At 38.9% G+C, this 144,179-nt stretch overlaps 1 protein-coding gene across 1 annotated transcript; it reads right to left on the bottom strand.

The window, feature by feature from the left end:
* Positions 1 to 871: 871 nt before the first annotated feature.
* Positions 872 to 63,884, bottom strand: muc (dihydrolipoamide S-acetyltransferase muc). Its single transcript, XM_067137107.2, has 9 exons — positions 63,684 to 63,884; positions 58,709 to 58,878; positions 58,464 to 58,600; positions 58,130 to 58,387; positions 43,231 to 43,431; positions 41,002 to 41,195; positions 40,733 to 40,895; positions 13,016 to 13,155; positions 872 to 3,015 (listed from the first exon to the last, which is right to left on the bottom strand). Exons 1-9 carry the CDS (start codon positions 63,800 to 63,802, stop codon positions 2,886 to 2,888), a joined length of 1,512 nt encoding a protein of 503 aa, XP_066993208.1. The 5' UTR covers positions 63,803 to 63,884; the 3' UTR covers positions 872 to 2,885.
* Between the last annotated feature and the right edge of the window lie 80,295 nt (positions 63,885 to 144,179).

Consider the following 144,179-nt stretch of genomic DNA (forward strand, 5'->3'; position numbering starts at 1 on the left):
ATTCCAAAGATTAGGGAACCACTACGTGGTAGGCGGTTTGCAACACGAGAGGACATCGCTAATGCTGTGCACCAACAGGTGACCCGATTCACACATGGTGCAGCAAATGCTGAGGCAGATGGTATTCAGCGCCTCCCACATCGTTGGCAGCATGCGGTGTCAGTAGCAGGGGACTACTTTGAGGGTATTTAGGCCCAGGTTTGTCATGTCAACTTTATGTGTACTGTGTTGTCATTCTTTTGCACCGGGAAGGCCATTTTGCCCCGTATACTACCGTAATAAATTAGTGTGTTACGATTATAGTGCTATTCATTGTCCACACATGTAGTTAACTCCTTGTCACATTTTCCAATTGGACTGGTATCTTCAAGAAAAAGAAAAAAAAACATTTGCCATGACTTTTGCCCTAACCCCCATATTGTGTGGTGAAAATGCAAAAGATGTACAATTTGACCTCACTTTGTCCCAATGTCTTCATTTAAGTATGCACCTGTCACTTCTTGTGATGTAGAAAGATCATTTTCTGTGTTTAAAAATGTACTGACAGATAAACGGATGAGCTTAAGTGAAGACAATTTGGAGAAATTAGTTGTTGTATAATGTTTCAAAAGGAACCGAAAATGTAAGCATGTGAAAATCGTGATAGTGCATATTTTCCACTTTATTGTGCATGTTTTGCTATATGATAGTGCTTGAATGCATGCTTATTTTGAGATTTGATAGTGCATGGAAATCCAGGATCTAGTGATGATGTAATGTGGTTCCTCATAAGGTGCCGATTAATGGTACACTTACCTTACTTTCTGTAAAAATTTCACTGAGATTGGTTAATATTTAGGTTTTAAAAATTCACACTGAAGTTACAAAAATCTTGCAGGAAAATGGATTTTAATAAGATTTTAGTAAATGAATGCTAGTTCAAGACATATACCCATTAAAATTTGCCAGCATTATATGTTTTCCCTTCTTGCTTTTGTACAGCTGCTTCTTGAATTTCAAGACCATGCTAGCCACTACTTCACACTATTTACACTAACAGAAATTACTATTTACACAATGAAACCCTGTGTTGCTGCTGCTCTCTGGCAGGCCCTTCTTCCGCTTTCACTACTACAATAATTACAAGCACTTTTTTCATGTTCACTATTATAGTATTCACAACTATATCAATAAACTATAACAACTAATATTGGCAGTCATTTATATAAACATAATACAACAGCTGTAAAGGAGAAGGGAAAAAGTAAAACTTTAATGAATTTCACACACAATAGAATGTTTGTTTACATAACTTGTGCAGTTCTTTTCTTTTTCCTTTTTTTCCCCCACTAGGAATCACTATATCTACGAAATGCAAAGGAGTAAATATTGGGACACAAAAGTGTGAAGATGGTCATGTTTGATGGCGATAGAAATAAAAAAATATCTTTGACAGCTGTCAATATCACTATTATTAAGTTGAAAGAAGATGTATGATCACAAATACTGTAAGTATAAAAGACAATGACCAAGAATACTGGTCGAAACCAGTACCAGTTATAATTAAGTAGGAATGTAAAACTTACATTTCTTATTTTAATAGTACTGAAATGTTGAATCATCATATATCTTCTTTCAACTTAATAGTGAACTCACTTCAATACGGAACACTATGAAATTCTTATCTCTTAATAGCTGCCGATATGCCATACCTCCTCATGCAGTCCATATTTCAATTATCTATTATCTTTTAGACATATTTGTAATTCGAATACAGCCTAATCATTCGAGGATCTAAGAGTAAGCACCCCAAAGATCTGAAATAGCCATTGAAATGTTTTTGAAAAAGTTTTTAAGTTTTTGGGTGGAATTTCCCCTTAATGGGATACAGTGTTCAAAAACACAACATCTTTGCAAATATAAGATTAATGCCATTTCTTGTCTGATCAAAATGCTTATTGAATCAACGAAGTGTAGGAGTTCCAATCATTCTGACAGACCCTAGATAACACTGTACTACCATAAACATACTCCCCACCCTTTTTCTTTTTACAGTAATGGAATGAAATATACAAAGGCAGAAGAGACAAGTGGGTTATTAAACACAAATGGTTGCATATTAAACCCAAAACAATGGTTCAGCCTTTTCAATTTATTTACCAAATGCAATGCCACATGATCTTATTTTGGGATGAAGCCAACTATCTGGACAGAAAAAACTGTAAAATCTATATACATATTTGTTAAAATTCATCAAAACAAATGAAATACTGGAAAGTAAAGTTCATATTTTTATACCAAAATTAGTCCATTCAGTTGAAATGTTACTGCATGACATACATTTGCCAATTCAATTACTGGTAATGCCTTAGCACTTCAAACCTAAGGTGTAAAGCTCTTTTAGCTTTCCTATGTGAAAGTGCTGGCTGGGCACATTAGAGAACGATCACAACAGCTGAGTAGAATTCAACTTGCTATTGAAACTGTACAGCAGATAAAAATAATCTCAAGATCATGAACAGGAACAACAGTTAGCTAAAATATTTAATTCCTTTGCAACATTTCAAAATATTTGACACTGAAGTTGCCTTGTAAAACCTAAATAAATAGATTTAAAAAATCTTTATATCAACGTGCACTCAAAATGAGAACATGTCACAGAAAACATAATTTGTACAAAGCAAATAACAACAGAATAAACTCTTGCCAACAGGCACTGTATATACAGTAAACAAGGATAAACAAATAGTGATACTGTACATGGTATTCATAAACTGCTTTCATTCTGAACACATCGGTACTACCACCACAGGCATCGCCATACTTGTAGTCTTGATGCACTCACAGCACCGAGTTCCATTACGGTCAATCCCGTGGAGACTAGATTAAATTGAGGAGTCAAATGACTACAGGAGCATTGTTTCAGGTTTCTCAATAAGTTGCTTAAAAGCTGAAAGCCACTGTGCACCTACAGCACCATCTACCACTCTGTGATCACAACTTAATGAAAAGGTGATGAAGTTCCCTTGACTGAATCTGAAAAGTAAAAAAGTTTATTAAAAACATAGTCAGCAAATCAGTAGAACAGAAATTTATGTATACTATAGAAACAGTAAATTTGTTACTTTACAACATTGCTCGATTATGTTACTTAATGCCCCCCCACAATATATGGGTAAAGTACAAACTGATAATGTCTGCAGTATAAAAATTAATTTCTCACAATTTCAATAGCGTAAGTAAGGTCAGTAGAAATAACAAACAACAAATCTATGAGAACAAACATGGGTCTGGTGGCCAATGAAGTAATTTTATGTGTACTAGTGGCTTGATAAATTTCACCATAATAGGTGCTATTTACTCCTGTATTGACTTATATAATCTCGTAAAAAATTATTTAAAATAGGATGCTGGATCCACATTGCCAATACACTTTATGTTAATCTTTTCACTGAAAACATTTCTCATGTTTTGAGAAAAACAATCGTTCTCTTCCTCAGCAACATCATCCTATTTGAAATAGTTTTTCATGAGATTATACTAGTGGCTTTTAGGGACAATTACCCCAATATATATGTCCAATAATGAACCAACTATATTGGTATTATAAGTTTACTCATTCGGAACAAATATTTCAGGTTCCCTATGGAAAATTACATCTTTATCATAAAATAACTATATCGGGAGACAAAGAGCTGTGTGCAGATTCAAGGAGGTAGATCAAACTGTTTTGAAATCAAGCGTGGAAACCAAAAAAGAGGTTGTCTATCACCACTTCTCTTCATTACTATAATGGATGAGATTATAAAAGCAGTGAAAATAAAGTACTGGACAACAAATGCACTTGTATTTGTTGATGATGTTATGGTATGGGGGGAGACAGAAGCAGAAGTTCAAACTAAACTAGATCTTTGGCAAGAAGAATTTGAAGAATGGGAATGATGATCAGCCGAACTAAAACCGTTGGTTTAGTGATGAGTCGAAATCCTGAAGCAGTCCACCTGCAAGTGCAAAATGAAGTAGACATTATGAATAACTTCAAATACTTAGGGAGCTTTGTTTCTTCTGACAATACCATAAACCAAGAATTAGGCAATAGAATACAAGCTGCATCAAATTCCTAGCACTCTGTTCGTCAATTACTTTGGGATGACTCATTTCCCCAAGCTTGCAAGCTCACGTAAAAAACATATCTTGTACCAATTCTAACATACAGACTTGAAGCAGCAACATTGACTAGATCTGCACAAAGTCGTCTACAGGCCAATGAAATGAAATTCCTTCGGTCATGTCTCCAAAAGACAAGGAGAGACAAAATAAAGAATGAAAGTATTCGGCAACAACTTGGATTGGATATGAGCCTGTTGGAAATCTTAGAATTAAACAGATTACAATGGTATGGACTTATGAGAAGGATGGCTCCAATTAGGACCCCAAGAGCACACTATGAAAGGAATGTTGTTGGTAAGAGGGCCAGAGGGAGGCCTCGTGATAGTTGGGAAAAGCAAATTTTCAAAGACCTTTCCAAATCTGATGGAAATTGGCAGCAAAAGGTAGAACATCAGCTCTGGATGGACAGGATGAACTGGAAGAGGCTCGTAAACCCGCACCCGGCTTGCTGGAGCAGAAAATAGATGATGATGAGGAGGAGCGTGCTTAACAGTAACAAGAGCAACAAGGGATAATTATTTGGTAAATAAATTACTGTGGATACATCAAGCTGGCCCCATGGTGTAAGGGTAGCGTGCTTACCTCTTACCCGGAGGCCCTGGGTTCGATTCTGAGCCATGTCAGGGATTTTTACTTGGACTCTGAGGGCTGGTTCGAGGCCCACTCAGCCTAAATGAGGAGCTATCTGATGGTGAGATAGCAGCCCCAGTCATGCTGACCACATGACACCTCATAATTTGCAGGCCTTCAGGGCTATAGTGCCATGGGGTTGGTTTTTTTTTTTTGGTGGATACGTTAGGAAATGTGAATAAGAGATGAAATGTTTTGTGCATTCACTCATGATTGCTAATGAAGCTAATGTCTCATGAACGTGACACTAGAAAACAGAGAAGGCATGGACGTGATAACTAGAGCCCGGACTATATGTAATTACATATTCTGTTCCCATATATGTAGCTACAAGAAAAGCTATAATGTCCGTAAATCATACTAAAAGGACTATTATTCCAGGAGTTTAAAGTTCACATATCTCGATGCATAATAAATATTACATATGTTAAATATTTTGAAGGATATTGCACATTTGAAAGAAAACAACATTTTTTTTCACCAATTTTTAATTAAATACTTGAAAACAGTAAAGCCTGTACATCTCTAACATCTAATAATAATAATAATTTAAAGTGAAGTATTCTGTCAAAGAATCACATCTTTCAGCTCTGTTGATGGTTTGTACATCCCTTAAGAAGTAATGGTACAGTGTGAAGGGTGGGTCAATGACATGTCACAGCCACTATGGAGAAAGACACAAGGTGAAAGTTACCCTGTGGCTGGGATGCCCGCTTGGCAAAAACAACCTAGGAAAGAAAACACTTGCTCGAACCATATTCTGACTCTCAGTTAACGAATCGCAATGCCACCAGTTGCATCCAAACCAGTGTCAAAGTTAAAGATTGGATTTCAATTGATGAAGCCTTTAAAAGTGACTGTAAAATCGTGCCAAGCAGAGTCTGTGACAAACATGTTGGGTGCTCCATGAATTCACAATTAGAACAGCATTTAAAAACGGATCTTCATGTGAGAAATAAAAACACTTGCTCCATCGAAAGAACAAGTTCTTCTTACACAAGGGGTGCTGGAAGTTTCTTAGTCTTCTACCAGTAAAATTAATAAAGATTTGTGCATGGCAATGGTCGCTGGAAACATACCATGGTATAAACTTGGAGTGCTGAAGTTTCAAGGATTCCTACGCAAATATTGCAACTTCACTATTCTGGATGAATCAACACTCCGAAAAAACTACTTGAACTCCCGCTACATTGACACGATAGGGGCAGCACCGTTACTATCTGAGGGTTGGTATCTGTAGTTGTAATATGGCTATATTCGGTAGTGTTGTTCTCTGAAGCCAAAAACTTAAGTGTCTTGCATTATTGTTAAGTGAAAGTGAAAAGCATGCTATTTTTTATTGTATTAATTTATTTAGTGTAAATATAGTGCCGAGTTATAAAACTTACAAACATACCGAGGAGGAAAAAATGCCTACTTGCTTCGTTCCAGGCTGTAGGTTTGGCTATAAAAGTACAAAAGGTACTTCTTCAAACCACCTAAAAATGAAGCAGAATTTTTAAAATGGGAAAAGGCGATTCCCAGAAAAGACAAGAAAGCTTTCTGATAAGTGTTATGTGTGCGATTCACATTTTTCTGATGAGTTTATTGCTAAATCAGATGCCTTTGTAATACAAGGCGAACATGTAGAAATTCCTAGAGAATCGGAAACTGAAAACTGGCGCTGTCCCTCATTATTCCCCAATTTGCCACAATATCTCACGAAACAATTAAACACACGAAAACACAAACTCAGAGGAATTTGAAGACAGTGAACAGACAGAAACGTTCACTAGGGAATTAAATATCCTAATAATATTAAATACGTCTACACCACCAGGGGCTCTTTATAAAGATTCAATAGGGCATCAAACAATAAAATGGGGAGATAACCTCAGTGGGAAGAATAATACTTTTGCTTCTTAAAGAACTCTTGAATCCCTAAGAGTAACAACTGAGAGCACCGTATGTGTCCGGGTATTTATGGAATAATGGATTCTGATATGTGCTCACAGCTGAATTTATTCAAGATCCAGAATGGCACTTTGTGACGACTACCCTTCAACAATAGTTTTTCTGAATTTACACATGTTGCAGACTATTTATATCCCAAACAAACTTGCCCTGTCATCGGGTAGTAATTGTGAGCCCAAATTTAAACTGATATTGGCTTCATTCGTCAATCAAATGAGAACACTGGTTAAGAAGACAGAAGAGACAAATAAGGCTGTAGTAGAACATACACAAAATAGAATAAGGCAAGCACTGGACTTCACTGAGAACATGGATGAACTCTTACCGGACTGGGAGAACAATTTAGGTCTAATTAACAGTGATAGCCGCAATCTTGCAAAGGAGTGTTTGATTTATTATCTAGGAGGACATATAGTATGCAATGTATCCAAGGTCACGAAATGTCATGAATGTGTCAGCCTGCTTCACGGAAAGCCTACAGAAGAAATACTTGCCGATCCCTCATATTTATTAGGGACTATAGCAATAAATACAGTATTGACAGCACTTTCCTCAAACATCATTCAAGAGCAGTTTATAATGTGTTCGTGCAAGTTGAAGTGTAGTGGAACAAGAACTCTCCTGTGAACATAGTTTATGGGGCGATATATTTTACGCCCTCCCCCACGGTCTGGTACCTTGACGTGGTGGGGAGGCTTGCGTGCCTCAGTGATCCCGAGAGCGATGCCGGCGGGAGCTTTGGCTCCTGGCAGGGTCTCCCTTGCCGGTAAGGTCGAGGACGAGGGGCCAGACTAAATGACAGACCTTCAGCTGTAGGTCCTGAAGGAAGAAAATCTTTGTGTCAGGGAGTAGGGAATGAGAACACCATCAGTCCTGAAGTCGCAGCATGGCAGGGGCAGAGGCCAAAAGAGGGCAGCCCCCTCACTGCCCTATAGGCACTGTGGGCCTATATCTCACATGCCCGAAATAACTCCCATGAAAAGTCAAAACGAGAGATACACCGGACTGCTGAACCCGATGGCAACATGGCGAGGAAAAAGGATTATGAGATATGGAACATGGAATATAAGAGGATTAGCTGGAAAGGAGAATGAATTAGTGGCAGAATTCGAGAGAGCAAGACTTGTAGTGCTGGCACTGACAGAGACAAAAAAGAAAGGTCAAGGGGTGGATACAATGGTGAACGATCATGTGCTCATTTATAGTGGAGTTAGCATCAGATTAAGGGCCAAATTAGGAGTAGCACTACTGATCCACAAGAACAGAAACAAGATTCAGGAATGGAAATTCCACACGGATAAAATTCTAACGGTCAGCATACGATTAGATCCAGAGATGGAGCTGATGACATTTATTGTGGTTTACGGAGTGAACGACGATGTAAGAAAGGAGGAGAAGGATAGGTTCCATGAAGAGCTACAGAATGTGGTAGATGACACTCGAGGGGAAATCATTGTATTAGGAGATCTCAACGGCAGAGTCTGAAACCAGCCAGAGGGAAGTGGCGGAGCTGTTGGCCGGCATGGTGAGCCTGTGGTTAACAACAATGGTGAGAGGATTGTTGATTTCTGCGTTGCCAATAATCTTGTCGCAGTGAACACCATGTTCCCGCATAAGATGATACATATGTACACGAGGGAGGAACCCAGCCGAGATGAGCGCTCCATCATAGATTATGTGTTAGTGAAGAGATCACCTCCAGAAGGTGACAGATTGTCGAGTATACCGTGGCTATGAAATGACCATTTTCTCTTGATAACAACAATGGAGACAACAGCAAAGGTACAGAGGAAACAACCTAAGAACAAGAAGCAAGAAAATATTAAGGTGTACAAGTTACGAGAGAACAGGGAGGTACAGGAGCAGTTCACACAGGAAGTGGAGGAGGAGTGTCAGAGGATAGAGGAGAGGATCGAGGAAATGGACCTGGAGGGAAAGTGGAACATGTTCAAGAAGATACTATTAGAAGTGGCAAGTAAAGTATGTGGAACAACAAAGGTCGGGGAGTACAAGAAAAGAACAAGCTGGTGGAATGATGATATCAAGGAAGAAGTAAGAAAGAAAAAGGAAATGTGGAAGAAATACTTAAGAAGCAAGGATGCTGAGGACCATGAGATGTATAAGGAACAAAGAAGAAAGGTTAAAGACCTAGTGAAAACAGTGAAAAGACAGTCTTGGGAATGGAGAAAAATTATAAAGAGAACCAGAAGCTGTTCTATAGAGCATTGAAAAACATGAGAAAGGAGAAACAATGCCCTCTAAAGTTTATAAAAGATAAGGAAGGGAAAATCTTAACAGAAGAGAAAGAAATAATGGAGAGATGGAAAGAATATTTTAATGATTTACTGAATGGAAATGAGAATGAAGACAGCCCATGGTCAAGTGAGGAAAGAGAGCAGACGGGGGGAGAAGGAGAATAAGAAGAAGGAGAGGACTTAAGGATAAATGAAATGCAGTTGGCTATTAAACAACTCAAGAATGGGAAGGCCCAAGGACATGATGGAATTGCCCCAGAAATGATTAAGAACTTGGGAAAGAAAGCAGAAAACTTTCTATTCAAGATTATGGTGGAGGCCTGGAGAACAAAAAAGGTACCTAGAGATTGGGAAGTAGCAGTCATCGTTCCCATCTTTAAGAAAGGAGACAATCGAGAGTGCAGTAATCACCGTGACATATCCTTGTTATCAGTGCCTGGGAAGGTCTTCTCAAAGATCCTGGAGACTAGATTAAGAAAGGAGGTAGAGGCTAAACTTGAAGAAGCACAGTGTGGCTTCCGCTCAAATAGAAGCACGCAAGATCTCATATTTACTGTTAGGATGGCCAGTGCAAAGCTACTGGAAAAGAACAAGACCCTTCATGCTGCCTTTATTGACCTGAAACAGGCATTTGACAGAGTCCCGAGGTCCAAACTCGGAGTTAGCAAGTCACTTTGCAGTTCAATCATGAGTCTGTATAAGAACTGTCGGAATTACGCGCAGACAGGAAATGTGAGGTCAGCAGAGTTCACTACGAGACAAGGAGTCCGGCAGGGCTGCAGTCTTAGCCCTCTTCTTTTCATCATATACCTCGACCATATTATGAAGCTGTGTCATGAGAGAATCAAGAAATTGACGGTCGGAAATTATCTCATGCGACCAGTACGATTTTCTGACCTGACATTTGCTGATGACCTGATTGTTGTTGCCTACAGCAAACAAAACCTGCAGCACAACATCAATGTATGGGTGGAAGAGCTTAAGGAAAAAGGTATGGAGGTGAATGTGGACAAGACAAAGACTATGGTTATCAGCAGGAATGAGGAGAGACACTGTATCATAGTCGATAGTAAACCATTAGAGCAAGTCACCAAGTTCAAGTATCTTGGCTCAATCATCAGCTCAGATGGGAAGATGGAGGAGGAAATAACAGAAAAAATAGGAACAGCAGGGCGCTTGTTTAATGCCATCCGAACAAACTTCCTCAACAAGAAGGAGATCTCAAAGGGCACAAAATTAGCCGTTTACAAATCCACTTTTATTCCCACATTGACCTATGGCTGCGAATCCTGGGTGCTAACAGAAAGAACCAAGAGCAGAATCCAGGTGGGCAGAGATGAGGTACCTCCGGAAAGTAGAGGACAAAACCAGGAGAGACAGGATCAGGAATACAGCCATCCGGAAAGTATTGAATATGAAGCCACTGGAGAAAACCATCCAAGAATATCAATTGAGATGGTTTGGCCATGTCCACCGAATGTCGACAGACCGCTTGCCGAGGTTAATGAGGGAGGTGAGAGTGGAAGGAACGAAGGCTCAAGGAAGACCACGGAAGATATGGGAGGAGGGGATTAGAGAAGCACTGCAGGAGAGGAGACTCTCGGTACGAGAGGCCGTTGCCATTACCGGAGATAGGAGTAGATGGAGATCTCTCGTATCCTCGACAACTCATGGTACAAGAGGACTGGATTAAGTAAGTAAGTAAGTAAGTATATTTTATGCCAGGCTGAGTGGCTCAGACGGTTGAGGCGTTGCCCTTCTGACCCCAACTTGGCAGGTTCGATCCAGGCTCAGTCTGGTGGTATTTGAAAGTGCTCAAATACGTCAGCCTCGTGTCGGTAGATTTACTGGCACATAAAAGAACTCCTGCGGGACTGAATTCCGGCACCTAGGCGTCTCCGAAAACCGTAAAATATATTTTACGAGTATGTGGACAGTTTGCACAGTATCACTATTAATTCAAAAGAATTAGGATGCTGCGATGACCATGTTGCGGACATTATCCCTAAACTTGTGTTACATTATATAAAGAATTGATTTTATTTTGTAACAAGACAAATGAGAAAGGAACGGAAATATTGTGATCACAAAGTATACCCGGAAGCTATCTAAAACTATCTGAGAACTGACTTCTGGAATGGTAAGCAAAAGCATAATATTTTGCATGCAATAATTGTCTTTTATTCGTATGCTGACTTGTAAGCTCAAGCTCACTTACTGCTGGAAGAGCAGCCTAGCGGAGGAACCGATGAACTAGGGGAGTGATCACACTTCTTCCTTCTACTCGCTATGATTGAACTTTTTAAAAATAAATTAAAAACCTCCTAATTTCAACCCACTATTTCCATCGTAAGGGATTTATCAATTATGACAGTTTTTACAGATATGAAGTAGAAAACATGAACTCAAATAGAGCGAAATAAAAAAATTACATATGTTCAAAACTAGTATTTATTTTAAAAATCCAAATTTAGTGAAAAATGGCCAATATGGTGGATTGAAAACGTATGAAAGTGAGGAAGACCTAAAATGTGTTAATGCTGACCCCAAATGGACTTGTGATTTTAAAGGAGGGAATTGCCATGTTGGGAAATCTAACAAGGGTCACTGTCCTTCTGTGTTGCAATAAAGGCAGAAGCGAGAGAGTGGATCCACTCATCATAAGCAAGTTAAAGAAGCCACGATGTTTCAAGGGCAACGGGCAATTTCCGTGCAAGTACAAGGCATCTAAAAATGCCTGGGTGACAAGCAAACATTATGAGGGGTTGGGGTGCCTTGAGCACAAAATAGCATTCCAGGACACAAACATACTTCTGTTGTTCGATCAGTGCGCTGAACACAAACATAATACAGCTTTAAAACATGTGCATCTTCTTTTTCTGCTGGCCAACACTACGGGCTACTTATAGCCCCTAGATCAAGGTATAATTTCATCTCCGAAATGCGCCTAAAGAAAGCATCTGGTGCATTATGCTCTCCGTGAAGCCGTTAGAAATATTCCAGCGGGAAAAATATGCAAGTGGAACACGATGGATTCAGTGCGGAGTGTGATAGTTGCCTGTGACGCTATTCCTTCATCGACAATCACAAACTACTTTGTCAAGTGTGGATTGGGTTCGTTACATGAAGAGACGACTATGAAGATGAATGGGAGAGGTTACGGCAAAAGTCTGATGTCGGTACAACTTTCGCCGAATACATCACCATCGACCATGCAGAGACTACTTCAGAGCGGGATCCTGCTAGCTGTGATCACACGATGTCAGAGGGAGATGCAGCTCCAGCTGATGCTGAACACACAGATACGGCACAGGCGACAACTATTCCGTTGAAAAATTATGTACTTACCACTCTAGCAGTGTTGGATTCTGTAATAAGCACAAGCGATGCTGATGAAGCAACAATCAAGGTTATGAACCATATGGAGCAGTTCGTTGCCAGTGTTTATAAACCAACTGGACCATTGAACATTTGCGTATTTTTCAGGTACTGTATAAAGGTATGAATTATTCTTTATATTTGTGTTAAATATATGTCTGGGTTTTAAAAGTTTGTTTCGTTGTGCCATGTGTTTCCAATCGGACAGTCTTGTTGGCTCCCCCTTGTGCAAGTGCTTTATTCATTGGATTGCTATACTGTACTTGTTTTGCGTCATGCATATAGATTTCTCGTATTTGAAATGTGCTTTTTTTTTTTTCCTGGGCGTTAGGTTATGTTTGACAGTGTATGGTGTTGTCTTATGAGTTATCCAAGAGTATTATTTGAATAAATGCACCTTGTTGGATATACTTCCTATAGTTTTTCCATGCCATTTGAAAGGTTGAAATGTGAATCAAGGTGACTGCACGCATTAAAGGGGCTTAGAATATTTTGTGATGCAGCGCAGCAAGGGTTGGTTTTTCTGAATTATGACTTTATGGGGGTTAATTCAAAATCACGTATTCCAAGTCCGATTTTAACATCCCAACGACCTTGAATTAGCAATGTTTTACTGTACACAGTATATATCACTGATAATGATAACTTACCCTTTCTCGGAGTCATTGCTTGGAATGAGTCTAACCTGAGGGCTGCCAACAGCTAAAATGCATGCCTGAGGAGGATTGATAATGGCTGAGAAGCTAGTAATTCCATACATTCCCAAATTGGAGATTGAGAATGTGCCACCCTGGAACAAAGATCATATAATTAATATTGTCCTGCAAAACAAAGAAAAAAATCGTAAAAGAAACCTTCAATGTACCATGATACAAACAACATGATCAGACACTGCCTTACCAGTGGAACCTCATCAGAGGCCTATTCCATAAAAGTATGGTCTTGTACATTACAAGTAAATTCTCTAGTAACTAGTACAAACACCAGAGTTTCTGTTCGACACAAGAATTTTCTACAGTTGTACTTTACTATTCCATACTTACAAATAACCAGTGAATTTTTATGGGTATGTTCCACAAAAGTACTAGTACTTGTAACTTACTAGTGAACTGGGTAGTATTCTCTACCAGTGAAAGCACAGTACTAGTGCTATTTAAATATGCTTATTTCAGACACATTTTTATAAATATGTGGTCTATCAGTAGTGATAGTGATGGCAATGAAAACTACCATCTGTACACTGAAAGAATAAATTTCCAGTTTAACATAGTATTTGAATACAAAGAGCGTTTTAGGTTAAGCACAATGCAAGTGGAAGAACTTGGGCATAGGTTAAAACATCCTACGAACAAAAATAAATCTCTCTCTGCTAAACTAGGTTAAGCACAATATAAGTGGAAGAACTTGGGCATAGGTTAAAACATCCTACGAACAAAAATAAATCTCTCTCTGCTAAACAACAGTTACAAACAACACTACATTGGCTAGGAAATGGTGGTCAGTACCATGGTATTGCAGATAAGCATGGGATGGCAAAATCTTCAGTCTGTAGGTCAATACATTCTGTGGTAGCTGCAATAAATGATATAAAATTTCCTCAAATTGTTCGCTGGCCTGAAAATACTGAACAAACATGTTCCAAGAAGGACATTCCTGGAATCATTAATGAGCAGAATCTCTCTTACATATGATACGTCCAACTTTTTCCCTTGAAAGCTCTATGAGCTTTTCCCAAGTCAAGTATTTTCATCTAACCATTTATTTTGTTTTGTTTTTTCAGACTCTCGCTGAATGCACCGAAAAGAATACCTTTCCTTCTTTCTATTTCCTTGAAAATGAATAACTACGTTTCTCTTGACACCATGTTAACAATTCATGCACAGTTTGCAATTTTGTAACAATTAAGTTTGGCGGTCGTTATTAGCAGCATCTGATTCCTAATGACAGACCAAGGTATAACAAGAAGTAAGTATAAATAACCACCTAATCGATACTTTATTAATGCCTCAGGCAAAACTGAATAAAATTAAAACTTACAGGACATGTTTCGACCACTTAGTGGTCCTCTTCAGCTGTATAAATAAAGAACTGAAAAGAAAAACATTGACAATAAGCACAAATAAACGTTCTTTGGAGACTCCTTTGATAAAAATGGAGGTCATCAGAATAGGTCATCTTGCCTCTCGTTCTTGTTTGGAAAAGATGTTTATTCTGCGCTGTCTAGAGGGTCTGTCTTTGAGCGCGACCTGGTGAAGTAACGATGTGATACAGTTTGACAATTCATGGAAAGCTCTGGAGAGAAGGGAAGTAGAGTTTTATCGTCATCTACAATAACATGTGAGGGAGGAGATTGGGCTGTGCTTCTGCCATGGGATCCCATATGAAAGAGTCCAACCACAAATTCACCAATATAAAACAGGACCTTCAAATTATCTGTATGATTAATAAAGGTAAGCTTATGAACAACCTGGAAAACATCCATATCGTTCTTGATAAATTGGAAAACGGTGAAGAGAATCTCAACGAAAACAACGAGCATAAAAACATCTTATATGAGAATATTAACAAATACTTAGAATGGGTAGACATGAAACAGACTAGACGAACAAGAGATATAATCAAACACGACATCGCAGAAGCACAGCCCAATCTCCCTCCTCCCTCACATGTTATTTTAGAAGACGATAAAACTCTACTTCCCTTCTCTCCAGAGCTTTCCATGAATTGTCAAACTGTATCACATCGTTACTTCACCAGGTCGCGCTCAAAGACAGACCCTCTAGACAGCGCAGAATAAACATCTTTTCCAAACAAGAACGAGAGGCAAGATGACCTATTCTGATGAGCTCCATTTTTATCAAAGGAGTCTCCAAAGAACGTTTATTTGTGCTTATTGTCAATGTTTTTCTTTTCAGTTCTTTATTTATACAGCTGAAGAGGACCACTAAGTGGTCGAAACATGTCCTGTAAGTTTTAATTTTATTCAATTTTGCCTGAGGCATTAATAAAGTATTGATTAGGTGGTTATTTATACTTACTTCTTGTTTAAACATCGATATGGTCATGAAATGGACAACTTGTAATAAGACCAAGGTATGTCAGACTATCGTGGAACATACGCGAGGATCGTGGAAGAACAGAATGGGTGATAACGGAGTAATTTCCTATCAACAAAGAAATAAACTGAAAAATAACATTCTAGCATTAAGAAATTCACATAAATATTAGAGTTCTTTGAATCTTTGCTGCATAACTTACCTTAAAATAAGATATTACGATAAATGAGGCAAGCATAACCTAATTCAATGAATGGAATACGAAGATAAACAGCTGATTCATGCTATAATGTACTATGTTTATTGATATGTCGTCACTTGCAAAACTTGTAACAATTCACTGGTAATATACAAGAGACTTTCAATCTTTTGTGGAACAGAAATGTACAAGTCCATACATTACAAGAACCCACACTAGTAACTTGTAATGTACAAGAACATACTTTTGTGGAATAGGCTCCAGAAGTAACATTGTGGGAAAAGGCATGGGTGATAATAGACATACAGTAGTCCAGTTTTCAAATGCTGTTCTGATTTTCTGAGCGGAAGCAAGACTTTTACATAAGTTAGGAGTTGGAAGATAAAATCGTTGGGCGAGTCATATGGCTGGTTTTTGTCACACCAAAGTTACCTGTGAGTTACACATTTACACTTATAACTTTAATGGCACTGATACTTCTAGTGAGGTTTTACAAACTTAAATCCAAGTTTATAAACTCTGGCAACAAAAAGAACGGACATCGTCATGTTTAGTACCCCTCACCCTTCAATAGAAGTCTTTACAAATGTGTTTTTAGTGAACGTTTAGTAATATCTAGCTACTTTTAACAGCAGGAGTTTTCTGTAATGAAAATTGGTTGGTAAATATATATAATCATCTCAATCGTAATGCAGTTACTGGTAGTATCAGGTGTGCCACAATACAGAAAACAAAATGTCATAATTCTAAATGTGGGGAGAATTTCTTTTTTTTTTTCTGCTAGGGGCTTTACGTCGCACCGACACAGATAGGTCTTATGGAGACGATGGGATAGAAAAGGCCTAGGAGTTGGAAGGAAGCGGCCATGGCCTTAATTAAGGTACAGCCCCAGCATTTGCCTGGTGTGAAAACGGGAAACCACGGAAAACCATCTTCAGGGCTGACGATAGTGGGATTCGAACCTACTATCTCCTGCGTGCAAGCTCAAAGCCGCGCGCCTCTACGCGCACGGCCAACTCGCCCGGTAAGGGGAGAATTTCAGTCCTTTCAAAAGGAACTTTATAATAAACCTCGTTCTTCAAAGAAAAGAGGAGACTGAAAAGAAGACAGATAGGATAACAATAGCTCGGAAGGAAAAGTCTTGGGAGGACTTACGTAAAGTATTCAATGAACATAGCCAGTTAAGAAGTCTAACTGCAAAACAGTTAAAAGAACTGTAATTCATGTTGAAAAGAAAAGCAAGAAAACGCAATAACGAAGACAGGGCAAGTACTGAAACAATAAAATAAGAAGCACAAAGAAAAATTAGTATGAATAATGTGAATATGAAGAATGAGAATTAGGCCTATATTAATGTATGTACGTATGTATGTTCAGCCCTCAGCCCGAAGGCTGGTTGGGTCCTCAACAGCTCCACCATTAGCTGTCATAGATGGCCTAGGCATCTCTGAAGGGGGTGTACTAGGGAAATTAGGAGTGAGGTAGTTTCCCGTATACCAATACTTAAAATGTTTATTTTGTCAAAAGTAAATATTAACTGTAAATGACCTGTAATTTCAGATCGGGTCTTTATGGAGGTGGGACCCATGATTCAAAGTCTGATGAAACCGATCTTAAGATAATAGCTTCACTGAAATATCAATCTGAGCCCAATGAAACTCCTTTTGATTCGAGTTCCATTTGATAACTAGCTGATGTACCCGTGCTTCGCTACGGAATTCTACATTGTATACAGAATTTTAGATTAGGTAGTGTACACGTTGTGAGCAAGATTGTATTAAATTGCATAGCTCTTAACGTTACCCTAGAAACGCGACGGGGAATTCACCAAACGTCTTTTCTCATGTGAAGACTGGGTTAGGGAATTTTCATTGTAATGGTAAGCCCGCTTGCCTACCATCAGTCACAATCAGGTTGGGGAGTTTTCATTATAATGACAGACACTCGCTCTCCACCTGCCTTTTTACATCCTCAGAAAGACTGTCTTATGTGTATTCTCAACCAAAATGAACATAGGTCGTTACAATGACATCAGTAGGAATGATGTAGATGTTGATTCCCATAGGGAATGTCAATGTCCAATAACGGACCATTATATTGGTATTATCAGTAGGAATGGCGCGATTAAAAGCAATGCTTTCATATGAAATAATCAAATGAAAAACCACACATTTTTTCACTTTTAACGAACAGTGCTACGCTGCCGATCTAACAGTCCAATGTTCTAGAGCTGGAATGACCAAGCCGCAGACAGCCGTGATCTGTGAACACTCTTCGTCTATTTTCGGTTGGGGTGGTGTCGAAAAGTGGAGAGTCCCAGGTAAAATCTATGACCTTTTACTGCTCTGTTTTCTAGGAGGATCCGATGAGTTGGAAAATATAAATTCATACACTGGTGGCAAAAAAAAAACCTATCTGACTTGTAGGCAAATTTTTCCTCCAAGCCAGAGGAGAAACCCCTCTTCAATGCTAATTTGGAATAAAATGAATGCAGAATTTTATAAAAGTTAAGAGGAAGAAGCTTCCTTAAGAAACAGCTTTTTTCAGGGTTGAATTTTGAGTTATATAGTGAATTGTGGTGCTATAGTTTGGAATCAACCTAAATTGTAATTATCTTTTGCTAGTGACTTTCTGTCGCACCGACACAGATAGGTCTTGTGGCGACGATGGTGTAGGAAAGGCCTGGGAGTTGGACGGAAGCGGCCGTGGCCTTAATTAGGGTACAGCCCCAGCATTTGCGTGGTGTGAAAATGGGAAACCACGGAAAACCATCTTCAGTGCTGCCGACAGTGGGATTCAAACCCACTAACTCCCGGATGCAAGCTCACAGCTGCGTGCCCCTAACCACATGGCCAACTCACCCGGTAAATTGTAATTCTAGACCAGGGCATACTAATACTACTACTACTAAGTCAGGCTCTGCCGTAGGTGTGCACACTGCTCATTCAAAACAGCTCGTCAAAGTAGGGATGGATTATCTGAAATACTATGATGAATCAGTGTGTTACATACCAGCAGTATCAGGAAATGTATGAACCAGAGAAATGACATGTTAAAGAAGAAAGTTTTCCAACTCCCCAGCTATTTCCCGCCAATATTCAGTCAGGCTGTTATACTTGGTATACGCAACAGTAATCCCATATATCAGAGTTGAATGGCACCGTAAGAGACAAAGAATATCAGAACAAACAATGGTCAACGTAATGTTATTGTTGATCAATGTTATGTAGCCTTTCACATTTAGTTTTCTTCCGACTCTGAAATACCACTCTTATCAAAGTACGGTAAAACTGAAGAAAAACATAAATGGTTGGAGATTGTATTATCTATAACTTTTGTTATGTAGTACTTTTCAATAGGACCAATAACATAGGTATTTTAAAATTAAATTTTAGGTGCCTTCCCCTAAACTACAATTTCATCCAGGGTGAATAAAACTGTTTATAGCTTAGACTGTTGTTTCTTATTCCCCGACTCTATATACCAATTTTCATTAAATTCTGTTTACCCATTTTCTCGTGGCTCGGCTTGATATGGACTTACCAACAAAAATCCAAATTCATGAATATCCGCATTATCATAGCAGGTACGGTAAAAATGTATAGGACAAAAATGATCCGAAATTGTACAGACAAAACTCTTATTTTATATATATAGATTCAGTTCCCATATTGGAAAGTAATGTTTACAGTAGAGGCATCATGCTGCAAGGAGACTGTAACAGAAACGGTTAGAACACATGTGGAATCAGTGACAAGCCAGTGTTAACCTAGAAGCAAGTATACAGAAAGCATACAGAATGAGTTTTGTTGATTCAAGCACACCCTAAACCAGCACCTAAAAAAAATCAAATTATTTCCAAAGTGTTAGTGAAAGCATAGTGGATAGAAAGGAAGTAAAAAATAAAACAGATCAAGAACTGGCAATAATTAAAAAGAAAGAATTGGAAATGAAGGAAATACAGCATAAGAAAAATATGAAATACTAGCAAGGCACCCGTCCTTTGCTACGCTATTATACTGAAATTTATAATTGAATGCTTAACATTTTATGTATAATCTGCCAAAATTCGTGAATGACGGCAAAGTTCCTCCCATTCTTCAATCTTTCTTTTCAGCAATCGATTTTGTACTTCCTGGGATAGCTCCAGGTATTCCGCCTGGTCAGTTGGGTCCCTAAATCTTTGCCACCTTTTCCTATAAGCATTTTTAATATGGATTAAATCCCTGAGGAGATCTGGCGTGGTGTCATCTTGGGTGCCATGGCAGTACTGAAGCCGCGGTCGGACTGCCTTGTAGTCATTACCCGGTTAAGAAACGTTTCCAGCGCGGTCCACACATTTTGACGGTCCAGAAAATTATTAGGGATTTCTGGCAATACGAATTATATACTTCCGTGCATTATTGACCTTATTATATAGGTGAACAATTGCATGGTCAATATCATTCCTATAGTTTATTTCAAATGTGTTTAAAATTTTTATGTATGTGCCAGGAGAATCTACTGTAATCTAACTTTAAGTTCTTCAAAGGAAAAGATGGCTCTTGAAAATGAATCCAGGAAAGATTATGATCAGAATAAAGTACATTATGAACAGTAAAATCAATTTGTCTCAACTCCTTTTCCACCCCACCGCTGTTAAGTTGATCCCCCGCCCCTGCCCTCCAAAGAAAGAAGGTGTATTTCTTCATGCTTAAAGGAGATTCCAAATACCAATGTTCACGTCTATTACCTTCATTTTTGAGTTATAAGTTACCCCATAAAAAGAATTCACTTATTTCACTTCCTTTCACACTCCCCTCTCCATTAAGTGAATTTTCCGGAAAAAATACTTGTTTCTTTATTAGTAAAGGATCTAAATACCAATTATCACGACTAACATCTTCAGTTTTTTAGATATGTGTCCTCATAAAAGGAATTTAACTCCTTTTCACCCCTGCCCCCAAGATGACTTTCCCCCCAAAATGCGTTTTTCTTTGTTTTTAAAGGAGATCCAAATACCAATTTTCACGTTTGCAACGTCTTTTGTTTTTGAGATAATAGTATCTCCATACGAATAATTCAAATAACTTTTCAATTCTACTCCCCACCCCCTTTAATTAAGTGGATTTCCGAAAACAAAAAATGCATATTTTTAATATTTAAAGGAGATTCCAAATACGAAACTTCACGCCCGTAACATCTTCAGTTTTGAGATATCAGTATCCTAATAAAAATAATTCAACCCCATTTTCAGTCATTTTTACCCCTCCACCCAAGTGGTTTTTCCAAAAACAAAAAATACATGTTTCTTTATTTTAATAGAGATTTTTAAAAATCCATTTTTCACTTCTGCAACATGTTAAGTTTTTGAGATATACTGTAGACATGCTCATTTTAAAATTTCACCCCCTTTTTTAGTTTCCCGTAAGTGGAGTTTCCAAAAACAAATCACCTGTTTCTTTACTTTTGCAGGAGATTCCAAATACCAATTTTTATGTCTGTAACATTTTACATTTCTGATATATACTGTAGATATAGTCTTTCAAAATTCACCCCATTTGTCACTCCTGTTTAACCCCCATTAATTGGATTTTCCAAAAACAAAAACAAAATATGTTTTTCTTTATTTTTAAAGATGATTCCAAATACCAATTTTCAGGTCTGTAATATCTTCAGTTTCTGAGATATAAGTATCCTCATTAAAGGCATTCAACCCCTTTTTCACCTCTGCTAGTGGGATTTTCCGAAAACAAAAAATATGCGTTTCTTTATTTTTAAAGGAGATTCTAAAATACCAATTTTCACATCTGCAAACTTTTAAACTTTTGAGATATAGATACACTCATTTTAAAAATTCACCCCCCCCCCCCTTAGCGACAGAATATCCAAAAATCCTCCCTTAGCAAGCACCTACATTGTAATGTAAATGTGTCCTCAAAACTTCATTTCGTTATGTCCAGTAGTTTTGGCTCGGCGATGATGAATAAGTCAGTCAGTCAGTCAGTCAGGACATGTTCTTTTATATATATAGATTAGACATTTGAAGGAAAATAGTGCTTAAGGAGTTGGAAACACAAGAAAATGAATTTAAAATTAAGAGAATTGATTACAAAATGAAATTACAATTTTTTTCTTACTTTTATTTTATTTTACAATTTGCTTTATATTACACCAACACAGGTAGGTCTTATGGCAACGATGGGATAGGACTAGGAATGGGAAGGAAGTGTCTGTGGCCTTAATTAAGGTACATCATATGCCTGATGTGAAAATGGGAAACCACGGAAAACAATCTTTAGGGCTGCTGACAATGGGGCTCAAAACCCACTATCTCCCGAATGCAAGCGGATAGGTACGTGACCTAAACTGCAAGGCCACTTACATGGTATATAATATTACTCATTTTCTATACCAGTCCTTCATGATCTACCCATCAAAAGCCTTGGATTGGTCACATAATACTATTGTCCCCCCAGAATTGAACTCAGGACAGCTATTCTCTCCGAGATCGATCTTAGTGAGGCAATGTAGGAGTAAGGTGCTGCTAAATTCTAAGAAGTGCATTAACCAAAGTAAGACAATTGAACAATTAAAGCAATTGAACAAATAAGGCAACTGAATATATATTGTGTAAAGCAAATTATGTGTACAGGTATAATGTTCCAGCACAGAAGCAGTAAAGCTTGCATAGAGTTAACAAATACGAGGTAATCAGTATGAAAGACGCTCGTCACTAGCAATTTTGGAATCAGCACAGAGAAATGCAGTAAACAAGGGCACGGTTCATTATTGCCCAACTACTCATGACACACAGGAAAAGTACAGGAATCTAGGCCACTGATTAGCATTCTTGAAGGTTCGGGAAGTCTTATACAATTAAGAAAACTACAAAGATAACTACAGAGACTTCTAAAAGCCAAGAGGTCCATAAAAAGGACCTTAGTTGAAAGATGGACCTTTCACTGTTAGCCAGAGCAGAAGTTGTTAGAGAAGAAATTAATATATAATAATAACAACAAGCTCTCTGAGAGTTCCAAATTGATCACGTTGCAATCTCCAGGAGAAACAGCCCTGAGATTATGAATGTGAAGGTGGAAAAGAATCTAATTCCCTTCATGGGAACTTAGAATTTCCATAAGGTAAAGAAAGGCATCAATGTGGCCTCAGATCATTATATGTCTCTTATCAAATTCAAACCAATTCCCGCAAACACAAGGAAGACAACCAAACAGATCACACGCTTCGACAACGATAAACTTCGGCAAAGGGTCGAGGAGTTCCAGGAGAAGGCTAGACCAAATGACTGTGACTTTAACAACGCTAAAAGTCTCCTTGTTGAGGCTGCCAAAGACGTTGCAGAAATCAAGAGAAGCAAAAAGCATGCCTGGTGGAATGGTACCTGCGAATTAGTCCTCCAAGAAAGACTCAATGCATGGAAACAGTACTACTCTACGAAATCAGAAAATGATTGGGAAACCTACAAAATCCAACGTGCCCAAGCAGCTAGGGTTTCAGAACTGAGAAACGTAAATACGAAAAATCTCTCATTGAAAAGATAGAACAAAACTTTAGGAAGAATGAAAGCAGAGAGTACTACAGAGCCTTCAAACGCAAACTCACTGGCTATAAACCACCATCTCTATGCTTTGAGCGAAAGGACGGCACACTGGCGACGTCAAATGAAGAAAATTGCAGCATTCTGGCACATTACTTCAAGAATTTACTTAATTGCTCTAAACCGCAAAGCGCCATTGAGACCAAGGAACCCTTACTCAGGTACCCAGATTCCAGACCACCCGACAGAGATGAAATCAAGCGCCACATTGCCCGTCTCAAAAATAAAGCGCCGGGTGAAGACTCAGTAGTAGCAGAACTATGGAAATATGCCCCAGAGGAATCACTTGATATCTTGCAAAAGCAAATAGAAGAAATTTGGAACAAGGAGACCCTACCCGAAGATTGGAAAATAGCTTTGATCCATCCACTACACAAAAAAGGCAGCATGAAGAACATCAACAACTACAGAGGAATATCTTTGCTACCCGTGACTTACAAAATTCTATCACTTGCCATCCTGGAGCATTTGGAAGCACAAGTCGAACATCAAATAGGTGAATACCAAGGAGGGTTCAGAAAAGGTCGCTCAACAGCTGAACAGATCCAAAATCTCAAAACGATCATCAGATATTGTACACTAAGGTCCAAGCAGTATGTGTCTGTCTTTGTGGACTTTAAGAAAGCGTACGACTCCATTGACCGGGAAGTCCTGCTAAATATCTTAAATGAATTTGGAGTTGATTTGAAACTGCTGGCATTAATTACAGCCACCCTGACCGATACAAAATCCAAGGTGAAGTTCCACGGATGTCTCTCGCATTCCTTTGACATCAAAACAGGAGTCCGACAAGGTGATGGGCTATCCCCGATACTCTTCAACTGTGTTCTTGAAAAGATCATCAGAACCTGGCGGGTGAGATTACAGGAAACCAACTACAGTCCATTGAGAATAGGAACCAAATCCAAGGGGATCGCAACAGACTGCTTAGCATTTGCTGATGATATTGCTGTTCTCTCAACCGACATAGAAACCGCTAGAGCTCAAGCTGAAATTTTAAAGGAAATTGCCGAACAAACTGGTTTGCAAATATCGTTTGAGAAAACAGAAGTAATGACTAACATCAAAGAGGCTCCACCAAAACTCCATACAAAATACGGGGACATCACCCGAGTAGACAAATTCAAATACCTGGGTGAGATCATCATGAAAAATGGACTGGACAAAGAAGCACTTCAGGAGCGAGTACACAAACTGGAAATAGCCTACCAAACATCCCGCACAATCTACAACAAAAAATGCCTTTCCCAAAACACCAAGATACGTCACTATGAAACAGTTCTGAAGCCAGTAGTTGTATATGCAGCCGAAACCCTGTCTCTAAATGCCAACAAAGGACTCCTTGAAGAACTGGAGAAAAGAGAACGCAAAATTATGAGAGGAATCTTGGGATCAAAGTACAAAAATGGAATCCATCAAAAGAGATCCAACAAGGAAGTCTACAGCAAAATAGAGAAAATTACCGACACAATCAGAAGAAGACGGGCACGATTTTACGGTCATCTGAAAAGAATGGACGGAAGAAAGTTAACTAAAGAAATCTTTCACTTTTTTGATTCAAACCCCAAAACCACAATTCCCTGGTTTAGAAATACCAAAGAAGACCTGCAAACGCTACATATCTCAGATGAAGACGCCCTTAACAGAGATCTCTTCCGCAAGAAAATATTGACGAACGTGCTAAACCGAGACGAGCAACCGAAGAGAAGACACGGTGCCCCTTGGACAGAGGAGCGTAAGCAGGGCCACTCACAAAGAATGAGGGAAATTTGGGCTCTAAAGAAGGCCAAGTTCAGTGTCAAATGCAACAAGACTTAACGTGGTCCTTGATGGCCCCAGCGAATTATATATATATAACAACAATAATATCAATGAATATTGAATTTTCACGACCGCATTGTAATCGAAACAGACTTTCAACGTATTAGGTCGTGTTACGTACATGTAGTACGTGTTGAAGAGATGTTAAGTACAGAACAAAAATGGCCAGCCAGACACCAGTGCGATCCTTTCAAACAGAACAAAGATGGCCTAGGCCACCATAGCTCAATTGGTAGAGCAACCGACGCGAAATCGGGAAGTTGTGGGTTCGGATCCCACTGGTGTCCGGCTGGCCATTTTTGTTCTGTACTTAACATCTCTTCAACACGTACTACATGTATGTAACACAACCTAATACGTTGAAAGTCTGTTTCGATAACAATAATATCACTTTGTACCTAGAGAAATCAAAGGCTTGAATGAAGCCAATCAAGATAGCAGCAAATTGGAAATAATCCAGTATTAACCCGATATGTCCCAGATGGCAACGCTGGGTTACATGTGTCTGTTTTATTTTTTGGCTATTCAACAATTCACTTTTCATGAAACCATTGTCAGAATTGTACATTATAGGGACCTGTATTGTTAATTCTGAATGGTTTTTTGTCAGTTACTCAAGTGGTTTGTGTGCAGTAACATCGCAAAGTGAGAGCGAGAAAAAGAAATGTCAAATCAAAAGGACCACAATTTCATGAACAGGTATATTTACATTCCTGCAAGGAATTATTCCTTTCTGGTTATTGCTATTTTCTTTCGAAAGTTGTAGCATTACGTTAGTATAAATGAAAAATATGCTGGCTCTTATAAAGTGAAGATATATAAGGATTTATGATGCTGTTGCCATATGGCAACGCTGGGCCATAATGGGTATTTCAATTTTTTATCTGTTCCTAGCACCGCCATAGCAGTCTGTATACTACTGTTTGCGCACAATACCTGACTGCTTGTAAAGTATAGCACTTCCAATGCGGTTTTCTATATTTTCAGACCGATAACTCTAAAAGAAGCTCTTGACTACTTGGAAGAAATACTGTCCGAAGATGAAGATACTCAAGCATTGTTTATCGAGCCTCCTGACGTTGAAAGTGGTGCTTTGAGTGGTGAAGATTAGATGTAAGGCTAAAGAATGAAATTGTTTCAAAATCTATGCGCAGAAATCGCTTTCAACAGAAACTGCAGTTTCTTCATTTTGAAGACAGCCGTAAATCAGGAAACGACAATGACAAAATGTGGAAACTTCGACCCATCACAGACAATTTGAAGTCCAATATGCTCAAACATTTTCACCCTGAACAGCACCTTTTCTACGATGAGAGCATGGTAGCATACTTCGGTCGTCACGGTTGCAAACAATTTATAAAAGATAAACCATTACGCTTCAGGTACAAAGTTTGGTCGTTATGTACTCCAGCAGGTTATCTGATAAATTTTGAAATTTATCAAGGTAGAAATCCCAGAGCAAATCAAGTTTATGAGGAGAGATTTGGGAAGTCTACAGCTCCACTGTTGAGTATGTTTGATGATGTTCACTTTGATGTACAGCAGCTACCATTCTCATTTTATTTTGACAATTTATTTACCGGCCTTCCATTGCTAGCCTATTTGAAATCTCGAGGTTATTCGGGCACAGGTACTATTCGCGACAACAGAATTCACAAAAACTGTCCACTTGAGAACCAACAGACCCTAAAGAAGAAGCCTCGAGGATATTGCACTTCAGTGAAAATGGAAGTAACTGACATACGTGTGACTAAATGGGTCGATAATTCAGTTGTGAGTGCTGCATCTACCACATTCGGAATGAATCCCACATCTACAGTGCAACGCTATTCCAAGGAACAAAGAAAGAAAATAGGTGTTAACAGGCCAAATGTAATTGGCAAATATAATAAGCACATGGGTGGTGCTGATCACATGGACCAGAATGTGTCTCTGTACCGCATTGGGAACCGAAGCAAGGAGTGGTGTAGTAGTATCTTCACTTGGTTGAGCGATGTATGTGTGCACAGCGCGTGGCTGTTCCATAGAGTAGCTCATCCGAGTATGCCACAACTAGAATTTAGGCATCAAATTGCAGTTTACTATTGCAACCACTTTGGTGAAGGCCCTAGAGGCCCAGGACCTACTCGCAAAGGGAAATCTGACGGAACTCCTCTAGAATACCTAAGCTACGATGGTATTGGCCGATTCCCATTGACTAGAAGAGAAGATGCTCCGCTGACAACTGCTCCACAATAGGTCGCACTGCTTGCAAGAAACGTGATGTAGGGCTTTCCATCAAATGCTTCGTGAAATACCACATCAAGGAATGAAAGGAGTAGTAGAAACTACAGTATGGTCGCAGACATAGAAAAAGAACAGAATTGTGACCTCAATAGCATGTTACCATTTCATCGATAGAATAAGTCAAACAGTGATCTATTCATTACTGGAAGACCCAAAAGCCTTAAATTAACTGATGATGCCTTAAATTAAATCATTTACTCTTCAAGTTACTACAAAAATAAACACAACATTGAACAAAACATTTCTTCTTGTCTTTCTTTTCTTACTCAATATTTCCCAGTATGACCCAGCGTTGCCATATGGCAACACCCTCCTGCGAGAATATCTTATATCTGAAAATCATTTTATTGTTATTTTCATATCCATTTAGGACCACTGAGACCAATTATGACAGAGTTACTCATTAATTAAGAAATTATAATTCTGGGACATACTGGGTTAAAGAATATAGAGGAAACAATAGAGCCTTCTTCCTTCAGATCAAGAAGACATTCCAAACTGCTCGGAGTCAATTTATTGGAGAGGAAGCAGCTGAAAGTCTATTGTTTCTGTCTACATCACGACAATAAAGTCCCTTCCACCTCCCAAATATATAAAATATCTGTTATATTCTTGCTGAAATCCTGCAGGTTAAGCCTCACTAGAATACCGTATTTACTTGCATATCAGCCACACTTTTTCAGCCAATTTTAAGGTCCCAAAATATGGGGTACGGCTATTATGCAGAAAATATTGAGACAAAGTTTTTAAAAGATCTGGGGACACATTGTAGCCAATGAGGGGTACGGCTATTATGCAGAAAATATTGAGATTTTTTTTTTAAAAGATCTAGGGACATATTGTAGCCAATAAAACTGTTATTAGAGATTTTTAAAGAGATGCCATGCACTTGCCAGTACGGCTTTTGACTAGTAAGTTACAACATTTTGCAATTTTATAATGTCCAGTCTGTTATGATTAGTCCAATTACTTTAAACAAGTTACCGTGTGCCTTTAAAACAATAACTGTACTAAATGCCGAGATAATAGTCTAAACTTACAGCGTTACTCAGGGGAAAAACTCAAAGGACGACAGGTTTTGACCAGCTTACTTGCACATCATCATGGCAAAAGGTGAGTGTAATTAACTTCAATCATAGATTAATTTTTCTAAACCACAAGTCTGACGTCAAGCCTGTGAAACTCAGTAACTTTATCGGAACTAATAGGAGATGTGCGTGCTCTTTTCCTGCATCAGCTTGCATCTGTGCCTGGTCTGAGATTCTTCCTTCGCTTTCTCGTGTGTTGACGTAAAGGCCACTACTAGCTGAATCTCGTGCCCATGCTGAGCTGGCAGTCCGCCACACATTTATCATTGTCACATGTTACTGATACGATATTGTCAATAAAACACAAATTTAATCAGTAACATGGTAATACAGATTGTATGAAATGAGCAATGTTTCCCGTGTTGTTGAACTCCATGAATTTCTGCATACGGTACACTCAAAATATTTTAACTTATTAACAAATGTACAAAAAACAAAGAAAGATTGAAACTGTACAAAGAGACTATTTGTTAATTTATATTCTGTTCATAATTTACCAAAACTGTAGGCCTTCACTTGTATAAGGGATAGAGCATTTAATTTTAAAAAAACTTTTGAAAAAAATACATTATAATCGTACAGTATCACGTTATTAAAAAATACTACTCGTGAACATTTACTCTGAATCACAAGCAGAGTGGCTAGTTTCACTTTCGTCTCGTGGACACCAGCCAGGAATGCAATGTTCTTTGGTAAGGTACTGCATTTAAATATAACGTATGGAGGTAGTTTACAGCCATCAGCAGTAATTGCCAACATCACTGTACTAACATTTTGCTCCCAGTAGTTTTACTTAGAACACTTCCCACTCCCTTCTCAGAAACAGTAGTGTTCCTTGGCATGTCAAAATAAACAGGGGTTTGGTCAGCATTGCCGATCTGCAAGAGGAGATACGAGTTCTGCTGCCTGAACCAGATCACAAGCTTATGAAACTCTAACTTTATCGGAGCAGTCGTAAAGCATTACTTGGCACAAAGAAGTTTTCCCCACAATGAAAAGCACATAAACCGAGTAACCCACCCACGACATGCCTTGAATTCAGTTTCCTGGAATATAGTGGGATTGTGCAATTTCCCGTTTTTAATGTTTTTTTTTTTTTAGTTGCAACATTTCTCTCTCATTTTTCGTGAATATAAAACTCCTGACCCACTGCTCTGTTATAATTTTCGTTCACAAATTTCACCACATTCAGTTTGAATGAAGCCATGTAACTTAACTTTTCCCATGACAAATATTTACTAACAAGCTACACATTGCTTAACAACTGTGTGCGGAAGTGGCCTTTTTTGTTTGTCACTGCGGACACACATTCTTGCAACAAGCCCACGAATTGGATGTGTGGCTTTTAATTGGCGCAAACATTTATGTGAATATTCGATCAAAAAATTAGGGGTGCAGTTGCTATGCAAGTAAATATGGTAACCTATCCTAAACAAAACTGCCTTCTATCAAATCAGTTAGTAATTTCACAAACTGGTGTAAAGTAATCAGAATTAATGCTTTCCCAGCGCTTACATGCAACATATGTCAAGCCTATTGGTCTGTAATTGTCTGCTTTATGGAATCTCCCTTTCATTTATACACTGGGGCTCTTATAAGAACTTTCCATTCATCTGGTGTTAGTTCCTTCATAGAAACAGTAATCAAATAAGTACTTCGGATATGGCACTATATCCCAACCTACTGCCTTTAGTATATCCCCAGAAAGCTCTGGAAAAGTATTCTTTCCAATTACAGTAAAACTTCATTTATACGTTTTCTAGGGGACTGAAGGGGGGAGGAAAGGCATGAAAAATGCTTAAATAGCATAATTCATTTATTGTTTATAATCTGTTTGAAGACACAAAATTGTTATAACAACTCCAAGAATCAATTGTGTCTTTTATTGCATGGTACCACAGCTTCTGCAGTGACGAGGATACCATCGTCATTTACGTAATCCTCGAACGATGCCTCATCTTTCAATTTCCTCCATTCACCATTATCAGGAACATCACCATTATCATCGAAATCACCATCACGACTACCTCCAAATTAAGTTTTACAAAAATAGTTTTGAACCGTAAAACTTCAGCGTTATATGCCCTCACTCCATATGAGCACTGCGGAGAGGATTGTAATTTAATAAAGGCTTCTTTGGGCACACAATCTAGTGATTAGAAATTGTATACAACCACCTACCTTACCCTGCCAGGCTGAATGGGTCAAACGGTTGAGACACTGGCCTTCTGTCACAAACTTTGCAGGTTCACCTCACCTAATACACGAAAACTGTAGAGAAACGGGACAAGGGTTGGACCTGACAAGATCGATTTCTTATAACTGGATGCCCTTCCTGACGTTAACCTCATCAGGGAAGATAATATGAAATAAATGACATGATACATGATAGTAGGAAGGGAGAGGGTAAAACCCGGTAGTGGCACATAGCTTTTTCCTGTCGAATAGCATCGAGAGGTCTGCTCAAGGCTTCATGTCTCCATGCGATGAACAAATAACTATCAACATTCCTCCTCCTCAAACGCATCTCTACTTAGTTGAGTTGTGTAGCCAGCCCAACAAAGCACAAAAATCTTCTACACCAAGTCAGATCGCCAGTTCACTTTTCACAAAGCATTGGTCTGCTCATTCGAATGCCTTCTGCCCTCTGTTGCCTGAACTACTGTAATAAACTATCTTCTGCACGTTAATATTTTTTGCCCTGAATGTGGGTCTACTTATTTGTCGTAACACCTAATATGTGCACTTCCTTCAATTTCTGCTGCCTTAGCTACAATTGCACTGAAGGCAGATGGAGCAATCCCCAATTTCTGAACAACTTCAACTTTTTTCATGTTGCCGCTTACCTTCACTACATTAAAAATAAGTCATTCTTTAGCAATCATAATGATGCTTCTCTTCCTTTCACCCATGTTCAATATTCACGATGCTAATCAACTGAAGCACAGAACACAAAGGAGGGAAGTAGTATGGCTCGGAATTTTACAAATTTTGCTTGAAAATATATCCAAGGTTTTTCTCAGTACCCATTGTGCGCATTGAGGGATGATTTCCACAAAAAGTACATGTGAGTCATAAGTTTGTGCTTAGAATATTTCTTGCGATTTTAAAGACAGAAACCATCATAAAGGTACAAACAATGCATTTTGCCATTGGAGACTTAAGATATGATCGTATAGTATAAAAATAGTATAAATGAAAGATGTATAAATAAAATAATTTGCCATAAACGTATAGGATTTTGTCGAGATTGCTTTTTTTTGATCATTCCCTGTTCTATAAAGTAATCCTGGTATAGGCCCCATACTTTAATTAGGATCTTACTTATTCGCCCTCTTTTTTACATCCTTAGTACATAACCCTAAATACTCTCATAATCATATAAAGAGATCTGTAACCTTTATTTACAGCCTCGTTAATGTGATTCCCAACAAAAGACTAGTGATACAAAAAGGTTGCAAACTTTGGGCTGGGAAGACTTGGGAGTAAGGCGAAGAGCACCTCAACTAAGTGGATTGTTCCAAGCTGTCTGTGGAGATATGGCGTGGAATGACATCAGTAGATTAATAAGCTTGAGTGGAGCTTTTAAAGCTAGGAAAGATCATAATATGTAGATAAATTTGGAATTCAAAAGTTAAAATAGGAAGAGGAATTAAGGAATAAAATAATTTATCAAGGGAAATGTTGCATAAATATCCAAGTTCTTTGAAATCATTTAAGAAAGGACTAGGTAAATATTTACTACGGAATCTGCCACATGCTGGTCAAGGATCGATTGGTAGTATTCCCCCTTTATTCTGGAGTCAAAATATGGAATTCTTGGAAACGACAAATTCCTCACTACCACTGTGCTAAATCCGGTGATGTTGTCTGTCTAGAAGTACACGGTCTGGCGATTCTTCCTTTCTTGGCTCCAGTATATGAGCCATTAACAACAATGCATTAACATGGCACCACTGTATAGCATGTGAATAACTGGCAAGACTTTCTCTATCATCTCCTGTTACTTCTGATGAAGGGTAGAGGGAGAAGAGTGGCTGAGGAGAAAGTGGGACCAGGTCACTTTGGTCGACAGAAACACCACCTATGTTATGACTAGCCATAATCTAGGAAATATTGTACTCTAAAACTTTGAATTTACAATATCCGATTTTACATTTTCTATGACCTTACATTGCAGAATGTAGTCTGTACTGATAGTCTGTATAATAAACGCAAAAGTTTCTTGAACTTACGTTTTCTTGTCTTTATGATTTCCTTGAAAAGAGGGTAGTATTTTGAAGTCCTGCAGTATGGAACAATCTTGATCTTATGAGTTATTGGTTGGAACATGCTTCCCTATTGTGAGCAGAATGACTCAAAATGTTTGCAACATTATGTGCATTCCTACTGATGGTTGCAGAGAACAAGGGCAATAAATCATTACATCAGTGGCCAAACAAGTGTGAGTATCGTACAACGTAGCGTTTGTATGATAACTCAAAGAAGCAAGAAATCAAGGTTAAACAAAGCAATTGGAATTTTGTGCGTTTAACAAACTGAATTAAGTAGTTTTATCAGCTTATCTGGATTGTAAAGCATTGTGTAACGCGTTTAGTGCAGAACAAACTGAATGTCTTTTCTCTGGATGAGAAATTAAAATTTTGGAGCTTGTTGATGCCCACATAAGGATGCGTGCAAGTCTTGGTCTCCATATTTCTATGTTAAACACAACAGTGAAGAAACGAGTGGAAAACGAAAACAGTTATGTGCATTACGACCCTTCTTTATCACCACTGGAGGAGTTTGAGCCCATTCTTAGTTGCATTAAGCAAGCTCGTGCTGCCAGCGCTAACACTGATGGATCACATCTGAAGGTAAAGGCACTACATAACACTTCGGTTCGACAGCTTCAAAGCATCAAACAACTGGATCGACAGATTCAAGAAATGACTTGATCTTGTTTACAAACCTGTTTCTGGGGAGAGTGCGACTGTTAATCCTGCTACCGTCAGAGATTAGAAAGAACAGCTTTTGCAACTAACTGAAGGTTATGAAGCAAAATATGTCTTCAACATTGATGAAACTGGGCTTTTCTATAAACTTCAACCCACGAAGACCTTAATCTACAAAACTGACCCATGCCATGGTGGTATAAAATCCAAGCAGAGGGTTACAGCTTCTAGTCTATAATGATGAAAGTGAAAAGTTCCCTACACTTATTGTAAAATGTAACAGGCCTTAGTGCTTCAAAACATGAGAAATCTATTAACGGTATAGAGCTAATTCACAAGCCTGGATGACATTTATAATTTTAGATATCTCATTCAGCAGAATTGACAAATCGGCTCCAAAAATAGAAGGATTCTTCTGTTTATTGACCAATCCTTCGCTCATCCCAAGTACACTTGAGAAATGAGACTGACATTCTGCTGAGTACCATAGTTCTGTTATCTGTCACTCATTCTAATGAAACTTGACTGTCTCAAAAGCTCTTCCCACATGGATGAATATCAAGGAAATGTTTTCCCAGGCCAAGTCAGTTTTGTAGTTTTCAACGTTTTACCAGAAACTATGCCAAGCATTTTCAAGGGGTCTGCTATTTCTGAAGGTTAGTAGTGGACTGAAGCTGTGTGCTTCAATAAATATGGACTTTGATCTCCACACAGTACAGACTTCTGTTGTGCTAAGGGGGTCGGTGATGGGAGATTTACTGTGGTGGCTAATGGTTATACTTTACCCAAGCTGACACATGCTCACGCGTCAACTTAGCTTCTTTACCTTAGCTGTGCAGTTTCTTCCTTCATACTGAAACTAGTCTAAAATTTTCTTTGGCTTCCCATTGTAAACAAGCATGGCTGTGTAATGTGATTGAGAGTATGTCTGTGTCCCCATAATGTACTTCATGGTCGTCCAGTAGTGAGCATTCAGCAACATATAACTTCTCAGGCTGTCATAGTTGGCTGTGTTCAAGTCTGGTGGCGATAATGCATTTTGTTATTCCTATGTAGACTTGCCTGCAGCTCCATCGAATAGTGTGGACTTCTGCAGTTATGTTAGAACGAAACTCGTCTTCACAGATTCTGAATCTTCAATCTTGGTTGCGGGTGTATGAACTGTCCTTTCTCTGTGTGCATTAAGCAGCTTCCCTATGGTCAGTTACTTAGCTCACATACAACAGGATGGGTGATAGTTGGAAGCCGTTTGCAGGTGAGCAGTATGAAGGTGGATTTCTCGAACAGTGTAAGTCCCAATGAAGATCAACTCTCCTTGTGATCTTAATCCACGATTTGAAAGAAGGTCTAGGTTTCATAATCAGAAAAGGGTCAGGAACACCCTGCTACTGTATACGACAGTAGATGGTACTATCTGCGGCTGTCTGACTGAGGGTTAGGCGGCCAGTACCAAACCCGACAAACTGAGAGAGAACCAATGGCTAAGGGCGGGACTGCAAAATACCACAGAAAGCGAAAACAATCATGTCCCACACTTATTTCGTACCAATCCTCACGTACGGTTTAGAAACATGTACCCTACTAAACAAAGACTTCAGCAGAATCCAAGCAACTGAAATGAGATTCATTAGAACCATGAACCAAATAACCAGAAAGGACAAGATCAGAAATGAAGTGAATAGGAAAGTAGCTGGTATTGAGGTTCCTATTATCAGTGTCATAAAGAAACGCAGACTTCAGTGGTATGGGCACATAATGAGAATGAACAGGGAAAGACCTGCCAGAAAATATTTCGACCTTAATCTCGTAGGAAGAAGACCACAGGGAAGACCAAGAAAACGTTGGATAGAGACTGTAAGATCAGATGTGGAGGAGAGAGGATACAAATGGGAGGATGTACTGGATCAAAAGATGTATGAAGACAGAAGGAGAAGGATATGAGGACTGGTTCCAGGTCCACTCAGCCTACGTGATTTACCTTTATTTGAGGAGCTATCTAATGGTGAGATGGTGACCCCGGTCTAGAGAGCCAGGAAAAACTGCCGAGAAAAATTTGGCACACTGACCATGCGTCACTTCGTAATCTGCAGGCCTTTGGGTTGTGCAGCGGTCGCTTGGTAGGCGAGGGCCCATTGGGGCTGTAGTTTGGTTTAGGAGTGTTTGTAAGATTGTAATTACACATCTTTCATTTTTGTGACGCTTAGCCTAATTATTGATGGTTTCCATTCGTTCCCGGATTTTCTGTTTTCCCGTGTTGTTAATTTTTTTCCAGGGTCCCTCCAAAAACGGAGAATTGAGGTTCCACTGTAGGACCATTATTGGAAGAAGAGCAACATGGGTTCAGGAAGAGCCAAAGCACTACAGACCTGTTATATGCTGTCAGAATGCTAATAGAGAAGCACTGGGAATATGGTAATTGTTACAAGTGAACTATGTAATGCGAGTGGAATGTGTTTTTTTGAAGACTTTGTTTGTAAAATATGATATGATGTTTTATTTTTATTGATCTAACCTGTACTGTATAATGTTGTAACATAGGCATTTGTAAATAGTAGAATTCTGTCTATAGTTCCTGGAAAGATCCAGGAAGTTACATAACTTTTGTACAGGGTGTGTTACTTTGTTGGTATGTGTTTTAGAAAGTGTGTTCTGTCTATTCTGGAAAAATACGACTTTCGCGATCATGCGTATTCTAGAATGTTAGTCAAAATTCACGATCGAAAGTAAGGTTGTGATTGGTGAGTCTAGGTGGCAATAGGGAACACGTGCACGCTGATTGGCTGTCCCCAAGGCCAGTAATTCCTATATATAGTGAGCGAGGCAGTGTTCGAATTAATTCTGTATCCTGAACTCTGTCGGTCTCGGTTTATCTGTCTGCGAGCAGCCTATCTGATTGACGTCCCCCGGCTTCCGGGATGGCACTCTCCTCGGGTAAGCACTCTTGAATTCCTTTCCTGCTAAAATTTCGGTAATGTTCCGATGTGCTTTTCATACAGGAGTCTGCCCTAACCTCGCCTAGATTCACCAAATTAGTTACTTATGACGCCTTAGTTTTTCAGCTGGACTTACCTGTTCGTTTCCGAGGCATTCCCATTTCTTGTTTCACTAAAATATGTATATTGTAGTTTAATATTATTTCCCTTGGGGTTTGCCTCTGTTAGTTCTGTATCACTTGAGGTACGCTAGACTTTGGATAACCTGTAAATTGCATTGTACTACTGCATTGGTAACTAGATGTATAGTTGTTTTGAAATTTGAATTTACACTGCTACGAAATAAGCTATGGATACCACTGAACTTATAGCTCGTAACTTGGAATGTATTTGTAAGATTATTTTGTAAATAATATTTTTCAAATCTAAGGATCACGGGGATTTATTTCGGAATCCACTATCTAAGCCATGTCCATGCCTTTGGTAGGTTCCCAGCCCTTCCATCTTCCCGTTTTGTCGTTCACTAGTTGGCCCTACTGATAGTTACGTACTTGTTTTGTTGGAGATCCGCGTCATGCTAGCTACTGTTTTTCCGAGTGTGTAGTGTTTTCTTATATTGTGTATTGTACTCTTACCTACCCCTTTTAACTGTGTTTGTGCCTTGTTTTGTGTTACCCCTGTAGTATGAGGTAGCAGTAATTACTTCAGTGATGGTTTTTATGGACATCAAGAAGGCCTACGACAATGTGCCTAGGGAGATAATCTGGGAATGCCTAAAGTATAGGAGTGCCAAACTTTCTGACTGATAGAGTAAAGATGCTCTATAAAAAATGCTTTAGCTGTGTCCAAGCCGGCGATGGAAGATCCGATTGGTTTGAAACCAAAGGAGGAATCCAGCAGGGAAGTGCTTTGTCACCACTCCTGTTCATCACTGTCATGGATCGGATCATAAAATCCATCAAAGAACATTGCATAGAACCTAACACTGTAATATGTGCAGATGATCTGATCTGGGGAAAAAATTAAGCAGAAGTACAGGAGAAACTAAATCTTTGGAATGGCAAGTTTAAAGAATATGGACTAAACATCAGTAAAACAAGAACTGTAGAATGGCTATCAAGAGGAAAGGCAAATATTCAATCATTTATCTGGACGAAACTCTGTTACAATCTGTTTCTAGCTTCAAATACCTTGGAAGTATCATTTCAAAAGATAACACAATAAACCAAGAAATACTTAATAGGACTCCCAAAGCTTCTCAATTCTATTTTCAAGTGAGAATTCTACTCTGCGATGACAAAATACCCCAGAAAGCAAAAGTGACCATGTTTCATACCTATTTCATACCAGTTCTCACCTATGGATTCAAAACATGTACCCTACATAACAAGGCTAAAAATGAAACTCGTACAACAGCAATTAAATTCATCTGAACCAAAAGACCAGGAAAGACAAGATTATAAGTGAAGCAAACACAAAGAAGGCTGGCATCATAGTACCTGTTACCAAGCTTTCAGGAAGACAGAGGCTACAATGGTCTGGACATGTTATGAAGATGGATAGAAAAAAAATAAAAATGGAATTACTTTGACAGAAAGGGGAGAGGCCAGTAGGGAGGCCAAGGAATCTGTGGATAGACACAGTGAAATTGGAGGTCAGCAAGAGGAAATGTCATGTAGAAGGACATAAAGGAACAGAAACTATACTTTGACAGGAAAGAAAGGCGAGCCCTTGTACACCACTCCCGGGAAATTGGAGCTAGAAAATTATGATGAATCAGAAAAATACACTAAACCTTTCAGGAATAAATACAGTGGAACCTCAATTCTCCATTTTTGGAGGGACCATGAATAAAAAACGTACAACTCGGGAAAACGGAAAATCCGGGAACGAATGAACTATCAACAATTTGGCTAAACATCAAAAGAGTGAAATATGTATACTAATAATCTTACAAACACCCCTAAACCAAACTACAGCACCAATGGGCCTTCCGCCTACCAAGTAACCGCTGCTCGGTCCGAAGGCCTACAGATTACGAGGTGACGCATGGTCAGAGTGACGAATTCTACCAATGGTTATTCCTGGCTCCCTAGACTGGGATCGCCATTTCACAATTTAATAGTTCTTCAATTAAAGGTAATTGTAGAATGAGTGAACCTGGAACCAGCCCTCATAACCAGGTAAAAATGCCTGATCTGGCCAGGAATCGAACCCTGGCCCTCTGGGTTAGAGGCAGGCAAGTTAGACCGCGGAACCGGCATCAAACATGAATCACTAGTACACGACTTAAAAATCTCGAAACTTTACATTCAGTTTTACCGGGGACACTTCGTCAGTTTACTCTGAAAAATTTTAAATTCAGCAACTCTGATCAGCCAAACTCTTCAAAAAATCTAATACCCGTAATGCCAAGCCAAACAACAATCGACAACAAGTAGTTTTAATTCTCTAATCTAATAAAATAAGCACATTAGATACAAAAGCGCCTAACACGATGGCAAAATCCCTTTTTTTTAAATCTTCCATTGTAATTTGGTCACCGGTATACTGTTCGTAGTCAGTTTATAGAAATCTTGTACCGCGTAAATTAGGCCTATATTCAAGGTTGTGTTGAACTCGAGAATATGGTTTTGAATGTAAGTATCGATCCTCAAGTTCTCGAATGCATTATATTCAATTCTGCCCGTCACTAATCACAATCAAATTGGAAAGAGAAAAAATATCATTAACACTTCTGAAATTATGGTTATTCGTGACCTTGAACTCAGCTGGAAAGCGTGCTTCCTGCACAAGTCTGTCCGAGTGCAAAATGGTACAAAGTTTTAAAATGTAACGTGCGCAAATAAAACAACTGCGGTTTTTATAACATTTTAACTCAAAAACGTGAAATTCCCAGTCTTATATTAGGACCAAAACAGTAATAGGCTTTATGTATGTAAGGTACAACATCTGTTCTGGTCTCGATAAGATAATTTCTTTTTGCTATTTGCTTTATGTTGCACCAACACAGATATGTCTTGTGGCAACGATGGGATAGGAAAGGCCTAGGAATTGGAAGGAAGCGGCCGTGGCCTTTATTAAGGTAGAGCCCTGGTATTTGTCTGGTGCGAAAGTGGGAAACCACGGAAAACCATTTTCAGGGCTGCCGAAAGTGGGGCTCGAACCCACTATCTCCCGATTACTGGATACCTTTTCAATACGAATTATTTTAGCAATCTTACTGACTTTAACCTTGAGGTTAATATACCTGTTTGTCTTAGTTTTTGCCTCGTCGGCTATCACATTACATGTAACTAATCTCATGATTAGACCCGTATTGAACTATGCTATGATATACTAACAATTTGTTGGTCCACCTTCGTATTGAAAAGGTGGATCAAAACAACCAACAAATTGTTAGTATATCATAGCATAGTACAAAACGGGTCTAATCATGAGATTAGTTACATGTAATACTGGATACTGGCCGTAGATAACAATCGTATACGATAATATTAAAATACTAAATTTGTGTTACTTAAGAAGGTGCAGTTTCGATTTCTGCCTGAAAGCCCAGTGACTATACAGTGCCCTGAGGGAAGTGCTGAAAACCTGTTCGGCGATACACTCGAAAAAAATTTATCAAAGTAAACATGTAACCCCATATAATAATGTAGACGTTTTGCAAGTACGAACATTTAACGAAACTTGTTCCGTCTTCAAGTAGAGCTGTCGAAATGTGCTCTGTCTCCTTCCAATTGTTGTGAACACTCTCTGCTTTATGATTTCTGAGGATTCTCTAAACAATACCATCCGAATGCGATGCTAAGATAGTCCCTTATACAAGTTCACCGCTGATCGCTTTTCCAGTATAGTACAGTACTTCCTCAAATTACCGCAATGACGGGACATTAACACCAAGATTCATACATATGCCGTAGCTGTCCTTTCGTGAGATAAGAGTTTCTTGAAAACAAAACAAAAAAAACAAACAAAAAAACCACGCGATCGAGGATTTAGCGGTGATGGGACTGAAATTTATGGAAGGTTGATCCGGGAAATTGTTTCTTCGAGGAATGGATAATGTGGGATTTTTACAACGTGATTTAATTAGGATGCTCGCTGGACCACATAATTTGAACGAATAAAACATAGTTTCCGGGAACGTATAATCGAAGTTCTACTGCATCGGACAATTTATATGAGGTGACTAGGGCTAGATATTGGTGAGCCACACACGAGCAATATTCAGATTTGTATGTTTTTCATATCTGCAAGAGGATGGCAAGCCATTGGTGGAGTACAGATTGAAGAAACCAAGACATGACAGCACATCTCTGTTCACAAAGACAAAATACTTGATTTATGGACTTTTTCGAACCTTCAGATGTCTCTCCTGTAAAATTTACTTAATGTGGCTTACCATTATTTAGCACCTAGTGTCTCATATCTTTTTATACATCTAACTTACCTGAAACTCATGTGGTTGTAACTTTCCTTCCCTTGCCTTGGCTGCAAGGGATTTCACAGTCTGACTTATGGTTACAAGACCCTTCTTATCTGCCTCAAATACAATTGGTGTAATGAGCCCCTTATCTGTTGCGACTGCTATACTCATGTCCACAGAGTGATATCTAGAAACACAAGGACAAATGAAAAGAATGTCTACTGAGTTGAGCACAAATATCTACTGAATTTCTTTATTATTTAGATTTCAATTGAATTTTGTGAAGTACTTACTCTCTTATGACTGTGTCCATCCATGCAGAATTGGCTTCGGGAACCTTTTTGCATGCCAGTGATGCTGCTTTTATAATGAAATCGTTCACAGATAATTTGACCTTATCTTTCTCGAGAAGTTTGTTCAGATCACTCCGTAGCTTCATTAACTTGTCCACTCGCACATCCTGTTGCAGGTAGTAATGGGGTATTGTCTGAAAAACGATAAGATTAATGCAATTTCAAAAATCAAAGTTCCCTGAACCACACAACACGTTCAAGCTCTCTTGTAAGCAAGATAAGCCCTGAAAAATGGCACGGAAGTTGGCCATATAAATGTTGCTAACTGGGGTTGTTAGGGTCGCGAATGCCAGCACAGGACACGGTAAGTACTTTCAGATTACACAATAATTTGTATCAGTTTTATTAAAACATTTTTATTCGTTTATGGTTTAAATATAACTTTAAATACTTGAATATTACAGTATATACTGGACTGCGTAATATAGAAAAGAGAACTACTTTAAAGAATACGTGGATCTGGCGCGGACCAGCTTCTACCTGACAGCACTGCTCAGTCAGCGTTGCCAATTCGTGCTCAGAGGTAAGCGACTCTCGACCACCTGTTGCTTAGCCGTTCCCATATCTGACAATACCACAGTTTTCCTTACCCGCCTAAGTCAGTGGCCGCGATTTAGGCAACTACCCTCTATATAATACTAATCAGAGAAGAAAAATAGAAGGAATCCAACACTTCAAAAAATGAAGCTATCGGCCAAAGAAAGACAAGGGCCACGAAGGGCGTGAAAATGAAAGACTCCCTAGGCCCCCGAGTGATCTAATACTCTCGGGGTATGAAAAGAACAAGAGTTCACCAAGAGAGGTTGGACAGGATAGATCAACATGAGGAAACAGACACAAGTAAGTGGAAGTAATGCCAAGACTCAGCTGAAGGCCCCGTTGTCGCCAACCCATGCTCCCAAGTTCAGAGCCCCTGCGGCCCCTTCCAGTCGCCTCTTACGGGGGGGGGGCAACACTGACCTTCAGTGACAATGTTTACCCCTTGAAAAATTCCCTCCTCCTTAACCCTTCCAAGACTCAAGCAATCATTAATCATTATTGGCTCAAAAACAATTGACAGGACTATGAGGCAGTTATTCTGAATGGCGGAGTTATTTCATTTAGCCATACTGTGAGAAATCTTGGATTGACAGTGAATGAAAATAATTGGTTTGAATATATTAAAAGTGTTTGTAAAAAAATATTTTTCATAATTAATCTCTTAAAAAAGCCCAGCTATACATTGCCATGTAATGTGAGATTCAAATTCATACAATCACTAGTGCTTCACTTCGTCAACTACTGCAATGTTATTTTTGTAGAGCAAATTTTGAAACTTCAGCGAGCGCTTAATTGTTGCCTTATATTTATTTACTATCTGAGTTATGATTCACGTCATCCCATACTATCACACCATTTCATGGCTGAAACCTGATAAACGATGAACATTATCACATAAGGATACAGATATACCGACTGCTCACTGAAGGCAGACCACTATACATTTCATTCCTGCTAAGTATTTGTCCTCCTTTCACAGCAGTAATACCCGCTCTGGTTCCTTCCTTTCTATACCTATTCATCGATCCTCTACGTATAACCCTTATTTTGGAGTGACGGGGTCCAGATTTTGGAATTCCCTGCCTGTCAGTGTCAAAAATACCACCTCATTACTTACAGCACGCCGAGACTGTCTACTGAATGCAGCTGACTGATTTGTACGACTGGAGGAGTGAATGACTCTTGAGTTAGAAAAATGTAATGCATTACTAAGCAGATTATTATTTAAGCATACTATATATTTTTATTATGTACTCTAAAGCCCTGTTACCCTAACTACATGGCCAACTTGCTTCATCATATCAGATATAGTCTGACTCCATAGCTCAATGGTCAGCGTAGTGGCCTTTATTTCAGAGGGCCTAGGATTCAATCCCTGGCTGGGTTGGGGATTTTAATTTTAAATAAGTTAATTCCCTTCACTTTTGTGCTGCCAACATCCCTTCATCTCGTACAACATACACAAGACTATCCTCCACCAAACTAGGACATAGTTTACCATGCACGACAGATGCCATTCACCCTCATTGGAGGGTCTGCCTTACAAGGGCTGTACCACGCTACCAAAAGCCACAAAAAATTCATCATCACATATATTTACATTAAACAGCATATGACTGATATATTTACCTGTTTGGACTGCAGTAGACGCTTTGCAATAACAGCTCGGATGTTGGAAACAGCTTGATCTGTGTAAGCAGCTCCAGGCGCAGGTGCTGCTTTACCTGCTACAACAGCTGGGCCGGCAGCAGATGGAGCAGCAGATGGAGCAACACCTTCTAAATCTCGGGCTGTGATGGACCCATACACACCAGAACCTTTACCTATATCCTACAACAATATATAACAGAAATGAAGTCAAAGACACTAGGAATATGAGTCCAGTTACAAAAAATGCTTAGAAAGCTTATGATATGTAAATTTACAGTCAGTAATCATCAGAAATGACTATAGTAAAATATGAAATCCTTAATTACCACTGTCATATATTAAATACATAAAATCTTGTTGATCATGATATATAATGAACAGCAAGATTAAGTTTATCAAACGATCCTTGTAAATGAAAAATATCAGGCGAATCACAGGTAACTATACCCTATACAACAGAGCCAAAAGATTTCAACAGAGTTACTAGGATTACACATCTAGAAAATCTCTACGGGGTTCATGATGGTCAATTCAATATGCCTCTATGATCTATCTAGCATTTGTTAGAGTAATAATGACAAAGGCAGCTATCACAGATTTTTTCTAAACTGGTTTTTTAGTCTTTGAAACTTGTTGTCTTTCTCCTTTTTCTTCTGAAGTGCCATAACTGTACAACACCCAGGTCATTACAGACCTCTGAACGATTTTATACTGTGTACAATTTAAATTGGTGTTTGATATAATTTAATGTTATAAGTGTATGTATCTACAAATATATATATATTTCTATAAAGTTATTTGATCATTCCATATTGTCATTTCAATCCATTATATTGTACAGTAAATGTTAGCGAAAGCTGAAAAGTAAGGTTTAATACAAGTAGTATATTGCAACATACATGCTAAAATTAACTTAACGATTAACTCGAACGCTCACAGCAACAGCAAGTGGTATTTACGCACCCCAAACTTAGGCTAGCTTGTTCCTGGAATTTCAAGACAGTAGCCAGCCAAGGGCAATCTTTAAGTCTTTCCCTTTGAGCCTGTTAGCGTGGGACGTTATGTACGAAGTGGGAATGCTCGACCTATTAAAAAAAAGCTACTAGTATGGATTTGATGGAGGGATTGATTGATGTAGTAGAGGGAGAGAAAACTTCAATATGATTGGAACATAGGATATATCAACTGCGGAGTCCAGTAAGTTGATAAATGCGAGACACTTAGGCTTCTCGGTCTCATCTTTTGAGAGTCTCACTTGGTATTATAACTTACGTAGAGCCACATGATGTGAGATCAGTGGAGAGACTTGCTTCTGAATTGCGGTAGCAATGACTTATTGCAGGACAACGGCAGGGCTGTTATACTTTTATTTCCTGTACATTGTACATAAACTCATGGCAAGTTACTTCATTTTACTATGCACGCAACAAGCAGGCCAATACTAAGATGACGAGATAAGCAGCCCACATGAAGGAAGGCAACAACCACGGAACCAGTCCATAGCAGAAGGATGTCCAAATGAACGAGTCAACAATCGGTGAACGTTTGATTAAACTGCAGCAAACATTCACGGAGTCAACTTGAAGTTAATGAGTCACTTTTCGATCAGTAATCTTTCAGTTCTTGGTACATTACCAGCATTTCATTTTCACCTAAATAAATTGTTTTCTTTGCTTTTAATTAATTCAGATTACATTAATTACCCTTGCTCCTCAAGATAGTACTTAATGGTTAGTGTCCTATCACCTTACCCCTGAGATTATCTTGTGTCTCTCCTTTTAAATATAAGTTTTGTCCTACACAATTCAGCTCTGGTCTTGCGCCCGGTAACCAAAGAATTATTTTAATTAAAAGTAATAATTTGAATTCAGTCATTCAACTACCTTTATTAATAATCTTTAAGATTATTAAGATTACATAGACTTTAATTACCATCCCCTTATCGGTATTATGAGTTGATATTTTTGTGTTATGTCCATTGAATGTGGACATGAGTAGATTCCCATTAGAACTCTCCGACAAGATCGGCAATTCATTTCCAAATGTACTATATGTTCTTGTACATAGTGTAAATTGTTGTAAAAAATAGTTTTGAGAATAGTTTTAGTATAGTTAACCTCTTATATAGCTGAAAGAACCTGTAGATGTTTTGTTTCACTTGACTTAAAATGCCGTCTCATTATCGGCATTATGAGAACTGATATCTTTGTTTATCTCCACTGGATGTGAACATGAATTGGACGTCCCATTAGAACTGTAGGACATGATTGGCCGGTACACTCCAAATATGACAGTGATGTTCTTGTACATCACTGAAAATTGTTTTATATATAAAAATTAATTCATGAGAATAGTTGTAGTGTAGCATCCACTCAGAGCTCTGACTTGGAGTTTAGAATTTATGGCTGATGATGCTTGCAACGACAGGCGAAACATGTACCATATGCTTAAACTTTAATATAATGATTGTATTATAGTCTTAAAGACTTTAATAGTATGGAATAGGTGGTTTTCAATAAATTAATTGTTAAACATTCAATAATAGAGTAGCGTTACAAAAATGTTGCAAAGTTTGGGCTGAGAAGACTTGGGAGAAAGAAGACGAGCTGCTCGACTAAGTGGTATGTACCAATATAAATGGTCCGTTATTGGATATTTCCGAGCTATCAGTGGAGAGATGGCATGGAATGACATTAGTAGACGAATAAGTTTTTGCGGTGTCTTTAACTTCTTGACTGGGTATTAATGATGTGCTTGGTGTAACCTGCCCTGTGTATTTTGTCATCAGATTGTTGTTACACAGCAGAATAGGCAGAAAAGTTAGTAGTATCATTAATATCATTCATCTGTGAAACAAAAAGTAAAAAAGATAGGAGTTTTAAGTAATTTTAATGACAGAGACTTTTTAACCATTTTTACATTAACTGCAAGGTCATTTACCTGGTTGGAATTTGATAGTTTGGCCCATATTTTACAGCTGAAAGTTGAGACAAATAAAAGCAAGGTGTATAAATATCATATCATGCATGTGACATTCTGAACCATTTTTCATTAACTGCAAGGTCATTTACCTGGTTGAAATTTGAGTGTTTTGTTCATATGTTAGCACATAAAATTAAAACAAATAAAAGAAAGGAATATTTATGAATTACACATCATGCTAGTGACATTGTGAAAGATTTTACATAAACTTCACGGTCAGTTACGTCATTTACCTCACCAGAACTGCAGTGATTTGTCTGTCTGAAACTGCCTGAAGCATGATGCAGCACAAAATGCCTTCTCACAATCAGGCCACCAGATCATGGACTCTTTCCTCTTTCCATTCTTCTGACACACTACACATCTTCTAGTGGGTCTATTTTAGATGTACCCGAACAAAATCAGGCAAGCAGCGCCCCAGTAGTTGAGAAGGTGTTGGTGATTTTGTAGCACATCTTTTGACTGCTGTTCTACCACTCCTCTGGTTGAAGGTAAGTCCTCTGCTAAGGTCAGTTGAAAGTCCAGCCTACGTAGGTGTCTTCCTTTTTTCTGATAAATTATAAATGCATTCAAACACGCCAGATCCATCAGGTAACGGAACATCTTCTGGTAATATTTCTTCAGACGTTCTTTGGCAAGTTTGTGGCTGGGAACTTGGCCTTTATTTTTATCCACTCCTCCCATATACTTGTTGTAATCTAGAACAAGGGATGGTTTATGGATTACTCCTTTCCTTGTCTGAACATTGCTCATGCTGTCAACATGGATTGTGCTGACCAGGATAACACCTCGTTTGTCTTTCCATTTCATGATCATTTGCTTTTTACGAAAGGCTGCAATTGTTTCCCCCTTTTGCAGTCTGGCCCTCTTCACTGTGTCTGGGAATTCATTTCTGTTGATTCTCATAGTCCCCACATCAGTATTTCTGCTACACAATGTGTCAACTAGTCTTCGACTAGTATACCAGTTGTCAAGATAGAGGCAATACCATTTATCTAGAAGGCTGTTAGTAAGTTCTAGTACAATTCTGGACAAAATATTCTCATCAGAATATCTTTGAACATACACTGTGTCCTTGCCAGTATAAACTACAAAATTCCACAGATAACCAGACCCACTTTCACAAAGTTTATAGATTTTCTTGCCAAATCTGCTTCTTTAAGATGGAATAAATTGCACACAGCCCAATCATCCTTTCCATAGAAGGAGGGACTCATCGACACATTTGTTTTGCTCAGGAGTGCATACTGAAGAAAATCTTGATTGTAGGTGATCAAGTACTAGCTGAATTTTATAGAGCTTTTTGTTGTGCAGGTTAGGATCAAATTTGGAATTGTCAGAGAAATGAAGGAACTTCAGGAGAAGATGAAATCTTATCTCAGAGATAATTTTCGAAAAACAAGGGGTTGCGATACTTTCCCATTTTGAGAAGTACGTACTGTTTTCTGGCTTATGAACTATCCCCTGCAGCATTAGAAGTCCAATTACAGTTTTTATCTCAGTTGGATTTGTATCCACCCAATCTCTCACTTGTGACCGTGGTTTCAAGCTCGGATGGGCTTCTAAAAACTGTTTAGTATACACATTGGAACATATCACCTATGAACTGTTCACAATATTCCAACACATTGGATTCATCGTCGAAGTACACATTTACACCACTAGCACAAAAAAATACTCATTTCTGACGTGAAACACCACGCAGTGAGAGAGGTTGAAACATGTCTAGCAGTTTGCCTTTATCCAATTCATTATGTTGTTCATCTTGTTCTTCATTCTCATTCTTTGAACCACTTTCACCATCAGACTCGCCTTCATCTGTATCAAACCACTCATCTTCGGATTTCTGAGAAGAAAAATCGTCACAATCATTCTCTAAGTGTTGAATAATGTTGTCTTCTTCGAGCGTTTTGAACTTATGCTTTGAACTAGATGCTGCCATATTTGGCCTACTGTGGACAAGTAGCACCACACAGTTGTAAAATAAAAACAAATAAGCTTCAAGAAGCGTGACGTGGTATTTGCTGCCATAGTGCGGGAAAAACATCAAATAAGACGACAATACACGATGCGGCAAAGTAGCTCGTCATACCAGGAGATATTCACGGTAAAAGACAAGTACGTATATATTCGTCATGCCCATTACCCTGTAACGTTCAGCATACGAATGTATACGTCATGCCCAGTTATGAAGTTAAAAGTAGGAAAGATCACAATATGAGGATGAAGTTGGAATTCAAGAGGACAAATTGGGGCAAATATTCGTTTATAGGAAGGGGAGTTAGGGATTGGAATAACTTACCAAGAGACATTCAATAAATTTCCAATTTCTTTGAAATCATTTAAGAACAGGCTAAGAAAACAACAGATAGGGAATCTGCCATTTGCGCGACTGACCTAAATGCAGATCAGTATTGATTGATACCAAAATTTTTAAAAAATAATAGTAAGGTGTGACCATAACGTGAATTTTTTTAATACCAGTATTTGCATTACTCAAAAATTTAATTTACAGCTACATTGTATTTGATACATGTTTAAGGTGCATGTAATTCTTGTGCATATACGTAAAAATAATTAAAATAGTGCAAATCAAAATTAATAACACTGTCCTGCGATAGTTTCATTGCCGCCATCCTATATTGCTTTTTACGATGACTTCTGCACTCTGACTCAGGATCCGATGTTAATTTTTCCCCATCACATTACATTTTCTCAAAAATCCTGTATTACGTTTATTTCATCACATGCACTAATGCACTTCTTACGTTGTTAGGAAGATTGTTGCTTTAATTTAGATTTCCATATTTTTGTAGTGATTATTTGGACTTGGAACACTGTGGGGAATTTTATATGTTCTTGTGTTCATTTATTTATTTGTTTTTGTGTCTCCTGTGTGTGGGAATATTTGGAATTGTTTGGTTAAACCGTTTCTAAATTATTTAACAATTGGGAAAAATTAATCTTAAAAAACGTTCAAAGGTAAGATGAAATGTTTGTGAGACATACTGTGGCACACGCGCCAGATTGGGTAGGATGCTTCCAGGAGTTTCCGGTTACATCATTTTGCGTCAGTTTGGAAGGTTCGCGATGTTACTCAAGGTATGTGGTCAGCATTTATTGCTGGACCCTGACTGGTCACGATAGAAGTATTTGTGATTGGCGGATGAAGGAAAATAAGGGACGCTCATTGGTCGTATAACGATTTCTCAATTTCCAGAGAGGAGCTCTTCGCTAGAGCCAAGCTCTGCCAAGCCGCTTTGTAATTTTGACCGCCGAAGGGAGAGGTTGCCTTTTTCAGGTGATGGGGCCTCTTGGCCCCCTCCGATACGGTAAGCACTTTGCAATTTTATTTTTTGGCTAGTTATCTTCAAATGTAGTTTTCCGTTTATTTTCCTCTTGCCGGAGCTTACCTGTTTTTCCTTCAGTCGCCAAGTTTTTCTTAAAATGACTTAGCCTTTCTGGCAAGTCACATCATATTTGTTAAGAGAGTTCCCATTTCTTTCTTTTTTTTCTATTTTTTTTTTTCTTCGTAAATTGTGTTCAACGCCTCTCGATGTAATTGTAAATTGTAATTTTCCCCTTTGGGCTGTCTCATAGATCTGCGTCATCTTAGAGTATTCACATTTAGGACGGGCACCCTTTCTCAGAAGTGTTTTTGAGCGGGCTGCCTCCTAAATGAGCTCTGTGCTAGGATAATCATTTCAAATGTTGTATTTTCCTTTCTTCCGTGTACATCCTTCCAACGGTATAATGTTACTTAAATTTTATTCTTGAAAATGAAAATGAAAATCTACAACCTGTTTTCCAGTCATTGACCGGGTCAGGGATGTAATGAATGAAGCATATATAGGCTGTTAGTACGATGGGGTCGCCACTCCCAAAGTGATATATTAATGACTGATAGATGCTATGAAATGAGAATGGAGTGTGTTGCTGGAATGAATGATGACAGGGGAAACCGGAGTACCCGGAGAAAAACCTGTCCCGCCTCCGCTTTGTCCAGCACAAATCTCACATGGAGTGACCGGGATTTGAACCACGGTATCCAGCGGTGAGAGGCCGACGTGCTGCCGTCTGAGCCATGGAGGCTCTTTCTGACAGTATTATGTAATTTAAATGTTACGCCATGAAACTTGAACATTGTGTGAGATGTTCCTACCTAAAGTTATATAAAGTAGAATTACTGAATTTGAACCTTCTGGGTAATCCTTGTAATTATTGTTTGAATTATTTCCGGTTTTAAAAGTGTAATTTTGTTTGATAATTTGGGCATTCATTTTCATCTAAATTTTTAAGTAAACTGTATATTAACTTTGAATCACCATTGATTTCGCTTCTTCAGCACTGCCAATACCTTTCACCGCCTGGATATGGTCCCGTCACTTTCCACTAATCCTTCCTTAGCTGTCATGTTGCTTAACCTGACCGTTTCTGTTTGTTGTTTTCTTGTGAAAACGTGCATGTGTTTTAATATCTTTAATTGCGTCTAACATTTTAAGTGTGCCTTTATTATTAGCCTTTCTTTTAATTTGTGTTGATGTGCAACCTAAGGTTAAACTTTTATTAATTTGATGTCCTCCAGCCATCTCGTAGTCCTGTATTGTCATGCTCAGAGTGTACAGCCGGCAATGCGCGGTTTTGACTGAGTGGCGTCATTCTCTTGTTGTGCTTTGTCAACGACAGACTGAGTTGTGTTTCGTTTGCTAGTGAAAAGAGATTTTTGTCTTCATAAGCGTTCTATATGTGAGTGATGTACTGTGTTAATATTTTTATTGAACTTACATCTATCAACATGACACGACATGGCTGCAAGACCAATCCAGATACATTCTGCTATGTATGTGGAAGTTTCGTGCCGATGAGACAGCTGCGCAATATAACAGAGTTTGTGAGAAAGGCCTACTATGCCTTGAAACTTGGAGACCAAGAAAAGCCGTGGGCACCACATAAGGCTTGTAGAACCTGTATTGAGCAGTTACGGCAATGGGTGAACAGTAAGCGAACTGCGTTGCCACACGGTATTCCAATGGTGTGGCGAGAACCCCCAGACAACAGTATTTACTGCTACTTCGATTCTATGAATGTGAAGGGATTTAACAGCAGCAAAGGTAACATTGAGTATCCAAGCAATATTCGATTTGCAATTTTACCCGTTCCTCATGGCCCTGATACACCAGTACCACAGCATCAAGAACATTTACAGGATTGTCCCCCTTCTGAATCTGACGCACAAATGGCGGGCACTAACTCTGACTGGGATTTCTCCCCTGAATGTGTTGAAAAAGAACCGAGACTGTTCAAGCAAAGTGCATTAAATGACTTTGTTTAAGATCTTGGCCTTACAAACGAATCTGCCGATTACTCAGGTCTAGACTTTGTGAAAGGAACACGTTGGCACGAGGGATGACTTACTACTGTTACAGACATCGCGAACAAGAATTTACACCCTTCTTTTCTGAAGAGGGAGCGTTGGTTTCATGCAACAACAATCCGGAGATTATCTTAAAACTAGGAGCACCACAGTACTGTATGACCCTATTGACTGGAGACTTTTCATCGATGCCTCCAAGAGTAGTTTGAAGTAGTGTTGGCTACTGAATGCATGATTCGAAGCAGTGTATCGATTCATTCAAGTGTCCGAGTGAATCGATTCACAGGAACAGCGAGCTCACGGCACACGATTCAGCTTACTCCCAGCGGACAGTGCTGAGTGGCGCATTCACTGGACGTTGACGGGGAGCAGAGCTTCCGCTGCAGCGAGACAGTGAATCATGGCACATCGATAGAATCGTGAACGAGCCACGACTCAGTGACACACGATACACACGGCTCCTTATCGGCTCAATGGACACGCGGAGAACCGAGCTTCCGCTGCAGCGAGACAGTGAATCATGGCACATCGAAAGAATCGTGAACGAGCGCGGCTCAGTGAGACACGTGATACACACGGCTCCTTATCGGCTCACTGCAGCGAGACATGCTACACTGAAAGAATCGTATGCTATAATGGACTCTCGAGCTCAGCTCATTTGAAAATAATACCCATTTGCATTCACTGTCCTCTTCTTACAGGGAGGTTTAAATAATAGATGGATTTATTTGCAGTGTTAAAAAGGTAGTCACAACATAATTCTGAAGTAGCTAGTAAGTAGGTAGGCTATTAGGTTATACTATTTATTAGTTTAATGAATCTTAGTATTATAACTTAGTTGACATTTGACAATTAAACTCGACTCTAGCCTGCCATATGACTGAGTCATGCTCATGACCACTCAAAAGTACCTGTTTTATATTGGGAAGAACGGCTCAGTATTTTCTCAGTTCATATGTCACATCATTGCACAAGACTTCAATCATATGTGGACAGGCGCAATAACAGCATGTTGAATCAGAAAACCAGTGGGCTACTGTACATCTCGGGTAGCCTATACAAAATATGACGATTTAAAAAAATCCTCAGCTGATAGAAAAATACATATTTTCAAAAATGACTGAGCGAGTTGTCGTGCGGTTAATATCGCGTGGCTGTGCGCTTGCATTCGGGGGATGGTGGGTTCGAATCCCACCGTCGGCAGCCGTTAAGATGGTTCTCTGTAGTTTCCCCATTTTCACACCAAGAAATGCTGGGACTGTACCTTAATTCAGGCCATGGCTGCTACTTTCCTAATCCTAACCTTTCCCACCCTGCGTCGCCGGAAACCTTCGATGTATTAGAGTAACTAGCATTTTGTCTAAGAAAGGAGTTCATAGTTTGAAGACCAGATGGCAGTTGCGAGCACTGAATGCTGTTGCTACTGTCTTACCAGCACATACTACACAGATGCAGTAGGAGCGGTGACCAATGAGCCGTGAATCGGATCACTGTATTGATTCAGTAATGTGAACGGAATCAAATGAATCGATTCAGTAAAATGAATTGAATGTCCCATCACTAGTTTGAAGTGCATCCTTCTTCACAATGAAAACAAACTTACATCCATTCCCATTGCTCATTCAGTTATTATGCGAGAAACGTATGGAAATCTCAAAATGCTGTTGTGTAAACTGAAGTACCAGGAACACAAGTGGCAAGTGTGTGGTGATTTCAAAGTGATAGGTATTCTGTTAGGTTTACAAGGAGGTTACACAAAGCACCCCTGCTTTCTGAGTGAGTGGGACAGTCGAGCAAGGTTACATCACTGGACTCAAAAAGAACGGCCACATAGACAATGGATTATGGGGTCGAAAAACATAAAACAAGAAACTCTTGTTTCCAAGAGCAAAATACTGTTATCTCCACTTCATAACAAACTAGGGCTTATGAACCAATTCGTTAAGGCCTAAACAATGAAGTTGAATGCTTTCAGTACCTGTGTCATCGATTCCCAGGCATCAGTAATTCCAAAATCAAGGAGGGTATTTTCACAGGTCCAGATATCAAAAAACTTCTTTCTGGTGCTAATTTTGAAGGTGTTATGTGTGCTATAGAGCGATCGGCATGGACAGCATTCCAGAATATGGTCAAAAACTTTCTTGGAAACACAAAGGATTCAGACTACAAACAAATGGGGGATAGACTAGTTGTTTCTTTCCAAGATTTAAGCTGCAAAATGAGCTTGAAAGTGCACGTTACATTCACATCTGGACTATTTCCCTGTGAACCTAGGAATGCTGAGTGAAGAGCAAGGAGAAAGATTCTATCAGGATCTACAGGAAATGGAACGCAGATATCAAGGGAAATGGAACAAAAACACGCTGGCAGATTACTACTGGTTACTAAAGAGAGAAGGTCCAACTACTCCTCACACTTAAAAAGCAAGGCGAAGACGTTTCTTATACTAAGGTAGGACATTATAAAAATTCAGACCATGGACTTACCATGCTCAGTATGTTATGAGGCTTAATGCGTGGTAAATTTTGGTCCATTTGGCTGTGTTTTTCTACAGATCTGTTAAGAAAATACACTACATATCTTTATAGTATGTTCATAAGTATACCAGTGTAAGATAGGAGTGTTCAGATGGGTGAAAATAATACGAAAGAAGCGTTCTTTACATGTGATAATAGTAATCTTGCATGTGCGCGTGCTGCATATTTATCAAATTTTCATTTTGAATTTGCACAAAAACCTGATCTGATAGGGGAAAACTGACTTCAGTTCCGGAATCAGCATGCCCAAAATATAAAAGATCACTATGCAAACTTCATGCAACAATCAGAAAGTTTGAATTCACAGGTCAGTGTAATTTATTCGCAACAGTTCGGCAAACGTTTCTTCAATTTCAAAATAACAATGAACTTATTACTATAAGTTAATAGTCATCGATTTGAGCATTAAGGTTAAAATATTACACTTGCAAAAAATGATTGCATTGTTGTGAAATACAGACTTACCAGTAAACTTAACACAAATTCTCACGTACCCATGTCTACAGTAATCATGTCACTCACAAACAAACACATGCATCTCTACATTCCAGAGCAATAAATACTTCTGCGAGAGCACCTAATAATCATAAAATGGGAAAAACCTGCATATCCCCAGGACATGGAGAGGCCCACTTGTGGTGAAGTACAAGGGTTGCAAGCAGGGGTGTGCCTATTAAATTAATCCTATTAAAACTATCCAACAGGGAGATGGTATCATTTTACATATTAGTACATTTTACACTGTGTGTGTGTGTGTGTGTGTGTGTGTGTGTGTGTGTGTGTGTGTGTGTGTGTTTCAGGCAATAAAGGAGAGCACTAAAAAGGGTGAAAAAGTCGAGAGAACAAATATCAATAATTCTCTACTGGAGCCTGTTATAGTACAACAAGAGACTATTAAAAGATGTGAAAAACACGGAAGAACAGATATGACATTCTTTTGCCCTTGGGCTCATAGCAGTAGCTACAGTACCTACATATTATAGCAGATCACTTTCTTGCTAAAACAATTGTATAATGAATTGTTAGTTGAAGCCTTCGGGTTCTGACTAGTGGGTAATTATTAAACACTGTTTTCTCGTCACTTTGTTCGAACATGAATTTCTTGCGAGGTTATATTTGCCATACGTGATTAAGTGCCTTCAGTTGCCATCTTGAGTACGAAACTTCAGCAGTACTCTGGATTGGTTCAGACAGACTCGCCGGTGAATAATAAAAATGTGCCAACTGTCAAACTAGCAGTCTGATCTTTTTTTAATGAATGGTACAACGCTTTACCATTGTCTGCATCTTTACATAACTTTTTAATGGGATAGGCCTACAGTATATGGAAGCCTTATTACTAAACGGCATCCACAAGTGACCTGTCAAAGATCTGCTATTCCTGCACTATAGACTTATTTTAACTTCAGTCGTACCACACTGATTTAAATCATCTTATCACAAGAACAGTTACTGGCATTACCTTCAATTTATTGTGTTGAGTGGTAAAAAGAAGTGAAGTGATTATTTGCCGCGACAGCTTACTTACGGACTAACCGGATAATCGCGAGAAGTTCAGTAGCGTGGTACATACTGTATCTGTCTTGTCATAGCCTAGCTATGGATAAGAAAATGGTCGTGAAACCACTCACTAATGAAGAAAATATTAAAATCCTTTAGGAAGTAGATAGGAGTCTACATCTTAAGTGCGTAGAGTTCGCGCGAACGTTAAAACTAGCACCTTCGCTACTTTGAACACTATTGTGGGCAACCGAGACAAAATTGAAAATGCGTATAAGCAAAATAGGAATGGAAAAAGAAAATGCGTGCGCAAAGGAAAGTTTCGGAAGTTGGAGAGAATGATTTTGAATAAATAAATTTCCAACTTTTGATTGGAATGCAAAATAGGCTACAAGCACAATCAAACGCACTGGGTTATTTAACAATCTCACTGACAACAAAAGACCTTTCCAGAGAACAAAAAATAAACCACTTTTCCCTTTGAGAAAATCAAATGATCATAGATACGTCTCTCTTTCATGACCATCCACCAACGGCTGCGCGGTTGCTAGAGTTACACATTTTGTGGCGGTAACTTCCGTGGCGTATAATTTCGGATGACTCCCAGCCATAAGCCATGTATGTCAACAGGACAGCTTTGAAAAAAAGTGTGAAAACTGAATTCAGCGCTCCTATTACTTTGCTTAAACTTCGCACTGTCCTGTCTTGTTCTAGTGTAAAGTCTTTGCTTTCAATCAATGACGCAAAACTAAACTTTACAGAAGCTAACAGCTTGCCCCTTGAAGGCGCACTATACTTGGTATTCGAGAATTCAAGGTCATTTCCCCTTATCACGCAAATTTCTCCGACTGACCCGGGGCGAGGGCTCTTATCTCTGTTGGAAATCACATTCCGTACACAAGGGATGACAAAGAATATTTTCAGGTCTGGGGAATATATAATCATACTAAGCAGTAAAGGCGAAAAATCGTGACGTGTTAAGTGAGGTATTTTTTAATACAGATTTAATACGATGGGCGTCGGGACTTCAAATTTACGACGTGCTAAGCGGGAAATCATGTTAACGAGGAACGTACTAACAAGGTTTCACTGTATTATGGTAGACCACAAGAATGTGGCCCATGGCCACAGGTAACTGGTTACATGACAATGTTATGAAATAGGAACGCATTCATTTCAATGTTTACCATAGATAAGAACAAATATTAACTTTTTTTTTTTTTTTTTTTTTTTTTTTTTGTGAATTAGATTTTCAGTGACTCATTTTGTCACCATATCAATGATATCAATGCACCCCTTTGCTTTGAAAGCCATACTAGAAAACAAGTGTGTGTGGTGCTAGTATCTCCTAGCGACGTTGCCGACAAGCGATAACTTACAGCCTTACGTGCTTCAAATGAGAACTCTTAATATGTTGCGGGTGAATAAATGGTACATTATCTTGTTAGCACATTGTGAAAGTACCAATAAGCCATGCATCATACAAATGTATGTATGTACACTATGTATGTATGTTGGGTATTCAGCCCAAAGGCTGGTTGGATCCTCAACAGGTTCACCATTAGCTGTCATAGATGGCCTAGGTGTCACTAAAGAGGCGTACTAGGAAAATAAGGAGTAAGGTAGTTTCCCATTGCTTTCCTCACTGAGCCAGAAGTTGCTATTGCACATCAATCTGCCAAGTCCACCGAAATGTGTGCACCAACCGACCCTATGAGCGACAATTTCACACCATTCATAGCAGGGACTGGCTGCATAAGGAACGGCATTACTAGCGTCACTCATACCTCAGCCACTTTCATATTGTCAAAGCCAAGTATAAAACTGAGACAGGTCAATGAAAGTAACAATTTTATTCTAGCCCATATCAGAAGACAAATATCATACAAACACCAGTATACCAGTATTTATTTATTTGTTGTGCGACATCTTGCAAAAGTGACTGCGTTGCTAAACTGCCCATAAGCCATATACGTATTTAATGTGCATTCATTTGCAATTTACATTACAGTCCCGTTTACCTTTCAAGCAGCTTGGTGAACAAAATTTGAGATGATGAATGAAATTTTAAAATCCAATTTTTGTATTGAAAACAAAGGATGAGCCGGGCTGAGTGGCTTGGGAGGTTCAATGCTGGCTCAGTCTGGTGGTATTTGAAGATGCTCAAATTTTTGTCAGCCTCGTTTGGTAGATTTACTGACACACAAAAGAAATCCTGTGGGACAAAATTCCAGAACCTTGGTGTCTCCGAAAATCATCAAAAAGAGTAGTTAGTAGGACGTAAGAAACAATAACATCATTATAAAGGATGCAACGATTATGGGGTGAAATACAGTAATTCCGACTTCACTGCAGGCAGAGCCGTGGATATTGCTAGTAAATATACGTTCTGCTCTTGTTAACTTTCTAACCTGAGTATTTATTCAAATGTAGTTTCTGTAAGAACTGGACAACATAATTAAACTCAGGAGTTACGCCTACATACCGACAGCTGGATACCCTTCTCTGCCGCCAGCTTTCTAGCAAGAGGACTTGCAAACACCCGTGCACCTGGAGGTGCAGGTGCAGCAGCTGGAACTGGTGCTGCAGCTGGTGGTGGAGGTGCTGCTGCAGGAGTAGGTGCTGCTGCAGGTGCAGCTGGAGCTTCTGGTTTAGGAGCAGCAGCTACTGGTGGGCCGGCTGTATCCTTGAAGTCTTTAAAGGCTGCCACATCCTCGGCCTTTTCCACTATTATACAAACTAGCTGAAAGAAACAAAAATGCACTGCAAAACTCTTCAAAACAGGAATGAAAGAATCTACGTGCAAGATCTTTTCTTACCTTCCCAATTGGCACATCTTTCGTTCCTGCTGGCACAAGAATTTTGGCAAGATAACCTTCCTCAGGTGTCTCAAAGCCCATAGTAGCTTTATCTGTTTCAATCTCAGCCAGCAAGTCTCCTTCGTTTAATTTATCACCTATAATACAAACACTGGTGTGTTACATTACAGTGCAAATAAGTTGAAACATAAAAGTAGGTAGGAGTATAAACATAAGAAGTCAGTGAAGATTAAGGAGTACTATACCCTCTTTCTTCTCCCAAGTAACAATGGTCCCCAGTTCCATTGTGGGAGACAGGGCAGGAAGTAAGACTTTTGTGTGAGGAGGAAAGTCTGCACTATAATATCGACACCATACATGCTGCTTCCCAAAAGTAAGCAACACACGTCTATTTGTAACGGCAGAATTCCCGTACCTGTAAATAATGCACATGAAATATTACTGAAATATTAATCACACTAAACAAAATATAAATTTGACTATGACTCTTCTATGATATTAAGAGTGCTATATTCCAAAATATACAAAATGTGACAGCAATGAAAATATGAACATTCTTTTGAATGTTAAAGAGAAAGGGAGGAGGGCAGGAGACATTTAAGACCTTCAATATTATACAATTTTTTTTTACAATTTGCTTTACATCGCACCGACACAGATAGGTTTTATGGCTACGATGGGATAGGAAAAGTGTAGAAGTGGGAAGGAAGTGGCCGTGACCTTAATTAAGGTACAGCCATCTTCAGGGGTGCCGACAGTGGGGTTCGAAATGGATCTATTTTAGTTTTGGACATATTTGTAACCCTGGAATTGTATGATGTCGTAATTTTTACGAAACGTAACACAAATTTGATGCACAGAACAGGTTTCTGTGCAGACTTTTCCGGCCCTCCCAATGTCTTTCCCCACTCAACTCACAAGGTCAATGCACGTGCAACAGTCGTGCTGGAAGCTCTTGTTTCAGAGCTTTTGACGTCAGTTCGTGAATGTTACGATATCATACCGATGGTGTAACTATTTTGCATAGTGTTGTGTTTCAATTTAAGTTTAATTGTTAGATCAAATATTTGTCGTTGTTGTTGTTGACTTAGTGTGCTGAAAATTAGTACCATAGGCTATATTAAGTATATCTTTTTATTTGTTTTTGTCGAGTTTTACGCTGTTTTTTAGACTACTAGTTTTTTTTTATAAAATGGCTTTGTCACCATCGGAGATTGACAAACTTTTAAATGGTGATACCGATGAAGATGAAGGAGATAGCGGAAGTGAGTCAGAAAATAACATTTTAGCATACTCTGGGAGTGACGACTATATACCTTCAACCTCAGGTGAATCCTCAGATGATGAATTTCGTGAACAATTGAAGAGAAAACGTCGTGGTCATTCATCAAATGAAAAGAATTCAATGTACACATCAGGAGTGGTTGGCCCACACAGCACTACTACACAAGTTCCTGACACCCCTCGTCCCTCTGGTAGTTGTGGGACAAAATCGGTTACAACTCTATCTGATGAATCAAGACTTGATAGTAGTAATACTACTGCTGCTACTACTACTACTATTACTGGTTCTTCAGGATCTGCAAGCTCGACTCCACGACGAACGACAAAAATAATCAAAGGAAAAAACGGTTATTCCTGGACTGAAAATCCTCCAACCGTAAGTACAAGAAATATCCCTACAAATATTGTGAACATCCGACAACAGCCTAAAGGCACCGGTAAGGATGTTCTAACCCCTTTAGATGCGTTTCAGTTGTTCTTTACTCACACTATGGTGAACTCAATCGTTACTCATACAAATGAAGAAATAGTGAGAAAGCAAGCCAACTACAAAACAATTCAGTTTTCAAACAGTCAAACCTCTCCCACAGAGAAAAAGGCACTCTTGGGAATTCTAATATTCTCTGCTCTCCACAAGGACAATAGCCTAAATACAGCAATAATGTTTGATCCTTCTGTAAGTGGTAATGTTTACAGAGTTCGCTTTAGTGAAAAGCGATTCCAGTTTTTATTAGATTGTCTCAGATTCGATGACAAAACTACCGGAGCTGAGAGAGTAGCGACGGATCGCTTCGCACCTATAAGGGACCTTTGGGAATCTTTCATGAAATCATGCATAGACAACTACGAGGCTGGCCAGTATCTCACCATTGATGAACAGCTGCTTGCATTTAGAGGCAGATGTCCATTCAAAATGTATACGCCTAAAAAGCCAGCTAAATATGGGCTAAAAATTGTTATAGTTTGTGATGCTGGTTCTAAGTATATGTTAGTTGCTGAGCCATACTTAGGGAAACAAAACACAACTGTCGAAGGCCCTCTTTCCTACTACTATGTGAAAAAGTTAACGGCTGCATTTCATGGATCGAACCGCAACATAACAATGGATAACTGGTTCACAACCGTTCCGTTGGCTGATGAATTGCTCAAGGCTCCTTACAAGCTGACAGTTTTAGGAACGATCCGCCTAAACAAACCAAAAATACCTTTGAGTATGAGATCAACGATGAACAGGGACATTGGTGATGCAAAATACCTGTTCAGCAACACGACAACACTTCTATCGCACAAGGCTAAGAAGAACAAGGTAGTTTGCCTCATTTCCACAATGCACCACGACAAGGGAGTGAATCAAGATGGCAAAGCAGTTATGATTGACCATTACAACCAGACCAAAGGAGGAGTAGATACTCTTGACCAAATGGTTTCAGTCAGATCTAGTGCAAGGAAAACAAAAAGATGGCCACTCTGCATTTTTTATGACTTGATCGACATCGGAGGAGTTAACTCACTTATTATTTTGAACAGGGTCTTGAGTTCTAGAAAAGAACAAACCATGACAAGATCAGCTTATTTGAATCAGTTGTATCAACAGTTGGTTTTTCCATTGCTAGAACAGCACTTGATTATCAGAAATATTCCGAGGGAGCTAAGAAGTATGGTCTTCAGTGTTCTTGGCTGAAAAGAAGCAGCAGATCCAGCTCTTCCTAGGATGGATAAGAAGAGAACAACTTGTAAACTATGCCCAGCTGAAAAGCGAAGAATGACAGCCAATCTGCACAGAGCACCGCGGTGATATCTGCAGAATCTGCAGCGCCTGAATCAACTGCACCATCATCAGGACATCATATCATTGCAAGTAAGATTTATTTTGAGCTATTACCAAAACCTTTTGATCATTTAGCCCTCTGTTTAAACATACAATTTATTTTTAAAAATTAAATAGCCTATACTAATTTCAATTTTTTTTCAACTTTTCAGACAGACTTAACTGCTAGGTGACGTCGACGACTAGAGAATGCTTGACATTGTTCCTCAATAAACTTTTCTTTTATATTCAATGTATTTTCATCTTTTAAAAGTATGTAAAATTAAAACATGTTATATAAGTTTTGATTTTTCATTTCCATTTTACCGAAAAATGTTTTTTCTCAAGATCGTAAAAAATACGATATCATACCAATGATGTAAGTTTTAAGCATCATACCATTCCAGGGTTAAGTTAGATAGAATAAAACCGACAAGTTTTAATTGTGTTAAAACACCATTAATTTATGTTACCCACAGTTACGTTTTGATCACATTTTAAAAATTATTATCCTGGCACGTTAGTCTTAAAGAGATTATCAACGTTCATATATTATACTAGACCTATATATGGTTAAAAAGGTCCCAAACCTTCACCTAAAGGTTGTCTACAGGCTGAAGATGCCCAAATAATGGGTGAAACATGTACCTGACCTGGTAAGTCTATACAAATTCATGTAGATTCAAACCACATTAAATGTGGAAAGTATTGAATAGGTGGTTTTATTACTTTATCCTCGAGATTCTATGCCTAGCATCATCTTCAATACGGACAATTAATGAGAGTTGTTACTTGTAAGTGGTATGTTCCGAGCTGTCAGCGGAGAGATGGCGTGGAATGACATTAGTAGATGAATAAGTTTGAGTGGCATCTTTAAAAGTAGGGAAGATCACAATATGAAGATAAAGTTGGAATTCAAGAGGATAATTTGGGGCAAATATTTATTTATAGGAAGGGGAGTTAGGGATTGGAATAACTTACCAAGGGAGATGTTCAATAAATTTCCAATTACTTTCAAATCGTTTAAGGCTAGGAAAACAACAGATAGGGAATCTGCCACCTGGGCAACTGCCCTGAATGCAGATCAGTATTGATTGATTGATGATTGATTGACAAGGGAGTATGGGATCCATTCCTATGCAGTTTCAGCATCCTAGTGTAGAGCAGTTCTGTGAGAACATTCTTTAAGTTAGTTACATATCACGTATCCACTGTGAATATGATTAGGGTTAATGTTGAGGTTTTCAGTTCATAGAGTTACGGTATTTCAATCAAGTCAGGTTAATTCCTCTGATTTGGGGACTGGGTGTGTGTGTGTTGATCCCAATACTGGTGTGAAATTGGGAAACCACCTTCAACAGCCAACAATAATGGGGTTCAAACCCACAATCTCCTAAATGTAAGTTGACAGCTACGTGATCCGACCCATGCAGCCACTCGCTCGGTTATAAGCTGGTGTGCAAGGTAGGCTACTTTCATGGAAGTGTGTAGTCGAAGTAACATTTTAGTGACCGGCCCCAAACCTGCCATCGGCAAGGTTTTGCTACTTCAATAAACGGAAGTCTGTAGGCCTACACTAATACCGGTACGTAATTACCTACACTGCCATATTTCATAACATTCTTAAGGTTTCAAAACCTATCAATCAACTGTACAGGCTCATGACAGTTTTTAATTTCATGATTCTATATACTTCGGCATAGGGCTTTTATATTATAGTCCTGAATGTAATTTCTGTTAAATGATTAGGAACTCAATAACAGTCTTATGATTCCATGAACAGAACCAAAACTGGGAGCAAGTCTCACAAAACAAGAAACACATTCTAAATATATAGGAAGAAATTCTACAAAACATCGCACTCGTATAGAAATAAGATTAAGCCGCAATGTATAACATCTTTTTACTCTAGTGTGTCATATTTGCCCTTCAAATGCTCTTGCATGAAGTATGCATACAAATAGGTTAGAAACCACTTGGCTTAATCTCCTAGTTCCTTAGTAGATATTTACTCTAACAATTACACTGCAAACAAGTAACACGTGGAATAGTTTAATTAATAGTATAAAAGGAAATGTACAGTATACAGGACCATGAAGCAGACACCCACTCCAGATCTGATCACTTACCTAAGGATATGTTTTCTATTTACATATTCAACGCTAAGACATCTACCTAGATTTTTCCTAACCACTTCCCTTAAAGTACTCTTGATCGAATCACATCGTAAAACCGTCGTTCGCAACATATTAATAACACACAACTCCACCAACTAAAATCACCTTATGGCCCAAAGCAAAGATTATTGCCCAAAGAACCTCTAACAATTAAGAACTCCTACCAGGACCTTGAAGTACGCAAAAGATAGTAAACACTGAAGATATTACTGGTCTGCAGTGATCTATGTCCATAGAACTATCATCCTTCTTCACTTGTGTTATTGGGCGCCAGTCAATAGTAGCAATGAATTAACGGGGGTGCGAGGGGGGAGGGCAGTTGCCCCCACCCCACTTTGTGGAGGAAATATTACATTTTTAATCCCATTTTAGCCGGCAGAAACTAAGAATTATAGGAATTATTTTTAAAATGGTACAAGTCCTGTTGTCTTATCAGCTAATTCTTTCCTTTATTTTTAAGTTATTAACAAAATGATTAGCGGAAATATGCATAAAATGTCGTCCGTCGCGGCTAACCTATTTTTATAGCGTCACAGCAAATAGTAGCAGTTTTTTTTGTTTTTTTTCCAAGATCATAGACACTGAGGTACGATTCGCCCGCTTGCCGTGCACATTCGTCAGTCGGGCAGTCTCTTTAGAGTCTGTTAGCTTCTTAGAGTGTAGTCAAATATTAGATGATTTTTAATTTTATAATCACGCCGTACTTCTATAACATGTATAATATTCTTTCTTTGGTGAAAGTTTTATGGTATTGAATCAAAATATATTTTAAAAAAAACTGTTATTACTGCTCTTAAGTTGGTAAACTGTTAGCACTTACCTTTCTGTCGGAATTCGCTTTTTTAATGTATATACCTTTCCTCCCCGGCTATATCCCGCAAACCCGGGTACCTTTCGTTGTCTGAACATTATACTCTCTATATAACTTTAGTCACCGTGTCTTCCTTATGACAATTTTATATTTATACATGAAGAACAAGTTCACACATTTATCACCTATTTTAAGGTGAAGGTTGAATAATTAGACATTGAATAATTTCAGTTCTGAAAGGCGACTCATAGACAGAGTTAAGTAGTCATTTATGGCCATTACAATTTCCGGTGTGGTGTTGTATACTAGGCAGGGGACACACGTGGGGAATGTAACATTTCGTTCTATTAATTTTTGTGAATATGTTCCATTATAGAACCAAGGTCGAAAACAGATGGACGGTTGTATATTGAAATTTAAAAAACCTTTCCCTCTTGCCGATTCTTTCCAATCATCATTCCATTCCTGACAAATTGTTTCTTTGATGAGAAGGTTGAATTTCAGTAGCAGGGACAGCAATATTAAAAATTAATCCATGACCCAAGGCAGCATCCTTGGCGAGTGGATCAGCTTTTATATTGCCAGCAAGATTAGATGACCTGGAATCCAGACTAGGGCAATACCTGACTGTTTTGTTCTAGTTCATATGGTTTTTTTAATATTGAGTATATATACCATGGACTGGGACTTTGAGTGGATTTCAAGACACTCTGTGAATCGGAAAATAGAATTGCCTTCGGTTTATATTATTATTTAATCTCCAAAATGCTGTGAACCCTATTTTACCATAAGGTATGTTAGGGTTGTAGTTTATACAAAATATACAATTTCTCTGATCAAATTCAGTACATAAACAACAAATATAGACATGAACAGAAATGGAAAGATTAAAATATGATATATACAATCCTTAATACTAGAGTACTAATATTTAAAATACCAAATCATAATATATACAATACATATGTTAAACAGCTAATAAGCAGACAATATCAAATTATACATGTTTAAATACATAGTCAATAAATTCTGAAAATTGAAAAGTGCAGCATTTTTTTATAAAATATGAAATTTAGTGGTTTTTTTTCGAAATAGCAACTGCAAGTTAACAAATGCATCTTAAGTTCAAAACGTGCCCCCTCAAAAGCAGGACAGTTAAACAGAATGTGTTCTACAGTTTGAACGTCTTCAGTGCAGAAGTACAGTGAGCCATTTTGTGTTGGAATTTTGAATCGCTCGAAGTAAGCAATGAATTTACCATGACTTGATAGCACTTGAGTTAAATGAAAGTTACACACTATATATTTACATCCCAGCCTACTATATATATTTAAAAAAACAAGTCTTTGGTTACTGAGCCATTTTTACTTGCTTGTCTTCAGTTTAACAAATGTTTAACAAATGTAAGGACTGTCTAATGGCGAAGGCTTCAGCTGTAAAGATGGAGGCGTATTTTGTTAATGTGAATTTACAGGACGTTTGAGAGGAGGGTGTATAGTAAGCTGCTCCAACGCCTTGGGCATTTCTAGAACTATCTGTGTAAATGCTTAATGCTTCCTTGTGTAGAGTAAAACAATGTAAACAAATAACTTAATTGTTTTTCTGTTCTAAGTTAAAATCCCACTTTGCTGATTCCTATTGTTAACCTCATAACTTTAGTTAATATCCTAGTTTCTAGTTATACCATCTAGCTCATCATCATTATTAGCTTCGATAACATCACTACCATCATGTATAATTACAGTACTAATGCAGCTTTAAAGCAGTTCGTAAATCATTTCAATTGTAATATTTTAAATACCTTGTTATAATATGTACATATGTAACTGAATATTTGTAATACTATATTACTGAAGAAAAGTGTATTTTTGTATTTCATTTATGACTTAATTTTACAAGGACTTTCATAAGAGTATTATAATTTTAATTTAATATTTGTTTTTATCTAATGTAATAGTATATGTAATGTGTTTCACATCATTAGGTTTGTACCTGTCTGAAGCACAATAAATAAATAAATAAATAAATAAATAAATAAATAAATAAATAAATAAATAAATAAATAAATAAATAAATAAATACACGGATGTGAGAGGAGATAATGTGAGAATGTTGGTGACCTTGATTAGAATTTGTTATGACCATACACGAATGACATTTATAGTTAAACACGAACACCTTGCTTACACAAACACTGTATTGAAAAGTGTCTCGTGATACACTGACATAAAGCAACCTCTACAAAGAATAACACAGTTTATATATAAATGCTGTGGTCGACATGCGTGCATTCTACTGGGATATAACAGTCTCCCACGCTTAATTTTGAAGAAGAGAATTTGGTGATCATTTAAGTAACATTGTCCTTAAGGTACTGCGGCGGACGGCGTGTCCTATCTGGTCGGCAGGTTAGGTTTGGGGGTGGAGGTCCGTTTTCTTCTGCTTCAAGTCTTCGATTTTGCATGTCTTCTTCTGCCTCGAGTCCTTGATTACTCCCAGGGATTGGCTCATTCATCCAGTCAGTGAAGATGAAAGGTTGTTATGACCATACACGAATGACATTTATAATTAAACACGAACACCTTGCTTACACAAACACTGTATTCGATTTTGCATGTCTTCTTCTGCCTCGAGTCCTTGATTACTCCCAGGGATTGGCTCATTCATCCAGTCAGTGAAGATGAAAGGTTGTTTATATTCAGGATGTTGTTCTTGTTGACTTGGGCCTCATTACTGATCAGTGATTGTACCTGTCTTCTTCGGAACCTCTGTTCTAAGTATTTGGTCAATATGTCTATTGAGGCTATAACCATCGTCTAGCTGAATCTGGTGATGTAAATGACCGAACTTTCCAATGACTACTCCATACTTCCATGACATTTTATTCCCTTCATAGAATTTCACTTGGACTCTGTCTCCCACGCTTAGATTGCGATGTCCATGAGTCTCCTCTTGATTTCCTTCCTGTTTGATTGGGCGAATAACATCTAGTTTATCCGTAATGGTCTGTTCAGGTACAGTTCAGCTGGTGATTTTCCACACTCTAGAGGGGTGGCACGATATTTCAGAAGGATCTCTTGCACTTTTCTGGATATAGACAAGGGCTCATTCGACATAGCTTTTAGTCGATGTTCGTCTGGATGTTTCGCTCAGCCATTCCATTCGTTGCGGGATGTCCAGGAGCTGTGAATTTTTGGAATATACCATGTTCCCTACAGAACGATTTGAACAGGTCACTTACAAATATTGTAGCGTTATCAGAGACTATCGCTATTGGGAATCCATGAAATTAAAATATTTCTATTAATAGCTCAATTGTCTTCACAGATGTCGGAGCTTCTCGAATTACTTTGATTTCTGCCCACCTGGATTTTGCATCAACAATTAGAAGGAAGTAGAAACCTTGAAATGGACCTGCATAATCCATGTGGACGCGGCTCCAGTTGTCTGTAGGGACGTCCCAATGGTGAATCGGTGCTTTCGCTGGAGAGGATCGAATGTCAGCGCAGGCTTGACAAGATTTTACCATTTTCTCAATATCCTTATCAATATTCTTCCAGTAGCAATAACGCCTTGCTAATTGTTTCAATTTCGTAATCCCTATGTGTGTGCTATGTAATTCCTTCAGGACTAATGGCTGGAGTTTTGACAGAATGACGACTCTTTGACCCTTGATTAAGATTTCATCATCTAGCGTGAATTCATTGTCTATGGATTCAGAAGACATGAGCTCTGCTTTGATTTTTTAATAACAATTCATCGTTTTCTGTTGAAATTCGAATACTGCCAGGATTTAATTCCGTGGTTGCTATTTCAGCGATGGTTGAATAACAGAGTTTATGAACTTCGTCATTGAACACTATATCCTTTGAAATGTGTGATTGAATGATCGCTGCTCTTGACAAGCAGTCAACGTTGGTATGTCCTGAACCTTTTTTATATACAACTTCATAGTCAAATCCCGAAAGAAATGAAGCATATCTTAATAATCTAGCAGAAGTCATAGCTGGTAACCTTGAATTCTGATGGAAGATTCTGGTAAGTGGACTATTGTCTGTTATCAACTTAAACTTGCGTCCAAATAGATACATATAGAAATAGTTGACAGCGAACATAATTGGTAGAGCCTCACGATCCAGCTGGCTGTAGTTACGTTCAGCTGAAGACAAGGACCTTAAAGCAAATGCGATAGGCTTTTCAACATCATCAACAATGTGTGACAGGACTCCAGCAATACCTGTTGGACTGGCGTCACAAGCTAGAACCAGTGGTAGATCTGCATTATAAGGTATCAGCACTCGATCACTTGCGATCTCGTCCTTTAGTTTGGCAAATGCTGATTCACAAGAACTAGTCCAATAAAACTTCTTATTCTTGCGGAGAAGCTGCCTCAAGGGGTAGGTCATAGTTGAAGTATTTGGAATGAATCTTGAATAATATGTTATCATTCCAAGAAATCTTCGAACATCGTCCGTATTGACCGGACGAGGCATTTCAATTATTGCTTTAACTTTTCCTGGTGACTTCATGATTTTATTATATTCAATAACATGGCCCAGATATTCAATGCTGGTTTCAAAGAAAGCACACTTCCTTTGATTTAGATGTAAGTCGAATTCTTTGAGTCTTTGAAGGCAGCCAAATAGGTTTTGTTGACATTCTGTTTTTGTAAAACCATGGATAATAATGTCATCAAAATATGAATGAGTTTTTGATAGTCCAGATAAAACTTGATCTATGATTCTATTAAATTCGGACGGAGCTGTTTTTATACCAAAGGAAAGACGATGCATGCGAAATGTACCTCGATGTGTTGATATGGTTTGGATCTTGCTGCTCTCACCATCAACCTGGAGATGAAGATATCCTTTATATATGTCCAGGCGGCAAAAATACCTCGAGTTCTTCAAGCTATTTAGGATGTCATCCACTTTCCGAATTGGGTAGTATGCTGCTACTAATTTGTCATTGACGCCTATATTGTAATCAACGCAAAGTCGAACTCCGCCACCGGACTTTGGAATCACTACTAGTGGCGAACCCCAATCACTGTAATTGATTTTTCAGATTATCCCACCTGCTTCTAAATCGTCTAATTATTTTTCTACTTTCTCCCGTAAGGTATATGGAACATCACGTTCTTTATGAAAGACTGGCTTGGCATCCTTTCAGAGCTGAAGAGACACTTTCAAATTTGGCACACATCCTATCTTTTCTCCGAAAATTTCTGGAAATCTCTTGATTATCTCAGTAATATTACCGAGTGACTGTATATCGATATGCCTAGTATTTGATTCCGCTTCACGGTCAATTTCTTGAAGATTAATACCAAGGTGACGGATCCAGACCGCCCAAGAAGCGGTTCGAAGCCGTCCGGTACTACATATAACTCTTCAGATGAAGTTCTATTCTGATAACAAACAATAATATTAACGTTGCCATCAGGTAAAAACACATTCTTAGTATAAGAACGAAATGCAACATCTGCTTTCTGGAGATGTACACGTAAGTCATGCGCTTTGAAGCTAGAACGTGATAGCAAGGTAAAACCGGCTCCAGAATCTACTTCAAATCTCTGGGGTATTCCTTCTATAAGAACTGTAGCATAAAATTTCTTCGCATGTGGATATTCGTGATATTGAAAGATGTCTATTATATGGCTAACACCGAATGTTTCAGTAATATTTTCTTCCTGAAAAAATGAGAGTCGATTTTGAAATTCCTTCTCGTTGCTAACAAAGTACGTATACACACTTTCTTAATGTGGCCGAATTTCCCACATGAACTGCACTTCAGATTGTTAAAATCAGTCCTACAGTCCTTCGCTAGATGATTGTCTCTACCACAACGTAAACACATATTTTGAATTCCCAATTCCTTGTAGTCAATTTTTGATCTGGCCTTGCTTACATGTGTTGCTTGGCTTTGATCATCGTGAAATACGTCCTGTCTTGATTTGTGAGTGATTTTTTGAACAGAATCATTATAAGTACCCTTCTATACAGCTGATGGTGATAGTTCTTTGCTGTCTAACTTACATGTTTCAAGAGCAATAGCTTTTGTTACGATTTCATTAAATTCTTGAACATTTGCCTGGAGTAATTGTTCACGAATTGAACTGTCATAAATTCCCCTAATGAACTGTGCTCTTAGAAATACATCTGCAATGTTTACCTTACATTCACATGTAGAATTGAAGTCGCAGTCAATTGTAGCACGCCTTAATGTAGCAACATAGTCAGCAATAGGTTGATTTTCAAGCTGGTAAGTGGATAAAAACCTATATTGGGCTACCAGAACATTCTTCTTAGGACAAAGATGATTTCTAGGGTTTCAATTAAATTGTCATAATCGAAATCACTAGGTGTTTTTGGTGCCACTAATGCAGATAATATGTTATAACTCGTAGATCAAATTGAATTAAGTAGCATCTGAGCGGCGTATTTCTTGTTGGTGAACACATTTTTCAATTGTAGATGGTTTTCGAAACGTTGCCGGTAATTTCGAAAGTTCTCTGCTTGTGGGTTGAAACATTCGAAGGGTGGAATTAGAAATGTATTGGAATTAATAATAGGTTGAGTAGATTGAACTGGTGCTTGAGTTCTCAGTTGATCTAATAGTGCCTGTTGATTGGCATGAATTGCTGCCAAAAATTGCTTAAACTGGTCTGCATCCATGGAGAAATGTTTGAGATATGTTTCCCACAAAAATAATTGAAGGTTAGAAATATGACATTTACGTAGTTGAGGTTATATACGTAACACGACAGTCGTATTCCCGTTCAGTCACTAATCGTAGAACATATTTGTATTCAGACACAATATTATCATATATTATCATTTTCCTCTGACATTTAGAAAGTTTTTCCTCGTCGCCTATTGTTATGACCATACACGAATGACATTTATAATTAAACACGAACACCTTGCTTACACAAACACTGTATTGAAAAGTGTCTCGTGATACACTGACATAAAGCAACCTCTACAAAGAATAACACAGTTTCTATATAAATGCTGTGGTTGACATGCGCGCATTCTACTGGGATATAACAGAATTAGATAAAAAAATGATATGATAAGTCGTGGTTTATAAAATGACTAGCTGATGTACCCGTGCTTCGCTACGGAATTCTCAGAAAGACTGACTTTGTAGTTTTCCTAACTGAAGTCAACATATGTCATTACAAAAACGTCAGTAGGAATGTAGAAATTGAAAACAATATTCCCATATAAAACGCTCGATCAAGTGAAAAACTGCACATTTTCTCCCTTTTAAAGAACAGTACTACAGTGCCGATCTAACAGTCCAAAGTTCCAGAGCTGGAATAACGAGGACGCAGAGAGCCATGAACACTCCTTTGCCCTTATTCCGTTAAATATGCACACTGCTCATTCCAATCAGAGCATCAGAGTAGGGATTGAATAGCTGGGATGCTATGATGAACCAGTGTGTTACGTACCAGCAGTATCAGAAAATTTATGAACCAGAGGAATGGTATGCTAAAGAAGAAAGTTATTTAATTCCCGAGCTATTTTCCGCCAATATCCAGGCAAGCTGTTACACTCGGTACGACCGGGCGAGTTGGCGTGTGCTTAGGGGTGTTCAGTTTTGAGCTTGCATCCGGGAGATAGTGGTTTCGAACCCCACTGTCGGCAGCCCACAAGATGGCATTCCGTTGTTTCCCTATTTCACGCCAGGCAAAGGCTGGGGCTGTACCTTAATTAAGGCCAAAGCCGCTTCCTTCACACTCCTAGCCCTTTCCTATCCCATCGTCGCCATAAGACCTATCTGTTTCGATGTGACGTAAAGCAAATTAAAAAATATACACGGTACGCAGCAGTAATCCTATCTATCGGAAATGAGTGGAAACAGAAGACATTACGTACACCACAACAAACAACAGTCAATGTAATGTTCTTGTTGAAAATTTTTTGAGCTTTCTATATTGTAGGCCTTCACATTTAGTTTTCTTTCAACTCTGTGATAATAGGGCGTCCTAAAACATTTATAGCGTAGACTGTAGTTCATTATTCTCCGACTTTACATACCGATTTTCATTAAATTCTGTTTACCAATCTTCTTGCGACCCGGCGCTCATATAGACTTAGTAACAAAAATCCAAATTCATGACTATCTCAGTGATCATAGCCTGTACGGTAATAATGCATAAGACATAAATGATCGGGAATTTAGTACAATATAACTTAAGTAACCGTATGTAGGTTTTATCAATACAACCACTAAAAACATAAATATTTGAGAATTATATTTTTGGCCTTCCCTAAACTACCATTTCACTCAGCGTGGATACAATTATTTATGTCCTAGATTATAGCGACTTACTCCCCGACTTTTCATACCGATTTTCATTAAGATAGGATCACTAATACCATAAATATTTGAGAATTACATTTTAGACCTTTCCTAAACTACCATGGCTCTCAGCGTGAATACAATATTTTATAGCCTAGATTGTGACGACGTATTTTCCGGCTTTGCCTACCGATTTTCATTAAGATACGACCAATAATAACAAAAATATTTGAGAATTAAATGTTAGGGCTACCCCTAAACTACCATTTCACTCAACGTGAATAAAATTATTTATAGCCTAGATTGTAGCGACTTATTCCCCGACTTCGCATACCAATTTTCATTAAATTCTCTTCAGCCGTTTTCTCATGATGCGTGTACAGACAGACAGACAGACAGACAGACAGACAGACAGACAGACAGACAGACAGACAGACAGACAGACAGACAGACAGACAGACAGACATTACGGAAAATTAATAAAATGCATTTCCTTGTTACTGTGAACACGACTGATACAGAAATACCATCATTTTTAAATTCTGAGCAATGTACAGACAAAACTCTTATTATATATAGATATATAGATAAATAGTATGGGATTGAGTAGTTAGCTAGGGATGGACATTGAATTATGTGAATACGAAAATCTCTTATGATTTCAAGGGCTGTAAATAGTGCAGGGGTTTTCAAAATGGTGTTAGGGTGTTTCTGAAAATATTCGAACAGGAGTTGTAATTTAGAAAATAGTGGATATGAAGTTAGCGAGATTTTTGCATTGAAAACTTGTTTTCTAGAAAATTTCTCCGCAGGAACAATGGAATTTTCCCAGTTTAAACCAGCAATGCATTACTGGGGGTTGATTTCAAAGCCCCAATGCAAAGCCGTAGCGCTTGGTATTGAATAACATCCAATTTATATACGAGGTTAGCAGATGCCATATTAAAGAAGAAAAATTCATAGTCTAACCTAGACCTTATTGTATTTTTATAAAATTTAAGAGCCGCGACTGGATCCGCTCCCCATTTCCTCCTTGCTATGGATTCGAAAATATTTATAAAGTTAGTTGTTTTAGATTGTAAGGATTCAAAATGATATTTCCAATTTAACTTAAGTACCTATTATCTAAATATATACCTAGATATTTATAGGTTGTGCGGATCCCAATAACTAAAGTACTGCATTGTATGGGAGAATGATCATAACTGCGTTTATTGGTGAAGATCATGGCAGCACTTTACTCTGGCGAAACTTCGAATCCATGTGCTATTTACATATTGTTTGCAGTTTCAAGTGCCATAGAGATGTTTTGTCTGGCTTCAAGTACAGTACGTTCAGTATTGAACCCTCGAACTTACCGTTTCTGCGTTGATGGGGAGAAAGTTCCTGTTGGGAATCATTGTATGTATCTAGTTGTTAATATAAGGAAAGACCTTCATTGGGGTAATCACATAAATGGGATTGTAAATAAAGGGTACAGATCTCTGCACATGGTTATGAGCGTGTTTAGGGGTTGTATTAAGGATGTAAAGGAGACGGCATATAAGTCTCTGGTAAGACCCCAACTAGAGTATGGTTCCAGTGTATGGGACCCTCACCAGCATTACCTGATTCAAGAATTGGAAGAAATCCAAAGAAAAGCAGCTCGATTTGTTCTGGGTGATTTCCGACAAAAGAGTAGCGTTACAAAAATGTTGCAAAGTTTGGGTTGGGAGGAATTGAGAGAAAGAAGAAGAGCTGTTCGACTAAGTGGTATGTTCTGAGTTGTCAGGGGAGAGGTGGCGTGGAATGATATTAGTAGACGAATAAGTTTGAGTGGCTTTTATAAAAGTAGGAAAGATCACAATATGAAGATAAAGTTGGAATTCAAGAGGACAAACTGGGGCAAATATCCATTTATAGGAAGGGGGGTTAGGGATTGGAATAACTTACCAAGGGAGACGTTCAATAAATTTCCAATTTCTTTGAAATCATTTAGGAAAAGGCTAGGAAAACAACAGATAAGTAATCTGCCACCTGGGCGACTGCCCTAAATGCAGATCAGTATTGATTGATTTGATATCGTTGGGCGTCTGCCACAGCTGCTGCAATAGAGCAATATTGAACTCTTAGATCTTGAGGCCGTAGCGGGTTTATTTCTGTCATTACATTGACCAAACGATGGGGTTCAGAAGAGAGCCTAACTACTTTAAATGACGAGGAAAAAATGTGCTTATTAAAATGTTATTCTATTATATCGATGCAAAATATATATTTATTAAAAATCATCCATAAAAGTAACTTAATTTTTTATAACATTTGGACGCAGTCACAATACATTGCGTGAGTGTTGTCTTCTATTTACTGTTTAATATTATGTCAAAGAATATAAAATTATCATGAAATTCGTGGATAGCAGAAACTAGAAATACGAAAATAAAACCTGAAAATCGGGCACCATTGATCCAAACGATAACTGAGAATTAATCCACACGATCCGTGGAAAATCTGACCTTCAACAAATAGAATTCCAGATTTACATGTAATTAATGTTATCCACCTGTCTGATACCCTATCGGATATTGGAACACCCGCCGAATGGACCATTAATCGAACCAAATTGAGTATCGGTTGCTATGGATAGGTTGTGAAGTATTACTAGAAAACATGGTGTTCACTACAAGTTTACAGCAGTGGTCACAATTAAAAAATAAAATTCCACCATGTATTGTCATCTCGTGACACCCTTAAGTTACGGAATAATCCCGATGCTGAAACATGCATCACCCAAACAGTCGTTCAGAAGGAACCAACAACAACTTGATCCGACAGAATCTTACGTTGCATCGTCCTGAAGGAATAAAACTGCGAAATGCAGGAAATATTTATTCATTATGCATTTAGAAGAAATGCCAAACAGTGAAGTTAAAGAAAAGTGATAAGTCACTTGAAAATATTCTTATAGAACCAACTTTCAGGTTATAAACGGTTATGTCGTTAAGTTTAATAAATTACAAGTTCATACTATAACACAAATGAAAGGAAATCTTTCCATTTTCAATAACTACGACTACCATTACAAATCTGTCTACCTACGCTTGTCCCATTAAACCAAACTACAAATAATTGGTAGACTAATGTCTCCTAATATAAAGTGAAAGAAAGAAATTGAAAATAAAAGACATTAACAGTTGACGAATCGAAACTGCATTCGCAGCGCAAATCCGTGTCAACGCATGGCACTATCACTGGATATCAGACATCCGAACAATAAATTTAAAAGTCAAGAAATAAAATAAAAACTAAAGTTCATCGAACCTGAACGTGTGTGGCTAAACAGTAATAATCCATCTCCATTAGCTAAGTGTCCATGTTGGAGAACCCTCACATTCATGCCACTATGCTATTGTAGGAGCACCTTCTGGCTAATAAGAATTATGCCGAAACATGGCCTTGATAATACATGCTAACACTCTTCGCATTCACATTCACTACTGCAGACACTAACATCGTTCAACTCGATTCGCAAAACAACTAACCTAAGACTTGACTATATGCAGACAACACCCTAATCCCGTCGTCGAGCCTACGTGGAGTGTACACATCCTTAAGTTTATATAATATACGCAGCATCCTAAAGCTATCGTTGAGCGGGTGATGGGATGTCTACTCATCCATATATTCACGTAATACGCGCAACATCCTAAACCTATCGTTGAGCCAAAACTGGGATATTTACACATCACCTACAATGTCAGGCGACATCGAAACTTCAAACACAATCACGGATATTTAAATTTAATCCTTGTAGAAACTTTAATACAATGAAATGAAAATTGCCACAGAATGAACACGAATCTGAAAATATATCTAAGTCCATTCCATCCAATAAAATCGATATCAAAGGATGTCTGGCTACTTTAACCCATGACCCAAATACAATCTCACCACACTCAGTGAAGTTCGGTAAAAAAATCAACACTCGTCTAACTTTACGTAATATCGCCGAAACAGTAATCACCACCATCACGAAATCCACAGTGTAATTCAAGCGTGAGGTTTCCAAATGGCCTACCATCTCCCCGTTCCAAACATGTATATCCATGAACTATCCAGTGAAGAAACTTTCCATCGATCTACACAAGTCAGAATATCATTCTAATAACATTCAATATTCTATCCCACAATACTTCCAATTAAATAATAATTTCGTCTCGTAAAAATATACAGCCACCTCTGTGGTGTAGTGGTTAGTGTGATTAGCTGCCACCCCCGGAGGTCCGGGTTCGATTCCTGGCTCTGCCACGAAATTTGGAAAGTGGTACGAGGGCTGGAACGGGGTCCACTCAGCCTCGGGTGGTCAACTGAGTAGAGCTGGGTTCGATTCCCACCTCAGCCATCCTGGAAATGGTTTTCCGTGGTTTCCCACTTCTCCAGGCAAATGTCGGGATGGTACCTAACTTAAGGCCACGGCCGCTTCCTTCCCTCTTCCTTGTCTATCCCTTCCAATCTTCCCCATCCCCCGCAAGGCCCCTGTTCAGCATCGCAGGTGAGGCCGTCTAGGCGAGATACTGGTCATTCTCCCCAGTTTCTTCCCCCGACCAAGAGTCTGAAGCTCCAGGACACTGCCCTTGAGGCGGTAGAGGTGGGATCCCTCGCTGAGCCCGAGGGAAAAACCGAACTTGGAGGGTAAACGGATGATGATGATGATGAAAAATATACAGAATGGAATTTTGTTACAATAATCAAATAACACCTCGACCACTTGTCAGAATGCACTTTGTTCGAGAGGTCAACTATCATAAAATGCACTACGCTGGTATTACATAGTGTCGTCTCTTGGACTTAATTGCCAAGACCTACAAACTTCTACAAAAATTGTTTATCATGGGAGATTCTCGACTTGAAATTACAACAGGTGTTACAACGCGCTAACTTAAATTACCCAACTCTTCTGGTTTGTTTACAGGACATCGTCATCTTAAACAGCCTGTCTCAGAAATATCACATTTTAACATACAGACTGTTACAAAAATTGCTTCTCCATAGACAAACATAGCCTACCATCCTCGGCTACGCATTCATTATACATTACTCATGAAGTACAGGCTTACTCTGCCTTCAACGTCTTCTTAACTATTCTCATAATTTTTCACTTGCAATACAATCCATTTCTTGCTGTTCAAAACTTTTCAAACATACGTAATCCTATGACAAACAACGTTATAAATATCTCTCAATTTACTTCATTACCTTTTTTTCTGTATCACAAATTACAAGTGTAACAAAACTGCAGTTTCCAAAAAATAACTGATAACTTTATCAGACTTCACTGGATTTCGGTAAAATCGCAAATTTCATTGGATATTACTGTTGAATACATAGTTTATCGTAGAAAAACTTATCCCGTCGTAAATTTTATTATTATTATTATTATTATTATTATTATTATTATTATTATTATTATTATATTTTATTTTATCAGGCTCGCCACAACTGTTTTATCGTTATCATATTTGTAACTTTTATCATCCTAAACAATATTTCATTGATTTTAGCACAATATTTAAACTCAGCTTTTTACCGTTTCTTAACGAGATTTCCAACGCATTTAAGAGTTTCACACCCTGACATGAACAATTGACACTTCCCCTCGACATTATAAAATACTTAAATTTACACACGCAGTATGGTAATTTAATGGGACAAGCATTTACAATCTAGTTACAACATTATATTCAATTTAGACAGACCTGTTAATGATGTCATCTCAGGGATCCTGACTACATATTAGCCAGCTCGTCTCAGATTCAGCCACACATGACTGGAGAATACACACTTGAACATTTTAAAGACACACAAATAACGCACTACTCTGGCTGCCCACCACGCGAACGTATTTCACCTCTGCTGGAGAGACACTAACTCTTTGTGAGAGCTGCCCTTTCTCACCCTCTATTAGGCCAGATATTCAAGAGATATCAGACTCGAGCTTATCTCTTGCTAGTCTCCAAACTCCCTTCACTGATTTCCAACTCACATAATAGATAAAAACCAGCTACGTACTTTAATGAAAAATATGTATGCCTTCGCGGTTTTCGTCTGCAGAATTTCAGGAATTCTATATCAATTCCATTAAATATTTTAACTTGAACCAACTAAATTAATACATATCACAAGTTATATTGAGGAGACAAAGAAACTGTTCTTGGAGATGCGCGGCGTGGGTTCTTCCTTCCGAACTTTCAAATAGAGTGTGGTGATGTCCAGAAGGGATATATTTATTGGTTTATAGATGAAGCTTCCCTGGTCATAAGGTCTGGTGGTGCAATCCTACAGTTTCATAACCGCTTTGCCCAATTTCTCTAAAATTCATGCCAAAAATTTAAACAAAATTCCAATTCACAGTGGTGTTGTTTTCATATTTTTCTCATACTTGTAGCGGCTGTAATTAATTACTTTCATGCATGCGACTTCGCCCGCTTTTTGAGGGCTTGGCCGAGACACGTGCTGTTAATCTGCCAATACAGACGCCAACTTTTCTCCATGCTTAATTACATTCCTTTCCACTCTGTGGATTCTATCTTCATTTAATATTTGTTAAAAAATTTCAATTCTTTATTCCTTGGTTAATGACATTACCAAAATCTCTCGTTGTGAAAGTTTATTATACATTGTTAATTATTTAATAATCTAAATCGGTCGAAGTCTTCCGACATTGTACTAACAGATGGCTCGCTACCCACGGTGAATTCCCTTGGTGACGTTGACCCGCTCTCAGAGGATGAGATGCTTGCAATAAAGAATGATGTTTGCGCTTGTAGTTGCATTTGTAGCTGCAATATTTAGCTGCAATATTTATCATGGTAGAATTATGGGTTCAGAATTGCACCCTTGAAAATTGGTTATTGGTTTGTATGGAGAGAATATTTTATTACTGGGGTGGAACAATGCATAAATTTATCATCCAGGAAGGAGATTTCAATTCTGCGCTGTCTGCTAGCCCGCAGTGAAACAGGTTTTCCCCGCCGTGTAAGCGAGTCTGGTTTTTTTGTGCCTTGTTGAAGACACCAGATGAGTAGCACGTGGACAGGAACTCTACCAGACCAAAAGCGATCAATACTTTGAGATTTTGACGTCATGATATTTAACCAATTGGATCGCAAGGCTAGCCCGATCGCTAAATCTCAGCCAATAAAATTCAATTAAAAAACACACCTACGTCTTGAAGAAATAAATACCCATGTATCTGGGGGAATCTTCCTCTTTTGCTTTTTTGTGTCTTCAGTTGTCTACGGGAGTAATTGCTTCGCACAAGTATAAGTCATCGTGTTGTAAGAGCACATGTGTTATTGGAGACGGCATATACGACGTTGAACATTACAAGCATTCATTTGATGAAAGACGATATTTTTTCTGCTTCTGAGGAAATTTTGAGAGACGGAAATATTGGAAACGCAGCAGTTCAGATTTCCTTAATTTTATAAATCTGAGGGAAAATTTAAAGTACGTAAAAACTGTGCCAGCTTGGAGAATCGAGTGTGTGTTGGGAACTATTACTAAAACAAACCTTTTAGTTTCAGCTTTCACCAGAAGACGGAAGATCACTAGCAGTCCTGAACTATTTCGGAAGAATGGAACTTCAACATTACGGCGGAGTTTGTAATTGTCCTAAGTCCTCGCCCGCTGCAGTCATGTGTAACTAAAATGTGAGGCATAATTCAGCCTCGGAGATGGAATTTGGTTAAATATTCACTGATCATCAACCGAGTCCAGAAACCAAGTCTACTACAGCTAAGATTTTAAATTATACTTTTCTCTATTTTCTGTTGTAATAATTATGTAGACGTAGTCCTTGCTTGAATATTTGAGATCATTTCTAATAGTCTTTGTGGTTAGGAATTTCATTCTTCTTTCACTGGTGTTGGTAGATTTGATGTGTGTGAGAGTGTATTTGGGACCTATAATTTGGTCTATTTGAGTGAGTGCTTCGTGACATGTTCTCACTGTCCCATGATAAGTCGAGGAAAGTGTTAAAAATATTTGACCCACGCGATAACATTTATTAATTTATAAAATAATGATGGAATAATTTTTGAATTATTTGGGACAGAATATCGACGTGTTCTGTGAATTTAGGATTTTTCCTTGATGTTTTTGTGGTTTATCATAGATTCGGGATAGGATAGAGTCATCTATGATTTCATTGAACCATAGCCTACGATGACGCGACCGCGCGCGTATAATAATAATAATAATAATAATAATAATAATAATAATAATAATAATAATAATTGACATTATTACGGTCTAATAGAATGTTTAAAGGTCATGAGTGTAATTATTACTGTGCTTATAAATGATTAATGTGTGCTATATTGAAGTAGATGTTGGCCTGGAATCACTGGCGTAGCCAAGGGGGGGCCCACTGGGGCCGGGCCCCCCCCAAAATGTTTCCTGAAACTAGAGCGAGGATCAGTCGTTGTTTTACGTACGATACGAACAACTTAAAACTTACGCCGAAATGACGAATTAACGTAGCGACAAAGAATCTACTAGCAGGGCTCCATACGGCCATTCATAATTCTCCATATTTGTACTGCTTGAATGAAAGGAAGACACTTAGGTTTGTGATGCGCGGGGTATTTCACTGTAGAGGCCTCAGTATTGGGAATGTGTTGACAAATGCCAAAAGATGAGGAAAGGGGCAATTAGCCAGGGATTACTCAGTAGGGGGCCGGAACGTGACCACCGAGATAACGGGGTCCACAGCCAGAAACAGTTAAACAACATCGTGTCAACTTTTGCAGATCAGTTCCAGTAAACTGGGGTTGTACCGTGGTTGAAAGATGTGCTGTGTTTAAGTTGCAGCGTTCGGAAGACTGTGACAGGATTGTGAGCTGCACGTTAGTTTCTCATTTTGTGCCATATAATAACTTTATTTGTCACTAAGGGCAAAATAATGTGCATCCTCGGTAAGTTATGATTTTTTTTTAAAATTCTAATAGCAAGACAGATCGCAGATGCGTGCCTTAGTTCTATAGGTAGGTCTATATATTTTGTCAAATGCCCGGGGACTGATTAGAACTTCAAACGGCACCATCAAAAGTGCATGTAACTATTTTGTAATTAGCGGACGTGATAACTCAGTTCCAATGGTTCTATCTTCTCATCAAGACGGCCGAGCCTTGAGTCGCAGTCGATGCATGAAACAGTTTTAAAATGGGAAGTCACGTTCTATTGATGCAGATTCTACTTAAAACACTAGGTCGCGTGCCTTACCTTTCTTTAGTACTTTTGAGTAATAACCGCATCATTTATGATGGTGTATTTTGAGTATCAAGCATTCTTCGCACTTACCTTGTACCTTAAATGGTGAGTGGATGCAGTGGCGTACCCACGAAATAATTTCAGTGGCCAAGTCTAGGCCAGTAGCGTAGATACAACTTTTCCATGGAAGGGGTTGTGAAAAGATGTTTTATTTTGTATTTAGAATTTGCTTTACGTCGCACCGTAGGTCTTATGGCAACGATGGGAAAGTAAAAGGTTAGGAGTGGGAAGGAAGCGGCCCTAGCCTTAATTGTACGTTGTATGTTCAGTCTTCAGCCCTAAGGCTGGTTGGATCCTCAACAGCTCCGCCATCAGCTGTCATTAAGGTGTGAAAATGGGAAACCACGGAAAACCACCTTTAGGGCTGCCGACAGTGGGGTTCGAAGCGGATGCAAGCACACAGCTGTGCGCCTTTAACCGCACGGCCAACTAGCCCGGTGGATATGAAAAGAAAGCCGGTCCTACCGAGTGCGGTGACGGATCTTCTGTAGATATTGATGGTTTTGATTGTTGCCATGTAATTATATCCAACAATCGAAATCATAGCTTCTGTACTCTAAACCGGCTGCATTATTGAAACTGTTCGTAAAATTGATAATATCGTTCTTCGTTTGTGAGGAAGTAGAATCTTCATTTAATTTTTTTTTCTAAAAGAAAGAACCACTTTGGTACGACGCCCCGTGAAGGTGACTACCTGCCAGGTCGTAGATATTTCGATCACGGGAGACTCATGGCCAACTCTATTGCACCCACAAACAAGGCTGTATCTTCCCGATCCCATGCCTTTCTTAACTCTGTCTGTGGCGGGCATCGAATGCAGGATGTCTTAAGTCTAATTCTAAAATAAGGTGACCTGAAAGTAACAAGCCGACCCCGCGGTGTAGGGGTAGCTTGCCTGCCTCTTACCGGAGGCCCCGGGTTCCATTCCCGGCCAGGTCAGGGTTTTTACCTGGATCTGAGGACTGGTTCGAGGTACACTCAGCCCACGAGCTTATAATTGAGGAGCTATCTGACGTTGAGATAACGGCCCCGGTCTAGAAAGCCTAGAATAACGGCGGAGAGGATTCGTCGTGCTGACCACAGGACACCTCATAATTTGCAGGACTTCGGGCTGAACAGCGGTCGCTTGGTAGGCGATGGCCCTTCGGGGCTGTTACGCCATGGAGTTTGGTTTGGAAAAGTGTACAGAGAAGTAAGCGACACCCCTGCAAGGCTCTTTAGCTTCCAGCTAGTTCTTCCGTCCGGTCTCGTGCATTTAGGACAGTTGGAAAACGTACGCCTTAATAAATGCTCTTCATAAAACCTGTGTAAACATACTAACTGAATCTATTTATAACAATAATCACAAACGCCTCCTTTTCATGTGGTTCAGTTGGTTGAGTCGCTGTCCTTCTGAGTCCGAGTTCGCAGGTTCAAATCCCGACTTTGGTCGGTGGCCCTCAAAACAGTGTTGAAATGGCAACAGCTCCATGTCGTTGGTTTCTGGCACGTTAATAAAAATTATACATACGAATATTAGCGTCACAAAACTGTAACTTAATGCTACTATATTCTGCACCCCAGGCTTGCGAGGGAAACGAATTAACAATTTGCTTTACGTCGCAACGACACTGATAGGCCTTATGGTGACGGTGGGATAGGAAAGGCGTAGGAGTGGGATGGAAGCGGCCGTTCCCTTAATTAAGGTACAGCCCCAGCATTTGCCTGGTGTGAAAATGGGAAACCACGGGAAACCATTTTCAGGGCTGCCGACAGAAGGGTTCGAATCCACTGGCTCACGGATGCAAGCTCACAACTGCGCTGCCCTAACCGCAAGGGAAACAAATAGGACAAGGTAAACACTCCCTAGCGTATGGTGTGACATATATTTTTCTTAACCAACTAACAAAATGTCTATACCCATACCCCTTACATTCTATATTTATTTATTTGTGCCTTTTTTACAGTAGCGAAGTTAGGGCTCGAGGCCCTCTCGTATACTTAACCACATACTAATCAAAATCTTAAATAGAATACTGAGATACGTAAAACAGTTAAAACTACATAAATTAATAGTTTTAAAAATAAATGTAAATACATTACTAACTAAATTAATATTAAAACTAATTAATATTGAAAAGTGTGCGACTGCATGGCTAAATGGTTAGCGAGTTGGCCTTTGGTCACAGGGGTCCTGGATTCGATTCCCAGCAGGGTCGGGAATTTTAACCATCATTGGTTAATTTCGCTAGCACGGGGGCTGGGTGTATGTGTCGTCTTCATCATCATTACATTCTCATCCCGACGCGAGCCTAACATGTCCTCGGACACTTCTGGCACTAAAACCCATACGCCATTTCATTTCAATATTAAAAACTCTTAAAAATGACATCCTCAGGCACGCACACATTCACACTTCAACCATTCAGTCAGCTGTCCTCAGCAGGTAGTCTCGGCAGGTTTAATTTAATTTCGTGTGGCTATTTCTAGCCGAGTGCATCCCTTGTAAGGCAGACCCTCCGATGAGGGTGGGTGGCATCTGCCATGTGTAGGTAACTGCGTGTTATTGTGGTGGAGGATAGTGTTATGTGTGGTGTGTGGGTTGCAGGGATGTTGGGGACAGCACAAACACCCAGCCTCCGGGCCATTGGAATTAACCAAAGAAGGTTAAAATCCCCGACCCGGCCGGGAATCGAACTCGGAACCCTCTGAACCGAAGGCCAGTACGCTGACCATTCAGCCAACGAGTCGGACGTCTCGGCAGGTGACCTTAAATCTTAATAAAGAGCTAGATTCTCTGACCTGAGCTGATAGGGAATTCCATAATGTGACGCCGATCACCACAAATAATCTATTAATTGTATTTTTGCGGTGCAGTGGAATAGAAAGACAGGATCTAGAACGTGTATTTAAGCTGTGAAATGATGATAAAAAGGTGAATTTAGAAGAAATGTACAGTGGCTGACTTTCAGCTAACACTCCTAAACACCATCGTTAAAGTGTGTAGCTGCCGACGTTTATCAGGCTTCAGCCATGGGACAGCCTCATAGTATGCGGTGGTATGAACATCGTACCCGATGTTGTAAATAAATCTCAGGCAGGAATTCAGTGCTCGTTGAAGTTTAAGTGTTTCTTCTCTCGTCATATCAACTAATACAACGTAACAGTAATCAAGAATAGGGGGAATGAGTGTCTGTATTCGTTTTGCCTTTAGCTCAAATGGAAATATATCCCTCTGCCGTTTAAGAGGGTGAAGCACTCCAAAGGTCTTTTTTTTTTTACGTATTTCTTTCGTGTACCAGAACAATCAAGTGTTTCATTCATAATTAAGCCAAGATTTTTAACCGGTTTACTGTGGGGAATAATGTTCCCATTCAGTAGGATAGGCGGGATTGCGACATTGTTTGAGCAGCTCAGTAATTTTCGTGGTACCGAGCTCGATAGCTGCAGTAGCTTAAGTGCGGCCAGTATCCAGTATTCGGGAGATAGTAGGTTCGAACCCCACTGTCGGCAGCCCTGAAAATGGTTTTCCGTGGTTTCCCATTTTCACACCAGGCAAATGCTGGGGCTGTACCTTAATTAAGGCCACGGCCGCTTCCTTCCAACTCCTAGCCCTTCCCTGTCCCATCGTCGCCATAAGACCTATCTGTGTCGGTGCGACGTAAAGCAACTAGCAAAAAAAAAAAAAAAAAAAAAAAAATTCGTGGTCCAATTATGATTGCCTGAGATTTTGTGGAGTTTAGTATAAGAGAATTTCGTTGTGCATATATACTGAGTCATCAGAGGTCATTGTTAATATCTTGTCTTACAGTGTCGATATGTTATTTCCTGTCACGGATGGTATGTCATTGATATAAATACAGAAAAGCATCTGGCCGTAAAACAGGACCAAATTCACATGTATGACACAGTTCGCACCCGTGACCCCCACAGATGTAGGGAAAAACGGAAGAAGAAGAAGAAGAAGAAGAAGAAGAAGAAGAAGAAGAAGAAGAAGAAGAAGCAGAAGAAGATGATGATGATGATGATGATGATGATGATGATGATGATGATGATGATGATTACTATTAGCTTCCGGAATCCGCACGAATCCGCCACTCTATCCAAGGACACTAATTTCCTTTTTAGGTATTCTATACCACCTAAACTCTGGAAGTTTGGTCACCTAAAAATGGGCCCCCCCCAAACTGAAATCCTGGCTACGCTACTGCCTGGAATATTGGTCGTGGCTTGAATGTCCACAAATTTTGCATTTACTGTTATTGGTATTTTTGAGACTTGTAAATGGATCTTAAGATAGGATTTTATTTGTGTGTCCATTACATGAGTCAGTTAAGGAAGAGAGTGTGTCTTTGAACATAATTTCTTCTTATGCAGCACATATTGATCGATAATTTGAGATAATAGGAGATTAAAAATTACGTAGTCGTGACTCATAGACCGTATGCGCGAATGCTTATTTATCTATGACTGTAGGCAATTCTATGGAAGTTTTAGTGATGATTTCTACTGTAAAATTATCCTGGAACATCGTTGTGGAATCTATTTAATTGGAAAAGTGATAATTCTGTTATAATCACACCCCAGACGATCATAATGGTAGCCCTTGTCTGATATTGTCATCGGGAGAAACTCTCATATTTCAAATAAAATTTAAAATTAAAAATCAACAGATAGAGTTCGATAAATCTATTAGATAATATTACCGTGGACCAAAGCTTGAATGTGATATGGATGAATGACTGATTTTGTTTGTAAATGTGATTTTCATGGTGATATTTCGTCATGATATGTGTACGCTGAGCGCGTAAAGTTTTCGATTTTTGTTGTTGTTTTGTGGCGAGCATATTTGGCTCAATTATAAATCTTTAAGCGATTTTATGACGGAATAAGATAGATTAGGATCTTTGCTTCTAGGGAAAATACTTAAGCAAGGATCGCGTCAGTGAACTAAGCTCACAAAATGTAAAATGTTTAACTTTACAATGCGAGAATTTTAAGTTTTTATTGTGAGTTGTGCACAACACTAGGTCAATTGACATAAGAGTAAAAATCTAATGAGTTGAATATAGGATTTCAAAATAATTTAATTAAATAATGTGAAGCTTAAGTAATTAATTAGGATAATATTTAATTAATAGAAATGATTTATTTGATTTTTCGTGTGAGGTAAAAATTTGACACATTGCAAAATAAATCGCAGAGTATTGTTAATTTAAATAATAATTTGAAAAATCAGATTTTTTACATTTTGAGATAGTATTTTCTCAGATAATAATTTAATTAATTTCCTAATACGATTTATTAAGACTCAGTTTCGTATCTTTGCAGAATGCAATTTAATGAAGAACTGTGGGTGAATTCCAGCAGGGAAGAGATAGATATTTTTTCATTCAAGATTTTGAAAATATTAATAGAATTTGGAAAGTGCTAATAATTTCTTTTTAATAAATGTTAAAACCCATGTTTTTTGTGGTTTTCATTTGTCGTCAGTCCTTAGGTTGTCCCTGTCCTCTATAATTTAGCATTGCCTGTAAGCGAACGTTCCGCCTCTGGGACTTTAGCTTACCGGCTGAGCTGCCCGGCAAAACGGGGGCAGTATCTTATATTAAAATATCATAGGCATATGCAATTACCCGTGCGTCACGAGTGGTAAGTGTTTCTAAATTCTTGAGATATATGGCGAACAATATACCATTTAACACATCACGTTTCGGCAAGCCCTTGGAAGAATAGGTAAAACGGTATTAGGCTGCTATGATGGTTTAATATGTAGGCATGTGCAATATAATAATTGTCCCATTATAATTATAAATGTGTCAGGAAATTGCATGTCCTTAAATTTTTGGAGTAATATATGAATATTAACATTGTCATATGCCTGCTTAATGTCTAAGAATATGGCAATGGTATCATGCTTTCTGAATCTAGCTAAAATGTGATCCGTCAAAAAGATACTCATAGCCTCAAACGTACTTCTTCCCTTAATAAAGGCAAATTGATATTTTGGGAATAAGTTATAATATTCCAGGCACCATAGTGCCTAGGAAAACCTTACGATCACAGGATCGCCTCTATACTGAGGGTAATCATTATTTCCAGTTTTGTGTTTGTCTAATGGTACTAAGATAATTGATTCAATCCTAGGGGGTTGAGCTGACGTTAAAACCGAATTGAAGTAATTGATTAAAATTTTTTGAGCTTTATATTGCAGATGGTGTTTCAGTTTGTAGGTGATATAATCTGGTCCCAGGGAAGCAGAGTTATTTGCGTCCACAGCAGTAAGAAATTCCAGCAGTACGAAAGGTTACATTAGTACCTCTAACCGACGACTATGTGCAGATGAAAGTATTGCAAAGTCTGGAGGGAGGTCATTATAAAAAGTTCGTAGACTTTTAGGATGGATGGTGACAGTATTGCTCTTTCGTTTAATATGACCTATGACTCTATGTACGATGTGTATTATATGCGAACAGGGAACTGGAAATCAAGTAAGGTTGACATAAAAATGTTAGTGCTCAATTTTAGAAGCATTGTAAACGAAGGGATCGAATTAAGTAATTTAATGGAAATATACTTACCAGATATTGTAATAGGAGTTGAATCATGGCTGAGAAATGATATAATGGATGCAGAAAAACTTAAGGATGAAAAACATGAAATTCTTGGTGTGAGGCTCATCTCTAAAGATAATAGGCAACTTGACGTCTTTGGAATGTACCGACCGGGAAAGGGTAGCGCTGACGAAGATTCAGAATTATTTGATAACTTAATCAGCTATGTGGGAAACGATAAGGAAAGGAACGTTATTGTAGCCGGTGATCTCAATTTACCAAATGTCAATTGGGAAGGTAATGCGAACGACAGTAAGCATGAACAAGAAATGGCAAATAAGTTAATATGGGAAGGGCACCTGATTCAGAAAGTGATGGAACCAACTAGAGGGAAGAATATTTTGGATGTGGTGCTGATAAAACCGTTATGAGCTCTATGGAGAAACCGAAGTAATAGATGGTATTAGTGATCACGAAGCTGTTTTTGTCGTAGTTAAAAATAAATGTGAAAGAAAGGAAGGTATTAACATTAGGACTATTAGGCAGTACCATATAGCTGATAAAACAGGTATGAGGGAGTTTAAAAAATTACCTATGATAGGTGAGAAACGGTAAATAAAAATGTAAACAGACCCTGGGATGGGTTTAAATCAATTGTTGAGGAATGTGAAAATAGGTTTGTACCTTTAAAGGTGGTAAGGAATGGTAAAGATCCACTATGTATTTAACAGAAAAGTAAAGAGACTAAGAAGGAGGTGCAGATTGGAACGAAATAATGTTACACATAGTTATGGAAGTAAGGAGAAATTGAAGGAACTTACTAGAAAATTGAAACCAGCAAAAAAGTCAGCTAAGGATAACATGATGGCAAGCATAATTGGTGGTCATAAAAATTTTAGTAAAAAATGGAAGGGTATGTATAGGTACTTTAAGGCAGGACATTCCAGGAATCATTAATGAACAAGGGGAGTGTGTATGCGAGGATCTTCAAAAGGCAGAAGTATTCAGTCAGCAGTATGTAAAGATTGTTGGTTACAAGGATAATGTCCAGATAGGGGATGTGAGTAATACTAAAGAAGTATTAAAATTTACCTATGATAAAAATGACATTTACAGTAAGATACAAAAGTTGAAAACTAGAAAAGCAGGTGGAATTGATAAGATTTCTGGGGATATACTAAAGGCAATGGGTTGGGATATGATACCATATCTGAAAATCTTATCTGATTATTGTTTGGTTTAAAGAGCTATACCAAATGAATGGAGAGTTGCTATAGTAGCCCCTGTGTATAAAGGAAAGGGCGATAGACATAAAGCTGAAAATTACAGGCCAGTCGGTTTGACATGCATTGCATGTAAGCTTTGGGAAAGCATTCTTTCGGATTATATTAGACATGTTTGCGAAATTAATAAGTGGTTGGACAGAAAGCAGTTTGGGTTTAGGAAAGGTTATTCCACTGAAGCTCAGCTTGTAGGATTTCAGCAAGATATAGCAGATATCCTGGATTCAGGAGGCCAAATGGACTGTATTGCTATTGGCCTATCTAAGGTATTTGATAGGGTAGATCATGGAAGACTACTGGCAAAAATGAGTGCTATTGGACTAGACAAAAGAGTGACAGAATGGGTGGCTATATTTCTAGGAAATAGAACTCAAGGTATTAGAATAGGCGAGGCTTTATCTGACCCTGTAATAATTAAGAGGGGAATTCCTCAAGGCAGTACTATTGGACCTTTATGTTTTCTTATATATATATCAATGATAGGCCTATGTATAAAAAAGTGGAATCAGAGATAAGGCTGTTTGTAGATGATGTTATTCTGTACAGAGTAATAAATAAGTTACAAAGTTGTGAGCGGCTGCAGGGTGACCTCTATAGTGTTGTGAGATGGACGGTGGGCAATGGTATGATTATAAACGGGGTTAAAAGTCAGGTTGTGAGTTTTACAAATAGGAAAAGTTCTCTCAATGTTAATTAGTGCGTTGATGGGGTGAAAGTACCTTTTGGGGATCATTGTAAGTACCTAGGTGTTAATATATGAAAAGACCTTCATTGTGGTAATCACATAAATATGATTGTTAATAAAGGGTGAAGATCTCTGCACATGGTTTTGAGGGTATTTAGGGGTTGTAGTAAGGATGTAAAGGAGAGGGTATATAAGTCTCTGGTAAGACCCCAGATAGAGTATGGTTGCAGTGTATGGGACCCTCACCAGGATTACTTGATTCAAGAACTGGAAAAAATCCAAAGAAAAGCAGCTCGATTTGTTCTGGGTGATTTCCGACAAAAGAGTAGCGTTACAAAAATGTTGCAAAGTTTGGGCTGGGAAGAATTGAGAGAAAGGAGACGAGCTGCTCGATTAAGTGGTATGTTCCGAGCTGTCAGTGGAGAGATGGCGTGGGAGGACATCAGTAGACGAATAAGTTTGAGTGGTGTCTTTAAAAGTAGGAAATATCACAATATGAAGATAAAGTTGGAAATCAACAGGACAAATTGGGGCAAATATTCGTTTATAGGAAGGGGAGTTAGGGACTGGATAAACTTACCAATGGAGATGTTCAATAAATTTCCAATTTCTTTGAGATCATTTAGGAAAAGACTAGGAAGACAACATATAGGGGATCTGCCACCTGGGGGACTGCTCTAAATGCAGATCAGTAGAGATTGATTGATTGATACATGATACGATTTTTATTTTTTATTTTTTTAAGTGCGGTTACTTTTATTAATACTATGACTGTTTCTATTAAGTGTTCTAGGTTAAGACTGGTTAAGTGTAAGAAAGGGAGTACCCTACATCCCTAACTTTGCGAGAATAAATAAAACATATTATTATTATTATTACTATTATTATTATTATTATTATTATTATTATTATTATTATTATTATTGTTGTTGTTGTTGTTGTTGTTGTTGTTGTTACCGTAGTTGGTGGATCAGCAGAAGTGAAAGAAGGTGAATGGGTCCGTAGTTGGTGGATCAGCAGAAGTGAAAGAAGGTGAATGGGTCTAACTACCAAATCAAAGTTAATTTAAAACTGTAACAAAGTTATATTTCTTCTCTCTCTCTTTTTTTACCAAAGGAAACAAGAAGTAACAAGGTAACAGATAACAGTATCAAAAAACAAGTCTAGGTAGGACAAGATTGGTGGTACAAACAGAACTTGGGCTTAAAGCCCTCACCTTACACTTCCTGAGCTGCACGCTCAACCTAATAACCTTACTGAAGGGCCGAATCCCCTAATGCCTGGAGCACATGCTCCCAAAATGTCAATGTCAAGCCTCCCAGAGGCACTTTTACAACACTTGAAAAGAGCTGACACGCTCTCAGTTTTTCAAACCTCTTAGAGGCAGTACCAGACTTTACAATTAATTGCCATCAAGGCACAACTTAAAAAAATGACACGGGGATATCTTGTACCCAACCTACTGGGCATTAGCAGAAAAAGAACAGGTTAAATGAATGGCCCGAAATACCAAAATGAATCGAGGCGTGTACTTGCACTCCAAAATACTCATTCTAAAACCTAAAAGGCACTAGGCCGATGAAACAGGGGCTATTCCCAAACTATGGAGGTGACTCGTATAAGAATAATTTAAGACATTACGGAAAAGGAAAAGACCAGTTAGCCCGCTGTCACACAGAGCATCGAACGATCAAGAGCAACCAACTGCCATCGAGCACTAGCGACTAAATTCATTTTCCTTGTCACACTGGTCATAGATCGAGAAGGATCGACTGCGCGGAAACAGCTGATACTCCCGCTCAGTACCGTACAGACTATAGGACGTATTCATATTAACGAGCGGAAAAGAATGTGTTGTGAACGCGATAATTCGTGTGAAGATATAATTCTAACGTATGAACATATTAGGAGAAAGGAAAGAACCACACAATCGCAGTGGACAAGGCAAAGAGCCATGGAGAATTCTACCAACGTGTGCCTTCGTTGTGGAATGACGAAGAAAAATTCAGGAACTAGTACCGAATGCCCAATAATTATAAGGAATTAGTGGAAAAATGAAGTCACTAATACACATCAGGCAAACAAATTACAGGAAAAGTATAAGTTTTCAGGAAAGGCTGACAGTATCGTTAAATTCAATATTCACAACGATTTTTTAAGGTTTAAAGTCAGAAGCGATGTTCACCTCCGAAACAACTATGTCCGTGACAAAATATATCAAATAAAAGATTAGTGGCAGGTACATTTTTTTGCATTCTACAGGTTGCTAATAAAGTATTGATTAAAAAAAAGGACTGAAAGCAATGGAGGCATTTATGTACATCAATTGGAATTCATAATTTGAAGATACTACAATTAACAGTAGAAATATATTTATTTAGGCCTACAGGTTTCTGGACATTGGGGACTCATACATATCTGCATCTTACAGATTTAGGATTGCTCACATTACATCAGCAGATTTGTACCTATTTTATGTGATGACATTCATAGAGCACTACAGCCAGAATTCTTGACAGGTTGAAAATTGCAACAAAAGCCTCACAGCAGTGGCTCATTGTACTTCAAATATAAGACTAATAACATTTATGCTTATTTTTTAATGATGCTGGTTCTTGGAAAATTAGTCTTTTTCAGATGATATTTTGAGATGTTTATTAGATGGACGTTAACAGCTTTTTAATCTTTTTCGTACCACTTGGTGAGACCCCACCTTCCAAAATAATAAATATGTCAAGAAATGCTTCCAGTTAAAATTTACATTATACCTAATGTAGAAATAGTGTGTCAAGTTTCATTACAATCCTGTAAATAATTTTGAAAGAATATTGTGAATATTGTGAAAATGAGAAAAACAAGGAAAAGCAATGGAGTTCCTTACACTGTTTCTCTCCCTCATGATCCTCTGTGAATCCCTTCTTGTCTCTCTTCTTCTTTCTTAATGTGCCATGTCCAGAATAGTAGCATATTGCTTTCATGACAAGCATGTTGCTGAATATCTGTACTGTCTTTTGTGCAAAGAATCCAGGTCCAAAACCAAACTTTGTGCAAGAATGACAATCCTGTCATAATTTATATCATTGAAGACTACAGCATCTTGAAAAGCAGCTAATTTTACCAAATGGCAGTGAAGAAAGGTTGTCTATGGACATATCTTCCAAAGTAAAAAAAAATTCTCATTAAGGTTCTGTGTATTCACATGTGTGTACATTTCTTGAGGAGTTCAGGTGAGGCTAGTGCTCTGTACACTAGATTGATAACTACAAGAAAAGCTTCTGGAATATTGTTCTAATAAGTTGGCAGGGTAATAGACTGATATTTGTCACAACTACATGTAAATTACACACAAGGTCTTATTACCCTCATCACTATGCATAAAGTACTGTCTCCCCAAACTTTGCATGATCAAGCTGATCTAATTGCTCACTTGGCAATAATAAACCTATTAATCTAAATCCTGCACTTCCATCCAAGTTACTGGTAAACTCCTTGGTACAGAGTTACAACTTTTTCCACAAATGTCTGGTAGGACTCTCTTTCTTACCTCAATGTTGATTTTGCCTTTCTGTATATTTTTCATAAGCATCTTTACTGATGTGAACACTACCAAGCTTATCTATCTATCCTGAAATACTTTCCTTATGAATCAGTTGAAGGAAAATGAAAACTTTGCCTTCAATTTCACCAAAAATGAGGACCAAACACTGCAAACAATAATAGATGCTAATAACAAGCACCTTGCCTTCTATTTTTAGAAGTGCATAGTATGCCTTTCTAAAAACTAAGTACCATGGCTGTTTACAGTAGAATGTTAGTTAGGGCTGTTGCTCAGGTGGTAAATTATTTCATTTTGCTATATCTTACATTGTGTGTCAAAATTATTTTTTAATACTGATTATATAAAATAATGTTTGACAGAGTAGGGTGCTTGGCTCTTGTAAGATTTTGGATTAACTTACAGGGTAATTAATCTACTCAACCTTGTATTACAAGCAGTGGCGGCGCGTGACTTTCATCACTGGGGGTTCAAAAAAAGAAGAAAAATGCCTCCCCCCAACCTCTCCTCTCCCCATCTCCGCCAGCTTCTCTTCCATCGTGAGCCGTAACCTCCTAAACTAAGATGACATAAGTTCTAGAAATGTGATTAAATACGAGAGGAGCAGAAAATACGGTAGGACCACATGCCGAGTTTTACCACATGCAAAATAAGAAATAACTGCTTCATTGAAGTCCGCAGAGACTCGAACAAAGTTTCTTCCGACTGACAACATAGCAAGAACAATGAGTCTATCCTCGGTCATTGTGCTGCGCTAGAAAGTCTTTATTCTCTTCAGGGTAGAGAAACACCTTTCTGCTTCCGATGTCATGGGAATAGTAACAACTGTATTTAAAAGTTTTCATTGGTATTACCTTGCCGCTATTCTTTGCCTCAATTATTTTTGAGTTTTCTCTCCAAAAGGTAATTATTCCAAAGAAGGCAAATTAATAGATATTTAGTAAGTAATGCTATATTTGGGACAAGATATTAATTGGAATTTGACAGTTTAATGTGACTTTTGAACGATGCTTTTCAACACTAGCGCTAGTTACGTACACTATTCTCTGTTGCCTAGTCAAATTCCCGTAAGGCCAACAGATGGCAGGCACATACCCCAACCCCAACAACACGACTAGCTAGTCTTGAGACAGTGGCCTATTGCGCATACGTAAAGAACAGAGATCCGTTTCTGCGATATCCTGGTCTTGCCTTAGTGCTGGCTTTCGTCCCCCCGCACCTCGCCACTCCCTTCGCCTATGTACGGACGGAGAAATCGCCTTTGCAAGGGGGTTCATTCCAGACAAGTATCCAGCCACAGACCTTGCGCAGCTCACATGAATTGAAAGCCAATACGAGTATATTACGGATAGAGGGACTTAGCAAGAGCTTCGAGATTAGCAAGGGAGTTATGAACATTACGTAGTTGAGTACAATTTGATATAAACTGGAGGTTCATTGCTCCATTGCGCTATACCAGAAACCGCCACTGATTACAAGCATGTAACTGTGATATGAATATATTTTTATAAGTATGTATATTTTCTGCCATCACATCCCCTTAATATCACATCACACAAAATGCAGATTTTTATTTTGTGGATTAAAATCTACAAAACTTTGGTAGAAACACCTGTCAAAACAGTTATAAATGAATTTTCCACCTTTGTTTTTCATTGTTTACATTGACCTACAGCACAAGAAATAAAAGAATGGATCTACTTTGATGCCCTCAGTAGGCCTATATGTTATTAATAAGTAACAGACATGAAAGTAGTGAGAATGATTGCTGGTGCAAACAGGTATCAATGGCAGGAGGGTACTTGGGATGAGGAGATAAAGGCTAAGTTACAAAGGTATAAGGTGGCAGGGAGGGATTCAGTTAGGTATAACTGTAGTAAGAAGTTCGTCCTATGCGAACGACTTGGTCTACTGAAACAGTGCAATCGAATATCTAGCAACTTTTAAAAAAGATGCAATGAATATGACATGAAAATTAATAATCTATTTAGGCCTAATGCACATTCGTGCGCTTTTCTAATAATAAAATTAGTATTTTCAAGACTAAAGTGATTGCAGTAGGGAAGACACCTAAAAGGGAACTGAATGTCAGGTTGGGAGTACAAAACTGGAACAGGTAGATAATTTCAAATTAGTTATTTAGGATGTGTATTCTCCCAGGATGGCATTATAGTAAGCAACATTGAATATGGGTGCAGTAAACCTAATGCAATGAGCTTGCATATACAATCAACAGTACTGGTAATCTGTAAGAAGGCAGTCAGCTCCTGGACAAAAGTACTTGTATCTATACACCGGTCTGGTTTCAGACCACCTGTGCTGTACAAACCTAGTGCAATGAGCTTGCATTTGTAATCAACACTATACCATGAGAAGGAAGTCAGCTCATGGACAAAACTATCAATTCACCAGTCTGGTTTCAGAGCACCTGTGCTGTACAACTGCTTACTACATACACATAGAGAGGACCTACTACCAGTATTTCAAAATAGGCGACTCCTTTCTTTAAACCATACATGTTCTACCACATAAAATATACAAATTAAGTTGTAATAATGCTAATAATTAATAAAAATTGGAGTTAAGGTTACTTTCCCATTAGGTGCAAATACACATAACTCACTGAGGATTCCAATAAATATTGATAGATTAGTAGAAGGAAAACTGATTAAATTTTAAAAGTAGAACATTTATCAAGGACATAAATTTTATTAGATTCTTTCTTGATCTACAAAAGTTCCTGAATTTTAACTATGAAAACCCTTTGACCTAGTTCACTCAATCTTTCTATGTCATCACGAAGACACTAAAAGTAACATTGATTATGTTTTCTTTTCAGTTTTCAGTATCTTTTCTAAATATTTACTTAACACATCACTGTCACTTTCACATTTCTATTTCTTTCTGTTTTTAACTGCTGGCAGAGCTGTTAATAGAAGCAGAACTCACTGGACTGGACCTTGAAGTCCCTTCAATAATTACTGAACTGCAGGATTTAAACCCATCCAACACAAATTATTTCTGCCTCCTCCTTCTCCATTTCAGCATGGTGAGAAGGCTCTCCTACACCAGGTGCCACTTCTATAGGTGTGTGTGTTATAGAACTGAAAAAATGAACAATATATTAAAGCAATTCTTCTAAATTGGAGCTACATTTTAGTCTGCACACAAGCCTTCTGTTTAAGAAATTATTAGTTTCAATAATTATTATAGTAAGATGATTGTTAAGTTAGATTATATTATATTACTTTCAGTTATAGGCCTATCTGATACATTAATCAACAGATGGGTAGAACTTATGGCCTGGAGACTGAATTTTCCCCTCACTCTTTCACAACTAGAACACTGGTCTGTAGTGTAGGCCTACTTTAAAAAATAAATATTACAGAATTGTACCTTCTTCCAGCAATGAAGGATTCCAGAAATTTGAGGGCAATGAAGTAGGCCCATTTCTTGTTTTCTGTAAAGCAGAACCTGGGAGGAGAGGGGGGATGTTATCTCTCCAAGTTCGATACCCTGCCCTCCGAATTTGCCATATTTTGGCACAACTTTTTCCTGAAACTATGAATTAGAATATTGTGACAAAGAAAATATACTTGTAGTACTTATGGCATACACTTATTTGTCATTAAAACGAACAATGCTGTTCATTTCATTAGGTAGGCCTACGAGATGGAGGTTAGGAAAGCACTGCTATGTTTTCCAACGTTCAATTAAGTGAAAAGAATGATAATTACTACTTCTCCTAGTGTAGTGTAACTTTCTTTACCAATCTATTCCATATGATATATTTTATTAATAATTAATATAAGATATCACAACACATAATCATAATAAATCTAATAATTACTTACCAGTTTTCGTCCCAATTCTCAACGCTATAAAATGCCATACGAAATTTACGGTCTCCCTATTACTATATCGAGGGAGTCTAGGATTATACGACACTTTGTTGTCATACACTAGGCAAATTAATGTTTCGATTTCATCAACAGACCACAATGTTACGTCCGCCATTATCGAACGACTGCGACTGAAAAAAGGAACACGTTTGTTTTCATAAACCAGTCGATCTTCATCGCTCGTAGTTGATCGCTGACGATCGATGCTGTGTGACTGGTGCCACTGCCCTCTGTAGGTTTGTTTTCTTAGTCGGTTGATCTCAGTCGTTCGATCGATCCAGTGTGACAGCGCCCTTGCAAACGTAGTCACCTCAAACCAATGAAGGGGAGCTCGAGAGGGTACAGCACTATCTATCCCCGATTTACAGTTAAATATATTTACAAAAGCCGGCAGAAAATTACATTACAGGAAAGTAGGTTACATCGTTGAAGTTTCAGACCTTTCCCGCGGGTTAAACTGCTGAGCTAGCAAGAAATAAAGACGTTAAACGGCCATTACCTTGCTGAAAACCTGCTGCCTGATGATAAAGCCACCTTCCGCCTCCTGCTTCACATACACACACTTTGATGTTGATCAAGTGAACAAGAGCCGTGAAAATCCGCAGTTTATAAACCCTTGGGGAAAGTTCGAGACCTTTCATGAATAATCAAGGTATATCCACAGAATTTTAATGGAGGATACAAAGTTTAACTCAAAATCGAAGAAGAAATACGTGATTGGTTGGAAATGAATTACAGAAATTCTTGATTGGTTAAATTCAAAACAGGCGGAAAGAAAGGATAAATGTTGCCAACCCAAAAATGAATGAAAGTAATTTATTAAAGGAAAAACGTATGAATACAAAATTTCTTCAAAAAAGGTTCCTTCACTTCGCACCAGGGTGCATGATCATAGTTTTTTGTAGTGGCCTCTCTGAGAGAATATCCAAATTTCATGATGAACGGAAAACAGAAACACGTTGAAATTCACACAGTACTGGCAACTTCATAATCACAAAATTACGGTAGTGACTTCTTCTGAGGAAAAGTTTAAGTAGGTCTAGTTCCAAGTTCAGTGTTTCTCCTGTAGAGGAGGTTTTAATTGGCGCAAGATTTAAATGTGCGGCGTAGAGTTTTACCTCCCGGTACAATTATTATTGTACCGAGCGGTACACCTCCACGCCGATAATTCAAAAGGTGCGCCAGTTGAAACTCCTCTGCTGGAGGAAACCTGAACTTTATTGACGGTATTAATTTTCTACTTTCTCAGAAGATGTCACTACTTGTAAATTTCGGAGTTTTAGAACTGTGTCATTTTTGATGTGTTTTTGTTTTGCTTGAAGTAAGAAGTGTGAACTTTCTCTTCTAGAGGACACTACTGAAGAACTACAATAGTGCACCCTAGTGCGAAGAAAAAGAACTGTTCTTTGGAGAAATTTTTATTTCAAAAGTTTGTTTCTTGTTAAATTTCCTTCTGTTATGGTTTAAGTTGGCTGTATACCCCTCTCTTTCTCCTTGTTTTGTATTCAACCAATCCCGAATTTCTTAACTTAATTTTCCACCAATAATGTGTTTCTTCTTCATCTTGTGTAGGGGTTTCTCTTTATTCTCCAATAAAGTGATTGTGGGCGGGTGTTCTCATTCCCCTAACGCCTAGAACCTTCCGCGAGAGTATATAAACTGCTGATTTTAGGGTCTCTGCGCCACTTCTGTTCCATCTTTCAGTGTGTAAAGTACATAGCAGGGGGCGGGAAGCGCCTCTTTCTTCGGCAGCGGTCAACAACAAGGTAATGGCCAATTAATAACTTCTTTCTTTGCTAGCTCAGCAGTTTAACTCTCGGGGCGGGTCCGAAGTTTTTCCGTTATGTAACCTTCCTTAAAAATGTAAAGAATCTGGTATCTATTTTACCTTTTAAACTACGTATTGGGATAGAGAGTGCTTAACCCTCTCGATCTCCCACTCATATTGTTTTGAGGTGAACTTTTTTCTCAACCTATTCTTCCTTAACATTATGTAAATTTGTTTCTTTTCTAAAGTCACCTCCGTAGTATGGGATTAGCCCTTGCATCAGTGGCCTAAGAGCCAAATTAGGTTTTAAAAACAAAGTGTATTAGGAGTGCCGATCGCCTCCTCTCAAATTGTTATTTTGGAGGTCATGTAATCAACCTTCTTTTCATTTAATAGACCTCAGTAGGTTGGGTATTTTACCCCTGTGTCTATGTCCAGTGAGGACAACTCGAAGGTGGAGTCTGGTCTGGCCTTTGAGAGGCTTAAAGTTGAGAGCGAGTGGCTCTTTTGAAAATTGAGTGTTGTATGCCTCGTGGAGGCTTGTCAGTGTAATTTGGAGCAAGGGCTCCTAGGCATGAATGGGGTTTTCTGCCCCTCTGTTGAAAATTGTGTTTGGGGTAAAACTGAGCTGATTGCCCAAGCATTGTGAAGTCAGGGCGCGAAGCCCAAATCCTGTAAATATTGTAACTACCCTTTTGACTTGCTACTTTGTACCTGCCATGCTTGTTATTTCCTTATTTTGAAAAGAAAATATAACCTTGTTAAATTTTAAATTAATTTTACTTTCGTAGCTTGAGACCCGTTCACACCCGCACCTTCTTTCACCTCTACCTACCACGGAAAGCTCCGTAACAATTATTATTATTATTATTATTATTATTATTATTATTATTATTATTATTATTATTATTATTATTATTATTATTATTATTATTATTGATACTATAGCAGCCCAGAGGACCTGCGGATTAGTGAGTCTGTGAAAAGTAGAGATGACATTTTTCCAGGATTCCTTTCATTTTTTATTAATTAGTTTCATCTGTGCTGTGTATTTCTGATAGATAATGTAGTTATGTTTCGTGAAGTAGATAATGTAGTTATGTTATGTGAAGTTGTTTCAAAGCTGCTTAAAAAAGACTTGCGGCGTTTAACCATCGCTTCACGTTGTTTATCCAACAATCGGATGACTTTTTCCGGATTGTGTATACATTTGTTTGGTTGAATGGGATGGTAGATATCGAGATCTTCGGTTATTACTTTAAGGAGCGAGGAATGGGAAGAAACAAATTTGATCTTGGAGTCAAGATAGTTCTGGAACAATTCGTAATCGAAGTTATTTAGTGACCGTTCATAACTTTGTTGGTAGTTTGTAGCGGGATCAAAAATTGCATTGCCTATATTCCCACGAATGGAGATAAATAAGGGAAAATGGTCATTAAGATGGTTACCCGGTTACCCGAGGTGAGGCTATAAATTGAAAGACCTATGGCACTTTTAGTTTGGTCCGGAACCGTAAGTCGCGTAGGTGATCCATCATTTATCGTTAGTAGGTGTTGTGCCTAGGTCGCGTTGAGAATTTTCCTACCCTTAGCTGAAAAATTCTGTGGTCCCCATGCGGTATGGCGGGCATTGATATCTCCTGCAATTAGAAATGTAGGACAATGATCAAACTGATTTTTAAAAGTTGCCATTGTAGAGGTGTACCTTGAATACCAGGAGGACAATATAGATTAACTATGACCAATTCCTTGATTGTCACCGCTAATATGAAGGTGTCCTTGATGTGAAATATAACATACAACCTTTGATATTTTAAGCTACTGGCAATAAGCGTAAGCACACCGCCATAATCACCACCATCCATTCGTTAAGCTTTATAATCCGCAATTCGAAACCTATACTCACACTTCAACGAGGATTCCTGAAGCGATATTATCTGCGGATGATATCCATTGATAAGTTTAGCTAGCTCGTGTCTCTTACTTAGTATACTTTTACAATTCTACTGTAGAACCGAAATTGGCATATTCTATGAGACTATTTAATTTATCATTGCTACTCTTAAGCAAGTGTCTCCATTGGGGGTTACTCCCTAATATATCCACGACGATTAGAAACTCTGCATGTAATGCAGATTGCAATTTCCTCCTGGAAACTACACCCCGGTTCATTTGCTTTGATACCGCTGTAGACTGAATCCCAAGACTAATTCGCGGTGCATGCTAGGACTGGTTTCTATTCTGGGGTTACTGTGTATTATAAGATAACCTTCCGTATCATAGGCAGGAGCAGGGGTGATTTGAGGCTCGCGACAGATAATATCCGCAAAAAAAGGGGGTTATAAGCCTTCGGTTAAAACTTGATTTTGTGCCTCTTCAAAAGAGAAGTTTTCTACACACATGATTTTTTGATAACGACTTGCTTCATATGCACTTCGCAGACGTCTGAGCCTGCGAGATGATTGAGGTTACAGTGTATACATTGAACCAATGTTTGCGGACAATCAATTGTTGCATGTGATAGAGTACATCGCCCGCACCGAGGATTGCTGGACCTGCAATTTTTAGCAGTGTGCCCACAACGTTGACAGTTTTTACACATAATTTGGTTATACATAAAGACTTGGACCTCTAAATATACATTGAAAGTAGACACTTGATCCGGGAGTTGTTGAAATTCGCAGGTAATTTTGACGGATCCAGTGGGCACATATTTTATTTGACTACCTACATTGACCCTTCTGTTTATTCGCTGTACCTGTTTAATTGGTACAGGAGATATAATGAATTGCATTATTTCATCATTGGACAAGATTTTATCGACAGCACGAAAAATAGCAATTCGATAAATGTTGGAGGGTGGGATATACGCTTTAAGATTCTTGTCCAACAATGTTGGATGTTGCCGGAAGTTATCAGCTTATTGACCGGACTTTAATTTAATTTGAATTCGTAGAGCACATTTGCGACAAACGGATTTTATTTCACTGTTTTGATTTCCATGAAAAATCCGACCCAAGGCCATATGATGCAAATTTCCTATATTGTTATCACCTAATTGTTCAATATTTATCAAGTAGGTTCTTTTATGTCTAGTTGAATACATTTACGGTGTCGGTAAGCGATTTTCACTATTATTGAGTTCCTACTGCTGTACAACTGGAGGCCTATCTTCAGTAGGGTTCGTTGCTACCTGTTCGTTATTTGCGGGGAATTCTTTTTCGTGGCCAACCACCAGCTCCATTTCAAGATTAGGAGTCCGGTTTGTGCCACCACCTCCACTTTCGAACTCCATTGAGCAAACTTCCACTCGCCACTAATTATAAGCACACTGAGTCACACTATGTACGTGACAACTGAAATCGATGGAACTATTGTGACCAAAATAATGGCGAATAGAAATAGTGTGTCGACTCACGCCGACTGGATACCTCGCTGCGCTCCTTATACCGGCCTTGACAATCGCTTTTAAAGCCCAGCCAAGACCGACTACAATATCTCAGACCAAGACATACTACAATATATCAGGTCGTAATGTCAAAACCAAAATATGGACATCATAGGCGGACCAGCTGCCGACTTTTTAAGGTTAGGGAGTCATCTAAATAATTTTATTTCTACGTGAAAGTTTCGTATATTAGATTAGATTCCTTTCCACCAGGAACTCCAAGATTCATGTCAAACATAATAATTGAAATCATGCACAATAAAGTAGAAAAATATCACGAATGAATGCATTAGTTAGGTTAATGCATTACCTTAACATAGTTTAAAATATGAATAATCCATCACTGATATAACGAAACATGCAAGTAAATAAATATGACATACAATAGATACATTTTATCTGACAACCAGCTGGTTCCACGCAACATACTGTAACTAATAATAAAGGATGATAGCATTCCTTTTATTAAGGTACACGATGGTGATAGATCTGACGATAGCCAGTAATGCAATCCTAAATGAGCAGTTACAGGAATATTAAGAGAGAAATGCTACGGTAGTAAATTCAAAGTAAGTTAATGTGAGCATAGGCTTGGCGTATCACTGTTGGTCCACTATTTAGATATTACATTCAGAAATAACAGTACACTCATTATGTACAATCCCTTATGCCACAATAATCTTATGATAAATTCTCATAGCTAAAGTTACTTTCTGCCTGTCGATAGGTGTGGGATACAAGGAATTCCTGGTCAAATGTGGAGCAAGCTTTAATAGCATTCTTAAGAACCTATTCTATCAAAGATGTACATAATGAGATAGTCATGATGTCAGTCTAGCCTAAGCAAGTATCGCGAGCGAGTGTGCCGGTCGTGAAGAGTGGAGTAGAGAGGGAGCGGAAGGGTCAACTGGAGTGTGAATAGGAAGATGACCGGCGTGGTAGTTTAAGGTCGCTGTAGGAAGATGGCAAGGAAGAATAAAGAAGAGAACAGCCAGAAGGAATGAAGGCAAAGTGGAGAAAGCTCTGAAGGTAGAGCTGTTGTTGGTGGCGGCGGCGATCACAGTGTTGTTGATGACTGGCGGAATAGAAGTAAATCCAGGTCCTGTGAGCAGTGGTAACATGAGCTGGGAGGACGTTGAAGTTATAAGGAAGATAGTTAAAAAGTAATACAGGATTTCTGACCGTTTGTACAGATAAAAAGCTTGTCGCAAGAGCAAGATAAGGAACATGAAAAGACGAGGCTATGGTTCAGGAGATCATGAAGGAAACTAGAACAAAAATGGAAAGCAGTGACAGGGAAAGTGTATCTTAAAAGGAGAAAATAAAAACCTTGGAAGAGGAGGTGGGGAACTTAAAGGAGGAAACAGCGGACGCTAGTCAAGAACGTAAGGAAAAGGCATATTTATTTACGGTGTGAAGGAAGAGAAGACAGGGGCCAAGGTGGATATCGTTTATAAAGTGGTAGATATCGTTCAACAGAAAATGAAAATAAACTTAAGTGAGTTTGACATAGACGATGTTGTGAGAGTAGGTAGAATAAGGGAGAGTAGGCCAATAGAAGTGACGTTGATATCAACACTGATGGCGGACATAGTGGTGAAGAACGCCGTAAATCAGCAGGGTGATAAAATGTGGATTAAAGGAGACATGTGAAGAGACGGGAACGGGAAGTACAAGACTCTAAGGAAGCATCTAGTGAGAGCAAGAATGCAGGAATTGAGGGCACAGATCAGGAGCCAGATGCTAGTAGTTACCAATGGGATATGGACGCGGAGGTGGTCTGTGGCCAAACTCAAGGCAGTGGAAGAGGGGATGGGAGTGAAAATAGAAGAAAGGCAGGTTCCATAAAATAGTTCTGGAGAAGACGTCTTGGTTTGGCAGATAAGGCGATAGGAGGTTTTTTCCGAGGGAGTCTAGTATAGGGACAACACTCACGACAACTCCGATCAGAGTTATTATGGAAAGTCTTAGGGATAGTCTTAAAGAGACAATCCGTGGTCAGAATAGAATTATTATCGAAAATCTTGATAGGTCAATAAAATGAGAGATACGATGAACGAAGGAAAAGGGCAGAAAGAAGTAAAAGTGACACTTATCAAAGGGGGAAGAGGGCTTGGGGAAAGGAAGAAGTATGAGTTTAAAAGATCTGTGGGGCAAGAAAGACAATAAAGATGAGAGTGTAGTAACGAGAAGCAGGAAGATAAATAAAGAGAGTTAATAGATGATGATGGTATGGATAAGTGAAAATATATTATTATTATTATTATTATTATTATTATTATTATTATTATTATTATTATTATTATTATTATTATTATTATTATTATTATTATTGTTCGACTCGTTGGCTGAATGGTCAGCGTACTGGCCTTCGGTTCAGAGGGTCCCGGGTTCGATTCCCGGCCGGGTCGGGGATTTTAACCTTAATTGGTTAATTCCAATGGCCCTGGGGCTGGGTGTTTGTGCTGTCCCCTACATCCCTGCAACTCACACACCACACATAACACTATCCTCCACTACAATAACACGCAGTTACCTACAAATTGCAGATGCCGCCCATCCTCATCGGAGGGTCTGCCTTACAAGGGCTGCACTCGGCTAGAAATAGCCACACGAAATTATTATTATTATTATTATTATTATTATTATTATTGTTACCGTGTTTTTGTGGTAGTTATGCGTGAAAGAAGGTGCGGGGTGGTGAACGGGTCTCAAGCTACTAAAGTAAAATTAATTTAAAATTTAACCAGGTTATATTTTCTTTTCAAAAACAAAGAAATAACAAGCATGGCAGGTACCAAGTAGTAAGTCAAAGGGTAGTTACAATATTTACAGGATTTGGGCGTCGAGCCCTGACTTTACACTGCTTGGGCAATCAGCTCAGTTTTACCCCAAACACAAGTTTCAACAGAGGGGCAGAAAACCCCATTCATGCCTAGGAGCCCTTGCTCCAAATTACACTGAAACGCCTCCTCGAGGCATACAACACTCAATTTTCAAAAGAGCCACTCGCTCTCAAATTTAAGCCTCTCCCAGGCCACACCAAACTCCACCTTCAAGTTGTCCTCACTGGACATAGACACAGGGGTAAAATACCCAACCTACTGAGGTCTATTAAATGAAAAGGGGCAATTACATGACCTCTAAAATAACAATTTGAGAGGAGGCGATCTTGCACTCCTAATACACTTGTTTTTTAAAACCTAATCTGGCTCTAGGCCACTAATGCAAGGGCTAATCCCATACTACAGAGGTGACTTTAGAAAAGAGCAATTAGTTTTACATTAACGAAGAATAGGTTGAGAAAATAAGTTCACCTCAAAACAATGTGAGTGGGAGCTCGAGAGGGTTAGCACTCTCTATCCCAATATGCAGCTTAAAAGAGAATAGATGAAAAGATTGGTTACATTTTAGGAAAAGGTTACATGGTGGAAACGCTTCGAACCCGCTCCGAGAGTTAAACTGCCAACCTAGCAAGAAAAGAAGTTATTAAGAGGCCATTACCTGGTGTTGAACAGCTGGAGAAGAAAGAGGCGCTTCCCGCCCCCTGCTATGTACTTTACACACTGAAAGATGGAACAGAAGTGGCCCGGAGACCCAAAAATCAGCAGTTTATATCCTCTCGCAGAAGTTTCGAGGCGTTAGGGGAATGAAAACACCCTCCCGCAAATTCTTTATTGGCTAGGGTACAGAAACATATCCAAGTTGGGGGAAGATACATCGGATTGGTCGGAAATAACTCAAAGAAATTCGGGATTGGATAAATCTAAAACAAGGGGAAAAAGAGGGGTATACAGCCAACTTAAACAATAACAGAAAGAAATTTAGCAAAGAACAAACATTTGAAATAAAAATTTCTCCAACAAAATAGTTCTTTGACTCCGCACTAGGTTGCACTATTGGTGATCTTCAGTAGTGTCCTCTAGAAGAGAAAGTTCACACTTCTTACTTCAAGCGAAACAAAAACACATCAAAAATGACACAGTTCAAAAACTCAAAGTTTTCCATGTGGTGACATCTTCAGAGAAAGTAGAGAATTAGTAGCGTAGATAAAGTTCAGACTTCCTCCAACAGAGGAGTTTCAACAGGCGCACATTTTAAATTAGCGGAGTGGAGGTGTACCGCCCGGTACAATTATTATTATTATTATTATTATTATTATTATTATTATTATTATTATTATTGCAAGAGAGTAGTTGTAATGAGGTATTATGTCTGATTGATAAGAGAGCTAGTATTGATGTGGTTGTATGTTGATAGATGTGATTGGATCATGGTAAGGGAGGAATTGTAATGAGATATTATGTCGGACTGATAACAGAGGTAGTGTTGATGTGGTTGGCTGATGATATATGTGGTCTGCTGCTGATGTATTGTTATATGTAAGAAGTAGATTTGGTGGTGTTGTGGAGACAGGAATGGTTGATTTATAGAGGTAGTATGGTACTCGTAATAATTGAAGGTGAAAGAAGTGGTGGATGATTGAATGGTAAAAGAGGTAATGACGTCCAGTTGATAATTACGGATGGTGGAAGAGGTTGATTTGGTTAAGTAGTGGAGATAACTGATTGATGAGAGAGGTAGTGTTGATATGGTTGGCTGTTGATGTTTTGTTATGCTGTAAGAGGTAGAGTTGGTGGAGTAGTTGAGATAAGAGTGACTGATTTATAGATTTTGTTGAGTAATAATTGAAGGAGTAAGAAATTGTAGTGTAATGTAATTTGGAGGTCGATTAAGAGATGGCGAATCCGTAAGGGGTTGATTTGGTGACATGTGAGAGTGTGTATAGTTGGCCGTGTGGAGGTGCTTATTATATGGTGAGGGGAGCATGGCTGGCAAGAGAGTAATGCTAATGAGGTATTTTTAATTGATAAGAGAGGTAGTGTTGATGTATTGTTATATATAAGAGGTAGAGTTGGTGATTTAGTGGAGATAAGAATGATTGATTTATAGATATGGTACGGTAATAATTGAAGGAGAAAGAAGTGGTGGAAGGATTGCTATATGTGAGAAGATATTGTTTTGATGGGGTTGAGCGAAAGCTTCGTGAGGTATGTCTGAATGATACGAGTGAAGATCTGCTTAGCGATTGAATTATTGTCAGATGTAAGAGGTAAAGTTGGTGGCGTAGTGGAGGTAAGAGTGATTATTTGAGACGATTTTGTATTGGAGGTGTATCTAAGTAACGCTGTCTGGCAACAAGGAAGTAGATCATGTGGTAATTGCAAAGCGTGGAGTTTTATGGCACACTAGCGTGCCAAGTGTTATAACGTGGTGGCTGGCTCAGCAAATTGACCAGGTCAGGAGGTAGGGCAATAGCTGAGGTGGAATGTGCCGGATCTGCGAGGTCAGCCAGGTGGGAGGTGTAGCTTTGTAGATTTCCAGTGCCGTACTGCCGATGTTGTATTTTATTTTTATTTTATGTTTCTTTATTGCCAGGGCTAACGGATTTTCGGAAGTGAGTTGACCGTGGGCCATTTATTCCCGAATACTATATTGTTTAGTTTAATCGAAATATTATGTTGTCAATGTTCTCAAGCAGGGGAGTTATTATCATCAGTATTTCAGTTGTATATTTTGTCATCAATATTTGTAAGCTTGGATTTCTCTATATGTGAGATGAGTAATGTGTTTTGTACAAACTGATGGAAAAATCACTGCTATCATAATTCAGGAAATTCGCATGACACAAGTGTATATCCCAAAGTCTGATGAGGTGGACTTGTTATTGTAATCGAAAAGCCCCAATGACTCATGCGAAACACCCTAGTGTCCGTTGGTGGTGTTATTGTCTTGGGGCCAGCAAGAGATTCGGGGCGTGGTCTTGACATGAGAATCTACTCATGATTGGCTGGCCAGGATCAATCTAGACGGATCATGTGAGAGGAAGGGGAAAGCTGATATCTTTTTAGGCATGTGATGATACGGTGAGGAGAGAATGGTACACTGACAACTTCGGATACGGTACTGTAGTGAGACTGCTGCACTATACTGGAATGCACTTCAAACGTTTTTGGATTGTAGTCTCATTATGTTTGTGGAATGTGACTGACCTACAACTGTAGAGTGCTTAGGCACTTGGTATTATATCACTTGTGTCGGTTTGGTATTAAATGTTGGTGAAAGCTGTGAGGTGATATATCTTAGAATTTCCAGAATTTACTTTTTAGAACGACAAGCGTGTGTTGCTCAAGTGAATGTATCTTTAAAACAATTGTTAGAATCAGTGAACGCAATATTACGAGGTACGTTATCTGTGTGATATAAGTGCCAATTATGAGAATCTACAAGTGGTTTTTATAACAGAGACAGTGAAGGGTACTTATCTAAATATATGTGCATTGTTCAACGGACTAACTGCAAATGGTGGCTTAGTCCTCGCTTTCGTTTTCCCATTGCTTTCATTGTTGTTGTAAACATGGAGTCTTGCAGTTGTGTGTGTATTATATGATGTATATTTTGGCGTCTAGATGAGGTGCTCATGCACAGATTTTATTGAGAATATAGTTAGTTATTTTAGAATCAGTGAAGTTATTAATGAACCAAGGTGCAGTTCCTAACTAATTTTTTGCAATTGGCTTTACATCGCACCGCTACAGATACGTCTTACGGCGACGGTGGGGCAGGAAATGGTCAGGACTGGGAAGGAAGCGGCCGTGGACTTAATTAAAGTACAGCCCCAGCATTAGTCTGGTGTGAAAATGGGAAACCATGGAAAACCATCTTCAGGGCTGCCGACAGTGGGGGTTCGAACCCACTATCCCGGAATACTGGGTACTGGCCGCACTTAAGCGACTGCAGCTATTGAACTGGGTACCTACCTATTTAGTCGTTTTCATAAGGTTAGGTAAGGCCTGAAGCAGATGTACCAAATGCCCTATAATTATTGTGAATCAATTGGTCTTTAGTAACACAGATTTGAGATTGCTAAGCAGTTTCCGGGGGAAACTGGTGAAACACGCGCGTGTCTATTCAACCTACGTCACGTCGTCAGAATATATTGCCTGTCAATCGAGGTCATTTAACCAGTCAGTAAGTTACGACATATTTTTAAATGTTCATGAACAATGTCACTAGTAATTTAGAAAGTACTTGGCTACAGTAAAAACTGCTTTAAATACATTTCCACAAGGTCGGAAAATGTATGTATAATATTCTTGGTGGCAAAGAAAAATGCCTGCGAGAGGGGGTGGAGACTTTAAAAAGGGACGCGCCATCTTGAAGTCACCCCGCATTGAATCATTTGAACTCGAGAGAGAACCTCATACTGTTGAGTAATTTATATCTTCGATTATTAGACTAAGTCCAACAAAGAAGTTAGGTTTTGGTCGATGTAGCCGGAGTATATTCTCCAAGTGGAGATAGTTTTGTTAAATAAAGTGTATTTAATAAACATGTAAAAGACGGTCATATCTATGCCGCAGTAGTATAAGTGAAGTTTAAATTATATTGTGTTATAAAATGTATTTCGTGTGCGGCGGCAGTACAAACAGTCGTGTTCTGTCCGCGAACCTATCGAGTGAACGGTATTTCTTTTTTGTGCCTTTATTTTCAGGAAATGCAATATAAAATATGTGAAGCCAGAAGGGTTAAAATGGCTAAATAAAATACGGGGAGTTGCTGGTGAGCTAACGAGACGGAAGCTGGCGTAAATTTTAGGTAGGTGAATTATCACCAACACAACATATGTATTTGTTTCATGATGTCACAACTTATATTTTGTAATGGATATTTGTGTACGCAGTTTGGTCACCCATTTATTTCGTGAAATGTCAGAAATATGACGAAAGGTCATTTGTTTTTATGTTTGGATAAAAATTTGACATTTTTACGAGTAAAGTGTGATCTATTGTAAAATAGTCAAATTTGAGGGTTATGAAACGATGTAACGTCTAAAGTAGATTGTAATTTCCGTGCGTTTATTTCCTGTATTTTGTGGTGTCAAGTTAAGATTTTTAATCTGGTGTGAAATTTTTAATTTTGAAATTATGACGAAAGTTGTGTAAGAAATCCGTGGTTACTTATTTTCAATCGAATGTAGGCACGCTGTCGTGGTGAGCATGGTAGATGAGTGGATATCTGTTACGAAGGGATTGATATTCCTATGTACGTTTAAACTGTGTATAACTGACAATAAATGACAGTAAATTTTGTCAGTCTTTTTTTGTGAAATCCAGTTCAGAAATACGAGGTCACGTTATGCGGAGATGTTTCATTATCAGATTATTGGTGTGTATACAACGTTGTGGATCCTGAGAGTTATATTCCGTTTTAATGTCGTCGAGATTTATGTCGAGTGTGAGGAAGTGATTAAGTCTTGTTAAATGTGAGTTGAGGGAGGATTTTTGAGAATCAGGTGATTGGTAGCCTGTATTTGATGCCGGAAGATTCTGTGTGAACCCGAGGGATCTATTTGTCAAATGTTCTGAGATGAAAATTGTGATGGATTCCACGTAAAAGTGTAGGTTCGTGATGTGTATGTGAATATTGAATGACATCTTAAAGTAAATTTCTGCGTACAATCTGTTTGAGTCAGGAATGTCCCATTTGTAATTTTATCAGCGAGTTCGATTATATCATTCTTTTAGACCAGTTAAAACGGGAATAGAACATATGGAAGTTACCAAAGCGAAGACAGGGAGGGGTAGCTCGCTTCGCTGGGCAGCTGATCAGTGAGACCGCTAGTCGGAAGATAACAGTAACTTGCCGTTTTATAGTCAACGTGTTGAAAATCAGATTGTATTCTTTAGAATGGAGTATGTAACTTTGCAAGAAACCAATTGATATTCTTATCATTGAGTAATGTGTATGTTATTAGATCGCATTCTCTAATATTATTTGGTTTAACCGAGATTTGAACATATATTTAAAGCGGCGGAAATGAGACAATAATGAGCGAATTTAACCATTTCCAGGTTGTCCAAAATAGAGTATTTCTGGTAGTTATTAATGTTATTTTTGATGGGTGCGCAAAGCCTTACTTTGAACGTCATGTTGGGATATGACAATGTGTTGGCTTATTTTATGTTGAGTTCACTTATGCCGATTTGAGTGCTTAATAATTAGGGGTATCCAAGCGAGTGTTAATATTTGTTAGGGTTAAATTAAACTTGTGGTGTGAAGTCATGACACAAATAATATCGGAAATAAAAAATATGTTTCCAGCCTCCAGTAAGTGACGATAATTAATTATAAAAACGTAAATAAATGTAGGGACTTGTTAAAGAAACCATTTGTCCGCGGAGATAGAATTTGTTGTTAATTAGGATTTATAAAAATCACTTCAATTTATTAAATTATTAAACTCAGTGGAAACCATATTTGAGAAATAATTTATAAAAAGGAATTGATTTTAAAATGTATTCTGGAAATCTTAGTTTATTTTGCTGGGAAATTCAGTTGTTAACTTAACGATTAAGGGGACGTGCCCGAATGTAAAGGATTTTACTGCCACGAACATTGTGAGCATTGTTGTTGTGGTTGTTGTATGATTTCACTTTGAATGAGCATTAAATGTGCTGGAATTAGTAAAGTGGTAACCTTGGTCATCAACTACTGTAACTTAATTGTGTTAAGCCTTCAGCTTCGAAGCTTGGACGGTCATGGTGTCATCAAACTCAGTGACTTAGATTAAGGCCATATGCCATTATAGCATCATTCTCCTTGCGGTCATCATCCACAATGACTTTAAAGTCAATTGAAAAGTTAGTTGTCGGTCCATGACATAGTCGCAGGTCACATCGATTTAATTAAGGGTCCATGCCGTACAACCACTGTGTGGCACCTACCGATTGGACAGCCTTAATTATACCAAGAGTCTAGAGTTCGTGTTACGAGGGCTGGACCATCAGGAATCATTATGATGGCATATGCAGCCTCACATGAAAACCGAATTCAGGGATTTTCAGACTTTTTCTTCATTCTTAACTTGTGACAATCGTTTCTAGCAAGGATGCCCATCAGGCAATTAAGTTAAACTTCTAAAACCCATATATCTCTTCTGTGCGTTGTAATTATTGTTGATTATATTGATCGAACAAGGTAAGTTCGAGTTTTAAATTTTTCCAACTTAAATAATTTCTTAAATAAATCACAATCTTTATAGATTTTATTTTCAAGTCCGCCTCTTAGCAAAGCAAGTGATGAAGAATCCGTTAACGACCCAAGAGGCAGATCTTATGCAGATGGGCATTAGATAAGGAAGGTAGGTATCCTTTACGGAGCTTCCAAGGGTTCAATACATGCTCACATAACTTACTTTGAATTTCCTACCGTAGCAATTCTATCTTAATATTTCTATAACTGCTCAGTTAGGATTGCATTGATGGATATCGTCAAATCTACCGCCATCGTGTACGTTAATACAATCTGTGACAATAAAGTTCGGTGAATAGTCCTGTACTATCAACATATATAACTAATGCACGACAGTGACCTTACTGTCCTTCGAAATAGTCCCCTCCAATAACTATGCATTGCTGAGGTCGGCCTTACATATCCAGGAAACTTTGCAAGAAGGCTTCCTTTGGAATGGTGTTCAAAACCTCGTCACGTTTCATTGGATGTCAGGAATATCGTCAAATCTCTCTCCTTTCAAAGCGAGTTTGAGTCTTGGGAATGGGAAGAAGTCTGGAGGATTGACATCCGGCGAGTATGGGAGATGGAGTTGCACCACCCCTTTTCTGCCATAAACTGTTTGACGATATTGGCTGTGTGTGGGCGAGGGTTGTCATGGACAAAAGCCATGAATCTTGTTGTGCGTACTGCGATCGTACCCTGCGTAGACGTTTCATGAAACGCGTCAAAATTTCAATGTACCGTGCAGCATTCAGCGTCATTCCCTTAGGAAGAAATTCCTTGTGGATAATGCCTTGTAAATAAGTTGATGAGCATCGTTTTGATACGTTACTTCTCGGCTCTGGCCTTTTTCCGACGAGGGGATCCGGATAACGGCATTCCACGCTTTGACGTTTCGTTTCAGAGTCGTACCTGAGATACCAGGTTTCGTCCTTAGTGACGATACAGATCAAGAAATTTGGTGTCGCATCCGCCGTTTCGACAAAATCCTGTGAAGCCTGTAAAGGTACCTGCTGCTGATCGCCAGTCAAGTGATGTAGCACAAGACGAGAACACGTTTCCCTCTTTCCTAACTTCTCGGTAAGGATTTGTCACACGGATTCACGATTAATCTGCAGTTCCTTCGCTATCATGCACACAGTATTCGTCGATCTTTTGTGATTAATGTCCTCACCTTTACACACCCCCACCCGCTACAAAAACACATCACGATGCACGACATAATCACAAATACCTACCTCACTTACCTCTCTTCAAAAATTGCCGTGGATGGACTGGAACGAACTAAGACAGTTCGGAGCTGGACCCGAGCGCAGATAAAGAGGGGAGAGAAGGACAGAAAGGCAAGAACCCATAACCCCCATGAATAAAAGAATGGATGAAAACGGGGTTTATTATCAACACACAATACTAAAATGGAAACAAGAAATTGGGAGGTTGCTTTGAAACGTTACTTACATAACTGCAGGCAAAGTGCATATCGAGTAGGACCATGTTCAACAACATAGTATGTTTCTGTATTTCTCGGCGAGAGTGCACACGGTTACACAATTCAATTCTTTACGACCACATACTAATACAGGCTTGCTCCAAAATGCACGAAAATGTGACGTGGAACACGTTACCAAAGGAACCAGAAAATGGAACCACCATGGGATAATATAATCGTATAAACATGAACCACGCACATATCGAAAGTTCGTATTCCCGTGCTCCAAACGAGCGTCAACTCGATGTTAGCGCGTCAAAACAACAATAATGCAAAAAGCACAGCCTCTCAAAGGAGCAGAATCAATATTCAAGAAGATGTTGCCACTGTTACAAAAAACACAAGCGCCGACAATAGAGCAGATAACGGCCTAGAAATATGAAATAGCACTTCACACTGTCCCAAACCGGCCAAGTAAAACGAAAGCAGAAAAGAAAAGGAAGAAAAATTAAAATTATGAGATACGGAGAGTACTATAAACCGCACTCAGGCAGACAGCACAGGCATGCAATATAAAAATCGACCCAGACTAGGCCGGCGTGTCAAGGCACGCAACGTGTGCGTTCGCGCAGGATGGCGATGGATATCATGGGCTCACGAGCTTGGTCCGAACACCACAGATACAATGCTGGACCGGCGCAAAAATAGGCAAGGTTGACCCAGATATAATCGTAGCCGTCATAACTTCCGTCGACCTGCTACCCGGTACATCCGAATTGCCTCACGTGGACAAACATGGATTAAACCCGTAGCGTCAAACAAATCATACAATATACCAATGTTCAACCACGATTCAAAACGACGAGTAAACAGAAGTGCATGGTCTCAAAACCCACAAACACACAGACCCAAACAAATAGATAGGTACGTACCACTCTCCACTCTCGCGCGTGTGAACACAAACAAAGATAGAAATTTGGGAAATTAAAACACACACAAAATAAATTAACTAAGATCCCGAAAAGACAGGTAATAAAAGACTACGGAAATGCAATCACATAGAACCGTTCTTGGGAGCAGCACATGATTACCGTATGATTAGTTTGATGTCCCATGTCCTCAAAATATTTCTGCGAATCATACACACCCGGATTTACAAGAAATGTGAATCTTATATGGATCAGACCCAGTTTGGCTTCCGAAATGGGGTCGGCACACGTGAAGCACTCTTCTCCTTAAATGTACTAGTACAGAGGTGCAGGGACATGAATGTCGATGTATATACTTGTTTTATTGACTACAAAAAAGCCTTCGACTCTGTGAAACATGAAAATATGATAGAGATATTAAGATCGACTGATATTGACCAATGCGATTTACGCATTATCAGCGCACTGTACTGGAATCAAACCGCAGATGTCAAAATTGACCAAAGAACATCAGAAGCGTCTACAATCAGAAAAGGTGTTCGTCAGGGTTGTGTGCTGTCCCCTCCATGGGCGCCCGCAAGGGGGGGCACTTGCCCCCCTGGAATTCTAAAGATGTTGATGTTCAATTGTTTAATTATTATTAGATTATTATTAGATTATTTCATAAACTGAAATTACTGAGTCATCTAGCATATGTTATAACTGGAAGTTTCTGTATACAATTTAATGTTGCTGACGTTATATTGGTTTTTATATTCAAGAAAATTGTTAATGCGCCCCCCCCCTGGAAAAGATCCTGCGGGCGCCCATGGTCCCCTCTCTTATTCAACATTTATTCTGAGGCAATATTTAAGGTTGTTGGAGGAAAACAGCGGGATAGTTATAAATTGACAGGCAATTAACAATATCAGGTACGCAGATGATACTGTTGTCATAGCAAATGAATTACCTGTGCTCCAACGCATGATAGACAAATTAGTCCAGCGCAGTGAAGAGTTTGGCCTGTTTGCCAACGTTTCCAAGACCAAAGTTGTAGTCTTCTCTAAAAGAAAAATTCCAGCAAGCCTGTCAATAAATGGCAATAAGATTGAACAAGTATCCTCCTTCAAATACTTGGGTACTGTGCTAGATGAGGAATGTGATTCCAAGAGGGAGATAAAATCTAGAATAGAACAGGTCAGGAGGCAATTTTTTAGCATGAAACAGCTATTTACAAAATCGGACCTAAGTGTGCAATTAAGAATGCGAATGATTCGGTGCTATGTATTCTCCATTTTTCTCTTTGGATGTGAAAGCTGGACCCTTGACCAAAATCTAGAAAAAAGAATTGATGCTTTTGAAATGTATCTATATCGCCGCCTACTCCGAATACCGTGGGTGCTGAAAATTTCAAATGACGAAGTCCTTCATCGCATGAAGAAACAAAAAGAACTATTACATACTGTTAAAAAAAGAAAACCCAATATCTAGGTCACATTATGAGAGGCGAGAAGTACCAGCTATTACAACTCATCATTGAAGGTAAAATACAGGGGAAAAGGTCTGTTGGCAGGAGGAGGAATTCATGGCTGAAGGACATGCGAAGATGGCACTTCAGAAGATGCTTTCCATGCTGCAACATCACGTCCAGAGCTGACTATGTGGACCGCCAACCTCCGCTAGGAGAAGGCGCCTCAAGAAGAAGAAGAATGCATTACCAATATTTATCACATGAATCCGTAATAACAACTTTCTTCATTTAACTTACGACGAAACAAACATTACATCTCAATACTCTCATTACTACACATTTCTCATATACCTCTTTTTATTAATCCTTCTGAATTATGAGGGGTGTAGAAGCAAAACTCACATTGTCCACTTTTCATGATTTACGGTAAAGCGGAAAAAACTCTCAAATGTGCATACCTGGACGAATCTTGCTATATACGTTTCTATTTACATCTTAAATGTGTTAATAAATGCCGGAGAGCATCTCTTCTTGTGGAAAGTAAATGTGAAAACGGCAAATTACATTTTAAGTTTGGAGAATGTGAGTTATGTTCCATGTTTTTGGATAATGTGAGTTATGCATCACAAGGCTGTGGATAATGTAAGTTTTAGTACAAACATTCTTATGTTTAGTAGGCTATATGAAGCTAAGAAACAGGATTCAAACAGTGAACAGAAGCAAATAAGTGAAAGAAAAACGGACACTTGGAGGAGAAAAATAATAAAAATACAGTTTATTAAACAGTAATGCATAGTTATAATACATGCTTATTAAAACGGAATGATAGTGCTGTACCTCAAGATGTTAACATGAATGACCTACATTCCCACAAATCAAATCAGTTCGGAAGAGATAAACTGATAGTTCTTAAACTATTTAAATGAACAGATGCAGAGCTTCTTCCTGTAGCTGGCAATGAAGAACATTGTTTTCTTGTTCATCCTGATTGACATCTGCATTTCCATCTACAATGTATTTATAAAAGGTCAAAGTGTGAATACTCCGCCATTCTTCACCATAGTGCTTCCCCATAAGAGCGTTGACATCACGTTTCTTTTCCGTACTTAGACTGTGGGCCTCTTTCTTTTCGTGCCTACAGACTCCGTAAATTTTAAAACATAATTGTCTTGGGAAACTTTGTCCTTATGAAAATAGAATCTCTCATGAAACCTGCGAAGGTCTTGAACTCCAATGTACGACATAAGAAGGCTCCCTCACTGTGATTGCATTCTGGAAACTTTGGTAACCTCTTTGAAGAATATCTGGAAGAAAACAAATTCAAAACATGTAAATACGAAAACTTGGAATGGTGAAACCTTCTCCTAATACTCCACCTCCAGAGCAAGAAGGTGCACATCCGACTCACCTCATTTGGTTAGCCTTGTTTCTTTTCCAGTTAGATTGATCTCTACTCCTCTTCCAACCTCTTTCCCCTGGAGAACATGGTTTCACACTTTATTCCATTTATAACCCTTATTTTGGGTAACTATTTATTTTAATTCAACAACTGATGTACTGCTGAAGCCTTCACCTAACAATATGACATAACCTGAAACCTAATGTGAACATGGGATACCCACAATGCACTCGGAAACAAGTGTAGCAACATGATAGGTGTGTATTCTTCTTAATAAACGCGTATTCCCAATATAATCCATCTCTTCGTATAATAAAGTCATTACGGCCATGTCTGTCGATTTGGTTTACTCAAAAACTAGGTTATACTCTGCAGTTCATGTCTACTCTTCTCAGTCTTCCCCAGTTCATAGATAAATAAACTTGCTTCGTGCTGGGAAGTGGATAATGTGAGTTTTGCAACTAACCCTGAATTTCCGAAAGATTTTATACAAGTAAAATGTTAGTTTCGCTACAAGTGTTTCATAGGAAATGATGCCCATTAAGGTAGAGAACATGCCTTCACACAGAACTCAATATTGAAAAAATGGAGAATGTGAGTTTTGCTTCTACACCCCTCATATATTCTCATTTCGCTTCCTCTAAATATCATCTTTGTTACGGTTCGTTACTCTCTCGACGGTATATTCTTCTTAATAAACGCATATTCCCAATATAATCCATCTCTTCGTATAATAAAGTCATTACGGCCATGTCTGTCCATTTGGTTTACTCAAAAACTAGATTATACTCTGCAGTTCATGTCTACTCTTCTCAATCTCCCCCAGTTCATAGCTAAATAAACTTTCCGTGTAGATTGGTACGTTAAAATCGATATACACACTCCACGTATGTTGACAATAACCTATTATTTCATTTTGAGTATATCTGCTACTTAAATTGGCACACACTCAAGGTTAAATGCTTAAGATATAACACTGAAATTCATTATTTGACACATATAATTCGTTCATAGGTAATACTCTACTGCTTTTAATTTACTACAACAACTACTATTAATTTTTAATATATATCGGAAACTTATCTCTTATCTCGTCTCGTCTGCGGCAGCTGCTGGCTTCTGCTTGTATGCTATGTCATCTCTGTGTAGTTAGATTCCACCTCCGGACACGTCACAGCTGGTTACTGGGCGTCACAGTATTGGTCTTCGTCATGGTAGCTTGGGCAATCTTCCTCCATCAGCTTAGGCGGTTCTCATCATTTTGCAGGTGTCCATGCAAGAAGAAAACAATATTATACGAGCAGAATAAATAGCTAATTCTTTCATTTTAAACCTTTTAATAGATATAAATAAATGCTAGTGTTTTCACTTATATCTCGAAATAGCGCCGTTATATGAATTCAAATGCGGCTTATTCTCTATAAATAGATCTTTTTCTTCACGTTGACTAGTGCTTCTAATTATTATTTCCGTTATTCTTGATTATATTCAGCCACTTATAGTGCTAGAATTCGCCCTTTCTCTTCAATCTTGCACCGGTCCGTATATTCCTTTTCTCCAATTTTTTAAATTGTAACGTATACGTTTCTCCACGTCTTGACTTAGTCTTTAGCCGTGAATGATTGAATTCTTCGCCAATATTTATATTTTTACTTCACAATTCTCTTCCTGTTCCCTGATTAACAACCTCTTCTTGGTTCCAAGTGGATTTTTTAAAGCGATTTTCTTTCTCAAGGTAGTAAGAATTATTTGAATTCAATTATTTTTCAAGACAATAGTTGTTCCAATTTGAAACTCCCTTTCGATGGTCTTTTATAAGTCTCCGCATTCTAACTGTGATTAACTTGCATCTTGGTGATGCTTCATATTATGTGTTTGTGCTGCATGAAGCTGCCGCGCGCCATTTTGTCCGCTACTTTTCTATTTGTACGATCGCCTTGACTGTAACGTAATGGTACACTATATACTAGTGGAAATGCACCAAACCCCATTATATCCACGAGTTATTTTTGTTCCTGTTCTTGAAATTAATGACCAAACCAATGGAAAGCGAATACATACATAGTACATACATACATACATACATACATACATACATACATACATACATACATACATACATACATACATACATACATACATACATACATACATACATGCATACATACATACATACATACATACATACATACATACATACATACGTCACCTTTTTAGACCGTTATGCCTTTCAGTGTTCAGTCTGCAAGACTCTGTGAATTTAAGAACGTCGGCACAATCCTCTATTAGCAACTAGTGCTTTGCCCTCATTTAGTTCTATACCTTATCTTTAAATCGTTAGAAACATAGCCTAACCATAGTCATCTTGGTCTCCCTCTACTTCTCTTACCCTGCAGAACAGAGTCCAATATTCTCCTAGGTACGGTAACCTAAACTCTTTTATTCGCCTCACATGACCCCACCATCGAAGCCGATGTATGCGTACAGCTTCATCCAAAGAGTTCATTCCTAACTTAGGCTTAATCTCCTCATTCAGAGTCCTGAGAGTACCAGCCATCATTCTTGCTACTTTCATGTCTGTTACTTCTAACTTATGAATAAGATATCCTGAGTCCATCCAGCGTTCGATCCCGTAAAGTAAAGTTGGTCTGAAAACAGACCGATGTAAAAATAGTTTCATTCGGAAGCTGACTTCCTTCTTACAGAATATTGTTGATCGCAACTGCGAGCTCACTACATCACCTTTACTACACCTTGATTCAATCTCACTTACTGTGTTACCATCCTGGGAGAACACACACCCTAAATACTTGAAATTATCTACCTGTTCCAGGTTTGTATCACCAATCTGATATACAATTATCTTGGATTTCTTACCTGCTGACATCAATTTATTCTTCAAAAGGCTAATTTTCATACCATACTCATTGCACATATTTTCAAGTTCCAGGGGCGATTTCTCCGAGCATGCTATGCTTGCTGCGCAAGCGCAATATTTTTCTTAAGCAGGCGAGTTAAAAAATTACAATATGTACCGTATCTGTAATAGATCTGCATTATACAAATCGCATGTTGCATATATCTTGGCGAGTCCAGCGAGGCTTGCTCGTGCCTTAAGAGCTTCAGCGGAGCTGTCGACACAGCGAGAAATGTATGCGCGCGCAGGTTTCTTCTCTCCAAGGCCGGTTGCAAGCTGTTACGTTTGTAATGTGTAGTTGGAAGCTCTGGTCTGAGAGCTACAGAGCTAGTGTGTTGTGTCAGTGAGTAGTGTACTTTAAGTCCTGATCATCCATTCTGAATGATTTGACGTGCTGCAATGGGTTCCGAACCGTGCATTATTGACAGCTTGTTATCAAATCCATTTTCTCGGAGGAATATCCAAGAGAAAACAGACATTATTAAGAATGGCAGGCCCTGTCCGGCGCTGCCAGATTTAAAGACACAGCACAGGGAGAAAAATAGAGAATATGTACGTTCGTTCTCTGTATCTCAATATAATAATACGCACTGGTTGACAGGGTCCAAGAAACTGAATAGACTGTTTTGCTGGCCGTGTTTACTATTTTCTGCTGATAACGGTGTATGGTGTAAAAGTGGCTTTGACAATTTGAACACCCTGACACTGTCCATTACAAGACATGAGAAATCTGCAAACCATATGAAGTGTTTCTTGCAGTTAAATAGCTTTGGGCGTACAAGGATCGACCACCAGTTGGATGAACAGAAACGCATCAGTGACCAACTTCATAATGAAAAGGTAAAGAAAAATCGTGACATACTTAAACGACTGATCGATGCAGTGTGTTTTTTTAGCAAAACAGGAACTACCATTTCGCGGACATGACGAGTCTGCAACTTCCGTAAACAGAGGGAATTACATCGAACTTCTACAAATGATAAGTGAATATGATCCTTTTCTGGCAGCTCATCTGAAAGACTCCACCATTTTTAGAGGGACGTCGTCTGCAATCCAAAATGATTTAATAGCAGAAATAAGTTCAGTAATTGTGAGAAGAATAAAGGAGGAGCTCAAACAAGCAACTTTTGTGGCAATAATGTTGGACGAAACGTCCGATATTATTAATAAGTCACAACTCTCTACTTTACTCCGTTTTGTAGATGAAAGTGGTGAAATTCAAGAGAGGTTTCTAGGTTTTGCTGACGTTAGTAAAGATTGCACTGCTGGAGCCCTCTTAAATCATGTTCGTGCTATTTTAAAAGAGTTCAGTTGTGAGGAAAAGATTGTGGCTCAAACATATGACGGAGCTGCTGTCCTAGCCGGTCATGTGAATGGGCTTAATAAACTACTTCAAGACCAGTATCCATATGCGACATTTGTGCATTGTTATAGCCACCTATTGAATTTAACACTACAGCAGTCTGCTTCAAAAATCAAAGAATGTACAATTTTCTTCCAAACAATGTCAGGACTTGCTGCTTTTTTTTTCAAAGTCTACAAAGAGAACAGCTGCTCTTCGAGATTTTGTTCAGAAGAAGTTGCCAACAGTAGCACCAACGAGATGGAATTTTGCTTCACGTCTTATTAATACTGTGAAGGAATATTATGATACGCTGGTGAAATACTTTCAACATGTACAGGATACTTCAGACGACTGGGATGAAGACACTACATTGAAGGCACAAGGATTTTTGTTCTTCTTACTTAAGTTCAACACTAGATTTCTGCTGGCAGTGTTCTCCAAGATTTTTTCTTTCTCCGATACTGTGTTCAATATTTTACAAACAAAAAGTCTGGATATTCAGTACTGTGGCAAGAAGGTTGAGGAGCTCTTTTTAAATATCCAGTCTATGAGAGATGAAGATTTTGATAGTTTGTATGGACATGTTGATACTGAAATTGATGTTTATGGAGGACAGCCGTGCTCTAAAAATCGAAGAATTAGTGATGAACAAGAAAAATCAAATTACAAACGTCTATTGAATGAAATTATTGACAATGTACTTGTCCAAATAGGAGAGCGTTTTAAATGCATAAAGAAATTTGTGTTCTTCTCGCTGTTGGATTGTGATTTGTTTGAGAAGCACAGAAATAGGTTTCCAGACAGTGATGTTACTGCCCTAGAAAAGACCTATGGGTCATTTTTCGACATTGTTCGCTTAAAAACCGAATTAAGTGTGATGTATTCATCTTCTGATTTTAAAGAGAAAAGTGTTTCAGACTTAATGCATTTTATGCATACTAATAAATTGTACATGGGTATGCCAGAAATTTTCAAGCTCATCAAACTTGTAGCAACAATTCCTGCTACTACATCCTCTGCAGAACGTTCTTTCTCAACACTGAGACGCATTAATACATATTGCAGATCGACTCAAGGTCAGGAGAGGCTATCATCATTAGCTACGTTATCGATTGAAAAAGGATTGCTTGCGAAAATTAGATTACAGTCCTCTTTCTATGATGAAGTTATTGATGGTTTTGTAAAGAGAAGCCGCAGAGTAGAGTTTGTTTTCAAGTAGGAAGATCTAATAAATAGTTGCAATTTTTCTTTGTACATAGTTTGACGTTTACTTGTTTAAATTATATAATCACTGGCTTGTCATAATTTGTTAATAATTATAAAATGTGTCTGATTGTTATTCTTTCGGCCATTCTTGAAGGTGTGACGTAACCAGTTTGAATGCATGTTCATGTAACCGATGATTAAAAAGTTCATGTGATTTAGCGATTATTGGGTTTATACATCTTATTCATTCAGAACTATGCATGTCCCACCCCACCAACTTGCTCGAATGGAAGAGCAAGCCTGACTTTCATGACCAGCATTCGCCCCTGTCAAGTTCCAAGTTGTTAGTCTGAAATCGTTCGGCAAAAGCCGTCAGCATAGGCCAGACTGCTTACTACATTTCCACCTTACTGAACACCCCCCCCCCCCGCCCCTTTATATCTTTCAGCAGGAGATCCATGTAATAAACGAACAACAAAGGTGAAATATTACAGCCTTGTCTAACCTCTGTACCGGGCGAGTTGGCCGTGCGCGTAGAGGCGCGCGGCTGTGAGCTTGCATCCGGGAGATAGTAGGTTCGAATCCCACTATCGGCAGCCCTGAAGATGGTTTTCCGTGGTTTCCCATTTTCACACCAGGAAAATGCTGGGGCTGTACCTTAATTAAGGCCACTGCCGCTTCCTTCCAACTCCTAGGCCTTTCCTATCCCATCGTCGCCATAAGACCTATCAGTGTCGGTGCGACGTAAAGCCCCTAGCAAAAAAAATAACCTCTGTAAGTACCCTGAACCAAGAACTCATTCTACCATCAATTCTCACTGCAGCCAAATTGATTTTAAATATCTACCCTTAATCCCATAGGCCCGCAGTATGGTGAACATCATTTCTCTCAGTACACTGTCATATACTTTTATACAGTCCGAAGAATGACAACTAGATCAGCTGAAACTTGACAGTTTATATTAATGTAAAGTACCTGCTGCCTTTTAAGATAATGTTTTGTGAAATATTTTTCTGGTTTTCTGTTACAGAATAACGGAAATGTAAGCAGAAGAAAACAAATGAAAATAATATACAGTAATTAAATGATTTTTCAGTTTTTCTTCCTTCCTCCAGTCTTCCTAAGTTTGTTCCCAGTACTGTAGCATATTGCATTAATAATATTAACTTGTTTACTGTTGCGAATACACTTATGTACAATGTAATGCAGCAAAATGCCTTATGTCCAAACTAAATATTTAATATCTAGAGAATCATAGAAATTTAATTTCTCTCGCATGAATTTAAAATCAAATATTTTTTTCTGAATTTATGCTGAAAGAATTGTGATCCTCTCTCTTGTACATCAAACATGACACGTTTTTCTTTGTGAAAAAATACAATGGACGTAAGGCTCTTTGCATCTTGGTAACTCATATGCAAATACAAGACCAAATACAATATATCAGATCATAAAGCAACTTCCGATGTTAGCTAAAATGGCGCCACGTTCAGTCAATTCAAATGTAACAATGAGAATGTGCGAAGCGTCAATTTAGTTAATTTTTTGGTTTGATTACGAAACGCTAATGTAGTGATTTTTTAAAAAAAATTGAAATTCGGTTTTAAAACGAATATGATATATTACGACGTGTCGATCATGTTGTGTGCCTGGATGTAATTCATATTAAATCAGATGTACACACATACAGATCAAGTGTACTTAATGCGTCGTGATGATTTCGTACTTACAGAAATTCATTTGAATGCCTTAAAATATTCGAGGATAAATTTGTCATTAGAGAGAATGTTTTCCGTGTACTTGATGAGCTATTTGTTTTTCCTATAAGGCAAAAACTCTGCGTTTGGTGCTTATCCTAGTACATTTCCCAATTGCTATACCTTTTGAGGTTTTTAAATGTGAGGTTGTAAAAAGTGATAAATCTATTTATTTTATCTGTGAATGAAGACAATTTTTTAAATTTGAGGACAAGGTATCAATTGATATACCGTCTTTTACAGTACGTATTTACGGAGCCAAAGATTTAGGGGTTAATGTAATTTATACATAAATGCATGTTATCAGAGAACTTCAAACCTATTCTCTTATTGAGAGACAAAGGTTATCTCACGTGAAACATATGTATTATAGTATAACAGTTAGGTGAATCATTATCAGAATCATTGTTATGATAGAATAGAAATTCGTGACAGGGTTGTGTTTATAATAAATTTTTGAACGAGGTTGGCTATATTTAAAAGCGTGTTGTCATAGAAATATCATTCAAATAAACTAATTTTTGAAACAAGTATTGATTTATAGGAAGAAGCATTATGGATTGGAACATTTTATCATGGATACCTACTACTATATCTACATCAATTCGATAAAAATCCAACATCTCTAAAATCAATTTAGAAAAGGCTAGGTAAAGAATTTATACGTAGTCTGCCACTTGGATGAGAACCCTAAATTCAGATCATTGGTGATTGATTGATTGATTGATTGATTGATTGATTGATTGATTGATTGATTGATTGATTGATTGATTGATTGATTGATTGATTCGAATTGAAACTGTCATTCTTTGAAACGCATTAGATATTCCTCCAGGTCTCTTATTTTAGAATGCAAACCTATCTTAGCTTTTTTATGGACCATATTAGTTCATAGAAAATACTTGTGTTTTGAATTCCCCACTTATTGCTTACCACAATATTCGTGGGCTATTTTTAAATTCTGTTATTTCAAGTACCGGTAGAGTATTCTTAAATGACAACAGTACACTTTTTAAGAAGCAGGAATGTAATGTGATATGACGTACACTCTTGTGTATGGCAGAAAATTGAGTACATGTCGGTTTTTATTTCTTCAACTAGCGAATGTGTTGTATGTCCGGCGCTCCCGTCTCGCTCCACCAGCCAGCTGCACGCGCGCCTGTGTATCATTCTGCTAGCTTCGACGCGCAGCCCTCAGTGCGCGTGCCTGACCATCGAGTGTACTATAAATAGGAGCTCCCTGCCTGCTCAATTGCCCACTTGCCCTGGTGTCCAGCTCCAGAATACACCCTACGTCGAGCACGGAGGCTACTCCTCTTGAAAATGTGCTTCGACCAGGTGGACTGAATTTCTGGCAGTACGAGGTTTCACCTCTGGTCACCGCTCCCTTACCTGTTTCCGCTGCCTATGTACCGTAATTCTTTTACAAGCCATTTTCATTCCCTAATTTACGCAAGCTCCCTTAGTTTCGCTAGGTGGAATTTCTTCAATCAATTGAACTTGCTTTTTAGGAATTCAGGCACTTCAACAAACAAGGACTCTCAAAGACATTTATGTTAGTGTGCCAGATAGTTCTCGACTATCAACGTGTCAATTCACAAAGACTATCTTTTCAAGATAGAAGTGTATATAAAGACTGTAAACCTGTACATATTGTATAAAGACAGACTTTTCTCAAGATTCAATATTCCTTTTTGCTTCAAAATAAATTTCTGTTATTTGTGTAAATATCATAAAGGAAGCAAAATAAAGTTGTGTTTGTAAAATTCAACCTTGGTTACAACACAACTCTATGGCGACGAGGTAACAACGCAACAACCTACAATTCTTCGACCCCAGTTGCCAACTCTATGGCGACGAGGTAAAAAAAAAAGGCAACAAACTACACGTCATCGGCCCCAATCGCCAACTCTATAGCAACGAGGTAAACACGACACTACAATTCAACAGGCCCAGTTGTCAACTCTACGGCGACGTGCTAAACAACAACGACACTCCAACCAGTTCTGACCCACAGCTTACCTTAATCTTTCTTGCACGCATCTCGCACTGGCTACTGCGGAACAACTCGCTACGGTCTTCCAAGCCTTACAGCAGCAACAACAACAGTTTATGCAACAACAACAGGCAGCATTAATTCAGGCTATTCAAGCTATTTCTGTCTCTACACAGCCATCAGCTATTCCTCCGTTCTCTGCTTTTGATCCAGCTAAGGAAGAATGGTCAGTTTATTTAGCCCGCTTACGACAGCATTTCATCTGCCATTCTGTCACAGATGATCAACGCCGCCGCGCACTATTTCTTAGTTCGGTTGGCAATGCTACGTGTGAATTACTACGTAAATTAAGTCCGGAAGAACACTTATCTGAGGTACCCTTCACGCAGCTCTTGGCCCGTCTCACAGAGCACTATGCCAAAGCTCCTCACATAGTGGCTGCTCGCTATAAATTTTTTCAGAGCAGAAAGCAACCCCATCAGACACATACTGAATGGATAACTGAATTGCGTGGTCTAGCTAAACCCTGCCAGTTCATCTGCTCCAAGGACGGTTGTGGTTCATCCTACACTGATTCTCTCATTCGGGACATGATAATTTTACATACTCCTGAAAACAAAATACGTTTTGACGCTGTCAAGCAGAGTAACCCTTCTTTAGAAGATGTCCAGCGTATTGCTACGGTTTATGAGCTTACTACCAAGACTGCCGCAGCCATAGCTTCTCCACACGAAGTTGCACAAGTCTCGCCTCAGGCCCGCAAGTCCTCTGCTACAGTGAACCGTATGGATAAGGCGCTCTCCACCAAGCATTCTTGCCAGGTTCCCTCTCGTAATGCTACACGGAAGCCCAATTCTAAAAGCACCTCGAAACTCCTGCCTTCCTGCCGAGGCTGTTTCAAGCATCATGAACGTCGTGACTGTCGTTTTTTCAAAGCTACTTGTGAACGATGTAATAAACTTGGACACATTAAAACTGTCTGTCAAAGTTCGCTCCGCCCTGCTAAGACTACTGCAGCACGCCGGAAACATATACAGCCCCGCCAAGACATGGAAGTTGATCAGATCAATCTTATTCTTCCCACAAAGGATTCTCACAAAATCATCATTCCTCTCTCATTCTCTGATCGATCTGTCGATTTTCAATTAGACACTGGATCCCCTGTCTCTATTATTAACCTGACTACCTACCACGACTTAGGTTCACCTTCATGCTCTCCAGCTGACATCCAGCTCGTGACATTTAACAAGAAGAAAATTGACATCAAAGGTCAAATTAAGCTTCAGGCTAGTTATAAAGGAATTCAGAAGGCCATTCCTCTTCTCGTAGTTAACAACTACACTGCATCAAACATTATGGGCATGGATCTATTTAACTTATTTGGTTTCCAGATACATGACAACATTAACGTCGTATCTACATTGCATCCTACTTCTGACGTTACCGCTCTCCTAGCGCAGTTTCCTGAAGTCTTCGACTCTCAGCTCGGAACAGCAAAAGACTATACAGCTCACATACAGCTGAAATCCGGAGCTAAGCCTCGCTTCCTCAAAGCTCGTCCAGTACCCCTAGCACTTCAAGACCAGGTCACGAAAGAATTAGAAAGATGGATACAAACTGGAATTGTTGTACCAGTTACTTCTAGTCAATGGGCTACTCCACTCGTGGTAATCAAGAAACCTGATGGTAATGTTCGACTTTGTGGTGATTTTCGATCTACAGTCAACGCACAACTCGACACAGATATCTTTCCTATTCCACGTCCAGAAGACTTATTCCGTCGTCTCTCTGGTGGACAATTCTTCTCTCGAGTTGATCTTAAAGAAGCATATCTCCAGCTACTTTTGGACGAAGAATCTAAGAAATTTCTCACACTCAACACTCCTCTCGGACTGCTCCAGCTCCAGCGGCTCCCATTCGGTGTTTCATCCTCAGCGGCTATTTTTCAGCGCTATTTGGCTCAACTCACCGCCTCCATTCCCGGTTGTGCTAACTACCTGGATGATATTATTGTTACTGGAAAAGATCATCAGGAACATCTAACCAATCTACGCCTCCTTCTCCAGACATTGAAAGACAATGGCTTACGAGCGAATCTCGCTAAATGTACCTTCTTTCAGCCTCAAGTTCACTACCTAGGACATATACTTGATAAGAATGGAATTCGTCCTAGTACACAGAATGTCTCAGCGATAGTAAACATGCCAGCACCTCAGAACCTCAAGCAGCTTCAGTCCTTCATAGGCAAAGCGAACTATTATAATAAGTTCATTCCACGCTTCGCTACAGTGGCAGCTCCATTAAACGCTCTACGTAAAAAAGGTGTTAAGTTTCAGTGGACTCCGCAATGCCAACAGGCATGGAAAACAATCAACAACGCCTTAATTCAAGCTATACAACTCACTCATTTTCAGCCCGACAAGATCATCACGCTAGCTACTGACGCTTCAGACTACGGTGTCGGTGCCGTTCTCTCCCAGAAGGATCGTCATGGACAAGAACGCCCCATCGCCTTCGCTTCGAAAACACTTAATGACCATCAACGTCGATACTCACAGATAGAGAAAGAAGCTTTAGCCATCATATTTGGTATTCGCCGTTTCAATGAATATCTCTATGGCAACCATTTCCTGATCATTACCGATCATAAGCCTCTCGTACACTTATTCCATCCTGGTAATAAGATCCCAGAGAATTCCCTCAGAAAGCTTCAAAGATGGTCCATGTTCCTTTCTGATTATTCCTATCAGATTGTATATCGAGCCACATCCCAGCATTGTAATGCTGATGCCCTATCCCGCTTACCCGTTGGTCCTGATACTGCCTTCGATTCTCAAGAATCTGAATGTCTTCAGTTGGACATAGAACTTGAAGATACTGTATCCAGTTTTCCTATTGATGCTACCTGCATAGCTAAAGCTACGGATAAGGACAGTACACTTGCTACTGTACGTACTTACATCCGCAACGGTTGGCCTCTTCAGAGCACACTTCCTGCCCACCTGGCACCTTATCATCGTATGCAGCATCGTCTCACGACTCGTGCCGGAGTTGTATTACTAGAAGCAGGCACCATCTTCCGAGTGGTTATCCCACTTAGCCTACAGAAACAAGTTCTCGAATTATTACACCAAAGCCATTGGGGTATCTCCAGAACAAAGCAACTCGCCCGTCAACACTGCTACTGGCCCGGTATTGATGCCGCCATCGAAAAGCTAATACGTCATTGTGAGCAATGTCAAACGAATCAGAACGCCCCGTCTTCTGATCTTGCTTCATGGCCTCCTGCTACTACTCCATGGGAACGAGTTCACATCGATTTCGCAGGTCCTTTCCTCAATTCCATGTGGTTAATAGTCATCGATTCACTGTCAAACTTTCCATATGTAGTGGATATGCATTCGACTACTACAACCGAAGCTACCATTCGTGCTCTCCAGAAAATCTTTACTACAGAAGGTTTACCGCAAGTACTCATTTCAGACAACGGACCTCAATTTACAGCTACTGCTTTTCAGAACTTTTGTACACATAATGGCATTCGTCATATCCTAGCACCACCTTTTCACCCTCAATCTAATGGTGAAGCTGAACGCTTCGTACAAACATTTAAAAGAAGTATGAAGAAAGCTGTCTCTTCAGGCTTAACTAAAGACCAAGCCTTGCTCCAACTCTTAAACAACTACAGAACTCTACCCGGCGCTGATAATATCACTCCTGCACAGAAGCTCCATGGACGACCTCACAGAACTTTACTTTCTCTGTTACAGCCTCTTCCGGCCCAGCATAAGACCTCACCACCGAAGTTCTCCCTCAACGACAAGGTCTACACCAGGACATTCAAATCCAACCCACTCTGGATACCTGGAGTCATCTGCAGATCTTTGGGTCATCGTCTATACGAGATACAGACTACGGAGAAACGTATCTGCCGCCATCAAGATCAGATACGTCTGCGCTACCGCCCCTGTCCAGCTATTGATGCTATTGCTAAACCAGATAAATCTATTGCTGAACGAGCTTTAGATCATTTAATAACAATGGGTTCCTTTCAGGACGAGACAGCGCCACTCCGCCCAGTTCCAGCTCCGGACAATACAACAGAGACATCAGCAGCTCCGCCCCAGCATCGCAGTCGCCGCCAGCGCCGCCGCCGTTTCACGCCGTACCGGCGTATTTAGGAGGGGAGGGTGTTGTATGTCCGGCGCTCCCGTCTCGCTCCACCAGCCAGCTGCACGCGCGCCTGTGTATCATTCTGCTAGCTTCGACGCGCAGCCCTCAGTGCGCGTGCCTGACCATCGAGTGTACTATAAATAGGAGCTCCCTGCCTGCTCAATTGCCCACTTGCCCTGGTGTCCAGCTCCAGAATACACCCTACGTCGAGCACGGAGGCTACTCCTCTTGAAAATGTGCTTCGACCAGGTGGACTGAATTTCTGGCAGTACGAGGTTTCACCTCTGGTCACCGCTCCCTTACCTGTTTCCGCTGCCTATGTACCGTAATTCTTTTACAAGCCATTTTCATTCCCTAATTTACGCAAGCTCCCTTAGTTTCGCTAGGTGGAATTTCTTCAATCAATTGAACTTGCTTTTTAGGAATTCAGGCACTTCAACAAACAAGGACTCTCAAAGACATTTATGTTAGTGTGCCAGATAGTTCTCGACTATCAACGTGTCAATTCACAAAGACTATCTTTTCAAGATAGAAGTGTATATAAAGACTGTAAACCTGTACATATTGTATAAAGACAGACTTTTCTCAAGATTCAATATTCCTTTTTGCTTCAAAATAAATTTCTGTTATTTGTGTAAATATCATAAAGGAAGCAAAATAAAGTTGTGTTTGTAAAATTCAACCTTGGTTACAACAGAATGTACCCGTGCTTCGCTACGGTATTCTACATTGTATTCGAATATCGAAGTAAATAGTGTACATGCAGTAAATAAGATTGTTTTAAAAATGCATGTCGCTTAGCGTTATCCGAGAAAGAGCATTGGGAGGTCCCCGTACGTTGTTTCCAATGTAAAGTGTTTGTTACGGATTTGTGATATAACGGCAGGCTCACTTGCCTACTGCCATTCACAATCGAGTTGGGAAGTTTACATTATAATTGCAGGCCCCATTGCCTACTACGCGGACAGAATCGATTTGGGGAGTTTTCGTTAAAATGGCAGCCCCCCTTTCCTACTTCCAGACAGATTACAGTTGAGGAGTTTCTATTATAATGGCAGGCAATTACCCTACTATCACTCGAAATTGAGTTGTGCAGTTATCATTATAATGCCAGGCCCATTTTCCTACTGCCAGCCAGCTTACTGCCAGTCACACCAAGTTGGTGAGTTTCCATCAAAATAGCAGGCCACTATGCCTAATGCCAGTCACATTTTAGATGAGGACATTTCTTTATAATGGCGGGCACCCTTGCCTACTGCCAAACACAATCGGTTAGGGGAGTTTTAAACAAAACTGCATGCTCACTTGCCTTCTGCAAGTCAAATCGAGAAGGGAACTATTCATTACAATTGTAGACCTTCCTTACTAATGACAGTTACACAGGAGTTGGAGAAGGAACCCTTTCCTACTGCCAGTCAAAGTCGGTGTGGGGAGTACTGATTACAATAGCAGACCCACCCTTTCTCGATCGCTAAAAATCGACATCAGTGAATATATATAGATCGACATACGAAGGTATATGCGTGTTTACAATATTGAAGACCTTCATTTACAGATTAACTGCTACTAAACGTACGTCATATCGACAAAGGATTATACCATAAGACACGTCCAATGATATGTCATCTATTCTTGGGTCAGATTGAGTTAGAAACGTGGAACAGGGTAAAGGTTTTGTAAGATTATCTCACATTACATTACTTTTCGGATAATTATGTGACAGCTACATACATAGCATTTGGCTCATATATGGCTACTGGGTGGGCCAATTTTCGTGAAGAGTTTGATGATTCTGTATTTCATATAAGTAATTGAAAGTATGAATTATGCATGTGAAAATTCCAAATTGACTAAACATCGATTAATAGAGAAAAATCAAACGTAAAAGGGATACAGATACGGCAAAAAGTCATAAGACCAAGGTTGTAGATCATTCCAAATTGAACGGAGATTGTGCAATCCGTTATGTGATAGGAATTTCCGAAGGTCTGCACCATCATTAAAATTGCCTGCATATTTCGATATTCTTCGGGGATAAAAAGTGAAAAATTTAATGATCTAGGATGTTTTCCGTTCGTTAAAGGCTAAAACGTATAATTTTGTCAAATTTCAATTATCTTCTTTTTCTTCTGGCAGATTATGCCGCAATGTGGTTTTTGAGCGAGGCGGGTAAAAATTAGGACTTTCAGAAAACTAAACCAAAATTATGGAGATGGTCATTATTACCCCTTAAACGGAAAGCTGTACGAAAATTTCGCCAAAATAGTCAGTGTAGAGGCACACAGTCCTTACGATTTGATTTATATAGATAAGGAATCTGCTCCATGTGAAACACCTTTTGGGCTATGTCCGCTGGACTTAACCTGTAAAAGTGACCATTCATGATATCTCCCTTATTAATCCTCCTGACGAAAAAATGCACATGAAAAAAAAAAAAAGGTTTAGAAGTGGAATTCCATCACGTTTGGTCGATTTCCAGTCAGGTTGGTCTTGTTCTGTATATATTGTGGAAGTTTAAAATCACCATTTCGGTTCCCTATAAACCGCCAGTCCATTCCGGAACATGAAATGTTATTTACGTTTAAAACCTACCTTTGGACAGGTGGATGCTAAATATAAATTTTGGTTCGAATGTCTTCAGTAGTTTTCAAGTTGTAAGGAATACGCTTTACACGCACCCGCTCGTGAGTCAAATCCGATGGGACTTGTACAGAAAAACGGTCCGTTAATGATATCTCCCTTATTAATCCTCGTATCGAAATGATGCACATGAGAAAAAAGGTTTAGAAATTAATTTCTACCAAGGTAGGTAGATTTCCATTAAGTTTGGTTGTGTATATTTTGTGGAAGTGCAAAATCACTGTTTCGGTTTCGTATAAACCCCCAGTCAGTTCAGGGATTTAGAAACAATATTTGCCCTAAAACCTATCAAGGACAGGTGTATTCTAAATATGAGTCTTGGTGGAAATACATCCAGTAGTTTGTAGCACTCGCGTACATACGGCGTAATTAAGGAAGAAATAATACAGTTAAGAAAGTTGAAAGGAATAGAAAATGGATTATAACTGAGGACAGCCGGATAACGACAAATATGTAAATGCCAAGTGAATGTATTGGAAAATCAAATGCCCCTCAATAAATTATGCTAGTGTGAGTTATGGATATAATAAAGCGGTAACAGAGGAGAAATTTAGGTCCAGTGATTCTTAGGTAAACAAATAATAAGAAGATGACTAATGGTGTTATTACTTAATCTATTCGAGGGCGGTTATAACATCCAATGATATTCCGCCAATATCCCGCAGATAGGCCGATTGACGCCTCTCTTGCCTTCTACCCAAGGAACAACCACGAATTTAAAAGCATGATGAGGAAAATGGCAAAACGTTACTTCCCTGCTGGCATGCAGTCAGAGACGTTGCCATGGTAACTTGCAGGTTAGTTGTCGGTCTGTCGGTCACTCAATGCAGAGCATGATACCAGCGGAAAATTGTAAATTTCTCCGTCATGTGAAGAGTAAGGTAAATTATGAACATAACGAAAGTTGTTTATAATGAAGAGCCGTTTCACGTACGGTAAACGAAGTTTACAGAAAATCAATAGTATAAGAGAAAATGACCCCCGTCTATTCAAAGATTTTAAAATGATATGCATATCCAAACCTTCCCCGGGATGAGTATACTCTAAATATGAAGTTTGGTTGAGATCTATCCAGCCGTTTCGAAGTGATGGTGGAAAAACCATCCTGGTTTTCTCATAAACCCCCGGTCTATTCAAAGATTTTAAAATAATATGCATATCGAAACCTTCCCCGGGATGAGTATACTCTAAATATGAAGTTTGGTTGAGATCTAACCAGCCGTTTCGACGTGAGGGTTGAAAAACCATTCAGGTTTTCCTATAAACCCCCGTCTATTCAAAGATTTTAAAATGATATGCATATCGAAACCTTCCTCTGGATGAGTATACTCTAAATATGAAGTTTGGTTGAGATCTATATAGCCGTTTCGACGTGATGGTGGAAAAACCATTCTGGTTTTCCTATAAACCCCCCGAGTATTCAAAGATTTTAAAATGACATGCATATCGAAACCTTCCCCGGGATGAGTATACTCTAAATATGAAGTTTGGTTGAGATCTATCCAGCCGTTTCGACGTGATGGTGGAACAGACAAACAGACAGACAAACAGACAAACAAACAGACACGAAACGTAAAAACCACCGATTCGGTCTTGAATTGACCTAAAACGGATAAATATCTGAAAAATTGGCAAAACAAAAGAAATTACAGACAGCGGACCCCCTACAATTTTATTTATATAGATGTCATATCCAGGATATAAGGATATTATTAACCTTCGCTGCTATATTTTCAACTCATACACCATATAACCCCATGATTGATGTTTTACCATGATAACGTCATGACTGCAAATTAAAACAGAATAATAGCACGGGGCTTAAATGTATTTCTTATTTCAATTTTCGCATGAGCTACATGCTTATAACCCACGCCAACAGATTCAAATAGTATATTTCCGAACTGAAATTTCAAGTTACATGTTTATTCGATAATTTGTTCGACTGCTAGGGGCTTAAATGTAACCAATGCATTTCTTATAGCACTAGGCGTTCTGTTTAGTTTCGCTCCTGCATGAGCTACAAGCATATAAGCTATGACAACAGACTGAAATACTGTAATATGATTCCGAACCGATATGTAATGTTACATGTTTATGCGATAATTTGTTCGACTGCTAGGGTCTTAAATGTAAGAAATGTATTTCTTACAGCACTAGGCGTTTTGTTTAATTTCACTTTCCGCATGAGCTACATGGTTATAATCCATGCCAAAAGATTTAAATAGTATATTTCCGAACCGAAATTTCAAGATACACATTTATCCGATAATTTGTTTGACTGCTACGAGCTTAAATGCAATCAAGGTATATCTTATAGCACTAGGTGTTCTATTTAATTTTACTTTCCGCATGAGCTACATGGTTATAACCCATGCCAACAGATTCAAATCGTATATTTCCGAACCGAAATTTCACGTTACATGTTTATCCGATAATTTGTTCGACTGCTAAGGGCTTAAATGTAACCAATGTATTTCTTATAGCACTAGGCGTTGTGATAACAGCTTATGTATAGCCGCCATCTCATGCAATCGACCATAGCCGTTATCTTTCTCTATAAGAGCCTATCTATAGCCGCCATATTGCTCCATCGCCCATAGCCGGCATCTTTCTCTATAAGAACCATGTACAGCCGCCATCTTTGGCAAGTGCCCTTATGCCGTCTCATAAGAGCGTATGTATAGCCGCCATCTTGCGCAGTAGCCTACAAGCTAGCTTTCTCCATATAAGCCTGTGTACAGCCGCCATCTTGCGCAAGCGCCCATGGCCGTCTTCTTTCTCTATAAGAGCCCATGTATAGCCGCCTTGTTGTGCAATCGGCCATGGCCAGTATCTTTCTACATACGAGCCTATGTATAGCCGCCATCTTGCGCAATCGCCCATAGTCGTCATCTTTCTCCATAAGAGCCCATGTATAGACGCTATCTTGTGCAATCGCCCATGGCCGGCATCTTTCTCTTTAAAAAGCTGAGTATAGCCGCCATCTTGCGCAAGCGCCCCTAGGCCGTTTCATAAGAACAGCCGCCATCTTGCGCAGTAAGCCCCTATACCTTCTCATAAGAGCAGCCGCAATCTTGCGCAAGCAGCCCCTAAGCCGTCTCATAAGATGCTGTGTATAGCCGCCATCTTGTGCAGTTAGCGTCGGGAAGGGAACCTTGCTGTAAAACTACGGCCCTGTGTGGTTAGACTCCTCCATGTACTTACTTATTTCAATCCCCATTGCCCTACCACTTAAAACAACGTCGGGAGAATCATCATTGTCCTACTACTCAAGATAGCGTCGGGAAGGACATCTCGCCGTAAAACTACGTCCTGTAAGGTTAAGCCCCTTCCAAGATAACGACTGTCCACGACGAGAAGGGCATCTAGCCATAAAACTAAGGTTAGGCATCTCCATGAGTTTAGGCTTACTTTCTTAGGCGTAGGCGTAGGGAAGGGCAACTAGCCGTTAAAGTAAAGTTAGGCCCCTCAATATAGCGACTGTGAGGTTAGGCTCGCTCTCTCATGCAAAATACGCAAATCGTCATTGCTCACCTACTATACTAGGGGTCAATGACCTCAAGTCAGAACTCGCATAGCTACACTATTCGGTGCTGACGCTGCAGAAAAAGTGCTGACTCAGCGAATTTAGAACTCTCTTTTCTCCTCTGTCAAGAAATGAGATTAGAAAGCGGGCATTCCCTCGGAGAACTGCATTTCCCAATGGAGGCTGTTCTAGCTGTGCATTTGGTGATACAGCTTTTCATATTTCGTATCATGAAGTGCACAATATTCATTAAGAGAGCATTTATTAAGAAAATGTATTTGTGAAACAAGTTCTATTTTTTTTACTCGTGATTATTTTTGATAACTTCGTACATAAAAATCCTTCAAAATACGTATTTATGAATCAAGTTCTATTTTTCTGGTTACTTGTGAATATTATCTAAATAAAACTCTGTACATAAGACTCGTTCAAAAATGAATCTGAGAAACAAGATCTGTTATTGTTCTATGTCTTTTTTGGTTTGTTTGTGAATACTGTTATTATATAGGAATGTGTGCATTAATAGTTGTTCCTCATTTAACATGCCTGTGTTCACGTTAATCATGTGCTCCCCCACCAATAATTACCAGAAGTGGGCGCGCCTGGCCCGCTTCCTTCCCACTTCTAGCCCTTTCCTACCTCATGGTCGCCACTGGACGAGTGTGCCAATCTGTGCTGGTGCGTCGAAAAGCAAATTCTAAAAAGCAATATAACAAGTCCGCCTCTGTGGTTTAGTGATTAGTGAGATTAGCTGCCACCCCCGGAGGCCCGGGTTCGATTCCCGGCTCTGCCACAAAATTTGAAAAGTGGTACGAGGGCTGGAACGAGGTCCACTCAGCCTTGGGAGGTCAGCTGAGTAGAGTTGGGTTTGATTCCCACCTCAGCCATCCTGGAAGTGGTTTTCCGTTGTTTCCCACTTCTCCTGCAGGCAAATGTCGGGATAGTACCTCACTTAAGGCCACGGCCGCTTCCTTCCCTCTTCCTTGTCTATCCCTTCCAATCTTCCCATCTCCCCCCCCCCCAAGGCCCCTGTTCAGCATAGCATGTGAGGCCGCCTGGGCGAGATACTGGTCATCCTCCCCACTTGTATCCCCCGACCCAGAGTCTGAAGTTCCAGGACACTGTCCTTGAGGCGGTAAGGTGGGATCCATCGCTGAGTCCGAGGGAAAACCGAACCTGGAGGTTAAACAGATAAAGAAGAAGATGAAGAAGAAGCAAAATAACAAAAACTACACGTTGTAGTGGATACATTCCTCCACATAGGGGTGTCGTCAGAAAAGACATCTGTCGGTTAAACTGGGCCAAATTCCCGTCAAATGACGACCCCAATAAATTGGGGGGAAATCCCAGGAAGAAGAAAAGGACGAGATGACATGCAGTTGACTAATGGTAAGGGTAATGAAGAAATCGTGGTAAAGTAAGTAGGGGCAATACAAGGCTCCAAGATAATGAAGCTAGCGTCCAAGCCACTGTGCTGGGGGATATTTTTTCATCGAAATATCATTGCTAGAAGGCAGTGGCGGCTCGTGGATATCAGCAGTGGGGGGCGCACCTTAGTTTCATAATTCCACAAAATATCTCAAGTTCTTCAAAACATGTTATCAAGGTACACACTTCGAACACTATACGGTGCAATGCATATGCAATTGTTTTGATTATGATGATGTTGATTATTATTATTATTATTATTATTATTATTATTATTATTATTATTATTATAATGGGCCAACAGAGGACCACGTGCCAATTTCAATTCCTTCTTCTTTGTTCTTTCCTTTTCTTCCAGTACGCTTTCATCTGTTCACTATGTTTCTTCTTTCTGTCTTCAGACCACTTTGAACCAGTCTTTTTTACTTTCCTACCTTGGAATCCTTCTATTTTCAATACCTTTTCCCGAAAGCCTTCTCTATTATTTTTTTCTTGTGTTGTTATATTGTTTTTTCTAAATCCTTTCTTACTTCATTGACCCAGCTTGTCGTTGATTTCTTACCCCACAAATATCTGAAAATCTTACTGGATAATCTACTATCTTGTATTCGATATAAATGTCCTAAAAACATAAGTCTCCTTTTCCTCATTACATCTGATATATTTTCTATTTTTTGATATATTTCAGCATTACTTCGTAATTTCCAACCTTCTGCTGTGTTTTGTGGGCCTAGTATTTTCCTCATGATTCGCCTTTCTAGTATTTCTAGCTTATCTAAATTATAGTTTAATGCCAGACATTCGCTTGCATATAGGCATTCTGGCTTCACTACTGTGTTGTAATGCCTTATTTTTGCATTTTTGGATATGCATCTTTTATTGTAGATATCTTTGGTGACTCCATTATTATTATTATTATTATTATTATTATTATTATTATTATTATTATTATTATTATTATATGCCTTTACTGGCAGGACCTAGTGTTTACAGTGCACTATGTCTTCTGATGTGGGCTAGAGCAATTTTGTTACTTTCATTGAACTGTCTCTGTCTTATCCTTGGCTTTGACAATATGAAAGTGACTGAGCTATGAGCGATGCTAGTAATTCCATTCCTTCTGCAGTCAGTCCCTGCTAAGAATGGTGTGGAAATGTTGCTCATAGGGTCGGTTGGTGTGTGCATTTCAGTGGGCTTGGCAGACTGATATGTAACAGCAACTTCTGGCTCAGTGAGGAAAGGAACGGGAAACTACCTCACTACTCATTTCCCTAGTATGCCTCTTCAGTGATGCCTAGGCCATCTATGACAGCTGATGGCAGAGCTGTTGAGGATCCAACCAGCCTTAGGGCTGAAGACTGAACATACATACAGATATATTATTATTATTATATTATTATTATTATTCATTTATTCATAATAATAATAATAATAATAATAATAATAATAATAATAATAATAATAATATTTGCCTGTTCTTGTCCACTATAGAGTTATGTTTACGAATAGTTTCGTTGTAGTGATCACTTACACAAGACACGACATTGACTTCACCAAGCATTTCAAAGTCCATGGTACTATTGATATCACCCCTGTGGTGATCCATTTATCTCCTTTCCTAGAACGGGAGAATAGCAGGTTAGAAAAGCAGTAAAAGGTTTCTGAGATATCACTTTCACATATCCGCGAGTTCTTGTTATATACGTCAGGAGAACTAATTTGTCTTTGGAAAGCCCTATTTTCATTTTTCTTTGTCTCCGGTTTTTTCAACGAGAAGTCTGGTGTCGGCCTAAAACACTCCTTCAGTTCGACTTTCTTCTCGATGGAAAGAGAAGAAAACGTTAGTTCTTTAATATGTTCGACGGTAATCATACTGTACGAAGTGCACACATAACACTACGCTTACATATAAATCACAACCTTTCTCGTAATTTCACCTTGTCACAGTCACCTCACGAGATCATTCATCAACACAAAGTTAAACATCGCGCTCTCCAGTGAGTATGGTCAACATGAGTCAAGTGCGAGGAGCCAGTAGTTACAGTCGTTACTCGTTTCGTTAGTTAATAATCCTAAAAATTACAAGACAATTTTAAATGTATACCGGCACATTTAACTCAGGTAAGTGCCTCGGTAAAATAGTTCCTAGTTTTAGGAGAGAAATGGCATAAACTGACCCCTGTTAAATAGAAATCAGATCACCAATGTTTCGGGTAGGTTGGATGCAACGATGGGCCGCGGCAGAAACGCGCCGGAATCTCCGTAGAACAGCACATCTCTACTGCGCCTCTGATTGGCTCCCTCAAGGCCAGTCAAGCGAGACTCGGGAGTATTTGGTCCGCTGTGAGAGAGCGCCCTCCTGCGTAGGGCCAGCAGCGCATCGCGCCGCAGCACAGTACAACTCGCGCCCTTGATAATAATCTTATAGTAAAATATTTCCCTTGTTAACATTTAAGATTAAAATTCCCGAATTTAATGGAACCCCGTGGGGGGCGCGCGCCTTAGCGCCTCCCAAACGAGCCGCCACTGCTAGAAGGTATTCCGCCATAAGTTATATGGAACGGTAAAATGGCAATTAGAAGGAAAGGCCGTGCGAGCTGGGAGCGAAGTTCCGGCCGTTAATTGTAAGCATGGATTTGGGAGATGGTGAGCCTGAATCCTTCCATCGGCATTTCTGACCATTATTTTCCGTGGTCTCCCGTTTTAACTTCAGAAAAATGCCGGAGCTGTGTCTTCCAAATCCTAGCCTCTTCCCATTCTAGCTTCACGGAAAACCTATATGTTAGAGAAACGTTAAACTGCTAGCAAAAAGGAGACTTCTTCAGTTAGTCAGCACTCCATCGATCTTTCCCGTGCTAGACGTGTGCCTATCACGTGGTTGGCGACTTGAACGGTGTCATAAAACGCGTGGCCAGCATGATCTAGGTTGGGGAGATGTGTCTGCTGGAGACACACCTTCGACATGTCCACTCAAATAGCACGCCATTGACTCACCATTGCTTCGTTATGAACTCTAACCTTGCAATTCAATGACAACCTTTGACAAGAGTCTCTCGGGACAGTGTTGCCTATATAGTGTTTTTTCCCCAACGAATTTGTCTACCTACTTAGCAGAAATGAATTAATATCTATCTATCTATCTATCTATCTATCTATCTATCTATCTATCTATCTATCTATCTATCTATCTCTATACAGTATATAAAATAATAATAATAATAATAATAATAATAATAATAATAATAATAATAATAATATTAATAATAATGATTTTACGTCCCACTAACTACTTTTATGGTTTTCAGAGATGATGAGGTGCCGCAACGTTGTCCCTCATGAATTCTTTTACGTGTAAATCTACCGGCACGAGGCTGACGTAATTGCGCGTCTTCAAACATCATTAAACTGAGCTTGGATCGAACCCGCCAACTCGAGCTCAGAAGCCGAACGAGCTACTTAACCTATCTATCTATCTATCTATCTATCTATCTATCTATCTATCTATCTAGCTAGCTAGCTAGCTAGCTATCTATACTTTACTAATAAATATAATGTGAAGTGTACCGGTACTGAAGCATAAAGTTAGGTATAAAAATGAAGTAGCATAGTGGGACACTCTCGGACATGTTAGAAACTTCAAAATTGGTTCCAGAGAGCATGTTATCCCGAAAGATCCAAGTAAATGAGAAAATTCCCAAATCTCTTGGAGCATACAGAGCTGTGGGGGTTCCAAATTGGCGTTCGGTAGCAAAACAGCGTACGTACAAAGGTGAAAACATTTTTCAATCCAGTGGGAAATCTATTGGTCGTAGAATATGTCTATAGTTTCAGAACCTTACTTGGGCTGGTGGGAATTATAAAAACACGGAAGTTTAAAAAATGCAATAATTTCTAGACAACACGTGCGTTGTCATCTTATGGTATTAAAACTGCCATGCCGCTCGGCCAACAATTAACGTAGCTTGGACTTCGACAACATAATACGTTATGTGAGGTTTTGCTCGATTTATCTCGATGACGTTTGTTGTTTAAAGGGGCCTAACAGCTAGGTCATCGGCCCCTAATGGTACGATGTGCAACAAAATGACACGATAATTAAAACTTCAAAATGTATCCACTGACCAAAACATAAAACGAATGATGTTGAAAACTTTAACCATGAATCCAAAACATTCAGAGGATCTAATACACAATTCCTTATTTTCGGAGATGATGCTTGTTGTTCAAAGGGGTTCAAAATCTAGGTCACCGGCCCTTCATAATACTGTAGTACAAACCACTGGTAAAGCAGAATCATGGTATTCCTTCTGTAGTGGAACAAATCACAGGTAATATAGACTCACTGTGTTCCTCGCGTGGTAGTACTAATCACAGGTAATGTAGACCCATGGTATGACACACATAATGGTACCACCCACAGGCAACACAGACCCATGGTGTTCCTCACATAGTGGTACTAATCACGAACAACAGCCAAACCCATGGTGTTCCTCACATAGTGGTACTAATCATGAACAACAGCCAAACCCATGGTGTTCCTCACATAGTGGTACTAATCACGAA

The sequence above is a fragment of the Anabrus simplex genome, chromosome 1 (genome assembly GCF_040414725.1).
Source record: "Anabrus simplex isolate iqAnaSimp1 chromosome 1, ASM4041472v1, whole genome shotgun sequence".
NCBI classification, from domain to species: domain Eukaryota; kingdom Metazoa; phylum Arthropoda; class Insecta; order Orthoptera; family Tettigoniidae; genus Anabrus; species Anabrus simplex.

Bases quoted from the DNA above. Each gene is read 5' to 3' on its own strand.
- muc (XM_067137107.2), bottom strand. From the start codon at position 63,802: ATGTTGCGAACGACGGTTTTACGATGTGATTCGATCAAGAGTACTTTA. The intron at 58,601-58,708 runs GTATAGTACTCC...TTTGTATTATAG, and splicing joins TACTTGGGAGAAGAAAGAGG to GTGATAAATTAAACGAAGGA. The intron at 3,016-13,015 runs GTAAGTTATCAT...TTTACTTTTCAG, and splicing joins AGCAATGACTCCGAGAAAGG to ATTCAGTCAAGGGAACTTCA.